This window comes from Nycticebus coucang, chromosome 22 (genome assembly GCF_027406575.1).
Source record: "Nycticebus coucang isolate mNycCou1 chromosome 22, mNycCou1.pri, whole genome shotgun sequence".
Lineage (NCBI taxonomy): Eukaryota > Metazoa > Chordata > Mammalia > Primates > Lorisidae > Nycticebus > Nycticebus coucang.
Window position 1 is genome coordinate 12,432,543 of NC_069801.1, and position 121,896 is coordinate 12,554,438.

Sequence of the window (121,896 nt, forward strand, 5' to 3'; positions counted from 1 at the left end):
ACTTCCGGGTATAGATCCAAAGGAAACAAAATTATTATCTCAAAGAGATAGCACTTGTTAATTGCAGCATTATTCACAGTAGCCAAGATATAGAAACCACCTAAGTGTCCATCAGCAGATGACTGGGTAAAAAAATTGTGATACACATCCTCATATACGTCCACTTGAAGAAATGTTAGTCTTAGAAATGCAGAAAGTCCTCCTGTGTAATACAACAAGGACAAACCTGAAGGACGTCATAGTAAGTGAAATATAAGGCAGGTACACAGAAAGAGATGTACAGCATGACCTTGCTTATAATTGGAATCTCAAAAAAAAAGTTGAACTCACTGTAACGGAGAGTAGGATAGTGGTTACCAGGTGCAGGAGGTCGGGGAAGAGGGGAGATTTGGGTCAAAGGGTGTAAACTTCCAGGTGGAAGATGAATAAGTCCTGGAGACCTAATGTATAGCCTGGTGACCAAAGTCAACGTATTGTAGACTTGAAATTTGCTAAGAGATTAGATCTAAGATGTTTTCAACACTGCACATGCAACTGATACGAGTTAGCTTGATTGTGGTAATCATTCTATAATATATACTTAGAAAAATGTATACTTTAGATATATATAATATTTATGTGTCAATCATACCTCAACAAATATGGAAAAAAATAAATCCATACTACTATTATTAGTTTTGAAATAAGAACTGGAAAAGTTTTAAAACAAATGTCATATGAGAGTGAAAAACAATCTATAAGGCATAAAATCAAAAATTCTATGAAAAATGGAAGGAAATAAAGTCATGTTAAAACTGATAGAATCAGGAGATGTTTTTCTTTTGTACTTCCCTCAATGAGCCTTTTCTCCCTCAAATGTTTATCACCTGCTTACAGTAAGATGGGAAAATGTCCTATACACTTTTTTTAGAGGAGACTGTAAACCTCACCTAACCCTACCCCGCAAATATGAGGTCTCTTTTGTGGGTTTTTCTTTTTTTTTTTGGTTTTTTTTTGGCCGGGGCTGGGTTTGAACCCGCCACCTCCGGCATATGGGACCAGCACTCTACCCCTTGAGCCACAGGCGCCACCCTCTTTTGTGGGTTTTTCATCAAAGGAAGCAAAGCTCCAACAGTGGCATTTTGAGTCTCCTTCAGTAGGTAGGATCAGAACATTGACCATGATGTTGTGTGTGTTGGGGGGGGGGGGGGCGCGGGGAGAGATGGGGGGGCACCATCTTCTTTAAACTCTCAAATAATGAGCTGCTCGCTTTCCCCTAAGATAGATGGGATTTGTCCTTTGACTGAGTCCCTGCCAAACTGGGAAAGCCTCCTTTCCCCAGGGAAGGAAGCAATTCCAGGCCCATTCTCCACTGGCTAAGCCAAATCCAGATTGTTGTCAGCACCAAGAAAGTCTCTCTCACACATGTCTGCTGCAAGTCCTTCACATCAAACATTCTGGTGGTGGAGAGACAAGCCTTGGGTATCAAGCATGAGAGGGTCTAAATCCCTGTTCAAATCCTGGCAGAGCCAGACAAGTGTCTGAGCTACGCACTTACCCAACTGGCCTGCTTAACAACAACAAAAAAACAAACAAATGAACAAAAATCACACAATCATGTTACTTGATGCAGAAAATCATTTGAAATGGATCCAGTAATCATTAAAACTCTTGGCAAATTAGGAATAGAGGGAAACTTTCATCAACTTGATGAAGGCATTTACAAAAAGCCTATATTTAACAACATCCTTAAAGGTGAAAAACTGAATGCTTTCCCCACAAAATTGGGACTAAGATAAGGATGTCTCTTTTTACCCCTATCATTCACCCTAGTACTGGAAGTTCTAGCTGGCACAATAGGACAAGATGAGAAATAAAAGGCATATAGATCAGGAAGAATGAAATAAAATTGTACCCTATTTGCAGATAACATGATTATTCACATAGAAAATCCCAAGAATCCACCAAAACACCTCTTAGAACTAATACCTAATAAGGGAGTTCAGCAAGGTTACAGAATACAAGAGCATCACATAAAAATCTAGTTTAATGTACTAGCAATAAACACGTGAACATTGAAATTAAAAATGTCATACCTTTATCATCACTCCAGAATTGAAATACGTTAGCATACATCTAACAAAATATGTATAAGACTTGTACGCTGAAAGCTATAAAAGACTGATGAAAGAAATCAAAGACAATCTAACCAGAGAGACATACCATGTTCATGGATCAGAAGACTCAACATAGTAAAGACGTCAATCCTCCCCAAATTGATGTATAGGCTTAATGAGATGACCATCAAAATTCCAGCAAGATTTTTCATAGACATAGGGAAGCTTATTCTAAAATTATATGAAAAGGCAAAGGAACTATGATAACTAAAATAATTTTTTTTTTTTTTGTAGAGACAGAGTCTCACTGTACCACCCTCGGGTAAAGTGCCATGATGTCACACGGCTCACAGCAACCTCTAACTCTTAGCTCTTGGGCTTACGTGATTCTCTTGCCTCAGCCTCCCAAGCAGCTGGGACTACAGGCGCCCGCCACAACTCCCGGCTATTTTTTTGTTGCAGTTTGGCCGGGGCTGCGTTTGAACCCGCCACCCTCGGCATATGGGGCCGGCGCCCTACTCACTGAGCCACAGGCGCCACTTGAAAAAGAATAAAGTGGAAACAATGTGTCTACCCAACTACAGACTTGTCATATAGCTTCAGTAATCGAGACTGTATGTTATCGTGGGAGGGATAGACACAGATCAATGGGACAGAATAGAGAACAGAAAATAGAGAACTCATGTATATGGCTAAAGGTGCAAAAGCAATTCAACGAAGGGGAGCCTTTCTTTTTTTTTTTATTTTTTTATTTTTGGCCAGGGTTGGGTTTGAACCGGTCACCTCTGGTATATGGGGTCGGCACCCTATCCTTTGAGCCACAGGGGAGTCTTTTCAACGAATGGTGCTGGAGCAAGGAGTGTATCTTAAAATAAATGGTATCCTCCATTCAATGAGATGTAGTATTTCTTTTGCACCTATTCTGTGCCAGGCTGTCTATTCACTAGAAATAGCAGTGAGCCAAAATCCCTGCTTCCCCATTACTGACATTCTCATGGTCATGGTCCCCAGGAGAAATTGTGGATGCTGGAGAAGGAATGAGGGCTCAGCAGTTGGCTAGAAGCCAGCTCCAGAACAGAATGCAGGGGCATTAGCTTTCGTCTGGCTGGGTTCTCTTTCTTTTCTCAAGAGGCAGAAGGGAAGGCTTTCGATGCAGAGAGAATAGTATTCCATCACCCATCTCAGTCTCCACATGCTGCTCATGACTAACATTCATCAGGTTGCTGTATGATCCACAGGAGAGGGCTACATGCAGGGCAGGGCCTGGCATATGTTAGAGTCATGATTTTGCCCTCGTGTGCCCATACATGCTAGAGCCTCCAGGGACTCTGCGGTGGAGAGAAGAGAGAAGTGTGAGGGCAGGGCAGGGCTGTGTGATCAGAGAGGGAGAAGGCAGGGGGCACCTGGATAAACACTTTGCAGGATGTCGGTGCAATACAAACACCTACCCAGTCCACAATCACTGAACTGAGGGAAGCCCAGGAGGATGACACCAGCATGCGCTCTGTATGGAGAGACAAGGGTGCGACCCCTCCCAACAATCCTCGCAGGCTTTGATTGAAGTCAGGCATGAGAGAATATTGCACAGCAGAAAGCTTCAAAGAGAGGGTAAAGGTTACAAAACACGGAGTTTCTCTTGAACTGTGTGATTTAACTCTACACATGCTCTATTTACTGCCCTTCTGTCTTGTCTTTTACTGATCACTGCTAACATGTGATTTAGGGCCGAGACAGGGTGCTGCATCGAGTGAGGATTGTTTTTAGTATTCAGGGAAGCAGCCATGGTTGGCTTTTCCCCAGATCACTCTGTCCCCAGTGCCGGCACTATTAACGCTATGCTCTGTCCTACAGCAAGAGAAGGAGATTGTCCAGTTTCAGCCAGTTTGGATGTTCTAGAACAGTGGTTCTCAACCTTTCTGATGCCACGGCCCTTTACTACAGTCCCTGTGGATCCCACAGGTTCAGAACTGCTGATCCAGAACATACTCCCAATTTTCTACTCTAAAGTGATAAAGTCAGAGAGACTGAGAGTCTTGAGGGTCTTTATCCTGAAAGGGACCTCAGTGCTCACCACCCAAGGGACCTGGCCTGAGGGCAGCTGCACATGCACAGAGTGGAACGAAGTCTCACAGGCTCGGGAGTCAGGCCTAGCAAAATTAAGCCCAAGCATCACTACTTCTGTGTGTGTATGTGTGTGACCTTGGCTGATTACCCGACTGCTCTGAGATTCAGTTTCTTTATCTGGAAAATGGGGAGAGATACATTGGGGTTGCTGTGAGGATCAGAGGGGCTGCATGTCAAGGGCCTGGCACAGGTCAGGGCTGCACGAGGGCAGAGCATGGTAGACGAAGCTGGGTTTGAAACCTGTTTAGAAGCCGTGTGACCCTGAACATGGGGCTTCACTCCTCTGTAGAAATGAGATCGTAATTGCTACCCCACCGGGTTATGGTGAGAAGTAGAAATAATATAGCTCAAGGACCTGGTGACAGATGTAGCTCGTAGCAGGTGTTTAATAGAGGGTGTTCTCTGTTATTGCCCTGGGTCCTTGTAAACCTATGTTAAACAAAAGCCTACATTTAAGCTATGTTAAAGCCTAAGAGAGTTCCAGGCACTTAGGAGGCATTCAAAAATATCTGTTGAGCTGGGTGCAGTGTCTCACACCTGTAATCCCAGCACTCTGGGAGGCCCAGGCTGGTGAACTTCTTGAGCTCATGAGTTTGATACCAGCCTGAGCAAAAGTGAGACCCCATATCTACTTAAAATAGAAAAACTGAGGCAAGAGGATCGCTTGAGCCCAAGAGTTGGAGGATGCTGGGAGCTATGACACCATGGCACTCTACCCAGGGCGACAGCTTGAGATTCTGTCTCAAAAATAAATAACTAAATGATTGCATTAATGTTCACAGCTATGATTTAATAAAAAAAGAATAAATAAATAAATAAACAAAAATTTTTGTTGAATCAGCAGTTCAATAAGGGCATGTTAACTATATTTACAAAGGAATAATTTGGAAGGAATCCTAGACCATCGTACTCCAAATACAGCATGGCACTATACCTGGTCTTGGAGTTTCTGGGAAGGTTCCCTGATCTAAATTGCTTTCCCCAGACTAACGTTATTACAGTCACCTGGAGCAAATTAGCCAAGCCAGTCACTGGGACAGCAGCACAGGTGTCCAGTAATCCCGGCCCAAAATGCCTATGGGGCGTCGGGCAACCCTCAGAGCACCCTCACTTCCTCGCACTAGCTGGGCTGGTGATGCTGTCCTTCAGCAGGATGGACGGCCCCTTCCTCTGGTCTCTGGTGGGGTTTCTGAGCCAGTTGCTCTCGTGGGTAGGAGAGTTTGCTTCCCAGCCCCCAAGGCCTCTTTCAGGCTCTGAAAGGGTTAATGCCATCAGCAAGAGTGACAGCCAGGCCACATTCTCAAGGATCCTCAGGGACCGCACCTCTGGGTCAGACACTGTGCTGTGTGCCGAGGACACAAACAACTACCATCGTCAGCCAGCAGCGTTTGCTGAGCACCCACTATGTGTCTGTGCACAGAGGTGCAAACAAGACAGACAAAGCCCTGCCCTCCTGGCTAGTTGGGGTACAGACATTTAAACACAAGCCGTGGCAAACCCCAAGAAGAGAATAAAACGCTCGGCAAGAATCTGAAGAGTGGCAAGGACGAATCTACAAACAACCCTGCAAACAGCCATAGACGTGGGCACAGTTAATGCCTCCCAGCCTGGTCTATGATACTGAAAACTCACACACAGCCTCCACCTCCCACAGTAGGGAGAAGCTATGTCACGATGCTCCCAGAGTTGCAGGTGTATGTGGCACCCCCATAGCCCCAGGTCTGTCTGACAATCAATGGCTCCCTCCTGCCACTTTCCATTAGAAATTCCAACTAGTGGTTTGGTGCCCGTAGCTCAGTGAGTACCAGCCATATACACTGAAGCTGGTGGGTTCAAGCCCGACTTGGGCCTGCTAAACAACAATGACAACTGCAACCAAAAAATAGCCAGATGTTGTGGTGGGTGCCTATAGTCCCAGCTACTTGGGAGGCTAAGGCAAGAGAATCACTTAAGCTCAAGAGTTTGAGGTTGCTGTGAGCTGTGATGCCACTGCACTCTACCGAGGGTGACATAGTGAGACTGTCTCGAAAAAAAGGAAGGAAGGAAGGGAGGGAGGGAGGAAGGAAGGAAGAGAAAAGAAAAGAAAAAGAAATTCCAACTAGTTCTAATTATATGACTGGCCAGAGAAATTGGGTCTATTAAGACCTACTGTGGGGTGGTGCCTATGGCTCAGGGAGTAGGGCACCAGTCCCATATACCAAGGGTGGCAGGTTCGAACCCGACCCTGGCCAAAAACTGCAACATCAAAATTAATTAATTAAAAAAAAAATCTTAAAAAAAGACCTACTGTGTGCAATAGTCATGCAGATATATCTGAGCGTCAGGCCGGGCCAGATCATCTGCTGATACAGAAAAGGGTCTCTGCACCCAGACAAGGTGGTCTGGATCCAGATCCCCGCTGTGGGGGCTGTGGCACCTTGGGAGTGTCATTAACTCCTCTGAGCATCAATGGTCTCATCTATTCCTGGGCATCATGATAGGACCCAGCTACCGGCGATGTTGGAATGAAGCAGAATTTGAACTCAAGCCTGCCTAATCCCACAGCCTAGCCCTTAATTAATGAGGCAAATTCTCTGGTTCAAAGCCAAAGTAAACAAATAAAAACATACACAAAATCTCCAACCTCCAAATCCCCATGCACACTCCTTCTGGGTGCTCCCAGCTGGGAACTGTCTGTCCCCCCACTAATCACCCATTAGCAGGCACAGCCTAGCACCAATGACCCAAGTGCAACTATAGCTCTGTGGCTGAGCAAGTGTCCCCATGGCAGGTGTGGCCCACACTTGCACTGTCTAGTATGACACCCAGAGGCCCAGCATACTCAAGTATGCAGGGAGCTCTGGCTTCCAGCCCAGGAAGCTCATCTTGCCCTCCCAGCTCTGACACTTGCTAGCTGTGGCACCTTGGGCAAGTTACTTTTCCTCTACGAACCTTGATTTTCCCTCTGTAAAATGGGTTGCAATAATAAGCCCATATATACCCACCTTGAATTGTAGTAAAATGTAGCTGTGATAAAATGAAAATGACATGTGCCTCAGTTTCTTCCTCTATAAAATGGGTATAATAATGGCACCAACTTCAGAAGGTTGCTATGAAGATAAAATGAGGATACTCATAGAACCTAGTTCACAGGCGTGCTGCCCTGAGCTACTTCAAGTGACGTGTAGAGAAAGGTGCCCAGCACAGGGAAGACACCAAGAAGGTGAGCTGTGACAGAGGCAGCCCAGCTGGGGAGACTTGTCCCAAGCCTTGTGGTCTTGGAATATGTAGCCTGGGCTGTGACCACTAAGATCTCACTGCTTCTCTTGCCTTCTCCTCTCTGACACCCCTACTTGGCATAATTAGGTGGGGCTGGGTAGATTTTGATGTAACAGCCACCAGGAGAGATGGGGCTTTGCCCATGATGACTAGGACCCACTCCCCATTGACCCTTCCCAGGAAAGTGACAGAGCCAGCTTGTCACTAGTGCTGGTATCATCAACCGTGCCATCTGGGGGTCCGAGGGGCAGACCCAGGGCAGAGGAGGGACTGAGAGCCCACGCCCGGACCTTAGTGGGGAGGGTTGAGCTGCTGGGCCCCAGACCGCAGGTGCTGACTCATGGCCTCTGCTGGGCGGTATAAAGCAGCCAGCCCAGGAGCTTCCTACAGCCAGAGGGACGAGCTGGCTGGATGATGGCCCAGGGGACAGTGATCCGTGTGGCCCCAGAGTGGCCCACCCGTGCTGTGTGTGTGCTGGGTACCTTGACTCAGCTTGATGTTTGCAGGTAAGAAGGAGATTTTCTAGGGGTTGGGGGGGCAGGTCAGGTGATGTTGGATGAGCCGGTTCTGCTGGTGCAGGAGCACATGGTTGGCGCTGATTCCAGCCTTTCAGCCACTGCCAAGGGAGCAGCTGGAGAGATCAGATCCCAGCAGCCCTGGGGGGTGCTGGACTCACAGCAGTGGGTTCTTTACCATGTCCAAGTGCAGGTTCCCCAGGACATCACCACAAGTGCATTATTACGGGGTAGACAAGACATCTTCCTTTTGTCATTAAGGCAACAGAAGCTCAGAGAGGGTCTGTGACTTGCTCAAGGTCACATAGCAAATGTACCCTGGAAGCAAGGCTAGAACCTGGGCTTCCTGAGCCATACCCAGTTCATGACATCGTTTGTTACCCCATCCCTCTTAGCCAGGCCTCCCTTGGTGGGGCGTAATAGTATTGGGGTCACAAGATGGGCTCTGGCACTGGACAGACTGAGGTGGGAAACTTGGCACTACTGTTAGCTAGCTGGGTGTCCTTGGGCAACTAAGCCTCAGTTTCCTCCTCTGTGAAGGAAGGGGAGGGGATAATACCCACATCATAAGGTTGTTATAGGAATTGAATGTGAAAATATTAGCTGAGTCCTTAGCCCAGTGGGCCTATCCCTGGTACATTCATCCATCCATTCAACAAATACCAGTGAGTACCTACTATGCGCCAAGCCCAGTGTCAAGCTCTGAGTTAAATAAGACAGTTGAGGAACACCCTCAAGGAGTGTGCGTGGTTGTCACTGTCATTGTTGTCAGTAATACCAGTGGCTCCTCCTGCCCCCCCCATCCCAGCCTGGGCATTGGCGGTCCTGGAATGATGCCTACAGGAGTGTCTGAGACATTTTCTTGAAAATGTCACTTGCTCGGCCGGGTGTGGTGGCTCATGCCTGTAATCCTAGCACTCTGGGAGGCCGAGTCAGGTGGATTGCTTGAGCTCACGAGTTCAAGACCAGCCTGAGCAAAAGAGAGACCCTGTCTCTACTAAAAATAGAAAAACTGAGGCAAGAAGATCACTTGAGCCCAAGAGTAGGAAGTTGCTGTGAGCTATGATGGCACAGTACTCTACCGAGAGCCACAGCTTGAGACTGCCTCAGAAAAAAAAAAAAAAAAAAGAAGAAAGTGTCACTTGAACCAAAGCAGCCAGAGAACAGCCATAAATATCGGGGTGGTCTTCCAGGGCAACAGGGGTGAAGTACAAGACTAAAAAGTTGAGTGATAATGGAAAAAGAGATAGCTTGGCATCATTTGGGGCCCCTGACTCCTCTGAGAATGAGCTGCTTGCTGGTAAGCAAGGAGGGAATGAAAAGGGCCGGAGCTAGCCCAGGGGCCCTCTCGGCATGCCCAGGCTAGCCATCTACTCAGCGAGGAGGATGGCGGATGAAGGTCACAGGTGCTTGTTCTGACCTCAGAGAGGTGGGCGGGGAGCTGGCTAGGGCTGGGCCAGGACGAAGGCACTGCCCATTTCTCCTGGAAAGGATGGGGGTTCCAAGTTCACAGGCACCTCAAAATCTTTCTTTTCACCTTCCCCAACCAGATATTGAACACTGTCCTCCTGGGGCCAGGATGTTCTCAGAGTAGTGGCTAACATTTATATCATACTTCCTACATTTAACAGGCTTATGAGGTGTTTTATAGAAGGGGAAACTGAGGCTCCGTGAGGTTTGATAAACCACCTGAAGCCACACAGCTAGTTAATGGGAGAACCAGAACTCAAACCAGGCAGCCTGGTGCCAGACCCTCCTCTCTCCATTCTCTCTTCCTGTCACTTCCTTGCTGTCCTCGCTGCGGCCCCAGCCAGCACCTCCCTCCCACCCCTTATGCAGCCATCACCCTTTTCCTGAACAGTAGGTGGGATGGCCACTTCCTCCTCCTCTACTTCCTTGACACCCGAAGTATGCACAGGCCTTTGTACCTTTGCTTGAGCTGTGCCCTCTGCGCCCAGGCTTAGGGACCCTAGGGGTTAGACAGACAAGGTCATCTAGTCAGAAACAAGAGTACAGGTCTACAGACGCCAATTTCAGAGCAGCTGTCAAAAACTCAGCTTGGGACTTTCATTCTGAGTTTGGAAAGGACTTTCCTTGAGAAATCTGTAGATTACATTCAAATAAAATTGTACTGACCTGAGATGCATATTAAAACCTGTCAAGGACTTTCTGGGACACTCTGACTTAGGTCAGGGAGGCAGCTGTTTTGTGCCAGGCCCTTTGGTCATAATTTCTAATCCTTGTTGAAATCCTTCAAGATAAACACTACCATGCCCGCTTTAGAGATAAGTAAACTGAGGCTTTTGGAGATGGAAATACCTACCCAAGGTCACATAGATTAAAGATGTCAAAGACAGGAGATTTGAACCCAGGACTGTCTGACCTTAAACCCACCACGGTCTCCAAGTGCCATGGGGTTGGCTGACCTTCACTAGGCCCTGCTCCCTGGTGGGCAGGGCCATTCAGCCCCATACTCATTTTCCTGTTGTACTAAACACATGGCATGGCCCTCTCCTGTCCCCATCCTCTGGCCATGGTGCCCAGGTGGATGGGGAGGCCTGGCTCATGTTGAGGCTTTGAGAGAAGGAAGGAAAACAGCACACACACGGCCAAAAGAGAGAGCCTCCAGGCTCGAGCAAAGAAACAAGGGCCTTTCTTTAAGTTTCGATTTGACCAGGGAGGTGTATGATAAACAGAGGCACCCTGCAGAAAGGTGCTGGTGCTGCTGGGAATCCCTGGGCCGGGAACTCTGCCCTGGGCACAGGCCAAGCTGGCTCTCACTCATTGTTATTATTATCAGCCACCCCCCACTGAGCACTTAACCGCGTAGCAGCCCTTGAACCACCTAGGAAGCATGTAAACATTAGTCTCATATTACAGAGGAGGAAACTGAGACCAGAAAGGGTCAGTGGTGAGGCCAAGGTCTCACAGCCTGTCAGAAGTTGCTCAAGGTCATTGCCACTCTCTGTCTTAGAGGCTGCCTGCTGCTGCTCCGGGATGACCTGGGGGAGTTTTCCTGTGGGCAGCTGAGCCTCAAGCCTGCAGGACAGCACTGGATGGAAAACCGCTCAGACCGGCTGGTGACACCTGAGTGCAAACCACAAGCAGGTGCTGTGGCCCAGCCAGCTGGTGTAGACAGGAGGGCCTCTGTGCTGTGTGCTACAGTGGGAGTTCATGCTGACCCTGGCAATCTCCCTGATCCTGTGAATCAGCGCACAGGCACAGGTCTGTGCCCCCCAGGGGAATAACAACCCAGCATCCTGCTCCCTGACCCACGTCTGTGTAGGGGCCAGGCTGGGAACCTGTGGGAAAACCACCATGTGAGCTGAGGGGACAGAGACACCCACGATTTGAGTTTGGCAAATGTAGAGTAATGTCCTTATCGAGAAGGACTTGGGGGAGCCCACAACAGGACCCCAGATCCTCCAGCTGCTCCGGCCCACCTTTGTCCCCAGCACAAAGTCTGGCTCACAGTGGGAGGTGAGTGAGTGTGTGCTGATTGAGTAACTGAAGGAACCAATGAGTGTGTTTTAAGGATGGTGCCTGACACATAGTAAGTATAGCATGTGGGCAGCGCCTGTGGCTCAAAGGAGTAGGGTGCGGCCCCATAAGCCGGAGGTGGTGGGTTCAAACCCAGCCCCGGCCCCAAATAAACAAACAAACAAAAAAAAAAAGAAAGAAAAAAGTATAGCAGGTGTTCTTTATGTGTTTGTTGAATGAATGAATGAATGGAAGAAAATTGAGCACAGGAAGGATCTTATTCATCTTTGTGCCTGCTATCGTGTCTGGAACATTCTAGGCACTCAGTTATCTTGAAATCTTTTGTCAACAAGAGAGGGGAGAAGGACACAAGGGAAAGAGGGAGAGAGAGGAAACATATACAGAAAACATTTGCTCGTCCTGACGTCAGCCATTACCAGCCTCACCATTACCAGCCTCGCCAGGGCAGGGGCTCCCAACGTCAGGCCCCTCGGGCATGATCTGTCTCCAGGGGCCATACCCTTAGCCCATATCTTCCCTGACAACCCTATGAAAGAGGAATTCTTCCTTTTATTGCCAGGTGAAAATCCTGGATCACAAGCTGGTTTCCCATTTAGGGACTCCTCCCCTAACTCTCTCAGTCCCCACCCTGGGTGACCTCACAGTCCTTGGGGCAGCACCTGTCACCTGGGCCTGAGTGCCTCCCTGACCCGTCCCCTCTCTTGCCCCATCCTAGGGCTGCCTCCACTGGGATGGCCTGGCCACCTGCCTTTTCCTCACCCTGGGGACAGCCTGCCCTCTCCACTTCCATGCCACTCCAGTAATGCCCCTGCCGTGCCTCCCTCCCGACTTGTGACGATGGGGTAGGGTTAGGGGTGGGGTGGGGTGGTGCATTTTAGCAGGGTGTTGGGCACAAGCAGAGCTCTGGTCAGGATACCAGTGTCACCACTGCTGAGAGCCCTGGTGTGCTCGTCTGTACCGTGGTGTCTGCACGACGGTATCTCCGCTAACGTGCTGCTCACCGCCGCGCTCCCCAACTGTCAGTGTGCGCATGCGCTGCAGCCTCGGTTTCTTCTATAGGAGAAAAGTGCCCACTCCGGAGTCATCATGGAGATACCTGGGTTGGAGGGGGTGCAACAATGTGGTTAGCTCGGTGTCCAGTGCGGCGTGAATAATAAATAGCACCGTGACTATCATGGACACCATGGTTTGCTGCTCAGCGTTTCTCAGATTCTAAGTGGTGGGAACGAGGTTTAAATCTGGGTCTATTTCTTGTGCCTCTGTCTTCTCAGCCCTCCAATCGGGACCCCAACTTCCCCTTTCCTGTGACTCCTAGGACTTCCCTAGACAGCCCTAAATTATTCAACGGGCTTTTGAGACTACTTCCTCACTTCTTATTCCCCATTCCAAGCTTTTTCCATGTAGTTCTGAGCCTCCTCTACTGTTGACATCACCGTGATCGGGCCACTCCCTTCCTCCAGAACCTACCTTGGCTCCCTATTGTCCACTGTATCCGCCCCACCTTCTGTTGACCTGGACACTCTGCCCTGCTCCCTGTCCCACTACCTTCCAACTCTGTCATCTCTTAATCTCTCCAGTGAGAAATTTAGGTGTTCTTGCCTCTGGCTCAGCAAGCCAGCAGATCCTGGAATGATTCCACCCACTTCTGTGGCTTTTCCTTATGAGAAAGCAATGACAATAACACACACCACAGGCTTAATGCTTTATTTATCCTGCCCTGTGCATCACTCATGGTTCCTTCAGATTCTACTCAAAGTCAGGGTCACTTGACACACACATATTAGCATCTTCTATGGCAGTGGTTCCCACACTTGAGGGTGCATCAGGGTCATCTGGAAAGCATGTTAAAACACAGCTTGCTGAGCCCCAGGCCTGGAGTGTTCAATTCAGTAGGTCTGGGTGAAGCCTGAGAATCTGCATATCTAGCAGATTCGGTGGGTGGGTGGGTGGGGATAATGCTGTTCTGAGGATTATACTTTGAGAACCACTGGTCTTTAAGAGGTACCCAGTGCCAGATACACAGGAGGTGGCAAATACAGAAAATGTTGCAGCCTCAGTGTGGTGGCAAACAGCATTAGGCCAGGCTGTCAGCAGACCCAGACCCACCATTAGCAGATCTGGGGAAGCCACCCTGCCTCTCTGAACCTCATCTGTAAAATAAACACAACACCCCACCCATAGGGTGATTGTGAAAACAGATGCAGATGGCAGCCACACTGGGAAAGGTGACCAGCTGGTCACCTGCTACAGGCATTTGAAAGCCAACTTGGGCATCATCATCAGGACAGGGGGAGGTGCCAAGGCTGAAATGTCATGGAGGGTGACAGAAATTTTAGTGCTGACTTCCTAAAAGGAGGAGGGGGTGAATATGTGACTTCTGATTGAGAACTAACGTCTTCGTGAAACTGCCCAGTGACTCTTTCCGTTTGATCTGGGAATAAATATTTATATTTTCATCTTTCACTGCTCCTATGCTAGTGGTAAGGCATTTGGCATCAGCATTTGGACTTTTTTTACTCCACCAGAACATGTTACCTGCTTTTTCTTTTCTCTTATGAGGACACTGATTTTGGTTCCAGTGTTTTTTTGATTACCTGCCACTTTTTCAGACCCCAGTCATCTGGGGAGCAGGGTTTGACCTGAGCCCCAGAAAACGATACGGAGATGAGAGCATATTCGCTTCTCATTGCTGCTGTCACAGACTTAATGCCTTCAAACAGCTCAAATGTATTACCCTATAGTTCTGGAGATCAGAAGTCCAAAAATGAGTTTCATGGGGCTTAACCCAAAGCGTCCCAAGGCTGTGCCCCTCCTGGAGGCCCTAGTGGACAGTGCATTCTTCCCTTTTGCAGTTTCCAGAGGCCACCTGCCACCCTTTGCTAGTGGCCCCTGCCAGCTACAGTCTCTTCCAGCATCACATCTTCTCCGACTCGTCTCTGAAACTGCCTGGTGCCTCAGTTTCCTCATCTGTAGAATGGGGATGATGAAAGTACCTCCCTTACAGGGTGGTGGTGAGAACCAAATGAGTTAAAATATGAAAAGGACCTGGATGATGCTTGGAGCAGAATAAAGGCTGCTCTCTAAATGGCCATTGTGACCTAAGAGTCTGAAATTGTCTTCATGAGTGTAAGAGTCAGGGCAAACAGCAAACAAAATAAAATCAGGGGAAGAAGCATTCTCCTTTTCTTTTTTTTCAAAACAGAGTCTCGCTCTGTTGCACCAGGGTAGAGTGCCATGGCATCAGCCTAGCTCACGGCAACCTCCAATTCCCGGTTCAAGCCATCCTCCCACCTCAGCCTCCCAGAGTGCTACGATGATAAGTGTAAGCCACTTCACACCTTTCTTCCTGTCTTTTTCTCTCTTTCTCCCACTCTCTTTTTCTTTTTTCTTTTTGTATACTATATTAGTTTTCCCATGTTACAAATTGCCTCAAAATTTAGTGGCTTACAATAATAACATTTATAATTTCATGGTTTCTATGGGCCAGAAATCCAGTATGGTTAGCCATGTCTCTGCCCCAAGATCTCTCATAACCAAGGTACCAATGGAACTATACTCATGTTAAGGCTTGACCAGGGAAGGTGCCATCCACGGGCATACTAAGCCTTTGTCAGCTTTGTGTTCCGAATGTATTTTCTCCTTAGCTTGGGATTGTCTTTTTACTTTATAGTGTCTTCTGATGAACAGAAGTTATTTATTTTCATGTACTTGAATTTTTCAAGCTTTTCCTTCACGTTTACTGGCTTTGTGTCTTGTTTCAGAAAGAGCATACAGATGTTCTCCTGCATATTCTTTTTAAAATATTCAAAGTTCTATCTTTATCTGCCCAGAGCTGATTTTTATGTGTGGTGTGAGGATCCATCTAATGGATCCATCTAATCCTTTTATTTTTTTAATAGAATTTAATCATTTTTCATATAGATGAGCAATTGTCCTAGCATTTATGATATAGTCTCCATTATCTCCTGGTGTCTGCAAGACCATTTTCTTTATCTTTCTTTTTTTTTTTTTTTTTTGAGACAGAATCTGTCACCCTTGGTAGAGTTCTGTGTCACCACAGCTCACAGCAACCTCCAACTCCTGGGCATAAGCGGTTCTCTTGCCTCAGCCTCCCAAGTAGCTGGGACTACAGGTGCCTGCCACAATACCCAGCTATTTTTTTTGTTGTTGTTGTTGCAGTTGTCATTGTTGTTTAGCTGGCCCGGGTCGGATTCGAACCTGCCACCCTCGGTGTATGTGGCTGGCGCCATAACCACTGTGCTACAGGTGCCAAGCCTTTTCTCATAGATCAAGTGGGATTACTTTTAAGTTGCATTCTTCCTTGTCTTGCCTCAAGTCGTTACAATTCATCTTAATTTCCATAGCTCTATAACAAGTCAGATCTGGTAAAGTAAGTGCCTCACCCTCTGAGTACCTTCACTGTCGTAGCCCATTGGTCTTCCATGTAAATTTTTAAATCAACTTGTCAAGTTTCCACAACAAACCTCTGGTGTTCTACTGGATATATACATCCATTTGCAGAGGATTCATATCATCATGACCATAAGCCTTTCTAATCACATCTATGATATTTCTGTCTATTTATTTGGGTCTCCTATGTTGGCTCTCAAAAAAGTCTGATCATTTTTTCCATTAAAGTCTTACATATCCTTTATTAGATTTATCTTAGGTACTCTACAGTATTTCTTTCCTACTGTAAATTTTATCTGTTTTTAAAAATTGTATTTTCTTTTTTTTATTGTCAAATCATAGCTGTGTACATTAGCGCAATCAAGGGGTACAATGTGCTGGTTTCATATACAATCGGAAATATTCTCATCAAACTGTTCAACGTAGCCTTCAAAAAATTGTATTTTCTGACTGGGCACAGTGGCTCACGCCTATAATCCTAGCACTCCGGGAGGCTGAGGCAGATGGATTGCTTGAGCTCAAAAGTTCAAGACCAGCCCGAACAAGAGCCAGACCCTGTCTCTACTAAAAATAGAAAAACTAGCTGGATATTGTGGTGTGGGCACCTGTAGTCTCAGCTACTCAGAAGGTTAAGGGAAGAGAATTGCTCAAACCCAGGAGTTTGAGGTTGTTGTGAGCTATCGTGATGCCACCATACTCTACTAAGGGCGACAGAGTGAGACTCTGTCTCAAAAAAAAAAAAATTGTGTGTTTTCTAACTATTTATTGCTGGTGTATAGAAATGTAATTGAATTTTTTCTCCTTATCCCACTAGCTACCTTTTAAAAGTCTATTGGTCTTTTAATTATTTATTTATTTTTTTGAGACTGGGTCTCACTACATCAGCTTTGGTAGAGTGCCATGGTGTCACAGCTCACAGCAACCTCAAATTCTTGGGTTTAGGGGATTATCTTGCCTCAGCCTCCCAAGTAGCTGGGAGTATAGGTGCCCACCACAACTCCCAACTATTTTTTTGTTGTAATTGTCATTGTTGTTTAGCAGGCCCTGGCTAGGTTCGAACCTACCAGCCTCCATGTATGTGGCTGATGCCTTAACCACTGTGCTACGGACACCGAGCCTATTTGTCTTTTTAATTTATTTCTTTTTGATTTTAAAAAATTTTTTAGACACTTCTTGTTGTCACTATTAGGTTCCTGTGCATCAGGGGCAGAATCTCAATGACTGTTGGGTCTTTCCAATGTATACCAGAGCAGCCATTTCTTGCAGCCTTGGGGGAAAACAGAGTAATTGGCAGCTAAAGACCAAACGAGAACCTGGGAAAGATGTGGAGATGGTAGTAGTCCAAAGCGGGAGCTTTAATCAGCACAGCTGCAGGAGGTGGAGGACCTTCCTTTTTGCCCCAGTGTGAGAGAATGTGGGCCCTGCCCAGATCCTCAAATGATTTCTTAGTCACCACTGAGGTGCTAGGTTTGTTCTCTAGGGCTACGACAGGCAGATCACTTGAGCCCAGAGTTTGGGACCAGCTGGAGCAAGAACGACACCCTGTTTCTACTTAAAATAGAAAACTTAGCCAGCCATTGTGACAAGTACCTGTAGTCTAAGCTACTCAGGAGGCAGGAGGATCATTTACACCAAGAGTTTGAAGTTGCTGTGAGTTAGGCTGATGCCATGGCGCTCTAGCCTGGGCAACAGAGGGAGATTCTGTCCCAAAAAAAGAAAAAAAAGAATCTCTTGATTTTAAATGATCAATTTTAGTTCATCTGAAAAAAATCTCCTTCGGGGGGTGTATAATTCTAGGTTAATAGTTATTTTCTCAAAATACGATGAAAATATTATTCAACTGTCTTCTGGATTTCATGATCTTGTGACACATCTGTTTTCAATCTAATTGTTTTAGATTAGATAGGTACTCTATCTAATTACCTGGATAGGTAATCTGACTTTTTTTTCTGGATGCTTTTAAGATCTTCTCTTTGTCTTTAGTGTTCCTCATTTCAACCACTGTGTGTGCTTGTTTTGGTGTGCGTAAGTGCATGCAGAAAAGGCTAGTCCTTGTGGATTCACCTTACTTCTCCTAAGCTCAGCAATGCTTTAAAAAGTGTATTTTATCCATGATCCAGCTATTTTGTAAGAGGAAAATCCTTCAGAGGATCTGGTCTACTATCATTCCAGAAGCAGAAGTCTGTGAGGTTTTTGTATGTGCACAGTTCTGTGTGTGCAGATTGGTGTAGTGGAAATGGCTGGGTGTGCACATCACCCTATTCATACCTCCATGTGTGTGAGTATTTGGGGTGCACATCCCCCTGCTGTTTTTCTAGTTGACATGTATACCCTCCAGGTCAGGGGCCTCTCTTCATGTTTCCCTTCTGACAAACTCACTGTGTTTACTCCCCATGGTCAGAACAAGCACTGGATGCCGTCTGGTGTTTACACCTGTTGGGAAAGGAGGAGTGCCAGGGAGAGCATTGGGGAGCCAGGCCCTTCCTCACTGGGTCCCTCTGTCACCTCCACAGCTCTGCCCCTGATAACTGCACATCCTTCAGCATCAATGCTTCCCCAGGAGTGATCATAGATGTCGCCTATAGTCCTGCAGCCAAGAAGAATCCCAAAGGTTGCTCCAAATGGCCCCTTGACCCTGAGCTGGAGATAACTCTGAAAATGAAAGCTGCCAGCAGTAGCACAGATGACCAAAAGGTGAGCATCCGCAGGACAGCAGCCCCTCATAGTCTGCTCTGCCCTGACCTGCAGCACCAACCTGGCAGAGCCTCCTTCCCTCTGGAAAAGCTTGGGATGGCTTGTTTGAGCCATAGCACCCTCACAGATAATGTAGAGCCACCAGGGGTGTGTGTGATTAAATCCACCCATTTGGCAAATGTTTAAAAAGCACCTAACACATGCCAATCACTACCAGGCACTGGGAATACAGAAGAAATGAATAAGACAAATGAGGTTTTGGCTCTCATGGGGCTTACAGCCTGTAAGTGGAGGCACCAGGTAATATACAGGAAAACAAACGATCATGATGGGTGAACCCTGGTCCTGTGTCCATTTCCTGTGAGTGGCATAGCAAATTGCCACAGTTAACTTAAAACCACAGAAATGTATTCTGTCCCGGTGCTGGAGGACAGAAGTCTGAAATCCAGGTGCCAGCACGGACGGAGTCCCTGTGGAGCCTCTAGAGAAGAATTAGGTCTTGCCTCTTCCAGTTTGCATGACTTGTGACTGCACCACCCCAGTCTCTGTCTCTGTGGTCAAGTTGCCTCCTCCCCTTCTCTGTGAAATCTCCCTCTGCTTCTCTTCCAAGGACACTTGTCATTGAATTTAAGGCCTATCTGGATAAGGCAGGATGATCCCCTCATCTTAAGATCCTTATTGTATATCTGCAAAGAGAATTTTGTTCCAAATAAGGTCATGTTCACAGGTTCCATGGATTAGGATGTGGATATATCTTTTTGAGGACCACCATCTAATCTACTATACCCACTTTGACATAGAGGGGCTCAATAGGACCCTCTGGATTCCCTGCAGATATCTGGGATCAATGGCCACTTGTTCCCAGCAGAATAGACCAAGCAGGTTCAGTCCTGGGTAGAGCATTGAGTATCCAGGCAGGTTGTGGAGGAGGCTGTCAGGGAAAACTTCCTGGAAGAAGTAGCCAGCTGAAGGATGGTGCAAATGACCCACCTAAGAGGGAGGAAGAGAAGAACATGCTATGTGGAAGCAGTGGCCTGTATGCACACGCCAGATGAGAAACACATGAGCACATGCTGGGGAAACTAAGGAAGCTCTGTACGGCCAGAAAGGGAGGTGCACTGCAAGGTGAAGGAGAGAGGGGTGGGCCAGTAGAGAGGGCTTGGTATCAGGACCTCATTTTCTGAGGGCAACAGACAGTTTTCAGCCAGGGAATTACAGGACCGCGTTTGTATTTTAGGAAGATTCCACTGTCTGCAGGGTAGTGACTGGACTGGAACGAGGGAGCAGGCAGAAGTCAGGGGGACCAGACACAGGCTGATGCCGTGGTCCAGACGGAGCGATGATGGCTGAGGCATTTCGCTTGGTGGCCCCGTTGTCTACAACAGTGGGCCCCAATCTTTTTGGCACCAGGGATAGTTTCATGGGAACTGGGGGATTGTGGTTTGGGGATGAAGCAAGTGCATTGCATCTCCACCTCAGGTCATCAGGCTTTAGATTCTCATAAAGAACACGCAACCCAGGTCCCTCACATGCCCAGTTTACAGTAGAGTTCCCACTCCTTTGAGAACTAATGCCACCACTGATTTGACAGGAGGTGGCGCTCAGGCAGTGAGTGAGTGATGGGCAGCAGCTGTAAACACAGATGAAGCTTCACTCGCTTCTGCATACCCCATCCCCCCTCAACTCCTGCTGTGTGGCCCAGTTCATAACAGGCTGGCATCAGGGGTGCCTGGGGGTTGGGGGCTGCAGGTTTACACAAGACAGGTCCAAACACTTCAGTGTGTCCCCTTAGCAGCTCCTCTTCCTTTGGAGGCAGCTCTTTGGTTTTGCTTTGGGGAACTCCCCACAGCCTTTTTGCATGGATATGTCAATCCAGATGCCCTGCCCTCCTCTAGCCGACCTAGGTCAAATTCACATGGTCCCCTGGATTCTGAACCTTGGGCAAAGGGAGTTGGTGTTTTGTCATTTCAACAGCACCTGCCCTGAAGAGATGACCATGTGTCCTAAGCTCCTACTCCCCAGACCCCCATAGGACCCCTACACATCTGCTTTCTCAGGCCTCTTCTTGGGCCCTTTCTGTGGCTTATAACCAGTGCTCTCCCTCTCTTGCCCCTTCCACCCTGTCTCCAGCTGCTGAGCCCCTACTCCCTGCCCAAGATCGACCTCAAGTGTACCTCTTCAAGGCACCCTCCCTGTCACTCCCACCCTGCCCCAGGCAGACGGAGTTCCTCCATTTCTGGACCCCACAGGTCCCTCTTCTGTAGCATCAGTCATTTGAGCTTTTTGCTCTTCTTCCAGTCCCATCATCTGGGGGTGCTCCTGGTAAGCTGAGACCAGTTCTTGCCCACCTTGATCTCTCCAGTGCCCTGCCCTGAGCTGACATATAATGGAGGTTCAGTCAATGTTTGTTGAATGACTAAAAGGAGTCATGATTGCTCTGCTGCTGTCATGTAGGTTCGGATTTCATACTATGGACCCGAGACCCCACCAGTCCAAGCTATGCTCTACCTCACTGGAGTGGGTAAGTGATGACCAGGATCCCAGAGTGCTACACTCTCCCTCCACACCCCCCACCCTGCAGGTTGTCCTGTTTCTTCAGGAGAAATTACATCTGGAGTTTATTTTAGACTGAGCAAAGGACAGTCTATAGCCAGCCACACACCTGGCAGTTCATAAATATTCTACCTCTAGTCAGTAAACCACAAAGAAATACAATGGGGAAGATGGTAGGGAGTTTAATTACATCTTAATATTTTATTTCTCAAATTAGGAAGTGGGTATGTGGATTTTCAATTTATGAATCTCTATATCTTTTTGATTCTTCAAACATTTATAACAAAAAATAGATGATGACACTGTCTTATACAATAACATTGGCAGCCTTCCCCAAATTTCATTATTTATATCTCCTCTTCACCATTTTTACCATATTAACAATCTACCTATACTCATATTTATCTAATATTCTTCTTTAAATTAAGTCCAGTTTTTAACTTCACCACATTTGAACAGTACTATATTAGTGTTTTTTAAATACGCATTAAATATATAAATAGCATGTGAGATCTTCAGGTTTCACTAATGAATGTTTTGATTAATACATATTTAAATAATAATAATATTTTAGCACTTACTCTATTGCCGGCCACTGTGCTAACACTTTCTATGCAATCCTTACAACAATCAGTGAAATTGGCACATTATAATCCCATTTTACAGATGGGGGAACCAAGACACCAGAGGTAAACAGACTTCCCAAAGTCACACGACTGGTTAATGGAGCAGGGAAGTCCAGGCCAATAAGGGACAGCCCTGTCCTGGCCCTACATTAATGCATGGTTATGAATATATTAAAGGGTCATCTGGATCAATCTCATGTGGGACAAGGCTCACTCTTCATGCTGTGGGGCACACGGGTCCACGTTATATATGTGCTGATGAGAGAGGAAGGATTTACAAACAAACGTATGCTTTCTCAGCCAGGCCATTTGGACAGAGCAGGGAATGTGTGAAGCCACTATTTGTCCCCGATGCATTCACAAAACACTTAGTGAAGAGCAGGGTGCCTAAGCCAGGTGTCCCTCGCCCTGAGGGCTGGAGCAGGGACCAAGGCCTGGCATTGGGGTGAACCTCCCACTAGGGTGGCTAGAGATTATATCTGAAATCCCTGGGGATGGCCAGACACACAAGATCTGACTGGCATCACAGTCCTGACCTCCTCCCAACCAAAGGAGAGCAGGGTGGTCAGAAGCCCCAGCTCTGCTGTCCAAATTGCAGCCAGATTTCTTGGCGGACGTAGGGGAGAGGGTGTTGTTAACCTGTGTCTCGAAAGGGAAGGGAGAGAGTGGCTCCCGCCCTCGGTGCAAGGGTCAGGCTGGATGCCCCCCACTCTGAATCCTCATCAACCTTCTTCTCTTACATGGCGGGATTTCAGAAATCTCCCTGGGTGCAGACACTGGCCGCACGGGCAAAGTGAAGCCCACCAGAGCTGAGAAAGGCCAGGTAAGGCTCAACTGGACCAACACCCCAAACCCACCTTTTGTTACTAGCTGGTTCCTCCAGCTTCTCCTAGAGCGTCCCCTGGTGGTGACCGTGTAAACGGTGGTCTGTGTCCTGTATCCGATGTGAACTGTAAAAAGATTAAGACCCTGTACACAGCTATGATTTAATAAAAAAAATCATAGGGGATTTTTTTGGGAAAAAATCCCAAAAAAGTCGGGAAGTCGGTCCAAAGTGAGGAGAAGAATTACGGCTCCGGCAGTGGAACTCACCCCTTACGTCCCTCCCAAAATGCAGTCATTCCCCAGGGGGCAAACGCTCTTCTGTAAAAGGAGGTGTCATCACTATCAGATTCCTATAGGCTGAGACTATTTAATTTGCTTTAATATTTGAATAGATAGTACTTGGCTAAGAATAGTACCCACACTTTGGCGGGAGTAATTAAGAGTTCACAGGATAGTAGCTATTTAGATTAGAATCTTGACATACATATTTAGCTCCATTTGATTTGTTAACCCAACATTTCTTTTCTTTCTTTTTCTTTTTTTTTTTTGTACGAAAGGTTTTTATTGGTGAAGGAGGGATGCTGCAGAGCAGCACCAAGGAGGAGAGAAAAGAAGAAAGAGAGAGGGGAGAAAAGAGAGAGGAAAGGGGCGGAGGGAGAGATGGGGAGAGAGAGAGAGAGTCGGGGGCGGGGGAGAGCAACCCAACATTTCTTAAAAGCTGTTAAAATAAATTGTACTGTCCTGGCTCCTTTTGTTAAAAAAAAAATGGATGAATTATATTTTGGAGTGAATTTGGTTATGAATTTTGGAGTGAAAGGCAAAAATCCACTGTTGGGACCAAAGAATCATTTGACGTGGGAGTGAGATGTGTAAATCGCACAAGGTTAAAGGAATGATAGGGAAAGTTGGTCACGCTGCTTCCGAGAGTTGGCGGGATCCACGCTGGCTCCTAAGTGTGCCCCTTCTCTGATGTCTACAGAGAACCTGGACCTGGGGCCCTCGGGGTCAAGGTGCCATCCTGCTGGTGAACTGTGACAAAGACAACCCCAAATCTTCCACCATGGACTGTGAGGATGATAAGGTGTTTAATAACAAAGGTAAAGACCCTTTGAGAAGTAATGAGAATAGGGCTTTGTCTTTTTTTTTTTTCTTTTTAGAGCCTTGGTCTCAGTTTGTCACCTAGGATGGAGCGCAGTAGCACAATGATAGCTCACTGTAATCTCAAACTCCTGGGTTCAAGTGATCCCACCTGAGCTTCCTGTGTAGCTGGGACTATAGGCACACACCACCACATCTGGCTAATTTTTCTTATTTTTTGTTGAGACAAGGCTCTCACTATGTTCCCCAGGCTGGTCTCCAACTCCTGGCCTCAAGTGGTCTTCCTCCCTCACCCTCCCAAAGTGCTGGCATTACAGGCATGAGCCACTATGCAGACTGGGCTTTGTCTTTTTACAAAGCCCTTTTGTCCCTGTGGCCTGAACCTTGTAACAACTCTGAATTAGGGGCTATTGAAAGTATGCTCCTGTTAGCCTGTCCATTTTATAAGTGAAGCAATGGAGAAAGGTCCTGAGGGGGCAAGTGACCTGCTCAAGGTCACACATCAGTCAGAGAAGAGCTGAGACCAATGCCGAATATCCCGATGTCTCCAACAGGCTCCAGTTTGCATGCCATGGCCAGCTGCCCATGCCAAACTTCTGCTCTTGGGTCAAATCTTGGGCCTAAAATAATTCAAATGAAAGCTTGCTTCAAATTTATGTCAGAGACTTTCAGACACTGCCCTGAGCACTTCAGAATGATTAACTCATTTGCTCCTTCAACCAGAAGCTTTACAGATGGGGACACCAAGGCATGGAGAAGTTAAGCAATTTGCCCAAGGTCACACAGCTAACAAGTAACAGACTCAGCATTTGAACTCTAGACATCTTGAGAAGGTTTAGGGGCACAAGAACAGTGGTAGGTACAGGGTCTCTGCAGGCACATGTTTGGTCTGCTGAAGGGTGGCCCAGGGGAAAAACATATGACCTACCTGTACTGGAGGAGGGTGCTAAGGGACTAAGGCACTTACAGGTGTCCCTGGGGAGCTGCTAGAACAATATGGAAACTGACTCGTTTTCAAATTGCATGTGGTTGGCCTGACCCAATGCCAGGGGACAACCTCTGCACAGAGCTTGGCACCCAGTAATAACCAAAACAGCTGCCTTTTGTGGGGGCTTCCAGGGGACCAAGTATGGAAATAAGTGCTGAATTTTTAGCACCTTGCCTTATCCTCACAACAACCCTATGATGGGTTCTTGCTCCGGTCTTACCTCTGAGGAACAGAGATACCAACAGCTGACCTCATGTTCCCACACTCACACAGATCCAGGGCTCAAACCAAGTCCACCCCAAAGCCTTAACCCCTTGATGATTGGTTGGCCCATCAGAAAATATCGCTTCAGCCTCCCTCCACCTTTGTTGGGTGTTCCTTGTGGTGGTTCCAAACTGTACTTCCTGCTCAGGACCAGCCTAGAGACCTGTCACTCACTCACTGCACACACTGTCATGGAGCACCTGCCCTGGGCTAGTCGTTGTTGTAGGTGGCTCTCAGCTTTCCAGGTTCCAGAAGCGGGAACCCTGCAATGAGCAAAGTGACCCACCTTGGGCCCCACCTTGCTGAGTTTATCACCCCAGCTCATCCTAGTGGGAGAAGATCAAAATCTTAATTAGCTTTCATTCCAGCATGAAAAGCATCATTTAAATACTGGAAATAGGCTGGGTGTGGTGGCTCTTGCCTATTATCTCAGTACTTTGGGAGACTGAGGTGAGGCCGGAAGTTTGAGACCAGCCTGGGCAACAGAGCAATACCCCATCTTGCTCTAATTTAAAAATTAGGCTGGTATAGTAGTGCATGCCTGCAGTCCCAGCTATGTGGGAGACTGAGGCTGGAGGATCACTTGAGCCCAGGCATTGGAGGTTGCAGTGAGCTACATGACACCACTGCACCCCAGCCTGGGCGACAGAGTGAGACCCTGTCTCACACAATAAATATGGACATATGATACTTACATACTGGAAATAGCATAAAGAAAATAAAATCGGGCAATGTGGTAAGGGGAGGCCCAAGGGAAGACAGGAGGTGGCTAAGGGTGACCAACCAGCAGTGTCCTCCTTGCCCCAGACCTACAGGACATGTCCCTGATGACCCTGAGCACAAAGACCCCTGGGGACTTCTTCACCAAGCACCAAATGCTGCTCCACGTGGACAAATCAGAGATGGACAAAGTGAGGGTGTTTCAGGCCACAGGTGAGTCGGCCTCATCTGTCCCTCCTCTGACAGCTTCTCCGCTCCTGCCCGGTCTCTGGGCACAGCCCCATCACACCCTGCTAGGGCAAATAATTCCTGAGTACCTACTGTGTGCCAGGTTCTAAGAACAGGGGATGCAACAGTGTGCAAGACAGACGACATCTCCTTCACTACTTAGTCAAAACTCAAACAAAATCATGTGTGGTGCTGGTGGGTGCAGAGGAGGAAATAACCTTCCTTCTGAAGACACTGTCCTCTCTCTCTCTCTTTCTCTCTCTCCCAGACACACGCACACATACACCATCTCTCGTTTACAAAGAGCTTTTGTTATCTTTTTAATGTTTAATTATAAAATATGCATAAACTAAAATTCACCATTTTTAGCTTTTTTTTGAGACAGGGTTTCACTCTGTCACTTGGGCTAGACTGCAGTGGCATGATCATAGCTCACAGCAACCTCACACTCTTGGGCTCAAGTGAACCTCCGGCCTCACCCTCCCAAGTAGCTGAGACTATATGTGTGCACCACCACACCCAGCTGATTTTTTTATTTCTCATAGAAACAAGGTCTTGCTGTATTGCCCGAGCTGGACTCAAGCTCCTGACCTCAACCGATCTCCCTGCCTCAGCTTCCCAAAGTGCTGGGATTCAGGGGTGAGCCACCTCACCCGGCCCATTTTAGACACTTTTTTAATTTTTATTTTTATGTTTTTTGCAGTTTTTGGCCGGGGCTGGGTTTGAACCCGCCACCTCCGGCATGTGGGGCCGGTGCCCTACTCCTTTAAGCCACAGGTGCCACCCCATTTTAAACATTTTTAAGAGTACAGTACAGTAACATTTAGTACACTCACACGGTTGTGCCACCATCCCCAGAAATATTTTTTCATGTTGCAAAATGGAAATTTTATACTCACTAAACACTAACTCCCTGCCTCTCCTTTCCCCCATTCTGCTCCTGTCTCTATAAATTTGACAACTCGAGGTACCTCTCACATAAGCGGAATCCTACAGCATTTGTCCTCTTAAGAGTGGCTTAGGTAATTCACACGGTGTCTTGAAGGTTCGTGCATGTGATAGAATGTACCAGAATCGCCTTCCTTCTTAAGCCTGGATGCTCTGTCATGTGTCTGTATCACGTGCTGACTAGCTATTGAACGAACGCTTGCATAGCGTCCACTGTCGGGCTCTTGTGAATAACACTGCTATGAACATGGGTGTGCAGATATCTGCTGAGGTTTCTGCTTTCAATCCTTTTGGAAGAATTGCTGGATCCTATGGTAATTCTACATTTCAGTTTTCTTTGAGGAGTTAGGCAAGTGTTTTTATAGTTTGCTTCTTCTCGCTTAACATTGGCTCATGAGCTATTTTCCCCACTGCTTCATAGCCATTCTTCTCGGATCAGGGTGACGTCCTTCCAAACAGGATGTCTCTCCACCTTGGAACCACCATCCGCAAACCCAGCAGCTCTTGGCCGGTCTAGAGCAGTTTACAGGGTACTGCAGAATCCAGCGGCTCCCCCCACAGACCTGCAGAGTCTGTCCTAGGAGAAGGAGGCTCCCTGATTGTAAATATCTCCTTCCTCCTCCCCTCGCAGTGCAATTGTTTACTGGTTTATTATATAGGATATTACAAAGGGCACGGATAAAGAGATGGACGTGGCGAGGCATGCAGGAAGAGGCACAGAGCCTGGGTGCCCTCCCGGGAGGCACCACCCTCCAGGAACCTCCACATGTTCCCTCAGGAAGCCTACAGAGACTTTTGACTCCAGCTGACAGCACGTGTCATGTGATCATTTGTTCTATAACATTCTGCTGGTCAGAGACGTCTGTAACTTTTCAGTAGCCCTGAGGACCTGCTACACGGAGTGCCAGGCTCTGCTGTCGGCACAGGACAAAGAGTCAAAATGTAACCAAGTCCCCACTTCATCTCAGTGCTTGGAAGAATAGATAGGTGAAATAATTCAGTAAAACACCCCCGTGTCACCTGGTGGGAAATAAATCATAGAAGAATATAGCAGGGAAGTCGTGTGGAATGAGGCGTGGAGGTGAGGGGTGGCCCAGGAAGGTACCCCCAAAAGGTGTCATTTGACCAGAAGGAGGTGCAGGAACAGCCATGCAGACACCCAGTGGAGGGGCATTTCCAGGCAGTAGGAACACCAGTGCAAAGGCCCTGGGGTGGGATTGTGCCTATGGGTCAGGCCGGTGCGGCTGGAGTGGAGCATGCAAGAGTTAAAGTGGTAGATGAGGGCGGAGAAGAAAGGGCAGAGCAGAGGGGGCTGATCAGGTTCACATGTCTTGACTTTGGCTTCTAGACAGAGGGAGATGGGGGAGGCCATGGGAGGACCTTTTCCAGAAGCCCGACTCCATCGGACTCACTTCCATTCTTAAAGTGATTAAACTGACTTTGGTGACAGACCAAATTCTTGCTTCCACCCAGGCGTCACCTCCTCTAGGAAGCTCTCTGGGCTTTCTTCTATGACAGCACTTTTCACTGTGTTGGTTTGATGGTCTTTACTCCTCCCAACTCACCCACAAGGCTGTGCACAACATGGTGGTGGGGCTGGGAGGACAGTGACTCTGCCCTCCCCGCCCCCGACAAACCTCCCACCCATGCCCTCGGTGTCACATGACATCTGGCTGGAACAAACACTTGGGACTGAAGTAATGAATGGTGTGTCTTGGACTTCCTGCAAAGCTGGGAATAGGTTGGGCACCCCATCACGCCCTTCCCAGGAGGAACACACCACCTATCTTCTCCCAGGTGGCGCTTTGGTCCCTTTCTCCTAAGCAGGGGCTTCAGCCAGATTGGGCTGCAATGTGCCCTGAGGTGGTGACACGTGGTGGCCCTGGGAAAGGCATCCCAGCACTGAGAGGAAGAGAAGTCTTCAGAGGTGGGGACACAGAGACCCGAGCCTCTCTGCCTCTCTCCTAGCAGGCAAGCTGCCCTCCAGGTACAAGATGGTCCTGGGGCCCAAGAAGCCCTCTCACCCCCTGAAGCTTCCAGGCGGCCAGCACAACACAGACTTCTACGTGGAGGGCCTTACTTTCCCGGACGCTGACTTCCCAGGGCTCATCTCCCTCACCGTCTCCCTGCTGGACACGTCCAACCCAGTAGGCCAAGAGGGCAGCCCAGACTAGGGGGCCTGGGCTTCCAGACAGAGACCTGGCTGGGGTGGGGGTAGGGGAACAGAGCCAAGCTGGGTCAGGGGGCTCCAAACCACTGCCAAGAAGTGGTGGTGACCGCCCCTCCACCATCCCCCGCAGGAGTCCCCTGAGATATTGGTGTTCCAAGACAGTGTGACCTTCCGCGTGGCCCCCTGGATCATGACGCCCAACACCCAGCCCCCACAGGAGGTGTTCGTGTGTAGGTGAGGGGCCCAGGGTGCTGGTGTGGGGCATAGATGCCTTAGGAGGAGCAGAAGTCCCTTCCACAGCGCTCACCGTGAGAAAGGGAAAGACAGCGCCCCTTTCCTGACTCACTAAGAGCTTGCTGCTTGTACTGGGCCATAAAAAGACAGGAGAAATTTGTTATTGTCATTGTCACTGTCTCTCCCTGGCTCTGATGCAGGCTGAGGCCTACTGTGGCTCCCAGGGGCCTGTAGAGGTTGCTAGAACAGAAAGTCAAGGCCCATCAGCCCCTGCCTAGCCTTGTAGGGTTTCTTGGAGTGGGGCTGTGAACTTTGTGCCCCAGAAACTCCTGGGAACGTGTTTAAAAAGCACCTTCTGACAGGCAACCTCTGTGCAGTTGGGTCTTGTCCCTGGGGAGGGGGCCAATCTGTGTTTTAGGGAGGTCCGGGCATCCATCCTGCATTCTGGGGACCGCTGGTGAGTGTAAGTCTTGGAGATGTCCTCTCCTCTCCTCTTTGAATTGCTTTACGGGCAGAAAGGTCAAAAGGACAACTGGGCAGTCAGGACACAGGCAAGAAGCCAGTGAGGCCTGGACTCAAATCCCAGTGCCGTCTCCAGGTGGCACGACCTTGGCCAGTGACCTCCCTACTCTGTCTTGTCCTTGGTGGAAGGGGTACCTGCCAGTTCCCACCTCATGGATTGTTACACGGATTCAATGAAATAAAACTGGCCAGGAGTCTCTGTCCAGGCCACAGGTGTTTCCTGTGTCCCTTCCCATCCCTCTAGGCCTAAGCTCCAAAATTTTTCTAGGATTTTGGACAATGAGGACTTCCTGAAGTCAGTGATCACGCTGGCCAAGAAAGCCAAGTGCAAGCTGACCATCTGCCCAGAGGAGGAGAACAAGGATGACCAGTGGATGCAGGTATGTGGCCCCGCAGGGGGCTGGGGCAGAGTGAGTGGGGACCCAGGCTCCTGGGGCTCAGCCTAGTGCCTTGCTGGCCACGCTTTCTTGGATGGACAGGGAGGTGGGAACTCCTTGCAAAAGGGAGCTGAGCCCAGTGATTCATCAACATTTACTGTGGGCCCACTGTGGTCACCAACGCAGAAACCCCCTTCCTACTCGAAGATTCTCATGTGGCCTTGGGACATGACCCAAACCTCAGAAGGCTGGTGCTCAACTAGTCCCTGCAGTGGCCCGTCTGCCAAGCTGGCCTTCCTGGGCTTGGCCACCAGAGCAGGCCACACTTCTGCTCTGGCACTTTGCATGGCTGCCATCTGCTCCTTCTCAGCCTATGTCCAGGGCCTCCTGACCCGGCCACCAAGCTGGGGACACTCTACTGCCATTCTCTGCCACTGAGCCAGTACCCCATCACACCTTGAGTGCCCCCAAATAGAGACTGGGAGGGGATCTAATGCAGCTCAGCACCTCAGCGCCTGGCATGGCGTGGCAAGGCCAGCGGGCAGGTACTGGGCTGAAACTCTACCTACTTACCACTCCCACCCTGCTCGGCCCCCACACCTTGACCCCTGCTGTGGCTTCTCCTGGACTAGCCTCCTCACCCACCTCTAAGAGCCTCTCCCACCTCTAAGTCTTGCCTGGCAAATCCCAGCTTGAAGGCCCCCCCAAATTTCTCCAATCCCCCCCAGTGGGAATCATCCCTCTTTCATCCACCCTCTCCCCCAAATAACATTCTCTCTTCCTTTCTTGTCACCCCACCTTTTTGGTATCAGGTCAAACTGTGAAATGGCTGACCTGTAAGCATAGGAATTCCCTCTAGTTCAGCCTACTAGTAGTGATTTGTCATGGTCCCTATGTCCAGTATCACAACTGCCTGATAGAATACAAGGCCTGGAAGTGGGATTTGCACCAGATTCATTTCTGAAACTCCCTGCAGCCCCCACCTTCACCCTAAGACTTAGGCCAGGCCTTACCTGCCCTCTTTTGGGAAGGAGGCAGAAAGTGTCACCTTCACTCACCTCCAGGCCTCAGCTTAGTGGCGCTCCCACCAGGAGATCCCCTCTGGCCTATCCCAGCTGCATTCGGGAGCCCCTTCTCTGTGTCTCCCCACCACTTCCTAACACTGGGTGCTTGCTGCCCAGCGCCCTGGCTCTCTCCCCTTGAGAAACAGTGCTCTTGAGGATGGGGTCTAAGTTTCATCCATTGTGGGGTCCCAGCACCACCAGGAGGGGAGGGAAGGGCAGCCTCACAGCCTGCCATGCTCAGAGCAAACACAGGACAAGGAACTCTGCCTTCTCTGAGCCCCTTCTCCAGGGTCAGATATCTCACAGAAATGTGCCCTTGACTGCAAGGGTGAGAGCACAAGGCTGGTCCCATGCTCCCCATCCTGGCACTGGGAGCCAAGACCCAGGCGGTGAAACAGTCCCCTCTCCCCTTGCCCTGCCCAGGATGAAATGGAGATCGGCTACATCCAAGCCCCACACAAAACACTGCCTGTGGTCTTTGACTCCCCGAGGAACAGAGGCCTGAAGGAGTTCCCCATCCAACGCGTGATGGTACCTCTAAGGGGTGGGGAGGGGGCAGGGCTGCTGAAACCCCTAGGCCTTGAGGATTCCTTCCTGTGAGCCTGTCTCCTCCCCCAGCCCACTAGCCCGGGAATACCTGCTGAAGAGGGATCATGAGGGTGGGACTTGTTGTTTTTGTTATTACTGCGATACCAATCTGGCTCTTGATTTCCCAAAGCCCTCGTCACCCATGAGCTCAGCTTGTCCTCAAGATCACCTTGCTGGGGAGGTCAGGCCTGGGCATCCTGTGCTACTGAGGATGCTCTTGCTGCAAGGTGGGAGTGGGGCCAGGTCTGGGACCTTTCCCAATGCCCCGCTGGAGGCGCTGTCTTTTGGGTGGGGTTTGGCCCTTGGGGCTCCATCTGGGACGTGCAGGGTTTCAGGGCTAGTGGTCATTTCCTGGGTGTGACTTTATCAGCCAAAGTCTCTCCATGTGGGGGTGGAAAGCGACATATTGGTGAGCTGTGTATGACTAGTCTGGCAGGTTGATGCAAACTCAGCACAGAATAATAATAATAATAATAATAATAGTGGCATTTATGGAGTACGCATTCTGTGACAGTCAGTACTAAGTTCTTTAAATGTACTGACTCATTTAATTTGATAACCTTTTATGGAGATGCTATCAATGGGCTCATTTTTATAAACGAAGAAACGGAAGCTCCGAGTGAAGTTGATATTCAAACCAGGCCAGTCTGGCTCGGGGAACCTGCTCGCTCCTACCTGCCTACCTGCTTTCCCAGGAAGACCTCAGGCCTGCAATCTGGGCTCTGGAAACCCCAGGACTCAAGGTGCCCAGGGGAAAAGAAGGAAGGAATGTTGGGTACAAGATTTCCTTGGGTGGCTCGGCATCCATGGCACAGTGGTTACGGCGCTAGGCACATACACGGAGGCTGGCGTGTTCAACTCCAGCCCAGGCAAGCTAAACAACAATGACAACTGCAACAAAAAATGGCCGGGCATTGTGGTGGGCACCTGTAGTCCCAGCTACTTGGGAGGCTGAGGCAAGAGAATCGCTTAAGCCCAAGAGTTTGAGGTTGCTGTGAGCTGTGACGCCATGGCACTCTACCCAGGGCGACATAGTGAGACTCTGTCTCAAAATAAACAAACAAACAAAGATTTCCTAGGGTGATGGGTTTCCAGTGAGGAGCTGTGTCCCAAGGGAAGGGAGGTGACTTTGGCTGCACAAGAAGCCTTAGAATGACACTTTGGTTTAATGCAACAACTTGTCCCACTTGCTCCCAGCCAAGCCCCACGCTGAGCAGTAGAGAGGCAGAGATTCTATTGGGTAAATCAGCCAGCTGCTGCTATGACTTTGCCTCTTCTCTCCAGCTTTAGTCTTACCTTGTTTAGGACCGTGTCCCTGACTTTGATACTCCAAGTATGACAAAGGCCAGATTCTCTGATATCACAAGTCCTGTTGGACAGACAGACATCTCAGCACACGTGTCTTCGACCTCAGGTGGGAGCAGGCTGCAGTCTACAAGGCTAAGCACATCTGCTTATTCTGTCTCAAATCACTCAGAATGCAAAGAATTAGAGTGAAAATCAAACTCGTCACCACCTGCTTCCCCAGCATCATTGTGGGCCACTCTCTCCATGTCCCTTACTCAGCCTCACACCCACCGGGCAACTTCCTATTCTTCAAATTTGCCCCAACTTTCCTAACCTCATAGCCTTTGCATATACTGTTCCCTCTGCCTGGCACATTCTTCCCTGTTCACAGGGTTGGATGCTTCTCAACATTAAGCTGTCAGCGTCCACGCCGTCCTCAGAGAGACCCCACCCTGGTCCCAGCCTTCCCGACTACAGCACACCGTTGGTTCCTTCCAGAGTATTTTGTTATAACTCATGGACCTGTACACTTACTTTTCATTGCCTGCCTGCCCTGTTCGGGGAGGGCGGGGCCTGAGGCTGTCATGCCATAGGTCATATACTGGGCAGCTGTCATGCGACTTCACACCCAGCGGCTGTTCTTTCTCTACGATAATGTCAGAAAGTTTTAAACCACCCCTGTAAGTGGGAAACCTGTAGCACTTCCCCCAGATAGTTGGAGACGGTGAAGCTAAACAGAAATGAGAGGAGGTGATGCTACCGATGCCAGCTCGATCTGACTGCAAACTCAGAGCTCCAGGTCTGTGCTCTGGGGGTTAACATGAGAGATTAATTAGCAGGTGCCGAGGATGTCTGACACCACCCTGCGACTTTAATTTTTGAGGTGCCAGAAAAACTGGAGGAAAATGGAAAAGGTGACACCTTCCAGCTTTGCACCTTGAATCTGTGTCCCCAGCATCTGTGGACATCCCTGCACTGACCTTCTTGGTGAGCCGCTTCTGCAAACAATGGACACTCCTTCATTTGCCTGCAGAAATCCAAACTCGAAGCCTGTAACTGACTCCCTCTCATGGTGACAGCCAGAGCAGTGATGTGTATGAATTTATCATTCCTTCATCAAATGTTCTTCGAATTTATACTCTGTGCCAGGCAGGCCCTGTTCTAGGTGCTTGGGATAGATCAGTGAGCAATGACAAGGTCCCTGATCTCCTGGAGGTGATAGTCTGGCCCAGAGAGACAGTAGACAATAAATATAACAAAGTGGTTATATGATATGTTGGAAGGTAGTGTCAGGAGTTACAGGGGGAAACAGAAGAGAGGAGGATCTAGGGGCTCACAGGTGCCAGAGTGGTGTTGGGGAGGGCAGAGAGGATTAAACTGGAATCTTAAACAGAACGGTCAGGGCCTTGGTGGGAAGCTGACTTGAGAGCAAAAAAGTGAAGGAGGTGAGGGAGGGGCCGTGTGGATGTTGGGGGAAGAGGTTTTTAGGCAGAGGGAACAGCCAGTGCAAAGGCCCTGTGGCAGGTGTTCAGAGAGCAGCAAGGGGGCTGGAAGGGCTGGAGCAGAGCACACCAGCAGGAGGGGTAGGAGAGATGGTCTGATTTATGTTATAAAAAGGACCAAGCTCTGGCTGCATGTCAAGGACAGATAGCAGAGCAAAGACAGGAGCAGGAGGGTGACTCAATGAGGGATGACGGGGGCTCAGACAAGACATGGCAGGGAGGAGGCAAGAAATGTCAAATTCTGGATGCATCTGGAGGGCAGGGCCAGCAGGATTTCCTGACCACTATGAGAGAGAAAGAGACGAGCCACAGGTGATGTCAAGGCTGTGAACTCGGAGAGTGGCAGGTGCCGTCCAGAGAAGGTGGGACTGTGGGAGGAGAGATGGGCTGATGGGAGCAGGAAGTGGGGATCTGCAGTTCTGTTTGGGGCAAGTGGAAGATATTCAGTCAACATCTAAGCGGGAAATCGGGCACACTGGGTATGTGTCTAACGTATGGGAGAAAAGGGAAGACGAGATAGAAATGTGAGTGCTGTCAGCTCTCGGGTGGAATTTCCTGAGTCCCCAGAGACCCAAAGGGACAAGGGAGGTAGGAGGTGAAGCAAAAGCATCAAGTGCAGAAAACGTGCCCAGCTGATTCAGAGGCCGCTGGGGGAAGACGAGGCCAGGCGCTGCCCACCAGGCTCAGCTGCGTGGTCAGGACGACCCGGACAAGAATAGTTTGACGGACTGTGGGCGGAAGGCAGGTCAGCAGGTTGTAGAGAGAAAGGGATGGGGAGGAATTGGAAATGTGGTTTTAAAATCCATGGAATCACAGACCACCCACCTTCCTAGAAACTCGAGTTGGGACACAATTTAGAAGCTATTCTCAGGGAGCCCGTCACCCCTTCCAAGTCCCAGGAGGACCATCCAGGGGTAGACGGCCAGATCTAGAGGTACAGACTCTCCTGGGGGCCGGGCATAATGGCCTCTCCACATCCTAATCCCCAGAACCCAGTGTTTCCATATATGACCAAAGGGACTTTGCAAATGTGATGTAGGTGACAATTATGCTGGGTTACCTAGGTGGATTCTAGAACATCATAACCCTCCTTCACAGAGGGGGAGGCGGGTCAGTGGGGAGTAGGCATGTGACAGCAGAAGCAGGGATTGAAGAAATGTTCTTTGAAGATGGAAGAAGAGGCCGCCAGCCAGTGGCTGCTAGAAGCTGAGAAAGACAAGGAGACAGACTGTCCTTCAGCGCTCCCCACAGGAACCAGCCCCATATGCCTTGACTCTAGCCCAGAAGCTGGCTTCGGATGCCTGCGTCCAGACCATTAAGAGAACAGTTATGCCACTAAGTTGGTAGCAATTTATTGTAGCAGTTATGGAACCTCACGCGGGGGCAGAGAGATGTGTCACCCACTCCTCTGATGAAGAGCCAAGTGGGGAGCCTGTCCGTGAAGTTCATTCCAGCCTGAGATCAGGATGCAGGCTGTAGAGATAGCCAGCCCCAACCCTGGTCCTTCTGCAGACTTGCCATGGAACCTGACCGAGGAAGCCATGTCACTATTCCGAGCCTAGTTTCCTCATCTACAAAATGAAGATAAAAATGACATTTTGTGGATTTGTTATTATGTCTAAGTTAAGGTTTACCAAGCAGCTGGCATGCGCATTGGAGACACAGCAAATGTCAGTCCCTTTACTTGTCCATAGAATCAATTCAACACCCCACAAATAATAACCTGCAAGGTACCAGCTGCTGACAGTTACTGAATTCCTTCACCTTTAACCCTGCCTCCTCCCCACCCCCATCTCTATGCCCAGGGACTAATTCCTGTAACTCTTAGTACACATTTCTCCTATCCCAGGGTCCAGACTTTGGCTACGTGACTCGAGGGCCCCAAACAGGGGAGATCACAGGGCTCGACTCTTTCGGGAATCTGGAAGTGAGCCCCCCAGTCACAGTTGGGGAGAAGGAGTACCCGCTGGGCAGGATACTCATTGGGAATAGCAGCTACCCTAGGTAAGGAGGGCTGGGCAGGAAGGGGCAGCCAGGACCCAGAGATGTTGTGGAAAAGCAGAGGCCAGAGCTGAAGCCCCCAGTTGGCTCTCAACAAACTTCGGAGAGTGTGAGAGGAATCAAAGTATAGGGCAAAGAATGCGGGATTTGCAGCCAGTAGACCCAAGTTCAAATACCAGCTTTGCCAATTACCCTCATGAATATTCATTAAGCATCTACCATGTGCTGGGAGCCAGAAATGCTACTGTGAACATGAAAGGCAAGACCTGCCTCTATTCTAGAGGGGGAGACAGACAACAGGATTATAAACAAATAAAATAATGTTAAATAGGGAAGAAAACTAAAAAGAGAGAGCAGAAGAGGAGTAGGAACTATTAGGGTGATCACAGAGGGCCACTCTGGGGAAAGGGCTTTTGAGCTGAAGCCTAATGACAAGAAGGGAACGGGCACATGGAGATCTGGCAGCTGAAAGAGCAGGTACAAAGGCCCTGGGGCAGGAATGAACTTGTGTGGTCAAGAAGGCCAGGGCAGCTGGAATAGTTTGAGCAAGAGAGACGGCAAGAGGATAGATCACAAAGGACCTTGTAGGAAAAGACCAAGGCTCAAACAGGTGAAGGAATGTCCCCAAAGCCACATGGCTAATAAGGGATCACCAACACAGGTCTAACTGGCTCCAAACCCATGTTTACCCATAGCACTAGCATTTAGTCTAATTCAACAGGCCCTGCTTTCTGAGGCTTGGTCTACTTACCTTAGTGACTGTATGCCTCAGTTTCTCCCCATTAAAACTAGAATGGCACTTCCTGAATTCTGAAATGTCAGGGGATATGATAAGGGTGTTACTGAGTCCCTTCCCCAGCTGAAGGGTCCTGATGCCTTTGCCTAGCCCCCAGACCCCCAGAGACCTCCCTGTTGCCCTCTCCGCCCAGTGACACCCCGTGCACCCTGCCTTGGCAGAGATGACAGCCGGGAGATGCACCAAGCCCTGCAGGACTTCCTCAGTGCCCAGCAGGTGCAGGCCCCAGTGAAACTCTATTCCGACTGGCTGGATGTGGGCCACATAGACGAGTTCCTGAGCTTTGTTCCTGCACCTGACAGGAAGGTACAGTCTAGGGGCTGCCTAGGGGAACAGACAGAGGAGGAAGCCAGCCTGGGTCCAGGTCTGCAGTCCTCCCATCCTCAGCAGAGCCCCTCCTTGCTTGGGAGCCCCAGCAAAGCTGACCTCTAACCCCAGTGTTTCTGCCTCCAGGGCTTCCGGCTGCTCCTGGCCAGCCCCAGGTCCTGCTACAAACTATTCCAGGAGCTGCAGAAGGAGGGCCATGGGGACGCCGTGCTGTTTGCAGGACTCAATCGTAAGCAAGCCCACCTTGTTGTGTCTGGGCACCTTCCTCTGTGGTCTCTCAGTATCAGATGGAACATCCAGGTCACAGATGTCCCCTGAGCACCTGCTGTGCCCCCAGCCCCATGCCTCACGCTGGGGATACTTCCTGAACAGGGCAGAATAGCTGGCTGCCCTCTGCGCTCCCAGTTCAACGGGAAGTGGGCCAAGGAAAACAGCTACAAAATAGGGGTTTGGGAGGGGTCTGGGTGGAGATCAGGGAAGGCTTCCTGGAGGAAGCAAAGGCCAAGCAGGGAGCGTGAAGGACAAGCAGGAATCAGCTAGGCGAACGGGGCAGCGAGGTGTAAGGCCAGGAGATCCTGGAGGCAGAGGGAACAGTAAACACAAAGGCTCAGAGGCAGGAGAAAAGCACCGTGTGTTTGAAGGCCTAGGGACAAGTTCAGTCCGGTTGGAACACAGACGAAGATGCTGCTCTTTCAGTAAAGTCCAGAGACATGGGCCAGGGTCAAGGTGGAGAAGCCTTCACGGCTCTGTTTCTACCTAATAGGCGGGGGTGTATGTGGCCTCAGGCAATGCGCAGACCCGTTTCTTCCTCTTTCAGGGGTATCTCTTTGGAGATAAGAGAATTTAAGGGAGAACTTTTATTTTTTTTTTTTTTGCGAGAACATTTTTAATGAGACTTTGCACTGATAAAATATTGTATTGAAGGTATTTGCCTTACAGATTCTCCCAACAAACCTGTACTTTAGAATGATTACTGCCCCCATTTTACAGATGGGGACACTGAACCCCCACAACATTACTGAGGAGAGGGAAATCAACCTCTGAAGTCTTTTGCCTTTCCCCCGCCCCTTTTTCTCCACGACAGAAAGAAAACAGCAGAAAATAAAGAACATCCTGTCAAATAAGATATTGAGAGAGCATAACGCGTACGTGGAGGTACTGACCTGGAGGGACACCCCTGCCCACCACCCTCCCTGGGATCAGGGGCACAAGTCGGGAGCCCTGCATGAGTCGCATGCTGGAGAACACCCTCACTGCTTCGTGACCTCTGTTCCTGGGCCTTCCCCTGGCCAGGGGCCTCAGGTCTGCACTGGGCCTTCACCGACTGCCCCTCTCTTTTCTGCCTAGAGCTGCCTCAGCTGGAACCGCGAGATGCTGAAGCGGGAGCTCGGGCTGACAGAGTGCGACATTGTGGACATCCCACAGCTCTTCAGGCTCCTGGGCAATGTCAGAGAGTCCCGCAAGGCTGTAGCCTTTTTTCCAAACATGGTGAGGAGGCGGCCATGGGCTCACCTGTGTGAATAGCCTTAAAATCCCTGTCTGAGGGGCCAATGGGGATCTGGGAGTGGCCCAAGGGGCTTGGCTCTTCTCCTGACCTGCCTGGGGCCTGGATGACTCTGCATGGAGAGCACCTCTGCCATCTCCCAGCGACACCGGAGTCAGAGACAGAGATGAGGTCTTAGGCGCAAGGACACACAGATGGCAATAGGCAGAATTCAAAGCCTGGCGTCAGAGCCAGGGCTGTGCCTGCAGGACGGGGCTCTAACCACCAGGCGGCACTGCTAACTAACCAGCAGCTTCCCTGCGGGGGGGAAAGGGGACACGGGTGGGGGCCGTATCAAGTAACAAGAAGGGCATGCCTGTGAAGGGCACCACCTTAGACTGGGGGGGCCAGGAAGGCCTCCCTGAGGGGCTGAGGCCAGCACTGCCCGGGCTCAGTGGGATTCAGTCTCCTGAAGGGTGAACTCCTGGGGGATCCCACCTTTGTCCTGGACTTTTAACTGTGACCCCCCCGCCCCCGGAGTGGTACTTTGATGTCAACTGGATGTTTACCTTCCCTCTGCCCTCTAACTCCCTCTCTTCAAAGAGCACCCAAGGGCCAGGCAGACACTTCACTCAGCTCCACTGGGGCCCCTTAGCCATCCACCCCTTCTGGAGCTGGAGGCCACAGTTCAGGAAGAAGCCAGCAGTCCCTAACATGGTGGTTTTCAGACTGGGTTCCCCAGGGCCCTTGGGGAACCAAAGGCAGTGCCTCTGGCTCTGATTTCGTCTGTTTTATGTAGCAAGCTTCTACAAAAGATTTTGTTGAGAATAAGGGGTTCGTTGGCCAAAAGAAGATGGAGTGGGGGAGCACCTCCCCCATTTACCTCTTGAATAAAATTCCTTGGGCCCAGGCATTTACTCTCTGGCTGAGCTAAGCAGGGCTTCCCAGCACAGGCACAAAAGCTAATGGGAAGAGGTATCTCCTCATCAGCAGAGCTAAGGGCTGACTCCATGCTTTTATTCCCAGAAGGGAGCCTGAGCATGAGACAAGATTCTCTCCCAGGAGCCAGCAGGGGGAGGTGGGGGAGGTTTGGAACAGGCAGACAGTGGGCTTGGGGATGCCCAGTTGCTTCCCTAACACCAGCATATTCACCTGCAGATGAGCGAGGGCCCAGGTCAGAGGCTCAATCTGGGCCATCCTCTTCCCTTGTCTGACTTTCATAAATAATAGCTCCACTTAACAGATGAGAAAACTGAGGCTCAGACAGGTAAAGTGGGTTTCGTAAGACCACCCAGCTATTTTAGGACTTACACCCAAGTCTGTCAGGCTCCGGGGTCCTGGAGTGCCAGGAGGAGAAGGGCTTTCAGGGCATGTTGGTGCCACAGTGCACTGGCACAGTGCCAGGCACTCAGCCCAGGAAACCACCCTAAGCTGGGTGGTCTTAGGAAACCCTTTACCTGTGTGAGCCTCAGTTTTCTTATCTGTTAACAGTGCCAGGCACTCAGCCCAGGCTTTCTTTGAATAATAATAATAGAGCATGAGATGCCCCCTCAAGGACCCATGATCCATGGAGAACAGTGTTGTGCCCCTACTATGCGCCAGCACAGTGCTGAGTGTATGCATTTTTATCTAGTCCTGGTGAGAGAAACACGTATGTGGGCTCATTTTGCTGATGTGGTTCAGAGAGGTGAAGTGACTTGCTGAAGGTCACACAGCTATTGAGTAGCAGAGCTGGGATTCAAACTCGCATTAGCCTACAGTCCAAATCCTCTTCTTTCTCCCTCACCAGTTCACCTCCCAATATAATGGAGGAAACAGGGTCTTATTTACATAAGTCATGGTGGGGAGGTGCAGCAACAGAGATAGTCATTTATTTATCCACTCAATAGGTATTTCTTAAGTGCCTACCCTGTGCCAGGCATGGCAATAGGAGTTAATGAGAGGAGAAGTAACTGCCAAAGTCTGGGGAGTCATGGGCAGCTTCACAGAGGAGCTGGGATTTGAGCTGAGCCTTGAGTAGCAGAAAGAGTTCACAAGAAGGTAGCAGGTGGGGAGGGGAGTGTAGTGTTAACAGCACGGACCCTGGAGCCTAACAGACTTGGGTGTAAGTCCTAGAATAGCTGAGTGGTCTTAGGAAACCCACTTTAGCTGTCTGAGCCTCAGTTTTCTCATCTGTTAAGTGGAGCTATTATTTCTGAAAGTCAGAGAGGGAAGGGGATGCTCAGATTGAGCCTCTGACGTGGGCCCTTGCTCCTCTGCAGGTGAACATGCTGGTGCTGGGGAAGCACCTGGGCATCCCCAAGCCCTTCGGGCCCATCATCAACGGCCGCTGCTGCCTGGAGGAGACGGTGCGGTCCCTGCTGGAGCCGCTGGGCCTCCACTGCACCTTCATCGACGACTTCACTCCCTACCACATGCTGCACGGGGAGGTGCACTGCGGCACCAACGTGCGCCGGAAGCCCTTCTCCTTCAAGTGGTGGAACATGGTGCCCTGAGCCAGCACCCCTGGTGTCCTACGCCCCCAGAAGCCTCCTGGCCAGAGGTTGCTGGTCCTCTGCAGTATGGCACAGCAAAGGCTCTTAAGGATATTCTGGCTCCCCAAGGCAGCCACCCATCCCAGCAGGGTATTGCTTCCTTCTCCTCTGCCCCAGTTCCTGGGGTCCCTTCTTAGGATACCAAGAAGGTCTTAGCATTGTAAACTCAGTTCTGTTCTGAGAAGCTGCAATAAAGTGTATTGAATTACTTTGTGCATGAGGTCAAAATACTGTTGCCAGCATCCACCTGCTCATTTACTCACTTGTCACGGCTGAATTGCCTGTTACACTCACAAGTGCTCCTAGGCTGTGTTGAAGGCTAATGTTACATGTACGGCATACGCTTGGTCTATAACATGGTCCTACTTGGTTCTGAGCTTCTCTTGTGGAAACTTTCCAGGAAGAAGAGGAGGGGGGAAGAGGAGGGCTCAGCCCCCCTGAGGGTGTGGGCACGTCCCTCTTCAAAGCCACCTACAGGCTGAGCAGTGGCTCACACCTGCAATCCCAACATTAGGAGGTCAAGGTAGGAGGATCACTTGTGGCTGGGAGTTTAATACCAGCCTGGGCAACATAGAGAGGCCTCATTCTAGAATTTTTTATTTTTTTACAAAACCACCCACGCGGCTCGGCGCCTGTGGCTCAAGCGGCTAAGGCGCCAGCCACATACACCTGAGCTGGCGGGTTTGAATCCAGCCTGGGCCCGCCAATCAACAATGACAGCAATGCAACAATGACAACAATGCAACCAAAAAATAGCCGGGCGTTGTGGCAGATGCCTGTAGTCCCAGCTACTTGGGAGGTGGAGGCAAGAGAATTGCTTGAGCCCAGAAGTTGGAGGTTGCTGTGAGCTGTGATGCCATGGCGCTCTACCCAGGGTGACAGCTTGAGGCTCTGTCTCAAAAAAAAAAAACCAAAACAAAAAATCCACCCACGACTAGGCATTGTATACAGTAAGACCGATGGATTTTTGTGGAATGAAGTAACTTGTCTCCTCAGTGTTCTTTTTGTATGTTGTCTTTTATGGTCCTGACATTGAGACTTAGATTCTGCTGTAGAAAATAAAACTTGATGGCATGAGATCTGTAAAATTAAGACTTGATGTTGGCTCCAGGGAGTCTAAGATGCTCAGAGAATGCTCAGCAATCCTGTCTTTTGGTTTGTTTTTTAATGTAGGGTATGTTTATGATCATACATGAACATCAAACCTCAAACAGGAACATCAAAAGGCTCTGGATTCACACTTCCTAATTTCATTTGTTTTTTGTTTTGAGATAATGTCCTGCTCTGTCACCCAGCTAGAGTGCAGTGGCATTATCATAGCTCACTGCAACCTCAAACTCCTGGGCTCAAGCGATCCCCCTGCTTCAGCCTCCTAAATAGCTGGGACCATAGGGTACATCACGCCTTGCTAATTGTTCTGGGTTTTTTTTTTTTGTAGAGATGGAGTCTCACTCTTGCTCAGGCTGGTTTCTAACTCCTGACCTCCAGGGATCCTCCCACCTTGGCCTCCCAAAGTGGTAGAATTACAGGTGTGAGCCACCGCACCCAGTCAGCCAACACTTTTTACTTTCAAAACATATTACGAGTTACGGTTTTCAAAATAATGTGATACTGGCATAAAGACAAACAAACACGTGGAATAGAGAGTCCAGAAATAAACCCTCGAGTATAATAGACTTTCCTCCAAAGATGATATACAATTGGCCAAGAAGCAAATGAACAGATGCTCAACATCGCTAACCATCAGAGAAATGCAAATCACAACCACCAGGAGAGATCAGCTCACACCCACTAGAACGGATACTATTAAGAAGGAAAAAGAACAAGTGTTGAGGAGGACGCCATGAAATTGGAACCCTTGTTAATTGTGGGCAGGACTGTCAAATGGTGTAACGGCAATGCAAAACAGGATTGGTCAAAAATTTAGAAATAGAAATATCACAGAATCCAGCAATCCCCTTCTAGGTGTATGAAAGAATTGAAAGCGGGTGGCGCCTGTGGCTCAGTCGGTGGGGCGCCGGCCCCATATACCGAGGGTGACGGATTCAAACCCGGCCCCTGCCAAACTGCAACCAAAAAATAGCCGGGCATTGTGGCGGGCGCCTGTAGTCCCAGCTACTCGGGAGGCTGAGGCAAGAGAATCGCTTAAGCCCAGGAGTTGGAGGTTGCTGTGAGCTGTGTGAGGCCATGGCACTCTACCGAGGGCCATAAAGTGAGAATCTGTCTCTACAAAAAAAAAAAAAAGATTTGAAAGCAAGGTCTCAAAGAGTGATGCGTGTGCTGGTATTCAAAACAGCACTGTTTAAATAGTCAAGGCGTGGAAGCAACCTCAATGTAGTAAGTGGGCAAACAGCCCAGTTTGGTGGCTCACTGTAATCCCAAAGACTCGAGAGCCTAAGGCAGGAAGATCACTTGAACCCAGGAGTTTAAAACCAGCTTGACAACACAGTGAGACCCATCTCTAAAAAAATAAGAAAAAATAGATAGGTGTGGTGGCATGTACCTGTAGTCCCAGCTACTCAGGAGGCCAAGGCAGGAGGATCGCTCGAGCCCACGAGTTCAAGGTTATAGTGAACTGTGTTTGTACCATTGCACTCCAGCCTGGGTGACAGAGTGAGACCCTGTCGCTAAAATACAGAAACAGGTGAATAAAGAAAATGTGGTAAATTCCTGCTGTGGAATAATATTATTCAGCCTTGAAAAGGACGTCCTATCACCTGTTATGACACCAATGAACCTTGTGCACACTATACTAAGTGAAATACGCCAGTCACACAAAAACAAATACTGTATGATGCCACTTAGATGAATTATCTAAAGGAGTAAATTCACAAAAACACAAAGTAGAACGGTGGTTACCAGGGGCTGAGGGAGGAAGGAAAAGAGAGTTGTCGGATGGGTATAGATTTCAGATTTGCAAGATGAAAATTTTCTGAAGATCTATTTTACGATAATGTAAATATGCACCACTGTATACTTATAAATGGTTAAGTTGCTACATTTTGTGTTATACATTTGGGGTTTTTGAGAGTCTCAAAAATCAATTAATCCTGGCTGGCACAGTGGGCTCACGCCTATAATCCTAGCAATCTGGGTAGCTGGGGTGGGTGGATCCCTTGAGCTCAGAAGTCTAAGATCAACCTGAGCAAGAGCGAGACCCTGTCTCCCCTAAAAACAGAAAAATTAGCTGGGCATTATGGTGGGCACCTGTAGTCCCAGCTGCTTGAGAGGCTGAAGCAGGAAGATGGCTTGGGCCCAGGAGTTTGAGGTTGCTGTGAGCTAGGGTGACAGAGCAAGACTCTATCTCATAAATACACACATACATACAAAAATACATAAATTCTGTATTTTTTTTTTAGAGCCTCTGCCTGCCCCCGAAAACATTCTCCTCTGAAGAGAATCAGCTGTTCCCTCTACCCCGTGTTTGCTGGAGCAGGACGGAAGTATTGCATGAAGAAGGGCAGGGGGCTGCGTGCAGGGGGAAAGTGGCAGTGATGCACTGTCGTGGACATCCAAGAGATGCTTCCACCATCGCTAAGGGGAACACCAGAGCAGACACTCAGGCAAAGAGGGCAGCTTCCCAGCCGTACCAGGTGTCACCAGTGGCTCCCCTCATCCCATGGGTTCCAGAGCTCACCCCTATCTACTCCCAGGAGAAGAAGGAATAGTTGGCAGCGGGGGAGCCAGGAAGCAGAGTGAGGATGAATAAAGATGCCAGATGCATGAGTAGCAGTCCCCCAGGTTCTAGGAGCCACTGTGGTGACAGGAGTATTTGATGAAGTTTCTGGGCCAGTACTTCTACATCTCCCACCTGGCAGCCCTGGCCAAAACTGTCAGTCTACAGCGTGTTGCCGGCAGCCAGTTCAACGTATGCCCAGGACCAACGGTACCCCCAGGAATCCAGTCATATGGAGCAACGCCCTTCGAGGACTTCCAGGTAGACTTTACTGAAATGCCCAGGTTTAGAGGGAACAAGTACTGGCTGGTGATGGTCTATCAGACTTGGAATAGGTAAAAGCCTTCCCCACCAGGATAAAAAAGACTCCTAAAGTAGTAAAAATATTGCCCAGAGAGGGGTGGCACCTGTGGCTCAAAGAAGTAAGGCACCAGTCCCATATGCTGGAGGTGGTGGGTTCAAACCCAGCCCCAGCCAAAAAAAAACAAAAAACAATTAAAAATATTGCCCAGAGAAATTGTCTCATGGTTTAAGTTGCCACTCTGTTTTAAATTTGGCAATGGGCTAGCCTTCATAACAGAAGTAGTGTAAATAATAAGCTAAAGCTTTAAATAACTCATAGGCCTCAAAGCTTAGACAGGGTAAAGTGCATGAACAGGACCATAAGAGCAGAAATTGGTAAACTCGGCCAGGAAGCCAAGCTTAACTGGATGCAGGCCTTGCCACTGGTGTTGTTCAAAGAGGCCTCTGTCAATTCTCTGCAATTTAGCAGGAACTCCTAAAAGAACTGGGAAAGACTGAACTGAATAGACAAAACCCTAGAAAGAGTAACAAGGAAAATCTCCACTGGGGTAATTAACCTTGTTCTGTTTAGTCTTTTCTGTCTGTACATCTTTTCTCTCTGGAAGATCAATGTGCACCAAGTCTAGGTCTGGAATCAGAACCTGGTCCCCCTGAAACCAAGGTAGAAAGGACTTTACACCATTATTCTGACCACACACACAGCAGCGAAGGTAGAAAGAATCCTCACCTGGAGTCATCAGAGCTGGCTGAATAGGGCTTCACTGCCCCTTGGAAAGTAAAGGTAACTTTTAAGACAATCAACATGCCCTGCTCCAGCCACATACTGGGAACTGGCTGGTCAACCCACGGCTGAAGCCTGCGGAAACTCCTCAAGGGACTTGTCTTAATTGGACTTTGAACTTTGGGAAAAGGGGGGAAATGTCGCAGGGAAAAGTAAAAACTCGTATGTTTATTAGCCCACCACCATGGTACTAGTAAGGCCTGAGTAGAGAACCCAAGAGTCACAATCCCTAAAACCTCAGTGCTGAAAAGTAATGAATATTGGCAGCTGCAGAAACAAGCTGATATTGAGACCCCAAATTAAAACGTATTGGAGTCTCAAAAGGGGGGAATGAGAGAGGATAGCTGAGAAGGGTGAGGTCTAGGAGAACAGGTCTTCTCAAGGAGACCACAAGGATACACCTGCAGGGTCCTCTCCACCGTGACTCAGCTCTTAGGAATTTGTAAACTTAACTTCCTGAAACTTGGAAATTTCCAAGTTCTGTGAAATCCTGTAGTTCTGTGGGGGCGGGAATAGCATCTCCCGCTTGATTCAAATGGCCAATGAGAAGGGTACCTGTGGGGTGGAACTTTTTGACTGTCAATAAAAAGGGAAAGACCAAGGCAGTCGGGGAGCGCGGCCATTTGGATTTCTATGCCGCAAGCTCCCGGCTGGTGAATAAAGCCCTTCCTCTTATAAACGTGGAGTTTGGGTGCTCTTTCTCTCCGTTGGGCCTTGTCTTCCTGCAGCAGTTCACAGCCTGCTCTCTTCAGGGGAGTGAGTACCACCTCCTGATGGGGGCCTCAGGCAGTGCTACAGCTTCATCACGGTGACTTCAAGTGACCACAGGTCTTTTGGTGACCTAAGAGTGTGATCAGACTTCCAGTTGCTGGGAACTTCCTGCACTGACAAGGCTGTAAGGAGCTGTAGGAGTCAACATAAAGCTGCTTTACAATGACAAGCCCTTCAGTTCAGTTGGGGACCCTGTGGAAGCCCACTGGGCTATCTTTTGGGGGGGAAGCCACGGGCAGGTCATTTGCTCCGTAAGAATTTGTTGAGCCCCTCCTATATCTAGGGCTCTTTTGTGCGTGCTGGGGATTCCATAATGAACGAGAAGCCCCCTGGAAGCAACAGGCTCTGCTCTAAGTGTCTCTGAGTCCCTTCATGCCAGAAGAGGTCTCCATCCACCAGGCTGGGTGGGGAGCTCAGTACATCCCTACTATGCTCAGCTCGGACCCAGAGCCCAGCCCTCAAAGACTGTCTCCTCCCCCAGCCCATCTGCTGAGTGTGAGTCATTAGGTCACAGTTCCTACCTCTTTACTCCTGGGCTCAGCTGAGATGGACAGCAGCTGGTGCACCCGGGCACTCTTTCCTCCAGAGCTTGCGCTGCCCCTCTGGTGGCACAGCTGTGAGCAACCAGCTCACTTTAATCACCTGGGGATGGGATGCAGGTTCCTGGATCACACCCCAGACCTCCTGGGCCCAGAATTTGTGATGTTAACAAACTCCCTTGACAATTTCGCCAACTACCAGAGTGTTGAGAACCACCAGTCCAGCGCTTTGCTTGAGCTCCCTTTGTTAATTTCCAGGAAACACACACCCTAGAACTGAGGCCTCAAAGGCTGGGGGTGCTGCCCCCCCAACTGCCATCTGCAGATATTTGCTCCTGACAGCTTCCAGCTGAGTCGACCACTCCCAGGCACCAGCTCCCCAGCCTCTCTTGCTCCCAGCTAAAAGCCAGAGACCCCCCCCCCACCCCGTAAGCAACCAGCCTCTGACTCCCAGGGTCTGCAGACCTGCAGGCATGAGCTAACCTATCAATTACCAATGGAGGGCTCTGCCCCCACCTGCTCCTCTGTGCCACCACCTGCCCTCAGCCACCAGGAGGCCCTAGTGGAGAAAATCAGTTACACCTGGACAGCTGCCCACCGTGCCCCCTTAACAAGGGGGAGGGCTAGAGAGGCACTGGCTGCGTAACAGGGTGGGATGGGGGAGTCCCAGGTCATCTGAGGCCACCGTGCTAAGTGAGGGTCGTGTGCTGGCCTGACGGTGGTCAGCTCAGAGGGCTGTGCCATGTTATTCCAGAACATCGTCCATCTCTCCGTGGACAACCCTGCCCATGCTGTTTGTGTGATGGGCTCAGAAATCTGCGTGGATATCAGCGAGTAAGGGTCTGGGGATTCTGCTAAGGCTGGGGGTGGGCCTGGGTGGGGAGGCTGCACCAGTCTTCCCCTGTCTCCTAGAGTCAGGGGTTTCTTCCTTTTCTGAGTCTCACAGTCCTGCCCTGTCTTGAGAAGCCCGAGTTGGGTTTCCAGAAAATCTCCCCATCCCACACTGCAGGATTGTGACTTAACTCCTGCCCTTGCCCCCATATTGTGTGGACCTTTGGCAGGGGGTAAATGCCTTGGCTTTCTGTCCCCTTACCTGTGAAGGGGGTGGGGTGAGGATGGCCTTCTAGGGTGCTGGGAGTAGTAGGTGAGGAGGCCCCTGGATGCTGCGGTTTTGGTGTGGAGGTGACTGCTTCACAATAGGTCCTGTCCTCCCCAGGGTCACAACATAACCCTCCCAAGTGCTATGCTTTTTTTATTTTTTTCCCTATAGGATCTCTTGTATCTTAGACTAATAGCTTTTCCCTTCTTGGGGATTGTGAGCTTTTAAATAAGATGTCTGTTTGGTAACTTCTAAAGCATCAGTTGGAGGGTAGGATTGGGCTGGAGCTTGGCAGAGCATGAACATGGGGGTCCTTGCGGTTGGAATGGTAGGGATAAGGCTGTGTTGTGTTAGGACACCCTGACCAGTAGGTCTCTATCTCAACACCCTAAGGAGAATTAGGATTTGGGGGCCGTTCTTTATGCTCTAAAGCAGGGTTCTCAATCTTCCTAATGCCACGACCCTTTAATACAGTTCCTGTGGGTCGCGACCCACAGGTGGAGAACCACTGCTCTAAAGTCTGTCTCCTTGCCTGGCAAACCAGGGGTGCCCCACGTGAGTGTGCGAGCTTCACCATCACTGGATCTGGGGGGATCTTGATCAATATTGTCGATTCCATGATCACTGAGAAGGAGGACACCACCATCTGGTGGCCCTTGTCTGACCCCACGTACGCGGTCATGAAGATGTTATCACCCAGCCCTGCCGTGGATGGAGACAAGGTAGGCCTGGGGGAAAGAAACGAAGGCTGCGCCCTGGGGTAGGACCCGGCACAGCCGCTGAGGTCTCCCTCTGAGCCTGTGGTGTGTTGCCTGCCTGACCGACCTCATTCAGTGCTTACAACACTGAATGGGCAAAGAGTACTCCACGGTCCCATGTTATAGACCAGTGGTTCTCAACCTTCCTAATGCTGCAGCCCTTTGATACAGTTCCTGTGGGTCGCGACCCATGGGTTGAGAACCGCTGTTATAGATGAAGAAACTGAGGCATCCTCCCTGGCCTTGCTGGTAGTCAACAGAACCGGGATTCGAGCTGGGCCCCTATTTGCTTCTGACAGCGGCTGTCTTCCGGTCTAAAATTGTTAAAGCCTGGCGTAACCCTTTCTGATCCTATGTTGGACATAAAGATTTTTCTTGTTCATGAACAAGAACACTTTAGGCTTGGCGCCTGGAGCTCAGTGGCTAGGGCGCCAGCCACGTACTCCTGGGCTGGAGGGTTTAACCCGGCCTGGGCCTGCTAAACAATGACAACTACAACAAAAAATAGCTGGGCGTTGTGCCAGGTGACTGTAGTCCCAGCTACTTGGGAAGTTGGGGCAAGAGAATCGCTTAAGCCCAAGAGTTTGAGGTTGCTGCGAGCTGTCACACCACTGCACTCTACTGAGGGTGACATAGTGAGACTGTCTCCCCCCACCAAAAAAGCACTTTATGTAACCTAAAATAGATAATTAAATCATCAGGTGAGTTCATGTGTTTTTCTTTTAAAACTGTAGGATAATTACAAGTAGTCCACCAACCTTTCTTGTCCAAAGTAAGAGCTGGGGAGCTGCAGGTGGCAGAAAAACTGGATTGGAAAGGGTTAAATTTTACCAGTGAAACTCAGATGGGCTTTTTGGCTAAGGCAGCTCTTTTGGATGTGGAGACTTTCGTGAGACTTAAAAGCTAAGGTGTATTGGGGGCTCCCTGCCTCACTGTCAGAGGTTCTTTAAAAATATTAAATGCATGCTATATATTAGGTAGCTTGAATCACTCCAAGAGGTTGGCCTCCCTCTCATCTGAGGCAACTTAGGCATAGGACACTGTATCATAGCACAGCCAGGGTGAGGTAGATCCAGAATTTGAGCCCCAGTCTGTGGCCTTTCTCCTGGGCAAGCTGTTTTTCCTGGATGTGGCACCTGTGATGGGGGAGGTTCACCTCCACTTCACAGAACAGGTTGCCAGGCTTATCACAGACAGGTGGTAGCAGTGGTGATCATGTGGGAGAAACTTGATCGGAGAAGGGCTGTAGATTAAAACCACCAGTGTTGTGGCGGGCGCCTGTAGTCCCAACTGCTAGGGAGGCTGAGGCAAGAATCACTTGAGCCCAAGAGTTTGAGGTTTCTGTGAGGACTCCACTGCACTCTACCAAGGGTGTCAAAGTGAGACTCTGTCTCAAAAAATAAATAAATAAATGGAACCACTGGGGACTGGTTAACATTCAATGCCCTGGCCACACTGCCTACCCGTTAAATCAGAACCTCTGGGAGTAGGCTGGCCACTGCCGTTCTCCAGGTGAGTCCAACACAGCTCAGGGTGAGAACCACAATGAAGCAGCTCCACCTGGTGAATCATGTTGGCGATCTTACTGGCAGGGCTCAGCATAATGTGCCCACTTATACTCAGTACCCAGGGTGGGCAATTCCCTAAGAGTTGTACACTGAGAACCGAACATCTCATAAGAACTGAGGACTATTCTCTGCCCTGGGCTCATCCTCTATACCCTCAAGAGCGGCCAACAGTGAGATATTTGACCTTGGAGGGCTAAAGCCTCCATTTAGGAAGAGGTGGTAGATGACACATGTAAACATCTTCTATCTAATGGTTGGGCCTCTGTTTAGTCATGACAAACCTCGTGGTGAGCCTCATGGCTGAAGAGCAGATCTATTTAGAGTAGTAGAGGACCCTTTTGGAAACAGCTTATTCAGGATGCAGGAAAAGCTGAGTTCCCATTCTCACTAGCCTGGGTATCCTTAGAGCAATGGGCAAAGACCCTGGGAGAGCAGGTGCGCCAGCATGGGTATATAAAGTGGTTTATAGCTTAGATGCTGCAATGCTGGGCTGTTCCTCTCCCCAAACAGTAAAGCGATCCCTGTGCCTTTGAGGGTGTAGATCCCACCTGTGTGGGTTGTTTAGCCTGATGTAGAAGGGTTGGAAGGGTGGTGGCAGGTTCTAAATGCTCAGAGGACTGCTTCTGGCCTAAGTGCAGGGCCCCAACCCTGTATCAGCTCACAGCAAGACATGGGGAGCTTAGGAGCTGTGACAGGAGACCAAAGTGACACATCTGGACTCAGCACGTGGCCCAGGCTGTGCTCTTGACCCCTGCCCTCTAACGTTCCCATGGGTCTGGATGCTGTCTCCACAGGTCCTGGTCACATACTACGGGACCCATGAGAACACCTTGGGCACAGCTGTGCTCTACCTCACTGGCATTGGTGAGTGCTGCTCCCAGCAGGGCCCGGCCTCCTTTTGGGGCTAGAATGGGGTGGGCATTATAGGAACCCAAAAGGGATTCTTTCACTGCAATAAGATGCTTCCTCGGGGCCCAAAGGAATTCTGGAATGAACTCCTAAGTGGATTCACTCAAGATACCCACTCTTCCTTTTTTTGTGTGTGTGTGTGGTTTTTTGGCCGGGGCTGGGTTTGAACCCGCCACCTCTGGCATATGGGACCGGCGCCCTACTCACTGAGCCACAGGCGCCGCCCCACTCTTCCCTTCTTTAAGCGCAATCACTTCTCTTCTCCTGCCTACCCCTTTTATGTACTGCCAGCCTAATTTTCCAAGAAGAGAAGCAACCAGAACTTCCACTGTTACCATCGCCTACCCACCCGTTCATGTCTGGTCTTTACCTTCTGCCTCAGTTACAATGGACCAGACCGTCCAAAGTTAATCTTTCCTGTCTCACTAGGTCCTCTTCCCCTCTCATTCAAGTCATTCCTTTAGTGATTCTTACTGACAGAAGACACCACCTTCTGGATCATTCTGATCAGCCCAGGAGCAAGCTGCAGTATCTCTAGCCTGATTCTGTATTAGTTGGGAGCCCCGCCTCTTTACTTGCGAGCCATCTTTACATCCTTAATCTCTCCTCCCTTCCCCTCAGATCTGCTCAAATCAGATTCCTACCACCAGCAGAGCTCTTGCTGAAGGCTCTACCGTCTTTATGAGGTCTGGCTATCTACCCCTTCTCCCCACTAACCTACTGAAGTATCTGATAGAACCGGTTATCTTTCCCTGTTGCATTTTGCTAAGTACCGTAGGGATGCTCCACTCACCTCCACCCCACCAACACCTGTTTCTTCTCAGAGCCCTTTGCTGAATCTTTTGTTTCCCAAGCTGGTCATTGAGGTGTCCCCAGGGCTCAGGAAACCAGCTGTGTGGTTCTAGTACCACCTTATGGGCAGACTGTTCTCCAAACTGTCTCCAGCCCAGCATCTCCCATGAATTCGACCTGGGTATTGTCTACCCAACCTAATCTCCTGGGCCTCTAATGAACATCTCGCACTTCATAGATCTCAAATCAAGCTGATTTTTTTTTTCTACCCCTCAAACTCCTTTCTAGTTGTCTCCCTGTCACACTAGGGGGTAGCTCCATCTTCTAGCTGTTAAGACCAGTTACCTTGATACCACCTAATTCTTACCCCTACATCATCTGTGAATCTTGAGGGTGTTATGTGAAGTTCAGCTGCAGTCTGATAACTCACTGTTCCCAATGCACTCCCTCTGGTCTGAGCCCCCATCCTCTTCTGCCTGGGTCACAGCCCAAGTTCCCAGTGGGATTTGTTGGTTCCACCTTTGCCCTTCTCTAGGGCTGGTCTCAATGTGGTAGCCAGAGTGGCACATCCATCTCAACCAGGATCTTAAATAATGTCCCCTCAGTCCAAAACCTTCGGTATTGCTTGGATGAAACCCAAAGTCACTGTTGCCCACAAAACCTACATCCTACCTGCCTCTAACCTTATGACCTGTGACTCCTCCTCCCTCGTTTCTTCTGCTCTGGGCACTGTTGGCTACTGATTCTCGAATTTTCCACCTGTACTTTCTATCTCCTTTAACGGCTCTTACCCCAGATGTTAGCACAATTACTTTCTTGCCTCCTTTAGATATCGTTTCAGATTTCAACTTAGACCTCCTGGATTGTCTGAAACACCCCACCTTCACTCTTTCCCTGTTCCCCCACATTCTTATTACCATAGGATGCTATGAATATCTGTTTCCCCTCTCCCTGCCCCCAATAAGAGGGCCTCTGTCCTGCCCACTGCTACATCTTTGGGTACCAGAATAGCCTGGGTCACAGCAGGCCCTCTGTGCGTAGATGCTGAGGATACAGGAGCAAGCAAGTTCTGTACTTATGACTCTGACGTTCCAGGTGGGAAATAGGATGTTAAGAGCTATGAACAGGGGCGGCACCTGTGGCTCAGTGAGTAGGGCGCTGGCCCCATATGCCGAGGGTGGCGGGTTCAAACCCAGCCCCGGCCAAACTGCAACAACAACAAAAAAGCTATGAACAGAAGCTCATGATAAAAGCCACATGGTTGTCTGGAATGTGACAGAAGAGATGGGAGGCACATGCCAAGGCAGGAAGGGGCCTCTGTGATGATACTTGGGCAGAAGAATTGATTCTTAGGCTCTAAAGGAGCTTGGAACTTACCCATGGAGCCCTTCCTCCATCTTGGAGGGTCAAGAACTTTCCAGAAGGCTAGGAAGGTAGACTTTCCAAACTGGAATCACCAGGGTAAAGGCTGAGAGTCACGAGATGGCACCACAACCACAGTGAATGCCTGGGAGGTTTGGGCTAGACGTGTGTATTTCAGGCCTCTCCAGGCTTGCCCATGAGAAAAGTGACCCCCTGCCAGGACACCTCCCTCTTCTCGGACAGCGTGCCGGAGAGGCCGGTGGCCTGACAACAGCTTCCTGCAGTCCCAAGGGGGTCACCTGTAGCTCCTAGGCTTTGTCTAGGTGGCTGAGATGCCCTTCCTTTGTTTCAGAGGTCTCCCTGGAGGTGGACATCTACCGCAATGGGCAAATCACGGCACCGGATGATAGACAGTCAAAGGTGAGGGTGGGATGGAGGCTGTGAGCCAGACCTGGCCTGGAGACTTGCTGTACTTGACCCTCGTGGTATCTCTGATCAAATTGCTGAAACTCCAGAACTGACAACTCCTTATTTAAAAGATGAGGACATCTGCTGACCCTAAGATCACCTGCTAGACTAGTTGCATAGTCACCCAGAGTGAAGTTAGCTGCCACCTCCAGGTGCGCCATCTCTTCCCGTCTGCCTCTATCCTCTTTCCCCCAATGCTGGAATGAAGTAGGCAACTAGGAACCCGAATTTAGATTCTTCCCTTCCTCTCAGCCCATTTGCTGATGTTACCTGCCTGTTCTTACAGGTCTTTGACCTCCAATTTTGTTCCCAAGGTCACTATTGACCTGTGGAAAGGATTGGCTCTGCCCCCTGTCATGAGTTGACGCCTGGGAAGTAGGGGTTTGTTGCTGTCTCCCTGAGCCGACATTCCTATATCACTTGCAGAAAAAATGGATTTGGGGTCCCAATGGCTGCGGTGCCATCCTGCTTGTGAACTGTAGTCCTGCTGACATAGGCCAGCTTGAGGACAAGACCAAGAAGGTGCTCTTCCCCGAAGGTGAGTCCCAGGCTGACCCCACCCCTCCTCAGGCTATGCCTGTACTGCCTGAGCCCTCAGCTGAGATGATTCCAGGCTGATTTGTGGTCCTTACCCCCTACACTGCGGCAGATTAAATAAATCTCTTGTCCTGGCTTGGAGCTGCATAGCTAGGAAGAAAGGTCACATGGGCTGTCATAAACGGCTACTTCCTGGCTGGTGACTTGGCACACAAACTTTGCTGATCTTGTCTTGCCATCTGTAAAATAGGGATGACATGTTGGCTTTTCAAGGTGGTTGGAAGGGCTGAATGGGTACACAAGCTGCTTGCTAATCCTGGCTGTTTTAGGAAGAAGCAGTCTTGGTTCTGGTCCTCCCTGTCTCTGATGGACCAGGGTTCTGTTGATCGGCTGTGGAATAGCTTCCAAGGCTGAGCGGAGCCCCTGCTAAAATGACTGAGCCAGGCCCTTCTGTGGGGAGGAGACATGGGTAAATGCCATCCTGACTCAAAAAGGGCCCTCCAGTCTGGACAGCATAGCAAGACCCCATCTTTACCCCACTCTCCCCCCCCAAAAAACTGGCAGGGCGTGTTGGTGTAAAACTATGGTCCCAGCTACTCAGGAGGCTGAGGCTTGTGGCTCACTTGACTCCTCAAAGTTGGAGGTTGCAGGGAGCTGTGATTGCTTCACAACGTTCCAGCCTGGATGACAGAATGAGACCCTCCCTGTCTCAAAAACAAAACAAGTGGACCCTGGAGTTGGCGACTTGTCTGTAGTCACATGGAGAGTAGACAGCAGGGAATGACGTAGCCCGGCCAGAGCAGCAGGCAGAGAGTCCTCCATGTTCCTTTGTCTAGGAACCCTGCCCTCTGCTCTTCCCTGGAGTTCTGGCCTCTAGAAGCCCCTGAACCCTCGCCTTGTCTTTTGCCCAGAAATAAAGAATCTGTCCCTAATGACGCTGACTGTCCAAGGCCCCAGCTCCCTGTTAAGGAGATACCAGCTGGTTCTCCACACCTCCGAGGAAGAGTCAAAGAAGGCGAGAGTCTACTGGCCCCACAGTGAGTGTTCTTGCGCCAGCTCCAACTCTGTCGGGTCTCCAGGTGCCAGGGTGAGTTGTACCCTCACTGAGTCTCAGCAGGGCCCCCGGAAGCCTGGAGACCTAGAACAGGTCAGGGTTGCAGCCAATCTGCATCCCTGGGGTTCTCTAGCTGCCTTCACCATAGACTGAGTCTACATACATGGGTAAGCTATTATACCTCCAAGCCATGTTCCCCACTTGCAAAATGAGAGGGCAGTGCCCACCCTGTAGGGTTCTCACCGCTGGAACAGAAAAAACAAATATTGGCTAAAATGGGAGCTATGGCCTCATGCAGATGAGATAACCTCTCCCAGTAACTTGTCAGAATTCAGCTGGGAAGTAGAGGGAATTCTCTGTTGTATATGAGGCCCAGAAGGTGGCCGATTTGGAAGGTAAATATGTCTAACTCTAGCAAAATGTCCTCGAACAAGTCTTTACTTTCCTTAACTGGCTTAGTACTCACTGCCTCTAAATTTCTCAAATTGAGGCCTAACTCTTTGCTTCTGGAAGCATATACCACTACCCTTTAAAAGCCACATTTAGCCACAGCTGGGCAACTGGGGAGCCCTGTGGTCTATAGTGTGCTTTCTCAGGGAGGGCCTTTTGTCACCAGCCCTGAAAGCATGACTCTAATGCTTCCTCTTTGTGCTCAGGGCCTGAGCAGAGTCCTTGCTCCATCTTTCCTGCAGACTCTAAGTCACAGTAACTTGGGATTAACCAGAAAAAGTAGCCCAGGTTGGATGTGGTCCCTTTACACGTAGGCCAGGAGTGAGCCTTAGAAACCCCTGGCTCCCAGCCTGGTTCAGGCCACAAGGGCTACACTGGCCCCATGAGTCTAAGTATGGATAACACTGCAATAGGCTGAGAGGACAAGTGAGCCTCGGGAGTCTACACAGGAAGCCAGGAGTTCGTGTAGCCTGGTTAGGATGCTATATTTCACCATGTGGATTATAATAAACTGCCTGTTTCTCCTTATTAAACTTGAGAATCTTGGGCAGGGTGACACAACATGCTGTCTTAACAAGGCTTCCAGCTGATGCTGAGACTTGCTAAAGCTTGAAAACCACTCATTAATCTGAAGACATTTCTAGACAAACAGAAGGCCAAAGTGGGCTGTGCACAGTGGTTCTCGTCTGTAATCCCAGCACTCTAGGAGGTCAAGGCAGGTGGATTGCCTGACCTCAGGAGTTTGAGACCAGCCTGAGAAAGCGACCTCCATCTCTACTAAAACTAGGCATTATGGTGGGTGCCTTTGGTCCCAGCTACTCAGGAGGCTGAGGCAAGATAATTGTTTGAGCCCAAGAGTTTGAGGTGGTGAGCTATGATATCATGGCATTCCACCTAGGGTGACAGAGTAAGAGTCTCAAAGCCAGAGGGTAGGTTCTGCAAACAAAGCCTTTCAAGAAGGCAGTGACCAATTATGGCAAATGCTGCTGATAGACCAAGATGCCAAAGCCCATGAAATCATGGTCCTCAGAATGACAGTGACCCAGGTTGGAATGGGCAGGCACAGTGAACATAGACCATGGAAGGAATCTGCCTTGGAGACAAATGGTGGTAATAACTGGGGTGGGGGCCCGGCATGAAGTTGGGGACATATCTGGAGATGGTAGAATATAAGCACGTCTGCAAGTAAATAAGACCGGCGCCACGGATGGGGAAATGGACCCAGAGGAAGAGAATTTTAGGAATACGTAATACTCAGAATACTAAAGTGAGTCAGACAAGAGGGAATTCCTGAGTGGTGGGTGGGAAGTCTTGAAGTTTGGTCACAGCTGGACAAGCCTTTCATTGTAGTAGCTTTTCTAGCCGCTTAAGTACAAGGGTGACTGTGTAAAGAGTTGGTTTAATCAGGGCTGAAGTTTTTCTAGGCAAGTAAAACAAAAAGGTATGGGAGTGGACAGCATGTTCAAGGGAATAGATTTAGTGACAACTTGGGACCCGAGAAGGGTAAAAAGGAAGTAACGGGTGGGAGTGGCAGTAAAGAGATCTGGGGGCTCAGTGCCTGTGGCTCAAGCGGCTAAGGCTCCAGCCATATACATGTGAGCTGGCGGGGCTGCCAAACAACAACTGCAACCAAAAAAAAAAAAAAGGCCAGGCATTGTGCTGGGTGCCTGTGGTCCCAGCTGCTTGGGAGGTTGAGGCAAGAGAATTGCTTGAGCCCAGGAGTTGGAGGTTGCTGTGAGTTGTGATGCCATGGCACTCTACCCAGGGCGACAGCTTGAGGCTCTGTCTCAAAAAAAATCTGGGGCTGGAGACTGAGGTTGGGGGTACGTAGGTGAGCTACAAAAGATGGAAGAATGTCCTGGAGGCGGAATCTAGTTTGGGCCGTGACCACTAAAATAGGCATCTAATTGGTGTAGAAGTCAAGGTTAGTGAAATGTCAAGAAAGATGACACTGTCCAGTCTAAGGTGTCCGACTGGTCAGATACCAGTGATGACAGTGGTGGAGATGAGCTAGGGCTAGAACATTCATGAACAACCAGGAGGATGGTGGTTATTTGTAACAAAGAAGGGGGGCAGGTGGTGCTACTTGACAGCGTGTATCTCAAAGGAACTAGGACTCCTGAGGAATGAGGAAAAATGGCCTAGAAGAGCTGATGATTCCAAAGAAAGTACCTTCCCCCTCCCCTACCATGCCTGATGGTACATGGCAGGTAATAAAAGAGCTCAGCTCAAATCCTCAGTATTTACTATGCTCTCGGGATCCGGCTCTGGAAGGATAAATCTGTTCTCAGAGCCTCCTGGGGCAGGTGGACAGCCAAGGACCACGCAGAGGCTGGGTGTAGCCCTCTAGGGTCCAGAGTAGGCAGAAGAGTTGAAGATTAGCTAAGACCTGAGCCATAGCAGCGCAGGGATGAGAGTAAGGCCTTCTAGGCCGAGGTAACTGTCATTTTGGGGCAAGGAAGACCCATCACAGGGGTCCTGAGGACCCATCACAGTTCCTGGTCTGTGCTAAGTCTACCACAAAGGGTCAGCTGTGCTCTTAAAGGAACAACTGGCTGGGAGAAAGCCCCCAGAAGGTCAATAGCAGGAAAGAGCTTGGGACAAGTGGACTGTTGACCCACACTGCCCAGTGGTGAATTACCCTTAGGTAGACGAGCTGCAGGGAATCCAGGTCTCCAGGACAGAAGGCCCTGGCTTTATGGTGGCTCTCAGGCTGGGTGGAGGGAACTCCATAGTAGCCAGCTGACTCTATCAGCTTGGGGGCTATGTATATGCCAGGGTATTGTAGGGGTCCTTGTAGAAAATGACCTCGTCTAGTCTCTCCTGCTTGGGGAAGTGATGAAGGCTCCCAGCAGCTGAAGCAGAAACCCACATGGGAGTGAGGCCAGAAGCAGGAAGATTAAGGCCAGGCCTGTGGCCAGCACACTGGAGGTGTTGCCATAGAACCTCACAGGCTGAGGAGCCAGGGCAGTGCCTGATCTGGGCATGGCCATAGCAGCCATCTGCTGACATGGAGTAATCAGAGATGGAGACAGGTGGCATGTGTCATGTAGAAGGTCTGAGGAAAATGTGGTGCCTAGATCTTTTGAGGTTCTGGTAACCAAGGTCTACCTAGTTTAGGATTCTCTACCCAGAGACTCCAAACAGGAACAGATGCCAGGACCACAGCAGGCACATCAGGAATGGATAAGGACAGAGATGAAGGCCAGGTAGGAAGGCTTTCAAGTGGCCCAGGTGGGAGAAGCTCAGTGGCCTTGGGTCAGGATGACCTCTGGCAAGTAATGGGCAGATTTGAGATCTAGTTAATGTGATGACCACCACGTGTGCTTAACTTCCCCTGGTCTCATCTATGTGTGGTTTTATATCGAATTAACCTAAGAAACGACAGGGAGAAGGAAACAGGCTTAAGGTACATAATCACAAGAACATTTGGTTTCCTCGGAAGTTCTCAGCCAAAGCATTATCCTCTGAATTGAAGGTTCTCACTGAGCTTCCTAGTGTCAGAAAGTGTCTGAATTTGCCAGATGAGGCTGCCAAGCCCAATTTCTTAGAGTTTCTCACCATTGGGCCTTCATTATCCCAAAAGTCGGGTTCATGATCAAAGTGTAATACATCTACCATGAATCTTTACCCCAGACTGACCACCTTGAAGGCAGGCATCTGAGTGCCAGAGTCCTAACTTGCAATAAGTCTTAGCATGCCGGTGAGTACCTGATCCTTGCCCATGAACAGGTATCTTGTCGTCCCCTAAACCCTAGACCCCTAGGGACAGAGGGCTGGGGTGAGTATAGTGGCTCAAGCCTATAATCCCAGCACTTTGGGAGGCCAAAGCAAGAGGATTGCTTGAAGCCAAGAGTTGAAGACCAGCCCAGGCAATGGAATAAGACCCTTTCGCTACAAAAGAGAATTATCCTGGCATGGTGGTGACAGGCCTGTAGTCTCAACTACTTGGGAGGCTGAAGTAGGAAGATTGTTTGAATCCAGGAGTTTGAGGTTGCAGTGAGCTATGATAATACTACCACACTCTAGTCTAGCAGTTCTCAACCTGCGGGTCACAGGAACTGTATCGAAGGGTCGCGGCATTAGGAAGGTTGAGAAACACTGCTCTAGCCTGGGCAGCAGAGCAAGACCCCATTCCCTCCCCTCCCCACCAAAAATGCAGGGATGGATAAACCATTTTAGCTCAGCTCCTGTCCTGGAACCACAGCCCAGCTTCTGACATGAAGAATGGGCTGGTGCCTTGACCATCAGATATGGTGACTGATCCCAGTCCATTTCAGTAACTGGTCTGTCCCTCCTCTTCCTTCCAGAGGATGGCTCTGGTACCTTTGAGATGGTGCTGGGGCCTGGCCAGCACACCTATACCTTGGCTCTCTTGGGGAACAACTTGAAGGAGACCTTCTATGTGGAAGCCACTGAGTTCCCGTCCGCCAGCTTCTCGGGCCTGATCTCCTACTCAGCCTCACTGGTGGAAGAGTCTCAAGACCTGGTATGTCCCCCAACTATACAGAGACCTTGGACGAGGGTGCTCTGGTGGAAGGAGCATGCCCCACGCTTGGATAGAGGACAGGGGAACATGAGGCTTGGGAGGCAGAGCTAAGAGTGGAGGAGAAAGCTGAGAAGGCAGATGGGGCCCGGCAGAGTGCTGGCTTGAACATCAAGGGACACGGGTGACGGGAGGGCGTGAATGTGGAAAGCAGGCTTCTGAGAGGACCTCGTCTCTCACTGCAGTCAATCCCAGAGACCCCAGTGTACAAGGACACGGTGGTGTTCCGGGTAGCTCCCTGCATCTTTATTCCCAGCACCCAGATGCCTCTGGAAGTATACTTGTGCAGGTAAGAGCCCCTCCAACTCTCTGTGCTGGTAGCTTTCGTAACTGGCACCCTCCTCCAGCAGGGCACGGTGGGTAAGGATGACAAGGACATCTCACCAGGACAGTAAAATCTTCCCATCTGAGCAAGCCCCCCAGACCTGCTCCAAGTCAGCCATCTGACATGTGTTTGGTCCCTCGCTTTGGGAGTATTCAAACAGTGAACCGGGTGGTCTCCCCATCAGGGGGTCAGACAGACAGCATGGTGTTAGGCAGTGCCAAGGGCTTCAAAGCAGGACAAAGGATGGAGAAGCAAAGCTGACCGTGTGTCCTGGTGCCTATAGAGCCAAAAAGAAACAGGCAAGAGCTGGAGGAGAAGGCAGTCAGCTGGGGCCAAAGCTGGCAGGGCCTCATGAGCTCTGAGTATTGCAGGAAGGCCTCCAGGGCGCGTGCAGCCCAAATTAATGCTGTTGTTCACCTGGAAACCTGTAGGCAGGAGGGTGGCGCTGCTCCCCTACTGTCACCTAAGGGCCCTGGTGCCTTCCAGTCTTGTTACGGTGCTTTCCCCTGGGGCAGGCGGCATCTGTCTTTATGATGGAGGTTGGGCACATGCACTTCTGGGCCCAGATCCCAGGAAGAGGTAAGAGCCAAAGTTGCCTGTCTGTGCTGCTGGGGCTCTAGAAGTCTCCTGAATCACTTCTGACAAGCCAAAGGCCTCAAGAGCACAGGCCATACCAACTTCAGGGAGGCCGGGAATGGGGTCTGGCTAGGTGGCTGTGTGCTCAGGGAGGAGCAACCAGTGGGAAACCATCAAGAGTTTTGTCTGTAACAACACTCTATCACATGAACAACCAGGCATATAAATAAAAAGGGGGAAACTAGTTCAGACTCAGCAGTGGCTCAAGCCAGAGTGGGAGGAGCACAACAGTTAGATTCACGACTGTTTGGAGGCAGGACTCTTCCTGCCCCACCAACTCCATACCAGCCTCCGGCGGTTACCACTGTTGCATGCCTCCCTTGTGATATCCCTGACACGGAGGCTGCCTTCTACAGTAGGGGGCAAAGGACAGTGCTGATGGGAGTGACCTAGCACAGAAGGGAAGAGGCAGCTGCAGGAACCCCATTGGTAGGTATATAGGTACAAGGATAGCTTGCAGCTAGGCCAGGAAAGAACAATCAACAAGACAGGTGTCAGTCAGATGGCCGGTAAGACTCTAGACCTCCATCCTTCTCTGCAACTTCTCTCGGTAACTCGAACTCCAGGGACTCCAGGGAAGAATAAATGTAAAACTGGGCCTAACAAAGTTGGGTTTGCCCAAGAAGGACAAGAGTATACTACGATGATATGCCACAGGAGGAAAGAGGTGAGGATGGAGGTCCTGATGAGGCCAAACCTCTAGCCGAGGGGTCAGAGGGGCTGTGAGAAAGATGATCAGGGGACTGGATGTCTGATCAAGATTGTGGAGATGGTTTGGTGATTCACACTTGTAATCCCAGCACTCTGGGAGGCTGAGGCAGATGGATTGCCTGAACTCAGGAGTTTGAGACCAGCCTCAGAGTGAGACCCTTTCTCTAAAAATAGCTGGGCATTGTGGTGGGCAACTGTAGTCCCAGCTACTTGGAAGGCTGAGGCAAAAGAATTGTTTGAGCCCAACGGTTTGAGGTTGCTGGGAGTGATGACACCAAGGCTGACACTCTACCAAAGGTGACAAAGAGACTGTCTCAAAAAAAAAAAAAAAAAAAAAATGGGGGGATAGGGCGGCGCCTGTGGCTCAAAGGGGTAGGGCGCCAGCCCCATATACCAGAGGTGGCGGGTTCAAACCCAGCCCCGGCCAAAAAAAAAAAAAAAAGAAAAATGGGGAGATAGTGAGTCCGAGACAGGTTAAGAAACAGTAGAAAACAAGATCTCCCCAAATCAGGGATGTAAAGAGGCCATGGCATATAAAGAGGCTATGTAAAACTCATCGTGTAGGTGAGTTTACTAAGGGCGGCAGCAGTGACAGGAAATTGGATGGGTATGGTAGACCAGCAGGGTAACTGAGCCTCCTGGTGGGCAGCACGTTCTGTGGCTGCAGACACATGCTACAAAAGAGCCAGGGTGTTAGGATGATGTCCTGGACCCGGCCACAAGTGGTAAAGACCTACCTTTCCTCCAGCCCCAGCAAGGTACAGACAGGTCCCTGAGGGAGGGCCACTGAAGAGTGAGGTCCTAGAGACCTCCAAGGAACGTGTGGTTTCAGTATGAGAAGGTCAAGTCTCAGGGGAGGTCTAATAGGATTTTACTGACAGATACGAAAATGATATCTGGTAAGTGTATCTGAAAACAGGTTGCTGTCCCACAAGAAGGCAGCCACTTGTTCTTCAAAGAAACCTGAGTCATCCTAAGGGGTGGTATTCAGGTATGGCCTGATACAGCGTAGCTACAGACAACCTGCAAATCTGGGCTATACACCCTTTCCCCAGTAAACATCCTTAGCCTGTGACCTTGTCAGGACGGCTGGCTCCCCTTAGCTTGTCTGCATAGACCCAGGACATAGATTCTTTTGGCCAGTAGCATAGGATGCTATGAACAATACAGGTAGTTATGCTGCTGCTGACAGAATAGCAATGTGAGCTTTGGGGCTAGATCTGAACTAAAATGCCAATTTTGACACTTTCCCAATGGTATGACCGTGTATGTGTGTGTGTTGAGACAGTCTCACTATGGTAGAGTCACAGCTCACAGCAACCTCAGACTCTTGGGCTTAAGCGATTCTCTTGCCTCAGCCTCCCAAGTAGCTGGAACTACAGGCGCCTGCCACAATGCCCAACTATTTTTTGGTTGCAGTTTTCATTGTCGTTTAGCAGGCCTGGGCTGGGTTTGAACCCGCCATCCTTGGTGCACGTGGCTGGTGCCATAACCACTGTGCTACGGGCACTGAGCCAGTATGACCTTATTGACATTCAACTCTTGAGGATCTGTTTATAAAACAGGTGGTCTTAACATCAGCCTCCAATGTCCCTTCATCTCTAAGGAAGGGATGTCCATTGTGATCTGTCAGCACAAGTTCTCAGGGTTGAAGACCCACTCTGTGACACACATAGGATGTGATAACCCTGTTGGCCATCTCAAGAGGGAACCCAGTTTCTTGGCATGGGGATGTGTGTGTAGTAAATGGAGATCCATTGAAAGAAGAATCGGCCTATGCCTGTGGGTGGGCTGGGGGGGAGTTCCCACGTTGCCTGGGGCGGGGGTAGAAGGGACCATGTGGAATGTGACTAAAAGGTAGAACAGGTCAAGGCCACCAGGGCAGGAGCTGACATGGCACGTTGGCCCTGGCTGTGTCACGGGCTAAGCTGAGTGATGCTGGGCAGGCGAGGTGGGCTCAGGGGGACCGCTGTGGGGGTGGGGGGGGCAGCTGCCCTGTCTACCTCATAGGCAGAGGTGGGATTTCTCCTGGTCAGAGGAGGCGCTCTCCTTCCTGGAGCAGGGAGATCATGACCAGTGCAGGGAACCTTGAGGGCCTTCCCGGAACTGGCTTCTCTCCCTCGGCAGAGAGCTGCAGCTCCAGGGTTTTGTGGACACAGTGATGGAGTTGAGCGAGAGGAGTAACTTCCAGATGGCATCTGTCTACGAGGACCCCAACCGCCTGGGCAAGTGGCTCCAGGTAACACGCCACCTGGGAAAAACCACTGTGGGATTGGAGAGAAGGAAGGTACGTGCCACCTAGGAGGGAATCCACGGGCTTCTGGCTAACCTTCCTGGCAAACTCAAGCCTTAGTAGAGGTGTCTGTGTTCTTAGGACTCTTTTGGGGATGACTTGCCCAAGTCACAGCCATTGAGGGATAGAGCTTGGGGTCCAACCTTCTTCCCATTCCAGAATGCACACGTGTTCAAGACCATAGGACCCCTAACCCCCAAGCACCCAGAAGGGCCACGGCTGGGACACTACTCCAGGGTCCCACCTGACTCTGGCACGGCACTGAGTTTAGAGACCAAGTTGGCTTTTGTTTCTGGCGCTCCATCCCACTCCACAAATATGCCAGTGCTTGCCATGTGCTGGGAGCACCCATCATCCTGAGCACCAGACATGACAGAATAGTACAGGGGCAGCCCTGCTTCAACAACGATTGAGCTAAGTGCGTGAGAGGAAGCAAGCAAGATGGTGCGGTGAGTTCCCAGACCAAACTAGGCAGTTTGAATAGTGAGAAACGTCTTCACAAGGAACTTAAGGAAACAAGGAGCTGGCCACGTGGAGGCCAAGGAGGGGGGATTAGAAGTAGGACTTTCCCCAACACCCGTCTTGGGCACAGACAGCTGATGTGAAGATCAGCATGGGGTTGTTCTCGGAGGACTTGAACAGAAGGGCTGGTGGTCCCAGTGAACAAAGGTCAGAGGTGGGCGATGGCTACGCTACGTCTTGGGAAGCCATAGGTAAAGAATAGAAACTAACCCAGGGCAGGGCGGGATGGTGAGAAAGCACACCTTGTTCTGAAGGGAATGAGAGCTCATGATTCGGGGTTTTCAAAAGACCTCTCTGGGCAAGATGTAGGAATCAGATCTTAGGATGAGGCAGGTGTAGAACAGAGACACTGGAAGGCATTGTAATGGCTTCCTGGGTGGTACCAGAGGTGAGTTGACTCACAATGCATTTAAGACAAGGCCAATGAGACTTGTTAAAGGACAGGGAGCAGAAGAAAAGGGAGAATCTGAACAACTCAAGTCCTAACCCTGAAGAGTAGGAGGCAGGGGTCAGAATTCCCTTAAGAGGTGACATCTGAGTTGGGTTGAGGACTGAGCAGGAGTTGTATCCTCTCTGGAGCTGACCTAGGTCCAGGGAACTGTGGCTGCCAAGCCAGACCCAGGCAGGAGAACAGTGGTGGGGGGAGGAAAGCAGCTTCTCGATGTGTGTTCTGTCTCCTCCAGAATGAAATGGCCTTCTGCTATACCCAGGCTCCCCACAAGACCATGTCCTTGGTCCTTGACACCCCTCGGGCCACCGATCTTGAAGATTTCCCCATGAAATACTCACTGGTATGGAGTTTGGTTTGGCTTATCTCAACCTGATCCCATCGCTCAGGGATGGGACCTGTCTGGACATGACAGGACACCAAAAAAGAGGGTCCAGATGGCCTTGGAGGGGAAGGGATATGGATGTCTACCTGAGATTCTGGATTAGGGATAAGACTGGGCTCAAGGCCATTCCCTTCAACGCCCCCACCCTGGTTGACTCTCCTTCCAGAGCCCTGGTGTTGGCTACGTGATCCCATACTATACCCAGGACCACAGAGTGGCCAGCATGGATTCTATTGGGAACCTGACAGTGTCCCCGCCTGTCAAGGTCCAAGGGAAAGAATACCCCCTAGGCAGGGTCCTCATCGGTGGCAGCTTTTACCCCAGGTGAGCCAAGAGACCAGATGGTGGCCAGACGTCTTTAAAATCAAAGGGACGCTGGTAACATAACCTGATTCCACCTCTTCTCACCACTTCAGCAGGCCAAGTGCTCTGGGCCACTTGTTAAACAGTGATCAGGATACTTGATTCATGTAGGAGATGAAGCAGGTTACTTTTTCTACCCTTATTCTTTGATTCTTGGCTCTAAATTGAAATAATTGAGATTGAGCCGCCTGTTGGCCCAACAGGATGTTATTTCCACCAAACGTGTGGTTGGACTTCATGGTTGTAGATCTGAACAAGACGGCATCCAGGGTTCAGTCTACCTAGAATTGCTCGGCTCTGTCCTGAGTGAGTTCAGAGGGAGGGATTCTACCCCCCATGGACTGGCCAATTCACCCAGGCATCAGAGGGGGGCAAGTTACCTGGAAGGAGCCTGACGCTTGCCAAGTGGCAGGTGCCCAACCTGGGCCACACCAGCTTAAGGGCTGTTCTCCATCTTCTTCCAGCGAGGAGGGCCGGGCCATGAGTAACACCCTCCGAGACTTCCTCTGTGCCCAGCAGGTGCAGGCTCCAGTCGAGCTCTACTCAGACTGGCTAATGAGTGGCCACGTGGATGAGTTCATGTGCTTTATCCCCACAGACGACAAGAGTGAAGGCAGAAAGGTTTGTGGTGGGGGCTGGAGAAGGCACACCTGACCACATCCCCTACCCTATCTATTGGGGACCCTTGGCAGCTCCTTGGGAAGAAGCTGGCCTGTGACCCCAGGTCTCTTCCCAGGGCTTCCAGCTGCTCCTGGCCAGCCCCAGGGCCTGCTATAAACTCTTCCAAGAAAAGCAGAGGCAAGGCTTTGGCAATGCGCTGCTGTTTAACGAGGTCAGAGAGGATCAGCTCCATTCTAACGGTAAGGGAGCCCCTGGTTAGGACAGGGCTGGGTCCCTGCTTCCCCAGGGGCCCTTTCCAGACAGTATTTTCTACTATCACTCTTGGTAGAAAGGATCTCAGGGAGATAACTCTGTGTGGTAGTCCAACGGCTTTTGTATCTTCTATTTCGGGGCTATTCTGGGTACTAGGACAACCCAGGCAGACCAGATGCTCTGGGACAGCTGAGAGGCGGCTAGCATCTATCTGTAAGAGACCAATTCAGCACGTGGATGGCCTCAGGTGCGGGCATAACTAATGGCAACAATGCCATTGTCTGGCCTTATTCAGGAGGTGTTGGGTCAGATACCTGGGCACCGGGCACCCCTAAGGAGACACAGGCAGACCAGGTGTGGCTGCAGCCATAGCCCTTTTAACCTAAATGCCATGATAACACAAAGGGACTCTTTACTCAGACAGCCCGGGGTGTTGGGAAGTTCTCAACGCCCAAAGCGTGGCCTGAGAGCCAACAGCCCCCATGCCAACTGGGAGTTCTCCATCCTCTTCAGACTCTTAGGGTGGGGCCCAGGAGCCTCCTGGTCCCAGAAGCACTGTGTGGAAGGTGACATTTACGAGCATGAACCACATGCCAAAGAGAGTCACCTCAGAGCTGATGGCTAAACTGGGCATTGTTGTCCCACAGATCAGGCAACTGAAGAACAAAGTGTGACCTGGTCAGGGTCACAGGCTATACAGACCACGTTCTGTGCTGAGAAGTTGAACAGGGGCCAAAGTCACCACACCAATGTGCTCTAGGCACCTCTCAGAGTTTAGCATAGTTCACTGCCTCCACCACACACACCAAGGAGAGTGGCAGGTGGTAATAAGGGTCCTACCTGGGTTTTCTAGTTTAGGCCCTGGTCAGTCCCCAGATGTTGTACTGAGCAGGGGAGAGGGAGGTGTCTCTGGAGTGAGGCTACTCAGCAGTCACTGGCCTAAGAATGTACCCAGTTGACCGTGCCAGGGCTGGGTCTGCCTGATGTCTGGACAGCATCACCTACTCCCTCCCCTGAAGCCTGCCCACCCTCTTTTCTTCCCACAGGAAGAGAATTCAAGACTATTGATCAATTTCTTGCTGATGAAAATTTGAGAAAGCAGAATGAGTATGTGGAGGTAGGGCTGAGGCTGCACGAGGCCCATGGAAGGGTCCTCACTGTTTCTACTTAAGGTTGGGGCCAGGGGCAGGTGGTAATAAGGGCAGACCCTCTGATCTGGGTCCTGCTACAGGCCCAGATGAAGGGCTAGGGGCCAGCTGGATTCCAGCTTAGGGAAACAGAGGAACAAGTCTCTGAAGCCAAAAACACAGCAAGATATGCCTTGTGCTTGGAAGAGACCAAAAAGAGTGTAACAGGGGTGAAGGCCGGGATCTAGACCCCAGATGGACTAGGGGCTGGCATGAGAGGACAGCTCGCAGACATTCCAAAGGCTCAGATACCCTCAGAATGAGTTCCTGTCGTGACACCCGCCTGGTGCTCTCCCCAAGTAGCAAAGGCCCTGACAACCTAGACAACTTCCTAACTGAGCACCAACAGTGGCCTGAGCATGGCACAAGATACTTTACTAAAATCCTGGAGGTAGACGGAGAACACAAAACCTGGCTTGTACATGAGGTCATGAGGCTCGGAGTACAGCCACTAGCTCAGCCCATCGGTTGGAACTGAGTCTGGACCCAAGTGTGACTCCTAAGTTCATGCTTTGCCTACTGTTGATGCTACTCAGCTGTCCAGTGTCTACTCCATGTGGGACAGCGACAGAGCTCAGCAGCCTCCTTGAAGAGGACTGTTCCCATTCCTGAGAAGCTGAGGATCAGACTCAGCCCAGGGCCTTCCCAGTGCAGCTGGGATGAAGTGGCCCATGACAGCAGCCGTGATGGTGTTCAGGGTCACTAGGCCTTCGGAGGCCTCTTAGGGTGTGAATCATTGGCTGTGAGAAGCAGAGTCCCCAGAATTGAGGTCATCTGACTGTAGAGGGGGAAACTAAAGCCCAGAGAAGGGCTATTCCTTGCTCGGGGTTGCATGGTCAGGGCAAAACTGCTTTGCTCACTGGGTCCTTATCACTCCCAGCCAAGGAGTGTTCTGTGCCACACTGTACCGGCACCCTGACCTTAGCAAGCATGGGGAAGGACATTGGCCGGACACAGAGCCGAGACAGCCTCTGAGCCCATGGGGATGGTCAGCCTAGGTGTAGTGAGCATGAGTCTGGTACCATCAAGATGTTGGGCTCAGCTGGTTGGGGCAGGGAAATGGCCTTGCTCAGGACTAGTGGCCACCCCAACACGGACTAGCCGTGGGATCGCAGTCTCAAGACCAGGCCTCTCTTTGGTGGCCCTGCTTCCTCCTGTGAAGCTGCCTCTGGTGTCAGGAGGCTGGCCTGGCCTGTGTGGCTTCAGGCGCATAGGGGGAGTGGAGAGATGGTGGCTACTTCAGGTCATGCCCATCGGTGTTGGGGGAAGTGGGCCTCTCTGTTGCTGATGAGTCACTTCTCCCCTGGCCCCTTCCCGCCCCTCAGAAGTGTATTCAACTGAACCGTGACATCCTGAAGATGGAGCTGGGCCTGGTGGAAAAGGACATCATCGACATACCCCAGCTTTTCTGCCTGGCGCAGCTGACCAACGTCCCCCCTGAGCAGCAGACCCAGAAGCCCTTTGCGAAGCCGTACTTCCCTGACCTGGTGAGGGGTGTGGGCTGGGTTTCCTGGGGTGGGGTGGGGGTGGGGCTGTTCTGCCAACACTGGCTGGCATATTCTCATTCATGGTACTGGACTGCAGAAGTAGGGGAGCAGCAGACAGGCCCTTTTCTCCCCCCTCAGCTGGCAGGAAGATTCCACAAGGAAGGAGGTATACTATCCCTAAAGGCTGCGAGGCCCACCAAGCAGCAATCGTGGACCAAGACTTGGTCCACATGCTTCCGGGGGCCTCGGGAAGCGAAGCCCCACTTAGAAGGGCCAGATGAACTCCACTTACCCACTGATGGCAGTGAGACCCTGGGCAAGTTCCCTTAAGGGCAGGGTCTTGTGTCCACTCTCCCCAGGGTCCAGAGCAGCAGCATCCAAGTACATAGGTGCTTGAGTGTGTGAAGTTAACATTTTATTCCTGCTAAATTGGAGTTAGACGGTGGGGGTATGAGTACAAGGGGTCCTGGTTGTGCCAACCCACAGTTCATGTCTGAACTCTCATGTGACAACCGTGAACTGTCATGTGGGTGCTTACAGTGAATTCTGCATCACAGGGCCTCAATTCTTTAAACACTTACTGGTCAACTCTCTTGAGCCCTACGGACACAGGCCTTGAAATTACCAGTGGAACACGGGCATCTTCTAGCTTTCTCAGATCAGTGGGAGGAGTGGTGAGAAGTTTCTTTAAGAGTTAAAGATGGCTAGAAGTCAGCCGGCAAAGCTGGGTATGGAGAGCACCCCCATGGAGGTAGTGGGAACGTGGCACATCTGTGAGAGGCCCAAGGCCAGGCCAGTCATGGTGGCTCACACCTATAATCTTAGCACTTTGGAAGGCTGAGGCAGGACGGTCACTTGAGCTCAGGAGTTTGAGGTTGCTATAAGCTAGGCTGACACCATGTTACTCTAGCCCAGGGCAACAGAGTGAGATTCTGGCCTTATAGTCTTTATTCTATCTCAAAAGGGGAAAAAAAAAAAAATACAGTGGAAGAAACTGAGGCAGCTGACAGAGCCAGTCCTTGACCAGACAGGATGGGTTTTGCTGTTAGGAACCATGTTGGAAGGTCGAGTGCAGTGGCTCACACCTGTAAACCTAGCCCTCTGGAAGGCTGAGGCCTGTGGATTGCCTGAGCTCAGGAGTTCGAGGTCAGCCTGAGCCAAGAGTGAGACCCCGGTCTCTCAAAGTAGCTGGACATTGGAGCTAGTGTCTGTAGACCTACCTACTTGGGAAGCTGAGGCAAGACGATTGCTTGAACCCAAGAGTTTGAGGTTGCTGTGAGCTGTAAGTTAAGACTGTCTCTTTAAAACAACAACAAAAAAACAGAACCACGGTGGGTGTGGTGAGGCAGAAATGAGCTGCAGCTCACTGGTCAGTATCTGTGAAGATGGTGCCAAGTGCTTGCTGTCCCTGTCTGGTCTGGCCCAGCCCCATAGAAGCGGTTGGGTCATACCTACATTTAACCCTATAGTGCCCCTTGGGGAAAAGGGGGCTTTCTCTGATGGCTGATGCCCATCCAGGTCTCACCCATAATAACCATCTCCCTGACAGCTCCAGATGATCGTGCTAGGCAAGAACTTGGGGATCCCCAAGCCTTTTGGGCCCCAAATCAAGGGTACCTGCTGCCTAGAAGAACAGGTTCGCCACTTGCTGGAGCCCCTGGGTTTCAACTGCACCTTCATTGATGACTTTGACTGTTACCTGACCGACATCGGAGACTTGTGTGCCTGTGCCAATATCCGCCGGGTGCCCTTTGCCTTCAAGTGGTGGAAGATGGTACCATAGCCCCAGGCCCTGGGCTGCCTGCTCTGTGTAGGCATGAACAGCCACTGTCACCATGCAACAGCACAACTCCTGAACAGGAGGTTGCAGTCAAAGCAATACAGCCCCTCCCCTGCCCTGTCTACCCCTGTCCCCTGGACCCAGTAGTGTGGCAAATGTCACCAGCTTGAACCCCTGCAGGGAGGAAAGATGGGAAACTACCTTCAGCCAGGAAGTGTTCACTGAATGGCCAATAAAGCTCAAGCTGTTCTGAATGCACTTCCATGGTGGCCTTGTTTGGGGAAGGGTTGAATGACAGCTGAGGACAAAACTGTGGAGACACCTGTGATCATGCTGTCCCACTTGTGGGGGATGAGGCAGTGACTGGGTTAGATAATGTTGCTATCCCATTCCTATCCCTGGCAGCCTGCATCTTTGCTCTACAGCAGTTTTTTCAACTTTTTTAATCTCATAGTACACTTGAACCTATAGTTAAATTTCAGTCGCACTTCAATTATGTTGATCAAAAGTAAAGACTATACTTTGAACTTTTTGAAAATCTTTAAAAATGTTCACAGCATATTTATGATCTAGCAGCACACGGGTTGAAAGATCACTGCTGCGGGGCTCAATGTGACAGGCTCCAGGCTGTGAGAAGGCAAAAGGGGTAGCAATGTGCCCAAGGGCATCTGTCCTCAGGGGTGGAAGCTCTGTTCTCCTTGGGGTCTGTAGGGTATGGTCTGAAGGACAAAGTACAGCAGGGACAGGCCTGGGCTGCTTTAAAGCTGAAATGCCTGCTCCAGGACCCAAGGCAGCCTATTTCCACTTGCCTGACCAGCCTGTGACAGCTGAGGCCTGGGGCGGTGGTCACACCTGTAATCCTAGCACTCTGCAAGGCTGAGAGAGGACTGCTTCAGCTCAGGAGTTGATCAGCAAGAGCCGACCTCATCTCTAGAAACATTAGCCAGGTGTGGTGGTGGGTGCCTATAGTCCCAGTAAATATATATTCTCTTATTTGCAAAAAGATACTGCCAAATTCCATGTGTAGGAAGTATTGTCCTGTTACAAAATAGCTGAACGAAAAGTCTATCTTCTCAACAAAAACAAGTTACAACTCATTCTACCATAAAAGCCAGTTATGTGGTAGCCAAAAAGTTAAAAGCACTTACTGATAGTAAATTTGTTAAGCAATGTACAGAAAGCACGGCAGATGTAGTTTGCCGCCAGCCCACAGGGCCCAAGGCTGCTGCTGTTCTCCAGGGTAGTGTGTTCTGCTGGCTATCCCCACATCTCTGAGGGCAGCCCCTTCCCACACTGGCCGTGGGCTGCAGGGGTTCTGATCTGGCCAGGGGTAGGCTCCTGGATGGGAGATGGGAGTCTGGTGTTGGGGCCTTTTAGCAGAGCAGTTCTGACCTGCTACAGTCTGGTCTGTCCATCTCATGTTTCCCTGTGACAGGGGAATAAGGCCCCTACCCCTCAAGACTATTGGTATGGGTTACAGGAGATGCAAGTGGATATCACATAACAGCCAGAACGTGTCAACCACTTTTTCCATGGATGCTGCCCCAGAAGGGGTGGCCACTCCCTTGCAGACTGGAGGTGCAGAGGGGTATCCTCCAGGGCAGTATCAACGTGCCTGGGAAACACCAGGCGACCAAGCCATGTGATGGGGAATCCCATGTTTTACCCATAGACAGACCTGCAAACTGCCACTGCATGCTGCTTCTGCCAGTAATAGACTTCAGGACAGGCTCCCCTTCTCTCTAGAACGGAGGCAATGCCTGCTGGCAGGGGCTGGTCTGACCGCTGTTGCCACTCAACATAAAGCAGCCAGCACCCAGAGGCGCCAGTGACTGGTGCTGGCCTCTCTGCAGCTGCAGGGAGCCAGTGGCCTGTGCAGATAATCCAGTCTAGAACTGGGCCAGGGCGGCCAAAAGCAGCAACCTAAAAGTGAAGGCCCTCCTGCCCAAGCGCGCCCCAGCATCTGCACAGGACTGGCCCTTGGTGCCCCCTGGTGGGCATCCAGCCACACTGCCCACAGTGGTGAGTGCATGCGTGGCCAGCATCCTTGGAAGGCTCCCTTCTCAGTCGGGGGTGTGAGCACACTCTTCAGGGTACAGTCCGTGCCAGCCCCTATTCTGGATGCTTCCCGGACTGATCTCGTTCTCACCCTCTTCAAAGCCCCAGTAAGACTAGGAAAAACTTATTTCTGAACTGGACTGAAGCGTTGATACCCACACCCCACACACACTTCAAGGGGCAGAGCTGGGGGCTCCACTCACCTTAACCCCTGTGTGATTTAAGCTTAGAGCTCCCCTGGGGCCACCTTTCTCCCGCCACCCTTTTCTGTGACTGCCAGGCTTGGGGGCGCCTGCACAGAAGGCATTGAGAAGACAGATGTGTTCTAACTGAAAAAGAAACAAAGGCCAAGACAGTAAACAATGATGCCATTTATTTAAAATGTTTACTCCAAGAAATATATATATATATAAAAAAAAAAAGACAATTACAGCACTAAACCAGGCACCTTCGACCAAATCACAACCTGCTCTTCAGCTCCTCCGCACCCTTATGCCTTGTCTTTGAAATTCTCCTTCCTGAGCTGGAAGACTGGCCAGACACCAGCAGGGCCAGAGCCAAGCACATCCCCAGCCAAGCCAGGCTGCTGTGTACCTTTCTGCAGGAGTGCAGGACCTCCCCTCCCCCTTGTTCGAAAGGATCTTCCCCATTAGGAAGTTCATTTTAAATTCTAAGCCAAAAGGAAGTGAAGGGAGGTACATGGGGCCAGGTGACAGGGAAGTCTTCACTCGGAAGGTGCCTTTCCTGCTCCTGTCCCCAGCAAGGGTTCCAGAAGAGGCTGAGGCTGATTCATGGGAGGCCTTAGGCCCAGCTACGCACAAGGAGGCTTCTGCAAAGGCCAGGACCCAGGGTGCTGCTTCCTCGACCCTCTTGGTGACACAGAGCACAGCTGCCTGAACTGTGCGCCAGTAAAGACCTATCCAGGGAAACGGATTAGGTAGTCACATGGAAGCTTTGAGTTAGAGATAGTGATTCTGGGTTGATTTGGACAAATCAAGTTAGTTTAGCAGAAGCTCTGAAGTTGCAGAAGCTTCTCCCCTGGACTATTGATTGGACATAGGACAAAGAGATGAGCATGATGGTATCAGACTAACTCTTAGAAAGATGCAGGCCAGTCTCCTCCTGCAGCATCTTGGAACTGGCCAGGACAGTTGCTGCTATGGGCCCTGCTAGGGCAGAAGTCACCATAATAAGGAGTGACGGGGGTGGAAGACAGGGAAAAAAGCAACGAGGACTAGATCATTTTTGGCATTTTAACATCGAGACAGTGACAAATGGTGACAATAGCAAAAGCAAAGCAAACTGAAGAGACCAATATGGAACTTTCCCGTCCACCCCAGTCTCACACTGAAGTCTTACCCCCACCTCCCCCGTAAGCACCACTGAACTAAAAATCTATTTTAAAGCACCCAAACCAGTCCAGACCCTCTGGAATCCAAGAGCCCCAGCCAGAGCTGTCACCTCTCTTGGGTCCAAGTGAGCGGAGGGTTCCGGGAAAGGCACCTCGTAACTCACGCAGCACAGTGCACATTGGTGGCGAGCTTGGGCAGAGGGCACTTGACGGGAAGCGGGTGGCAGTCACAGCATCGGCGCTGACACACAGGAAGGGGGACTTCTTCAGTAATCCCAAGTATTTGGTACCAGAGCCAAGCAAATGCGACTAGAGAGCTGGGTTAGCAGAACGGTACCCCAAGTCTCAGAAACAGGACAGCCCACTGTAAGCAGGATCCAGGCAGGGGTAGAGAAAGAAAAGGCCGAAGCACAAAGGTGATAAAGGCTGGTATGACAAGAGCTGACCCTTCCTTGCGAGGGCTGGACAAAGCACTTTTTACTGCTGGCTGATAAATCTCTAATTGGCGAGTGCTAGTGACAAGGCCCGCTCGGCAGGGAGCCACGAAGCCGGACCTTGCAGAAGACATAAATGTTCCTCATCTCTGCCCTGCCCCCAAGCCCCCATGGTTCCACAATCACCTGATTTTCATTTGGGTTTCCTTTACAGCTGAAGTAGATAAAAATGGCGAAACACAGACCCCAAACCCCCACCTGGGGGGGTGGGGGGGGAGAATGGCAGATTCTATTCATGGTGCAGCCAGAAGGCCGTGGGGAGAAACAGAACAAGCGCAGGCCTCGGCTGGTCTGCAAGAAAAAGCAGGAAAGGCGTGACCAGGGTGCTCCAAGACACAAGTGCGGTTTTGCCTGGATACTGCTGGTTCCCGTACAGGACGTCTTTTCTGAGTAAATGGTGATTCCTCTTCCACGCAGCACCCACTCAGATCACAAGGCTAATCATGACTGGAAAGGGTGTTTGGGGAAGTATACTTAGAAGAAAAAAGAAAAAGCAACTTAAAAAAAACCTAGGTTGCTCAAAGTTTCTGCCTTTTTTGTAGGAATGGTAAGTCAACCATGAGCAAATATTTTAATTAAACATGAAGAGAAAAAAAAAACATACTTTGGAAAGCATACAGAAAAAGGTAGTTAATGTTGGGTCACTTATAAAACGGAACCTCAGGGAGTCTAACAAAAATGCACCTTCGGTCAACTTTTGCTTTTTTCAATTCCTCGTTTGACTTCACATCCCAGTGCACATGGAAATGACAGCTGCCGCGAGAGGTGTGGAGTTGGAGGAGTCTCCAGGACCATCAGAGGGTTCGGGGATTGTATTCTGGCAGTTTCTTGATCTTCTCTTTCTCAGTCTCGCTTTCATCTCTTGCTATCACCAAGGAGTGTGAGTAGCCCATGGCGACCTGCGAAAAATCAGTACTGGCTGTGTACAGAGTGCTGGGCACGTGAGCACAGCAAGGCCAATTAGTAACTGAGCACCGGAAGCTGGGCTGCCACGGAGGGAAATGGGGGACTCTGCCAGGCGCAGTGGCTCACACCTGTAATCCTAGCATTCTGGAAGGCTGAGGCAGGTGGATTGCCTGAGCTCACAGGTTTCAGAACAGCCTGAGCAAGAGCAAGATCCCATCTCTAAAAATCAGCCAGGCATCGTGGCGGGCGGGCACGTGTAGTCCCAGCTACTCAGAAGGCTCAGACAAGAGAATTGCTTGAGCCCAAAAGTTAAGTTGTTGTGAGCTGTGACACCATGACACTCTACCGAGGGCAACAAATAGACTCTGTCTCAAAAAAAAAAAAAAAAAAAAAGAAAAAATGGGGGCCTCTTGAGACGTGTATAAAAACCCTCTAAGGACAGCAAGTTTCCATGTGATCCCACCACCAATGAATGCCCTGCCAGCCAAAGGCTCTCAGACTACCAAGAAGATGCGGCTGGAAAAAAGCCCAGTGAGCCATCTCTGTTGGCAGGGACAGGCGGAGACTTAAGCTCTAGCTCCCTGTTGCATGGGCCTCACTGGATCACAGTCCTGCCTGGGTGAGGTACACACCCCATCTGGGTCTCAGCAGACAGGGCTGGCAGCCTGGCTAACTTGGCAGGAGGGGCCCTGCCCCACCATCTGCCTTGTGCAGCTTCTATTTGGTGAACTGCGCCCCAGCCTAGCAGTGAGTATCCAAGTCTTGGGTGAAGGTGCAATGGAGCTACAACGTGCTCTCCTGGGGACAAATCTGCTGTGGTCACACTGTGATGTATATCACAAGAGCTAGGACAGCCACCAACCCTGGCCAGCAGTCCCCTGAACTCTGTCTTCTGGTTGAGATGTTAGACGAAACAGCCCCAACGGGTGACTGAGCATGAACTTGCTCTACCAGCGATGGGTCCCAGCTGATGAGCCTTCTGGCTCTCATCGGCATGGTGGCCCACGCTCACCTGCTCAGAGAAGATGCCATCCAGAGTCTTCACCTCTTGGGCTGCAGTGGAAGACTTGGGCTTGTGGTCCCCGTAGCCCTGGCAGAGCAAACAAGAGATGCGAGAAAACGAGGATCAACATGGCCTACTCCGGAAAAGTGGGGAATCGTGGCAACAGCAGAAAAGCCACTAACCGGAGCCAGAGACAATGCCCTCTGGTCCCTCAGCCACTGAGCCCCACCACTCTCAGATACATGGGCCAGGCAGAATCTCCATTTACCCACAGAAGCTGTTACCAGCAGATGACTAGTCTGTAATCTCAGGAAGACCAAGGTGCTAGTTCTAACCTGTGAGGGTTTATTTGATAACAAAGTCCTTTGGGGGAGTACAGAAAGGTGACAGGAGCTGACATCTTAAGAAAAAAACAGCAACTTCACCCTTTCAGGACAAGGTCACAAACAACGCTGGTCAGTGATGTGCCCTTGATGCCTCTGGTTTAGAGGAACAAATAACCACCATCCAAACCACAAGATTTAAGAGAGAAATGGACACTACTGATTAGTAACAACTGCAAGGCAGTGTCCCCCAACCAGAGATAGGAGGACCTGGGCAAAGACAGGTGGGCCTGCCCAGACACCTGAAAGCCTTCCCCAGAAGTCTCCCTGTTCCCCTCTAGTTTCAAAATTCATATTTAGAAGGTCTAGGTCTATTATCTGGCAGGCCCCCCTAAAAAATATCTGTTCTTCTCTAAGAACAATCCATACAAACTGGAATAGGTCCTACCTCTTTCCTTTCAATGTTTCAAATGGGCACCTCTGAAATCCCCCATCCAGCCAGATCTCTGCACATGAGGGTGTGCGGAGCCCCGTGGAAAGGAACACCTGTATGTCCACCCCAGCATCGGCTCACAGAACCAGGAAAAGCCCTTCCTTCCCTTCATCTCCACCAGCAGGGTTGGCTCCCACCCATGAGAGAATAGGGGAGAAAGATGGACCATGTTTCTAGCAGGAAATGAGGATGAAATTATGACCAGAGCGCCGTCAGGATGAGCTGCAGGGCCAAGCTGTGTTAAAGATTCGCCTAGCACCAGAACCTAAAAATAAAAGACATTTGGTCTGGGAAGCCCAACTGTGAAATTGAGGGCCACTGGTTCTAACCTCATCAGTCAAGTAACTGAGATTAAAAACTGGAACACAGTCTCAGCGCCTGTGGCTCAAGCGGCTAAGATGCTAACCACATACACCTGAGCTGGTGGGTTCGAATCCGGTCCGGGCCTGCCAAACAACAATGGCGGCTGTAACCAAAAAATAGCCGGGCGTTGTGGCAGGTGACTATAGTCCCAGCTACTTGGGAGGCAGAGGCAGGAGAATCGCTTGAGCCCAGGAGTTGGAGGTTGCTGTGAGCTGTGATGCCACGGCACTCTACCCAGGGTGACAGCTTGAGGCTCTGTCTCAAAAAAAAAACTGGAACACAGATCTAACCCCATTTAGCAGAAGAGAAGAGATGTCGCCAAACCACCTAGAGACTGGCCTGACAATTAATGGCTATGCAGAGTGCAAACCACCGGCTAGTGCTGCTTATTGAGTTGAAAGGTTTCCCACAGGCAGGAAGACTGGACACATGCTCACCAGCCGTTCGATTTAAAATGACAGTTTCCACCATTTGGGCATGGTGGCACAGGCCTGTAATTCTAGCAATTTGGTAGGCCATGGCGGGAAGAACACTTCAGCCCAGGAGTTAAATGATGTTTCCCACTGGCTTATACCCTCTGTAGAGGGAACAAATTTGCCTCTTTCCTATCACCCAAGCACTACCATGGAGTCCCAATCATGGCTTACGAAATCCAAAAAAATCTGAAACTTCCCCATTTCTGTATTTTATAATGTGGACAGAAGTGGTTTTCATAATTATTTCATCAGCACAGACTCATCCTTAAAAGCTCAGGGGATGCAAAAATTATAGAACTTTGCAGAACACAATATAATAAAGAAAAAAAGCCCTAGTTTTCTTTCTTTTTTTTTTTTTTTCCAGTTTCTGGCCGGGGCTGGGTTTGAACCCACTACCTCCAGCATATGGGGCTGGCACCCTACTCCTTTGAGCCACAGGCGCCACCCCAAAAAGCCCTAGTTTTCTTCTGTATGTTTTTAGGAGGCAGTCTGAGAGAGCCTCTGTGGGGAGCCCGTCCTCTCCCCACCAGCACCTTACCAGTTCCCCGAAGGTCGGCGATGGGCCCCAGCTGATGGTGCTCTCGTCTGCGGCCACGATGATGCTGCTCTTCCTGCAAACAGCCAGGCTGTCACCACCATACCCAGCGGCCCCAGCCCTGGAGCCCACTCAGCTACTGCTCAAGAGCAAGGGCGTGAGCTATCGCTTTTAAAAGCCAAGGTCATCCCAGGGAATAAAAAAATACATAGTTAAAAAAAAAAAAAAAAGCCAAGGTCATCCCATTAAAACCTTCACAACGTATTCATTTCCAAATAGCAAAAACAACAAAGGGATGGGCGGCACCCATAGCTCAGTGGGTAGGGCAATGGCCACATACACCAGGGCTGGCGGTCAAACCTAGCCCAGGCCAGCTAAAAAAACAATGACAACTGCAACAACAACAAAAAAAATAGCCAGGCGTTGTGGGGGATCATTTTGAAGTCCCAGTTACTTGGGAGGCTGAGGCAAGAGAATTGCTTGAGCCCAAGAGTCTGAGGTTGCTGTGAGCTGTGATGCCACAGCACTCTACTCAGGGCAATAGCTTGAGACTGTCTCAAAAAAACAAAACAAGCAAACAACAACAAAAAAACAAACGAGCCAACAGGCTTCTCCCGAATCCTACTATTGTCCCATGCAGACAATTCAACTAAAAGGAGAATCTCTGACAAGTCTGGGCTAAGAACTGCCCTCCATCCCTACCCCAGGTTCTAGGGCTTTCAGTGGGAGGTCACTTTGGAAGACACACATGCCAGGAAAAGATGAGACCACGTCAGGATGAAACAAAAAATGCCCATTCCAAAGGCAGTGGGCCTTCATGCACAGGATTAAAGGTCAGATTAAGCTATGCTGACCTCCGCCTAATCTGTCTCCCCCAACACCTGCCAGTTGATTAATCAATTCCTCAAGAAATGCTAGAGAGGGCTCAGCGCCTGTGGCTCAAGCAGCTAAGGTGCCAGCCACATACACCTGAGCTGGCAGGTTCGAATCAAGCCCAGGCCCGCCAAACAGCAATGACAGCTGCAACCAAAAAATAGCTGGGCGTTGTGGCAGGCACCTGAAGTCCCAGCTTCTTGGGAGGCTGAGGCAAGAGAATCACTTGAGCCCAAGAGTTGGAGGTTGCTATGAGCTGTGATGCCACGGCACTCTATCCAGGGTGACAGCTTGAGGCTCTAGCTCCAAAAAAATAAATAATAAAAAAATGCTAGACAGGGTGGTGCCTGTAGCTCAAGCGGCTAAGGCACCAGCCATATACACCAGAGCTGGCAGGTTTGACTCCAGCCTGGGCCTGCCAAACAATGACAACTATAACCAAAAAATAGCCAGGCATTGTGGTGTGTGCCTTTAGCCCCAGCTACTTGGGAGGCTGAGGCAAGAGAATCGCTTAATTAAGCCCAGGAGTTGGAGGTTATTATGAGCTGTGACGCCACGGCACTCTACCCAGGGCGATAGCTTGAGGCTCTGTCTCAAAAAAAAAAAAAAAAAAAAAAGAAGAAATGGTAGAGAATGAAACAAGTGTCCTGAAACTGAGAACCAGCTGGGTAAAGTGGCTCACACCTTTCATCCTAGGACTATGGGAAGCCAAGGTGGGTTTGAGCTTAGGAGTTCAAAACTAGCTTGGGCAAAAACGAAATCATGTTTCTACTCAAAACAGAAAAATTAGTCAGGCATTGTGGCAGTCACCAGTAGTCCCAGAAACTTGGGAGGCTAAGGCAAGAGGATCGCTTGAGCCCAAGTTTCCCAGTGTGTCAGAGTAACTAAAATCAAACTGTTTCCAACTGTGAACAATTTCCAACCTATAACTTTCAAGCAGAACATATCAAGCTCTGCTTGTTTATTTCTTTGGAGAATCAGTATCTTCAAAATGATCCCCCAGCCCTGTGAAGAAAGGGAACAAGAATCTGCTCTACCTCCCGAGCTCTCTCCCCTCCTGCCCCCACCAGAGTCAGTGCATGAAATGCCCAGACAGGGACAGCCTCACAGTCAGCAGGACTGGGGCCCTGTCAGGGAAGAGGCACCCATGGCTGAATCCAACATCCCCGTGGAAGGAAGAGATGTCACATTCACCAGCAGATGCCGCCACCTACCCGCAAGCCAGGCTCCTGATTCTCCAGCCACAGAGGTCCTGTACTGCTTTCGGATACATAGTAGACTCACGGGAGGTATTGGTAGCTCCCCAGAAAAACAGACCACCTAGGAGAAGACAAAACCCATTCCCACTGTGATTAGACATCTCGAGAGCTGACTTTCACCTTCAGCACTATCAAACTAAAAGATGAAATGACAAGTGAATTTTGTGTTTAAAAGAACACTATTTGAGGTTCATGGTCTTGGGACAGGACAAGGCCCATGTGGCACCCCCCCCCGCCCCCCGCCGACCACAGCACTGATCTGCAACAGAGGTAAAAGCCACAATTTGGTTCTGGGCACCTCTGTCCCTAACTGGCTCAGTGCCCGTAGCTCAGTGAGTAAGTAGGGTGATGGCCTCATGCACCGAGGCTGGCAGGTTCGAGCTCGGCCCAGGCCTGCTAAACAACAATGACAACTACAACCAAAAAATAGCCGGGCATTGTGGCCGGGGCCCCAGCTACTTGGGAGGCTGAAGCAACAGAATCGCTTAAGCCCAAGAGTTTGAGGCTGCTGTGAGCTGTGATGCCATGGCACTCTACCGAGGGTGACATAGTAAGACTCTATCTCAAAAGGAAAAAAAAGTGACTAACCCACTTCACTGACAGCAAAGGAGCAGGTGTAACCAGCGTAGATCTGGGAGGCCCCACGACCAGGGAAATCAAACAGCTTCACCAGGCGAGGGACCATCTCATCCTTCTGCTCTGCGTGGCCCAGCCGGCCATAGCCACCAAAGCCCCAAGAGAAGACTCGCTTCTGGGAGTCCAGGACCAGCTGCAGGGAGAGGAGAAACAGTGCTGGAACTAAAAGGCTTTCAACAGAAGTGACGAAGAGACGCATCATCTCTGCACGGAGAAGCTGGTGCAAGTGCTAGGGACAAAGGAGCAGCGACATCAAGGGCAACCTCTACCTGCCTCCAGCGGTGGGGGAGCCACCAGGAGTGCGCAGCGGAAGGCCAGGTCGCTACTTTCTCTGCCAGGAATTCTATTTTCTAGTCTTAAGTCTCAAGTTTTTTCCTGTGCTTGGTCAGAAGCAAGAGGGCTATGTCTCCACACAGTAAGGCAATGCGTTCAATTTCCTATTAAAATACCGACTTAACTGAAGAAAGAACAAAGAGGAGAAAAGGCCTCCCCGTTTTGGATTTTTCTTAAACAGCCCTCCCCTGACCGCGGGTACACACGGTTAACCTGTACCCGGTTGCTGTGGAAGTGAGCACACAGACACTTCAACTGATAGAGTCTATCTTCCTTTTTCAAGGGTCTCCCCTGTATCCTCTGACATGTAAATTCAGTATCTTTGTACAACTTACTAAAAAACTTGACCTAAGAGGCCCTAAATAAGATCTGACTTTATTTCCCGACTACATGAGACAAAAGAGAATCAGTTTTTAGGTTTGCAGAACTGAAGCTGCCTACTCCAGTCCTAGCCATATTCACTCTGCACTATCGTAGCAAAAAGAATGCAGAGAAGCAGGTGGGCCTGTTGTCAGCAGAAAGACCAATATGGTCTCTAGAGCCTTGCCCAAGGCTCTTTCAACAGGAGAGAACCACACTTTACTTACTGGTGTTCTCAGGAAAAATAACGGCAAAAAGGCAGTTAAGGGCGGCACCTGTGGCTCAGTGAATAGGGTGCTGGGCCCATAAACCGAGGGTGGCAGGTTTGACCTGGCCCCAGCCAAACTGCAACAAAAAATAGCCAGGCATTGCGATGGGCGCCTGTAGTCCCACCTACTTGGGAGACTGAGGCAAGAGAATCGCCTAAGCCCAAGGGCTGGAGGTTGCTGTGAGCTGTGACTCTGCCAAGGGCAACAGAGTGAGACTCTGTCTCAAAAAAAAAAAAAAAAAAAAAAAAAAAAGGCAGTTAAGATACATAGACACATAAAAAACTGTTATTGCAACTGACCTCTAAGAAAACAACCTTAATAATTAAAAACTATGGCTGGGTGGGCACAGTGGTTCACGCCTGTAATCCCAGCCCTTGGGAGGCTGAAAAGGGTGGATTGCCTGAGCTCACAGGTTCGAGATCAGTCTGAACAAGAACGACTCCCCCATCTTTAAAAAACAGCTGGGCGTTGTGGCGGGTGCCTGTAGTCCCAGCTATTTGGGAGGCTGAGGCAAGAGAATTGCTTGAGCCCACAAGTTTGAGGTTACTGTGAGCTAAGACGCCATGGCACTCAGCCGAGGGTGATCAAGGGAGACTGTCTCAAAAAAAAAAAAAGAAAAACTATTCAATTCTTCAGTATAAGATATTGTCTACTGACCTGGAAAGATCCCATGATACTGTCTTAATATAAAAGACAAAAGCAAAACAGTGTTTACTTTGTGATGGGGGGTGTCTGTTTAGGTTATGTCTATAAGTCGTGGGAGAAGTTCTCATAGGACCTCAGGGCCAAATGAATGTTACAAACCCTCTGAAGAATGCAGGATATACACATGGGATCAGTTCCTGTCCAATACCATGTTTTGGGACACTTACACACAAATACACCCTCAGCCTGGCATGACTCTCTGGAATCGAGAAGAAAAACTCAAGCCTTACTGTGTGGTTAGCGCCACAGGCCACGTCTCGCACAACCACGTTTGGTACAGGCAGAATCTGCCCATCTTTCGTCTTCTCAATGAAGATGGCCACTCTCCGGGGTACCAGCTCACAGTCGTACTCTATCCGCTGTGCCCGGGCAATGAACTTCCCATCCGAGTTGTGTCCTATAGTGATTACAGAGCCAGCATCAGCAACCACAAATGGGGCACAAGGGACATGGCAAAGTACTTGCTGACTGCAGCAGGGAGTCTGCAACAAGCCCAGGCCACCTGTCCCAATCGGGCCAGTCTGGGCCCTACCCAGACACTTCGGTCAACAAAGAACATTCTCCTATTTGAGGCACAGCCCAATTAGCAGGTCACGAAATTAACTTTCTGTGTTGAGACCAATTCCAATTACTTTAGAAAAGTGAATGGAATAGCATTAAAAAACACCAAAGGATACTCCTCATAGGGGTGTTTTGTTGCCAAAATTCTTAGTTATATCGAGTATTCTACATTCAGATTGGGTTGCAGTCAACAAACTTGGGAAGCTGGTGATCCAAAAGAACAGTCTATCTACCAAGTAGCATCTGCGCCATAGCTGGGGGACCTCAAGGAACACCAGATGGGCCAAGAATGGACAGCAAATTTCGACACACAATTCCAGGCTTCTGTTTTTCATGAATTACCAGTAACCTTAACACAAAAGCCTGCAATTCATATGCTCTGACATACACCAGGCCAAGGGTTCACAAGGACCCAGCTCAGCACATCACCATACTAGGAGCCCCGCTGCTGTACAGCCCTGGGGACACACCGAAACACTGCCCCTGCTCACTGGTGGTACTGCTATTTGTAGTCACAAACTGCTCGTAACCCCATGTTGGAGTCATCAGTTTGTCAGCTGTCAAACTGTCACATCATAGTTGGGCACGTTGTTAGCCCCCAGCCTGTGGTTAATCCCACCCCCTTGACGGTGTACTTGTTTGCACATTGACACTTTGCTGGTGTGTCAGAGAGAATGCTGTGTTATTTAAATAGGCAGCCTTGACTGGGCACCTGTAGCACTGTGGTTACGGCGCCAGCCACATACACCGTGGGTGGCCGGTTCGAACCCAGCCTGGACCAACTAAACAACTGCAACAAAAAAATTGCCGGGGGTTGTGGCAGGCACCTCTAGTCCCAGCTACTTGGGAGGCTGAGGCAAGAGAAATGCTTTAAGCCCAAAAGTTGGAGGTTGCTGTGAGCTGTGGTATCATAGCTCTCTACTGAGGATGACAAAGTGAGATTCTGTCTCTTAAAAAAAAAAAAAAAAAAAAAAGTATGTATTATGACCCCAATTTTCCACTGCTGAGCTGTTCTCTTTCTGCTGGAATACGCCTGTCAATTTAAAAGTCCAAGGACAGTCATTAAGGATTCCACCATCTTCAAAGCTATGATGAATTTAAGGACATCATAGTAAACAAAGTGAGTCACAGGACACTGGAAGCTGCCTCTCACACAAAAATGGTGTTTTTGGGGATACTTGCACTCTTTTGGACAAGATTTCAATAAAGCAGTCAACAAATGATTTCCTGAGTCTCTTTTCTGTGGTATCAAAATGATGGACACTAAAATAAACTGGCAAGCCCCAGAGGCAGAGGGAAGCACATTTTGGGACTGTTTTTGCCTCTACCTCCTTTAAAGGAGCCACACACAACACCTGGTTTCTCCATGTTATCAGCTAACCATTGCTCCAGAAAACATGGAATAAGGGAGACTTTCCTACTCATCTGAAGCGGCCACAGCTTCTTTGCCTTACCTGACCCAATAAACACACTGCAAAAAGAGAACAGCAAGTATGTGTGTGCTGGGGACACTCCCCTTTAGAACATAAAGGTCACGTTTATGTTCTAATTCTAAAAGGGATCTGCCTGGATCTAGACAATCGAATTGAAAACATGTTTTAAAACAAGCTGGCACCTCTACAGATCCAAATGGAGCCAATTCTCCAAATACCTTCAGTGAGTATAAACGGAGCAAGTGAAGAGTTTTGAAATGGTCGCCTGTGGTCACAGTAGCTGCTCAAAAACACTAGCCGTTATGGTCCCCCCCGCTTCCGCTGTCCTGACCTGCCTGGACCAGGTGCCCGGCAGCCGGGCGGCAGCAGGGGCCACACGCGGGGCCGGAAGCACAGCTCGCACTTCCGGTGTCTGGCCTGGAGCGGCCGTGGCCATGGAAACGGCTCCCCAACAGGCCCAGACGCCCCGGCAACCAACTGGAACTCGCGAAGAGAGCTGTTCTTTATTACTCACTTCTGACTCAAGGTATATTTAGTTTCACAAAGTCACTGTTCCCTGAAGTCCAAGGCCATCGCGTCTCCGCGGTCTATTTATACCCTCTCCATCTGCCAGTTTCTGGTGACGCGAGACCCAGCAACCCAGATCCCGGGACTGTGGGAGCGCGCCAGCCGGCAGGGGGCGCCCGCGCCGCACTCTGCACCGCCCACCCGCAAGGCTATGGGCTGCGGATGGGCTGGCAGGTGCCAGAGGAGGATCCAAGACCTTTCCTACTCTTTTGAGAGGGGCTTTCTGAACTTTTCTACTCAATGAGACTCTGTATGTTTTGGATGCATGCATTCTGTTTGGGAGGAGAACTGGGGCCCCCCACCACCCCCGCATTCCTACAACAGGGAAGTGGGACCCTGAAATAATCACCCAGGCCAGGGTTTTCAGAACAACCTTCATCTTGGGCAATTTTCTTATTTTCAAAAAAGGGAAAGATTTAAATGTGAAGCTGAATGAAGGTGGGTTTTTTTTTTTAACTTTGAAATCCTTTTATATAAATGAGATCTCAAATCACAGAAAAAAATCTTTTTGTCAGACCCCAGTCCTGACTTTTTCATTGAGGCAAATAGGGGCAATACTTTGTAACCCTGTGAATTACACCACACTGTTCCATTAAACGTGAGATACACTTAATGGATAAAGGCTATTATCTGAGATCAATTACCCACATTTCTAACACATGGGTGCAGCCCCACACTGATTTTTCTGGTTCTGATACCCAGTTAGATTAGGGAGCTTTTAAAAAATATATTTCCATACCCAGCTGACCATATTCAGGGCACCCAAAGGAATAGAGGTTTCCTTTGCAGTCCATTATCATACTGAATTCAGCCCCACAGGCCATTTTGGTAATTGGCTGGCCGTTGTACATTATCTGAAAATAAAAGACAGAAGACTCAGTCATTTTTTAAAGGACTGATAAAGTCTCTACCTCTCTGCATCGTGGTGTGAAACAATTATTAGATTACAAAGGTATTTAATAAACTCAATTCTGAAGGCAAAAGCTGAAGGCATTTCTGTAATATAAAGCATAGAATCTATGTAAAGAAATATCTTCACAATCCCCTCCCCCCTTTCCCAATAAGGGGTAGAGTTCAAAGCCACTGTTTCTTTTTAATAGCAAGAAAGCCAAGCCCTTCCTTTCATCACCTAAACCACTAATTAGGCACTTAGCATTCTTCTGCCTTTTATTAGTAGTGCATTTTGAAGGTATAAATCTTACCCCCCAACTTAATCCTTAATTTTTTTAGGAATAAAAGACTCTTCTTATTTGTGTCTTAATCACCTGGCCAGTGAGTTCATACAAAATATTTGCAGATAAATACACTTATACCACATAACATTTCTCACTTTCTTTGTATAGAATAGGCTTAAATCAAGGCCTAATGTATTTCTCCCATTTAGAAAGAAAGTTTTCAAGATAGTTTCAACCTGACCACAAACAAAACCTGTTCTTTTTTTTTTTTTTTTTTGTGGTTTTTGGCCGGGGCTGGGTTTGAACCCGCCACCTCCGGCATATGAGACCGGCGCCCTACTCCTTGAGCCACAGGCGTTGCCCCAAAACCTGTTCTTTAAGACTACAAGGTGCAGCCGCCACAAAACCTGTTTTAAAGACTACAGGGTGTCCCAACGGTGGCTCCTTAAGTTCCCCACACAAAATGGGAAATTATACCTAAATGTACCTTTATTTACAAAATATTCATTACAAAATTTTACAAAATATTCTCTATTGGCCAACTCTTTGTAAATTTTTGCAATGAATATTTTGTAAATAAAGGTACATTAAACTATAGTTTCTTAGTTTTCTTATGTATAGCAACCTGATGGGCAGCCTTTGGGACACCCCCATAGCAGAGGTTCTCAACTTTCCTAATGCTGCAACCCTTTAATACAGTTCCCTCATGTTGTGACCCCCAACCATAAAATTATTCTCATTGCTACTTCCTAACTAAAATTTTGCTACTGTTGTGAATTGTAATGTAAATATCTGATATGCAGGATGTATTCAGGCAACCCCTGTGAAAGGGTCATTCGACCCCAAAGGGGTCATGACCCACAGGTTGAGAATCGCTGCCCTATAGCATGCAACTTCCATTTAACAGCATCTGGACCCTGTTTTCACAAGAGGTCAATTAACTCAAACAATGGGGAGAAGTACATGACCTCACCTAAAAAAAAAACAAACACAAAAGTCAAGAGAAGCAAAAAGCCAAGGATTCTTAACTGGGGGAGGGGAGCAGTTACCTGAGCCGGGCTGGGGACGGCATCTGTCTGGTTGCCAAGGCCCAGTTGCCCCATCTTGTTCTCCCCAAACGCAAACACGGAGCCAGTTTCTGGAAGGAAGGAAAAATACCACAAAAGGGAACATAATACCGAATATTTTTCAACTAGATTTGGAATCAAAAGCATCAAATTTATAAAAAAAAGCTCATTTGCAAGTGAGAGTCCAAAATATGGTGAATTGGTACTTCAGAGCAAAACCAATTCACATCAGAAACTGGGCGTGCATAAAAACATAGCTAGCTGTCTCAGATTCCCAGACGGGCTTCCCGTGGGTACCAGGGAGGCTCCCAACACCCTCAAGAAGCCACCCACCATCTGGCTCCTGCAGCATCTTTCAAATCTTGACCAAGAGCAGGCATCCTCAAACTTTTTAAACAGGAGGCCAATTCACTGTCCCTCAGACCATTGGAGGGCCGGACTATAGTTTAAAAAAAAAAACTATGAACAAATTTCTATGCACACTGCACATATCTTATTTTGAAGTAAAAAAACAAACGGGAACAAATACAATCACACGGCCTCATGTGGCCTGCAGGCCGCAGTTTGAGGACCCCTGACCAAGAGTCGTAGGAGTAACTCCACCCCACTTTAATGGTGGACCATTTGGCCTCTTGCCTAATTAACTTAGAAGGAACCAGTCACTTCCTTACCAGTCAAGGCCAGGGTGTGGTTCCGCCCACATGCTGCCAACACGATCACTTCATGGCTGAGACCCTCAATGAGTCTGGGTGCTTCCACTCTCTTGGTGTCACCATGTCCCAGCTGCCCCTTCTCATTTCGACCTGGAGATCACAGTAAGATAAAGTAGAAAGGAGACAGGGTGGCCAGAGCAGCACTATAAGGCAAGCATACACACTCTCAAACGAGGCCAATCTTGTCTCCTACAAGGTGCCCTCTAGACTCGACAGCCAAGATCCAGGGAAAAGAAAATTCCACCTTCTCTGCCCGCTAGAGTGGGCTTGAATAGCCTGCATAACATTTGGTGCAGCCCACAGCAGGCACCTGCTGCGCCTCCTCCCGACCCCCTTCTTTGGGCAGCAGTGGGACACACCTATGCACACCTCCCACATCTCTGCTGCCAAGGGGAACGGGAGGAAGGCTCAGTGCGACCCAGATGCCACACACAGGCAGGCATGCCCACGGAAACACACAGTTCCCACTTCTCATGGTGCCTGTGAGACAACCACCCACTCTGTCCCTTCCTTTTGAGATGTATTTTAAGAAAGTACCCATCTGACACCTGGCTGACAAATCTCAAATACCTCAGTGCCCTGAGCATCTACTGTGGACAGCTCAGTCTCTGCCCTAAAAATGGTGCTCACGGCACAATGTCAACCCCAGCCCTCACACCTGCACCCTGCCAACAAAGTACAGACCTGCCCTGAACACACCCCCTCCAGGGACCAGTTCCCACCTCTTGAGCTGCTCCAGAGGTGGCCAAAGCTCTGCACCTGTGAAAATAACTCCCTGTGGAAGGCAGGCCCAAGGGGGCCACTCCCCGCCACCAAGTCCTCTAAAAAATGGCCCCAAGGGCAGCGCCTACGGCTCAAAGAATAGGGCACTAGCCTCATATGCCGGAGGTGGTGGGTTCAAACACAGCCCCGGCCAAAAACTGAAAAAAAAAAAAAAAAAGAGGCTCCAAAACACAAGTGGCAAGTTGGCTAGGCCAAAAAGAGGGCTAGAAGCCCCTATACCTTGTCTAGTTTCCAACACAGGCTACATAATTCCAACGCAAAAACCTCAACGGGCCACTTTCAGGTCCCTCCCACAAAGAGAACCACGAATGTGTAACCTAACATTGAGATTTATGGAGATTTTCAGCTGGACACGGTGGCTCACGCTTGTAATCCTAGCACTCTGGGAGGCTGAGGCAGGTGGATTGCTTGAGCTCATGAGTTTGAGACCAGCCTGAGCAAAAGTCTCTACTAAAAATAGAAAAAGTGAGGCAAAAGGATCGCTTGAGCCCACGAGTTGGAGATTACTGTGAGCTATGACGCCATGGCACTCTACCTAGGGCAACAGCTTGAGATTCTGTCCATTTCCCCCCCAAAATAAAAAATAAATAAAAATATATATGAAGATTTTCTTGAGCAATTCTGAGGAGGAAGGGGGTCACATCCTTCCCCAGTGATGAACTTTACACCTTTATAGGTTATGAGAAAAGCAGAGCCAGAGATCACTGGTCCTGCGGGACTGCAGAGTCAGCAAAGGGCCTCCAACTCCACGAGGCGGTGTACTACCAGGAGGAAACCATCCCCGGACATCTTTTTTTGTTGTTTGTTTGTTTTTTGAGACAGAGTCTCAAGCTGTCACCCTCGGCAGAGTGCTGTAGCATCATAGCTCACAGCAACCTCCAACTCTTGGGCTAAAGTGATTCTCTTGCCTCAGCCTCCCAAGTAGCTGAGACTATAGGCATCCGCCACGACGCCCGGTTATTTTTTGGTTGCAGCAGTCCTTATTGTTTGGTGGGCCTGGGCTGGATTCAAACCTGCCAGCTCAGGTGTATATAGCTGGCACTTTAGCCACATAAGCCACAGGCGCCGAGCCACCTCGACGTGTTCTTAAAGAAAATCTAGCTTAAGGGCCAGCATGAGAATTTTGGCAGAAGAGGCAACGCCAACTTCCAACAGGAGCTACCTAAGTTCACAGTGAAAGACATGTGAAACACAGAACAAGCTCTGGGTGCTGTTTCCCCCGGGCTCACACCTGGGGAAGGCAGACCCCACGTGAGTAATACATCAACCTCTCCCGTGGCACTAATACTATGGATGCTGGACAACAACATCCCTCTGCCTTTTAGTGACTAACAGTGGACTCATGACACCCCCTGTAGCCTTAGTCGGCTCATGGGCCACACATCTGGACAGCAAGATGCACTTTGTTCTTTGCCCACAGGCCAGCACAAAGCACGCTTTTAGAAACACCGATTAAGAGAAGCTCAGTAAAGAGGAGAGCGAAAATAAGACAGTTGAAGTTTGGAACACTGACACAAAGGCTGTGTTCACTGTTAAAACGTGAGTAGGCGGGGTGCTTTGGGGGCAGGAACACACCTTAATGCCAACCAGAAGAAAATAAAAATCATGGCAATGTCAGCATGTCAAGAGACTATAAAGTATAAATTTGGGCCAGACACACTTGTTGGCGTTTTTTCAACTGAATTACAAAATTAGCAGAGTGCAGGAAGACAACAGATGTTAATATATTTGGACTTTGGTACAGCAGCTCATGAAATCACAAAAAATGTTTCGAATAGACCGAAATAAAAATGCAGTCATATGGACTAAAAGCTAGCCAAAGGGCCAGAAACAAAGGGTGGGGACAAATGCCAACATACCCAGCTGGAAGAGGAGTCCAGGAGCTACCAGAAGGGCTTGGGAATAAAATGAGCCTTAGTCAATACCTTATTAATGATCTGCAAGAGGAAATAAGAAAGCCATCTGCAGGACACTGACATCGGAGTAGAGACGCTCCCAGGAAAGGACAGGGAACCATCTTAAGTTCCCAGGTGAGAAAAGCAGCAGAAGGGGAAAGCACATCAACCCAAGAAAAGGAAACTAGAGTATCTGGGAGAACAGCGTAAGAAACGGACGGACCAGACAGCGGGTTATGAAGCCTGCAAACCTGGGTGCGCCCCAGGAACACCAGCCAGAGCTGCAGAGACACAAAAGCCAGCGGCATTTCGAGTGGCAAGAACAGAATCACACCACGCTGCAAAGCAAGCAGGGGACTGTCTGCCGCAGGGCCAGCCCACCTAAAGCAGGCTTTCAGTTTTAGGCACCACAGTATCATGACGATCAAGCTTCCATCAGAATATTTAGGAATGGCTCGGTGTCCGTAGCTCGGTGGCTAGGGCCCCAGCCACATACACCAGGGCTGGCAGCTCAAACCCAGACTAGGCACGTTAAACAACAATGACAACCACAACAACAACAAAATAGCCAGACACTGTGGTGGGCGCCTGTAGTCCCAGCTACTTGGGAGGCTAAGGCAAGAGAATCGCTTAAGCACAAGAGTTTGAGTTTGCTGTGAGCACTCTACGGAGGACGACATAGTGAGACTGTCTCAAAATAAAAGGAAAAAAAAAAAGAATATTTAGGAAGAGGCTACTTCAAGACAAGGAATTACGGAACTGGGCTACGTATGTGCAAAGACATCAGAAAGGGGGAGAAAGGGGCTTTATCTGCATGGTATAGACAAGACTAGATGGGAATGAGGATGAGAGAACGGGGGCTGCAAATGTTGGAGGATGGCCTCAGAGAGAGGACCTTAGCCTCTTCTCCAGGCAAGCAGAAACTCTGCTTGGAGATGGCTCAAGAGAGGTACTCACCCCAGCTCCACAGCTTCCCTTCTGTGGTGATGAGGAGGCTGTGCGCAGCACACGAGCCCGAGACCACCGTCCGCACCCGGACTCCAGCCAGGCACCCATACCTGTGGGGCCCCCACAGATTCTGCCCAAGATTGCGGTAAGCGGCTGCAAAGAGAAGAACGCACATCAGCGCCTGGGTTGGTAGGGTAAGAACAACCCCTTCAAAGTGCTGCTAGCCACCAAGGGGCCGTGTTCCCTAGTACAAGCCTGGCAGCCTGTGTACCTGGCAGTCAGGAGCTGCACAAGCATCAAGTTTGCACCTTGAATCTGCAACACCTCTAAGGCCCAAGGGTCAAAACTGCCCCAAGAGCTGACCAGGCCTGACATCAATAGCTGCTACCACCATCTCTGGCCCTGACCTCCTACAACACAGACTCACGTGCACTGCTTAGGACACCATCTGCAAGTGTCAGGGCCTGGCATCCAGCCTGCCCAGAACACCCTCTCACCTGTAACCCTAACTCACATCACCTCTGTCCCTGCCAGCCTGCCCATCACCCTTGCAGCCAGAAGGCTCTAAGCTCTGACCCAGTGTCCCCACCCTCCTAGAAGCCACCTGCCTTCCCAGTAGGTCTATCAGGCCCTCAAGGAGGAGCCCTGCTGAGCCAGCCCCGCCTCCTGCCCTGGGAGTTTCCTTCCCCAGGCCTCCCAGTGAGGTTGCCTGCCCACACTCACTTCCCCCAGGATGTCCTCCCCCACCTCCCATTTGTTTCTCAGAGCTCAGGTCAACCTACCACAGCCCTCCCCCTGAGAGCTCACTTGCCCTCCCTTTCCATGATAAGCCACCCAAAGGCCACAGCTGTGGTCTCCTGCTTTGGCTCAGGGCCTCATAAATGCCTGGCACACAGTAAACGCCCAATACTGTCACAATCCCCACTTTACCCTATTAACAGACAAGAACATAGCCAATTTTGGCTTAATTTTTTCAATCTGGGGCTCCCATGAGTGAAGCCCTGTGATGACGCTTTTGAAACACTACCCAATGCCAAACCAAGCTTGTCAAGGCTGCTCTGACCCTAGGAACGGAATAAGACAACGATGTCTCCATCAATCACCCCCCTCCACTCCCAGCTGAGGATGCCACACGCTGCCCTCAGTCACAGGGCCATGGAGCCCTTACCCACCGAAGACTCTGCTCTACTACAAGGTGAAAAGAAAAATCAATTTCCAGGGGAAAGAGCAAACAAATGATGGCCTCCCAGGCTATATTAAAATTCCTCACAAGAGACCTAAGGAGGCACCTAAATTACACGATGCTTAGGGAACTGTAGGGAAGAAAAATCAGTGGGCTTGGTGGTCCCAGCTACTGGGAGGCTGAGGCAAGAGAATCAGTCCCTCTAGCCTTGGTGCCAGTGACCTCATCCAAAAACAAAAACAACAGGAGGAGGAAAAAAAAGAACTCCAAGGTCTGTTTGTGATGAAAACAAAACAGTGGCATAAATGAGGGCCAGTAACTGTGTGCCGCAGCACCACACGTGGCTCCATGCTGCACAGGTGGTTAGATGCTTACAGATTTTCCAAAGCATCTTTCCCTGCAGTGGCTCCAAGAACACCAATGTCCAGGATGCCGCCTATCACAGGAAAAGTAAGGCTGGGCTTCTCCTGGCCTCCCACTGAAGGGTTTCAGGGAGGTCAAGGTCTAAAGGAACTCCCAGCAGCAGTCCTAGGCCCCACAGCCTCCAATCCCAGGGCCTGGTCCCAATCCCAGAATCAGAGCATGGATTGCTGTGCTACCTTGTAAAGGAACAAGACATCGTGCTGCCCATCCCACCAGATCCACTGATGGGGTCCCTCTGAGGGAAGGCCCTGCAAGGATGGAAGGGACCAGGGAGAGGACCAAGTTCTTCCTTTCACTTTTGGCACCACCAAGAAAACAAATCTTCCCTCTCTTTCTTTTGTTGCTACTGTAAAAGTCTATAGCAGGCCTCAAGGTATTTAAAAATACTCTGAAATTATGTAAGCCTTCATTTGGAAGGACAAAAACCTGGGAAGTAAAGGTGGAAATGGAGGAGACAAGCATTATTGAAATGAGCCCCCAGGGTAAAGCAGAGAGCACAGCGGGAGTCTCCTGCAGCTTTCCAGCCTCTGCACCCTCCCAGGAGTGGGGGGAAGTTCCCCTCCAGCCCAGGCCCTGCCACCTGCTTCCTTCTGGAATTTACTTCTGCTCCCTGGGTTTGTGTCTGAGGCCGCTCATCTCAAGAACAGGTTTGAAAAATGATTCAATGGGGGACTTTACCTAACAATTGCAATCAGTGTAACTGGCTTATTGTACCCTCAATGAATCCCCAACAATAAAAAAAAAAAAAAAAAAAGGAAAAAAAAAAAAAAAAAAGAAAAATGATTCAATGGGCGGTGCCTGTGGCTCAAAGGAGTAGGGCACCGGCCCCATATACCAGAGGTGGTTGGTTCAAATCCACCCCAGCTAAAAACTGCAAAAAAAAAAAAAAAAAAGAAAAAGAAAAATGATTCAACACAGGCATAGAACTGGTAGAGAGGCTCCGTCAGCACATGAGGGCTTACGCTGACACTTCCTGGGACACTAGCTGCTGGGTGGACACAGCCCCCAGAGGGTGTCCTGAAGGCTGGGCATTTCCCACAGACCCATCTCTCAGCTGGCCCCAGGCGCTGCTGAGATGCCTGCTGTTTTCATGGAACAAGATGATCTCCAACGCCCCTGTTTTAAGGTTCTAAGGGTGTGCCAGTGTGCAAATATTTGTTCACGGGGCAAAGCAATGTTGGAAGTACTTTGGGAGCATTTCCAAATGAAATCAAGAAGCCATAAAATGTGGCTATGCGCCAGCCTTCCTTCTTTCAGATGGGCCCGTTTCCCCTGAGGAAAGACACCTATTTTCTAAAGGCAAATGGGGACAAAAAGTTTCTTAGGACCTCTCTGCTCCCCTCTCTCCTCAGACTGTTCTATCAAACCAGTTCCTGCAACAACTTGGCAGCCTGCAAAGAAACATGGACTCTTCTGAAACATCTGACATTTGACAAATGCCTAGGACATTTTGGTAACATCTCATAGGACAACTTCTTCATTTTAATGAAAATAAGTGACATGAAGATGGAAAAAGGTGTCAACGTTCGTATGACACTATATTTTCCCCATTTAATCTTAATGGAATTGGTTTTTAAAAGCAAGATCGTGAAGTGAGAGACTGCAGGTCAGAGTTCAACTCCGCTTGGTCACTACAGTGGCTGTGTGACCTCAGGCAAGTCACCTGGCCTGTTAGTAAACAAAGGGAACACCTACCTGGTGGTGGTCATCAGAACTGCACTGCATGCCTACCATATAGGAGGCACACAATGGGTTTTTGGAAACCATTCTCGTACCTTGCTGTTTAGGCACTTCTTTCCGACCAATCAAGTCCCAGTTGGTTGCCCCAAAAATCAAAAGCTGCCCTTTGCACTTCGACCCTTCAAGTTTCTGCGGAGACATAGAAAGGGAAAGGGAAAAACATTAGCTTTTAAGGCTGTTTCCAGCTTTCCAGGGCTGCCTGATGACAGCAGGAAACAAAAGAAAATACTTCATCACTACAGCCTATGCCACCCGGGGGCTTTGCACCTGGGCAGAGCCCACCACCACGCCCTCATGTGGGTGGCCTCAAACCTGCCCGCAGCAGCTTGCTTGTTACGCCTAGGCTTATTTTTTTCTTTGACTTCTCTTTAAAATAGCTTTTTCAAAACACTAAAAATTAAGCCAAATCAGGGTGGTGCCTGTGGCTCAGTGAGTAGGGTGCCGGCCCCATATACTGAGGGTGGTGGGTTCAAACCCAGCCCCAGCCGAACTGCAACAAAAAAATAGCTGGGCGTTGTGGCAGGCGCCTGTGGTCTTAGCTACTTGAGAGGCTGAGGCAAGAGAACTGCCTAAGCCCAGGAGTTGGAGGTTGCTGTGAGCAGTGTGACACCACGGCATTCTGTCTCTACAAAAAAAAAAAAAATTAAGCCAAATCGAATCATATTCCCCCCTTCCCCTTTGCGAACTGGTGTATAGAGCTATTTGCACAAAACCAGCTACATCACCCAGCAGGTTATTAAATCCAGCTCATCCTGAGGGCCAAGTCTACACAGCCCACGGCAAGCAAGGTGCTCCCCCAGTGGACCTCAAGCCTTGGGAGCCCCAAGTCACTTCTGCACAGCCGTCACTCACAGCTGCTTCCCCACTGTCCCTCTGCTTGTGCCCACCGTGCCAAAAGCCTGTCCACGGGGAATCGCAAAGGAAAACAGTAGAGGATGGTGTTCAATTTCTCCACCGGAGGAAGACAAGGGCGTGGGAGGGTCTGACGCAAGCGGCCTTCAATGGCTCACTCGCCCAGCTGTCCATGAGCCAGGGGACCTCCCCAGGGCCTGGCCTCTCAAGGGACAGGCTGTCCTACCAGCCACGCACTTCAATTCTCATCCTTAGTTTCTCAACACAGAAAGTCATTACGGCCACCGACTTTCAAGACTGTCAGTGGAAATCTGTGCCATTTAAAAATGCCATTGTCCAATTCTGTGTAGCACTCATAATATTCTCAGCACTTTGCTTCCTTAAATGTCACAACACACTTTTTAAAGTAGATTGTTAGTCAAAGGCTCAATTCTGAGCTACCCACTCAGTCCTTACTGGCAAGGGAAGCGTCAACTTCACTTTCTGCTTTCCTTTACATCACCGTTCCAGTACGTGAAAAGAAAAGTTTCCTTCTGTTTGCGAATGGAGTTGTTCTTGGAAGGCTTAATGAAAGGCCAGCTCCAGATCCAATCATTCTGACCTCTCCACAGCGACTGCACGGTTCACACATTTTTCAGATCACACATCTTCACGATGAATGAATTGCATTTCTTAGGAAACTACCCCACCCTAACCTACTATTACGAGCATCCCCCACCCCCAGTACAAGTCCCATCCCCCTCGCTTGCTCAGCCACATGTATGTGGCAGGAGGAAGATGGTCCATCTATAGGAACACATCCTGCAGGGGGCATGAAAAGAGGAAATGAAACAGCATAGAACAGAGAACAACTTGGCCGAATTTAAATTATTTAGAGAGTGACCTTAATCAGAGGGTAGTCCAACCCCTATAGCACCCAGACTCAGATTACTTGCATGGGAGCCTAGTTTCCCCTGGTTATCTCCCCTTCTGTGTTTAACTGGCAGGCCTGGCTGGAACACTTTAGAGGTCTATAGTCTGTGGGTTCTGTCAAAGTCCCTGTGGAAAGAGAAGTCCTGGGTTCTCTGTCCAAGTTACTGACTTGTGCTCCACTAGTCCTCAAGTCAGCTAGAGGGAGCAGCAGAAGCAGGGGAAGGGGCAGAGGCACTGCGGGGGGGTGGGGGAGAGAGCTGCTGGCAAAGGGCACCAGGATGGTGGCTGCTCCAGGCCCAGCAGCCTCTCTGGGCAGCAGGGCTTAAGGGTGGCCCAGCTCAAGGGCACTCGTGTTCAGCATTTACTATTAAAGTCAGACTCCCCAACACTGAAAGGCACTCACTATGGCAAACTTCACCAGTGCTGGAGCCACCCTGGTGACCTCCACACACGGTCAGGGATGTGGATATCGGCTCATCAAGCCAAGTAAGCACTTACACAAAAAGCCCAACCTTTCTGATAAGGGTATTTGGGGAAAGCCATAGTATACTGTGGTCCACCATCAGACAGTGCTCTGATTTCCTAAGGGCACTAATAGTTACGCAAGTTTTTATCACAGACCGTATTTCCCCCCACAGGAGATGGAGGTGACCACTTTTCCTAACAACTGTTTGCTATAACCCACTGACCTTTATCTCTCTATAACTTAACTCTTCCTTCTATCTTATATGGAATAAAAATAAAAATAAACAACAAAACTCCTAACCTTCCTTAAGTCACAGCCCACATGCCCCTTTGTCATAGCCCTAGGACAGCCCATCCAAGGGGGAGAGACCTGGATGCCTGCTGGCTCCACCCAGAGGGACACCAGTGAGTGCAGGTGCCAGGGCAGTAGGAGTGAGAGGCCCTCAAGCCCTCCGCGGCTACATCAGCCTTCACTGATGGGCCAAGAAATTGTTTTTTTGGATGAACTCGGTCTGCAACATTGCTGTGCCCAAAGGCCATCCAGCAGAAAAGCCAGAGAAACAGTCTCCCCAATGGGAAGAGTTTCATTTTACCTTGCTGCCTCCCAGCAATCTAGACACATAACCTGGGCAGCAATGAACGGCCAATGGCAAGAAAAGGCACTGAGCTTCTCCAAGCAACAAAACAGTATTTCTGGTCCAAAGAGGTTTCTGAATTATGGCTCAAGTTCAAGGAGCATGTTTACAAGGCCGAGAGTCAACTTCTAGCATATCTCCATTTAGAAGATCACTGCTTCTGTGGACAAATGCCAACAAATTCCCTGATGGGCTATCAACTGGAAGAGACTTCACATTCCCTTCTCGGTTTCATTTATTTGCTACTTCAGATTAGACAGACTTGACTCAGGGTCCCCCAAACTTCAGCAACCCAAGGCTGAGAAAACTACAAAGACCTGGACAGTCTGAGTTACATGCACCTGTTTTCTAGTATTTGGCCAAGGCTACTGGCTCTCCTTGCTTCACAACCTCCACACGGTTGTGAAGTTCACAAAGAATTGGGGCTGAATCTATCAAGCGACAAAAAACACATCTGACACAACTACACCTAAATCTCAGGTTCTCAGAGCGAACACTTTCTAAGATTGAAATACTAAAAACATTTCATAAAAATCCTCATCTTTTTGGCTCAGCACCTATAGCTCAGCGGCTAGGGTGCCAGCCATATGCACCGGAGCTGGCGGGTTCGAATCCAGCCCAGGCCTGCCAAACAATGACTACTACAACCAAAAAATAGCCAGGCGTTGTGGCCAGCACCTGTAGTCCCAGCTACTTGGGAGGCTGAAGCAAGAGAATTGCTTAAGCCTAAGAGTTTGAAGTTGCTATGAGCTGTGACGCCATGGCACTCTACCCAGGGTGACGTAGTGAGATGCTGTCTCCAAAAAAAACCAAACAAAAAAAACCCTCATCTTTTACGCGAGGCAACTTTGCCCCCCAACAACATAAGCACTACTTCCTCTTCCTCAACCCCAACACCCATAGCTTTGAGTTGACTGAAGGTAACATGGTTTTAGAGGAGTCTAGGGCAGCTGCTCTCATACAAACCTCCCTCAAGCAACGCTGCACACTGGCAAGGCCTGAAAGATGCTCAGTTAAAAGGCTCTTTCTGAAAAAAGCTAGAGACAATGGCCTGTGGCCCCAGACAGGGTCCCCTAGGCCTGCTCAAGCAGGAGACCAGGAACCTGGACACAGGGATACTGGGGAGGAGGCCAACACAGGACAAGGGGCAGAGTGCCAGCCTAGGCCTATAGAAGGCAATGGGGCCACCTGGGCCCAGCTGTGACCCTGGACGAAACTCAATAGATCAGCGGTTCTCAACCTTTGGGTCGCCACCCCTTTATAACAAAGAAAATACATCCTGCCTATCAGATATTTACATTACTATTCGTAACAGTAGCAAAATTACAGTTATGAAGTAGCAACAAAAATAATTGTATGGTTGGGGGTCACCACAACATGAGGACCTGTATTAAAGGGTTCCGGCATTAGGAAGGCTGAGAACCACTGCAATAGATACTAATGAAAACTTCAACGTGGGGCGTGTACTTTCCATGACACATTAAAGAACACCTTTTGTTGAACCCTCAGTCTCCTACATGCACTTATCCTAGGGCAGCCTGGTGACTAGCCCAAAGGAATCTGCCTACAGCCCTCTTGGTTTCGCCAAGGGGATAGAGGAAGGAATGTTATGAGGTTTTAAATTCCTGCTATGCACATACATATTCCTGTATTTGTATATATGTGTATCAAAAGCAATTTAAAGACTACATTAGATGTAAATATAAAACATGGATAAACTGCAAAGGACTGCTGTTGTCTAGTCAGAGCAAAAGAACCTCCCAGAAAGACTAACAAATGTGCTGTTTCCACGGGACAAACCGGCTTCATGCAGTGCTAGTGAAGGTAGAGGTGGGCTGAGCCAGTGCCTACTTTCTCACATGGGGTAAGAATCTTTTACTTCCTGACAACAAAATGCATCAGCACCCAGAGCTGTGCAGCTAACAACTACAGAAGCAGATATTCAAACACAATCTTGCTTTTGAAAACTCACTCAAAATAGAAGGGACAGAAGCGCACCTGGCCTTTCTTTTTAGCTTAGTCCTAACACACTGAGATTGGAGGGCAAATGTCTGGAGTCTAGCACAGTGGACACGGATCTGTCAAAGGGAAAGTCCTTGTGTTCCAGTTTCTGGATAGGCTGGCCATTGTCCTGGCACCCAAGACCTGGGGACCCTAGTTAAGAACTCCTGATGACAAGACATTTTGGTGCTCTCTAGAACCGCAGGACACGTTAACCTTTTCACCGGGAAAGCAGTTATGTAAAGCACTTTCCCATTTACAATTTGCAACGGCAGTATGAGTGACATCATCTGGAAATCTAGTTCCATCCAGAATTTTGGACAAGGCCCTCACACTTGTGCCCCAGTTTCCTCATCTATAAGGTGGATGCAGAAAAGGTACTACTTCTAACCATTTAAACACTTCCTGAGATTCCCCTAGGGGAAAACACTCTCGCACGGTTAACCCCTAAACACCCGGTGGAGAACATATCAGACTCCAACCTCCAAGAGGAAGTCCTTATTCTTCTTGGGGTTATGTGGGCTTTTGGTGAAAGCTTTGACCCTCTTCTCAAAAGCACATCCCACACCACACCAGACTTGCAGAAAGTTCTGGTGGGGATGTTGTGGACCGCAGGTTCAGATCTCCGGCTCCACAGGGAACCGGAGGCACAGGTTGAGTTGGCCCCGACCTGAATTAAGATTTGAGCAAAGTAAAGCCCGTGCAGACTCTAGGAGTCGCTTCTTCACTTGGGGTTACAACAGAGCCCACACCAAGCATCCCGCAGCCCAGGACCACACGCAGCAAACAAAGCCCAAGCACCGCTCAGCCGGGGGGCTTCCCGCGACCTGGGGGGGGGGGGCGCGGGCTCTCCCGAGCATGCGCCCTAGCACGCCTTCCCGGCGCCCGCAGCCCCCGCCTTCCCGGCGGCTCAGAACCGCAGCAGGCATGCGCGGCGGCTGTCAGGCCCCGCCCCCCCGGGGCGCCGGAGTCGAGGCGGCGGGAACCTCAAAGCCCCGGCACAAACCGCCGCTCCCCGCAGAGCGCCTGCTGCCCCCTCCCCGCGGCGCACCGGCGCACCAGTGGGCGCAGGAGGCCAGGTCCTGACGTGGGCTTGCCGTGCCGCTCGCCGCCCCCTCCCCCGGCCCGAGCGAACTTACCGAAGTCCCCTTCCCCAGGGCGAGGAGGGGGAGGGGCGAGATGGGAGTCGGCTCGGAGCTGCGCCAGGGGCGGGGCCATGACCCCCTCGGTCGGGTGGGCTCCGGCCGCCCCTCCCCCGCCGGGGAGCCCGGGGTGCGCGTACCCACAGCCAACAGCCCGCGCCGTCACGGCTGTGGGGTCGGGTAGGCCGCGGCCCGCTCGCCCCGACCCGCGCCCTTTTGTTGTGCGGAGGCGGCGGCGGCGATGATGATTCAGCCCGCGGCCTGCGTCGGCCCGGCCGCCCGGAGGGAGCGCCACGCGAGGCCGCCCCCGGCCGGAACGCGCGCGGTGACGCGTCGCTGCCCGCGCCCCGGCCCCCCTCCCGCCCCCGACCCAGCACTCACGACGCGCTCCTTGGTGTGTTCAGGCTCAGTGATGACCACAGCCGCGCCGCCAGCCTTGCCCGCCGCCGCCGGCCGCGCCGCGCGCTTGCCCCCGCCGGGGGCCCCGTCGAGCTCCAGACCGTCCTCGTCGCCGCTGCTGCCGCCGCCGCTGCTGCTACTGCAGCGCTCCGGTCGCTCGCGCTTCCTGCCCGCCAGGCCGCCGCGTTTTCTGGGCCCTGCGCGGGCCGTGCCGTTGCCCGAGCTCGGCTCCTCCCAGGCCGCCGCCGCCGCCGCCTTCTTCCTGGGCATGGTCGCGGCTGGAGGGAGACACGGGGCAGCGGCGCACAATGGACGGGTTATAAACTGCGCGGGGGGAGGGGAGAGGAGACGAGCCACCCGGCCTCCACTTCCTCCCCTGCCCTCCCCAAAGTGGCGGCCGCGGGGTGGGCGGAGAGGGGGCGAGTTCGGAGAGGAAATCGCGCCCCTCCCTGGCCCCGGAGCCGGTCCTCCGAGGAATCCCGTAAAAGAACCGAGAGCCCCCCCAAATACAATCCGCTTGGCGGGGGGACGGATACCTTCCCCCACCCGGCCCATCCGTAAGTTAGGTTTCCTCCCAAAGCATCGCAATTGCAGCCCAATCCCCCAAAAAGTAAAGGCAAAGAAAAAGAACCTGTGATCCTCTACATCTTAATTAAAAATTAGGCTTTGGGACACTTTAAGGAGCCCCCTTTGGCACCTCAGGTGGTAAAGAAGCTCCCTGCACCCCGGTTACCCCACCTGCTGCTTTTGTCTCGGTGCCCCCTCCCCGAGTCCACCCAATTTAAATGCACTGCTGTCCCCCACATCCCCGCCATTCTTAAGACCCTAATTCAGCCCCGGCTCCAAGGTTCCGACCTCGAGCTCTTAATTAACCGAATCGGGACTGCCTCCGCGAGGAGGGGGAGAGAGCCTGAATAAAGCCAGCCCCCAGCCCCAAACACCTGCTCGCACAGACACGAGAAATAAAAACTTTAATGGTGTCCAACTCTCTCCTGGCCCCCTCCCGGGCCGCGCAGCCCGGCCAGTCTCTCGGATCCGGCTGCAAAGTGCCGGGCTCCGCCGTCAGCTCCCCCAGCGCCCCTGCGCTTTCCCCTGTCGCTTTTTTTTTTTTTTTTTTTATTGATTTTGAACAATGGGATCTCTGTCTCCGATTAAACCACGTGGATCCGCCTTCCTTCCCTTTTATTCATTCAATCCCCCAACCCCCCCTTCCCCAGGTTTTTTTTCCTTTCCACCTTTAATTTAAAAAAAAAGAAAAAAAAAAAACTTTCCCAGATCCCACAAACTGATCACTCGATTTTCAGCCCCTACCTGGTTGGGAGTGATGAGAAACCGTAGAAAAAAAGAGAAGCAACTAAAAGATGGATCGGAAGGCTTTCTTTTTTTTTTCCGGCCCAGACAAGAGCTCCAACCCACTCACCAGATACACTTAAAATGTAAATACGAGCTTCCAGAACAAATGCTACAACACAAAACAGAAACACATGTGCGGCCGCGCGGCAAGCGAGCGCGCGGCAGGGCGGGCGGCGCGGGGCCCGGGGCGCTGGTGCCCCCTGCCGGCGGGCGGACCCCTGCCCTCCTCTGCCCCGCCCCGCCTGTGAGGCGGTCCGGCCCACCGGAGCCTGCGCCCCGCGCCGGGCGCCACGCCGCGGGCCTTGGCTCTTCGGCTCCTGCTGGTTCTGCAGGCCAGCAAGTGCGCCTGAGGCCTTCCATGCGGCGCGTCCTGCGCGTCACAGATTTCTTTGGGGCTTAGGAGAATGTTAGATTGTTTTTCCTGGGTACGTCTAGACAGGTCACCTGAGGACAGTCGCTGGAAAATAGTTACTTGGCTCACTCACGCAGCAGCCAACAGGGGACGTGCCCTAATTGAGTGATTGGAATGAAAGATGAATACAATTTGAATAATTTTCTCCTATGCAGAGAGAAGCTGGATTTTATTTGCCTATGGATGTGTCCCAAGTATGTACCAAGGTGTTGTGACACGAGAGAATTATTTAAAGGTTTCATATATTGGTGAATTGATTCCTAATTGACGCACTGGAAGTTAGCTTCCATGGAAATTTTCCATCTTTTGACCAATGTTTACTGAGTCACTGGTACATGCAAGACCCACAGTGCTGGGGATGCAGAGTTAGGGAACAAGATTTCAGCCCCAGTGGAATGCACAGTCCAACGAGGAAAGATAGACAAGCAGTTACAAGTGTGTAATAAAGAGACATAAAGTGTTATAAAGGGACACCTATATGGAACATTATGGGCAGAGAATTTATCCTCTTCCAGGGTCAGGCAAGGCATTGCTATGGGAGGTTAAGCTGAACAATTTAAAACATGGATGAGACTGGATGAAAAGGGGCAGGAAGAATATTCCAGGCCAGGTGGGGGAACAGGCATGCAAAGTCCAGGAGTGTTGAGAGAGACTCCTCCTAGGAGGAAAAGTGTGTGCTGGGGCTGGGATGAGAGGAGCCATTTGGCTGGGTTCTGCAGAGGTGGACAGGGGCACACTGAGCCTGGCAAGGCACTTAGAAGATTGATTATTGTTAGCTGATCTTATTGGCTCCTCCTGGGAGGGAGGGAAAATGCTTGCTTCCTGTTTGCTTTCCCCCACCCCCGTTATGATCTCGGTATTACTTGCTCTCCTAGCAAAGATTTTCACCAGGTTCTTTTTTCTCTAGACATGCTGCTGGAGGAAGTTCCTTCTTCAGGCAACTTCCTGAAAGTGGATAAAGTTCTAGGATGTCTGCAATTCATTCATTTGTCGTCATAGCAAGAAACAGGATTGGGAGGTAGCAAAGGTCTGAAGAAGACAGAGAAATCAAGAGGTCCAAATCCAAGATACTTAATCAAAGTCAGAAGTCCGTGTGTCCAGGGAGCCAAGAGCACTTATGTAAAAGAATTTTGGAAATGAGAAATCAACTGGTACATTTCAGAGATGTTCAGAAAGGTCAAGATGGAATAGAAGCACCCTTTGAAACGCTCTTCTCCAATAGACCTGCATTAGAAAAGATTTAAGAGATTAAACCTTGATGCTTTGATATAAAGCGTAAGCAGAACCAGGCAGAAAAGAATTTTGCCTAAATATGCCATCAAGTCCCCTTCAGGAAATGGCATGCAGATGCTTGTCGGAGCTGGGGTGGTTGGTTGGGCGTTTATCCTCTAAACACCCTGTGTGGCCAATTAGGCACAGTACTGACAGTACCTTTAGATTTCAGCCAGCTTGTCTTTTCCTTTTTTCTCCTGCCCCATTAGAATGCTTTTTGCCAGCTTAAAAGAAACATGCGTCAGAAACCCTGATGCAATGAGACGCTAATATCATATTGCATCATCTGATCCTAGGTGTGGCGCTCCTGAAACTGGTTTTTCTTGAGGTTGTGCTGCAGTAGAAAAGCACTTTGGAGATAATACCCGTGAACTAGCCCTACTCGTCAGATGACAAAAGTAATTTTGGCGACTCCGTTCCTCCTTTCTGCACCACTATTCTCCCAGGGAAAAGGCTGTGTGACTCTCCCAGCTGAAATGGGCGTGTTGCAAGCATTCATCAGTTAGGTGTGTCGTGCTGTCGCTTATGTAACCCGTGTTACATAGCGAGCAGCACCTACCAGGCAAGCTGGAAATGACACTTCCTCTTGCAAGATTTGGTTGGAATCTTACCTGGCTTTCATTGAGCAACTTCTCTGGGGACAGAATGGTTTGGTGCTAAACCTAGAGAGAGGAAGGGATAGAAAGTGACTGAGAGTTCTCAGGCATTTGGGCACTTCATATACACAGCTGTGGAAATGTAACTCCAGGTGCCAGTCTGCTGTCACCATCTGTGGTCTCCCCTGATCCCACAGTGCCAGATACTGGTCTTCAGTAAAGTCATAGGTCGAGTGGGATTCAGCTACTATTTTAAGGTCCCTTCTGAAGTGTAATTCTTCTCAACTTGGCCACAGAAAGCTACACCTCTAGTTGAAAGATTAATTTGATCCACTGTATAGAAAAATGAAACCACTGATGATGGGAATTATGCCACTGACCGATGGAAACTTGGCTCTTTTGGTCTGAGTAGGGACAATTAATTGAGTTAGGACCTTCCATCTGTATCGTCCAACATGGAAGCCACCAGCCATATGTGGCTATTGAGTGCTTGAAATGGGGTAAGTGTGCATTGAAATGTGTCATAAGTGTAAAACACACGCTAGACTTCAAAGACTTAGCACGATGGCGAAAATATAGAACCAAACTGTCTCGTTAATTTATATTGATCCCATGTTGAAATGATAATATGTTGTACATCTTGGGGTATTGCAGTATAAAATTAATTTCACCTGTTTCTTTTTACTCCTTTCAATGTGGCTACCACAGAATTTAAAATAACGTCTTTAAAATTTTGTGGCTTACATTGTATTCCTATTAGACATCACTCCCTTCAAAGGCACAGCTGGAAAATGAGTAATTTGCTTTCGACCCAATGCTTCCTGCTTCCATTCTCTAGTCTCCCCACTCTGTAAACTGGCAAGATAGATTCTGGGTTAAATTTCTCTTGGGGTTACCTTTGGATTTGTTATTCCCTGATTCTGAGGACACTAGTCAGTGGAGAATACCTGGGATAGTGATTGGAGAGATGTTTTCCGGGAGATGAAGATTTTGTAAATGCTTTCTGCCAGTGAGTCATGAAATTTTAGAATCAAAAGGGTCTTTACATATTATAGTTGAACCTTTCTCTTTAAGCCCCTCCTGGGCTTGGCTGGTGGTTTATTCATCTTTGTTTTTCCATTGAGTACCCAGGACACCGCCTGGGATGCTGTAAGCTGTCGATATATGCTTGTTGAGCTAAATAATATCTGGGGAAAGAATTGCAGTCCAGAGGGGCTCTGAGACCTCCTAAGATCACACAGCTGGCAGGTTAGAGAACCAGAAAGAGGACAAGCCTTTCGAACTAGTTCAGGAAACTTCTGGTGTGGTCTCTAGATCAGCAGCATCTGTATCAGTCGGAGGCTTGTTAGAAACACAGACTCTCCTGCTGGGCACTGGATCACACTTTCTAAACCAGAATCTTCATTTTTAACAAGGTCCCCTCGAGTACTTTCATGCATCTGTAAGTGTGAGATGTGCTGCTGAAGTCTCACCACTTTTCTCAAGGAAAGCTGCAATGGGCAGGCCCTGTGGAAGCTATTCATTGTCTCGTCCAGGATGCAAGATGCCAAGCTGGAAGATGATGATTTAAGGAAATTTCACATTGTACTCCATGATTGCATTAGTGTACACTAATGATTTAATGATAAAAAAAAAGATTTAAGATTGCAAGAGGGACTTTACCTAACAATTGCAATCAGTGTAATCTGGCTTATTGTACCCTCAATGAATCCCCAACAATAAAAAAAAAAAAAAAAAAAAAAGGAAAAAAAAAGATTTAAGGAAATTCAACTAATATTTACTGAGCCTCTACTCTGTCCCGTGTCTGGCAGCCAACACACCCATGCCTCTTTCTTTTTTTTGAGACAGAGTCTCACTTTGTCATCCTCAGTAGTGTGCTGTGTCATAATAGCTCACAGCAACCTCAAACTCCTGGGCTTAAGCAATTCTCTTGCCTCAGCCTCCCAACTAGCTGGGACTACAGGCGCCCACCACAATGCCCAGCTATTTTTTTTTTCGTTTTTAGTCAGAAAAGAAGTAATATAGCAGACATAAGAAAACTGAATCCATAAACTTTGGATCCCACCCCCGCCCAAGTCAGACATGGGTAGTATCAATTATCCATGAAAATAAGAGTAAAGAGGGAAGGGCCCTATAAAGGAAATTACCTGAAAGTCTGGTAAGTCCCAGATCTCCAACCTCCTCTGTATAGCCAGGAGACGAGGAATGCTCTGCACCAGCAAAAGACCTGTTTCATTTTTAACTTTGGGTAAGGTCAGATAGAGGTACCTCTCTGTGCCCAGCTATTTTTAGAGATGAGGTCTCACTCTGGCTCAGGCTGGTCTCAAACCCGTGAGCTCAAGCAATCCACCTGCCTTGGCCTCCCAGATTGCTGGGATAACTGGTGTGAGCTACCTCAGTGGCCCTATGATCTTACCACTCAGATTGGATTTGGGCTCACCCTAATGACATTTTATTTATTTGTTTGTTTTTTGAGGCAGAGTCTTACTCTGTTACTCTGAGTAGAGTGTTGTGGCATCATGACAGCTTACAGCAACCTCAAACCCTCAGGTTCAAGCAATCCTCTTGCCTCAGCCTCCTGAGTAGCTAGGACTATCAGGCATTCACCATGATGCCTGGCTAGTTTTTTCTATTTTTAGTAGAGACATGGTCTCTCGCTCTTGCTCAGGCTTGTCTCCAACTGGTGAGTTTAAGCAATCCACCTGCCTTGGCCTTCTAGAGGGCTAGAATTACAGGCATGAGCCTCCGTGCCTGGCCAATGACCTCATTTTTAACTTAATTGTCTGTTTAAAAACTCTGTTTCCAAATATGGTACAGCCATGTTCTGAGGTGACAGTGGTTAGGGCTTCAACATGTGAATTGGGGGCGGGAGGGACATAATGCGTCTCATAACAACAATCCATTTTATAGACAAGGAAGCAGACAGAAAGAGATTACGTAATTGTTCATGGTCTCACTGGTGGAAATGGTGAAGCCAAGATTTCAACCTAAATAGCTCCATTCCCCACTCATTCTTTCTTGTATGTGATGGACCCAGCCCGACCACCCACCTCGCAGAAGGGCAGAGGGTTAAATGCAAGGCTGTAGGTCCCTGGCACCGAGGAAGAGTGCCGGAGGTAACTCCCTCTCCCTCCCCACTGATCTCTCTGGGATGTGGGCTCCTCAGTCCCCATGTGGGGTCACTGATTCCTGCCCTGCCTGCTCCTGGAGGGTTGCACATTACAGGGGCCATGAAAGAGCTACCTAAACTGTAAAGTGCTATTCCCAGGTAGGAGAAGCTTGGCAACAGTGGGTGCTATGACTTTAGGTCAGCATAAGCCGTCTGTATCTCTACTTCAACCCTCCCTGATGAGTGGTGGCTGGGAAGTCTTCTACCTAGCAAGGGTCTGCAGAGCCCCAACTTGAGGCATCTGGCAGAACCCACCTCTTTGTGCCTCAGTTTCCCTGTTATGCAATCATCAGTAAACCTTGACTGAGTACCTGTTAGTGAGTCACAATGACTTAATGTTTTATGGTCTGATAAGGCTCAGTATGAGGTAAAACAATGTAAAGATAAAATATAATCATGTAAGGAATTGTGATTATAAAATCTGCATAATTCTTTGTCTCTTTTCAAAGGTTAAGAAGATGTTATAGTCACTGGCTTCAGGGCCTCTACCCAAGCCATTCCTATACTGGCTCTGCTATCTTTACTAGCCTCTCTTCCAGTCCCCGTCACACACCTTTCCTTGTTTTCTTTCTTTCTTTTTTTTGCGACAGAGTCTCACTATGTTACCCTGGGTAGAGTGCCGTGGTGTCACAGCTTACAGCAACCTCCAACTCTTGGGCTTAAGCAATTCTCTTGCCTCAGCCTCCCAAGTAGCTGGAACTACAGGCGCCTGCTACAACGCCCGGCTATTTTTTGTTGCAGTTGTCATTGTTGTTTAGCAAGCCCCGGCTGGGTACAAACCCGCCAGCCTCAGTGTATATGGCCCGCGCCCTAACCACTGAGTACAGACACCAAGCCTTTCCTCGATTTTTTTTTTTTTTGAGACAGGGTCTCACCATGTCGCCCTCCGCAGAGTGCCACGGCATCACAGCTCACAGCAACCTCAAACTCCTGGGCTTAAGGGAGTCTCCTGCCTCAGCCTCCCAACTAGCTGGGACTACATGCGCCTGCCACCATGCCCAGCTATTTTCTTTGGTTGCAGCTTTTGTTGTTTAGGTGGCCCAAGCCGGGTTCGAACCCACCAGCCTCGGTGCATATGGCTGGTGCCATAACCACTGTGCTATAGGCACTGAGCTGCTTTCCTCCTTTTCTTAAATACACCCTCCTTGGGTGGTACCTGTGGCTGAAAGGAGTAGGGCACTGGCCCCATATGCTGGAGGTGGAGGGTTCAAACCCAGCCAGGCCAAAAACTACAAAAATAAATAAATAAATATATATATACACACACACACACCCTCCTCCTCAGACCCCTTCTTCTTTTTCTTTGGCCGGGGCTGGGTTTGAACCCACCACCTTTGGCATATGAGGCCGGCGCCCTGCTCCTTGAGCCACAGGAGCTGCCCAGACCCCTTCTTCTTGCTCCTCATCTTGCCTCAGTTCTGACACTGGAAACAGAGGGGCCTCTTACGAGTGAATAGCACACGCAGTCACACATGGTGGCCCTGTCTTAAAATACAAGCTCTGCTCTAGGTGACAGTGATACTGGCTGTGGGGCTGGACAGTGCCAGGGCCTGGTTTCTACCCTAGGGCAGTACTGTTCCTCAAAGAGTGGGCTGTGTCGGCCACAAGCCAAAAGAGTGGGGGTCAAGCACCTGCTGTGTGCAGGACCCATCCCAGGCCGGGTGTGTCACACACAACCTCAGGGCCTTGGAATGGGCCCCTCAGCTACAGTAAGTATTATGGGCCCAACAACTTCCACTTTCTCTCTCAGCTCCGGCCCTCTCCTCTGCTGGCCTGGGAGGCTGCTCCAAGGGGCACAGGCTATCCAGTCAACAGGAGGAAAGGGAACAGTGGCAGAAGGGCGTGTGTGGTGAGACTTGGTGTCTGGACTCACAGGGAGTCCTCTGGGGACCCCCCAAATACATGGGGTAACTTTTAAGGTCAATGGAGATTTTGCAAGAACGAGTTGGTTCAAGAGCCTGAGCGACCCCCTTTGTTAGTTGAGTTTGGGATAAAGGACAAAGGAAAAGAAAAACTTGTATCCAGTAGAGACAGTCTCCCAGGGGAGGCACAAAGGTGATAACATGAACTCAGCCAGGGAATGAAATCTGTAGTAATTTATGACAGGTGGCCACACAAGGCCAGCGAGCACGGTTCAATCACCAGGGGACGTGGCTCAAATAAAGAAAGTCTGAGGACGTACTCAAAGCACTGGCCCCAGCATGGTGGTTTCAGGAATAAGCAGTGATGGTGAATATGACAACTCCAAGTTTTCTACCTGCGTGCCAGTTTTAACGTGTGTCATATTCAGCTCCAGCATGGTGCTTCCTCTGTGTGATACTGATAAGACGCTGTTTTCTTTATCTATTAAGTTTACGCACATTTTAAAAAATTGTTGTGAGGCTTGGTGCCCATAGTTCAGTGAGTAGGGCGCTGGCCACGTATACCAAGGCTGGTGTGTTCGAGGCCCTGTCTGGGCCTACTAAATAACAATGACAACTGCAACCAAAAAATAGCTGGGCATTGTGGTGGGCACCTGTAGTCCCAGCTACTGGGGAGGCTGAGGCAAGAGGAAGTCTTGAGTCTAAGAGTTTAAGGTTGCTGTGAGTTATGAAGCCATATCACTACCCAGGGTGACAGAGTGAGACTCTGTCTCAAAAAAAAAAAACAACACAAAACCACTACGTATGGGATGAAATGTTTATCAGCTCATAGTGATTTCTCGAATTATTCCTCATTTATTTATTATCATAAAGACAGTGACTGCCTTGGGAAAGAATATTATAAATTGTATTTGCTGAAAGCGAAAATAGTAGAAACAGCAATAGAGCCGGGTGCAGTGGCTCATGCCTGTAATCCCAGCACTCTGGGAGGCCAAGGCAGTTGGATTGCTTGAGCTCACGAGTTGGAGACCAGACTGAGCAAAATCGAGACCCCCGTCTCTACTAAAAATAGAAAAACGGAGGCAAGAGGAACGCTTGAGCCCAAGTTGAAGGTTGCTGAGAGCTATGACAACACGGCACTTTATCAAGGGTGACAGCTTGAGACTCTGCCTCAGAAAAAAAAACGAAAGAAAGAAAGAAATACCAATAGACCAGAGGCTGGGAGAACTGAGTTCTGGTTTCAGCTGCTGTTAATTGGTTTGTTCATTCATTCCACTGATATTTATGGAGCCCCTGCTATGCCAGGTACTATAGTAGGCTCTTCTCTGGATTTTGAGGGGCAAAGATCACGTAATGATCTGAGGGAAGAGCAATTCAGGCCATGGAACAGAATAACAAAGGGCCCGAAATGGGAATGCTTTTCTTTCCTTTGGGCAAAATAATAAAAGAGGTAAACAAACAGCCCCGTTTAAGGGCCAGCCCTGTGAGATGTGCACTGGGCGGGCACCGCACGTACTCCCTCTAGTGGGCATGCCACGTAGGTTTCATTCTTCTTCTTTTTTTTTTTTGGCCGGAGCCGGGTTTGAACCCACCACCTCCGGTATATGGGGCTGGCACCCTACTCCTTGAGCCACAGGCACCACCCTCATTATTCTTGATGGTAAGTTGAGGAAACTGAGACCCACAGACATTACTGTGTGATGATTGGGACCCTGTGATTCTGAAACCCACACCCTTCTTGCCACACCTGAAACCTGCCCCTCAGAACCCCGAGAGCTGAGCCTCTTTTCAGAAAATGCATCAGTGATATTAATCTTTTTTTTTTTAAAGAGACAGAATCTCACTTTGTTGCCCTCAGTAGAGTGCCATGGTGTCACAGCTCACAGCAACCTCCAGCTCGTGGGCTTAGGCGATTCTCTTGCATCAGCCTCCTGAGTAGCTGGGACTACAGGTGCCCGCCACAACCCCCCAGCTATTTTTTTGTTGCAGTTTGGACGGGCTGGGTTTGAACCCGCCACCCTTGCTATATGGGGCTGGCGCTACTCCGTGAGCCACAGGTGCCGCCCCAGTGATGTTAACCTTAAGCTGTGGGCAACCCTCCTGGACCCCAGGCAGCCCCACTGCAAAGTGAGGCAGATGAGTCCGTGCCCTGCGGACATGCACCACACATGTATTCTGTGGACGCCCACCATAGACGGGCACTGTGGACACACATCCCTGGCTCATGTTCTGTGACTGTGTACCGTGGACCTGCAATAGAGACATACTCGTTGGATGTCCTCCATGGATGTGCTCTGTGATCCTGCCGAGCCACAAGCATTTTTTACTTCTCCATTGTTACATACAGCGTTTATTTCAGTGTATATTAGAAATATTCGTATGTGTGGCGGCACCTGTAGCTCAGCGGCTTGGGCATCAGCCACATACACCGGGGCTGGCAGGTTCAAACCTGGCCCAGTCCTGCCAAACAATGACAACTACTACAACAACAACAGAGAATTGCTTAAGTCCAAGAGTTTGAGGTTGCTGTGAGCTGTGATGCCACAGCACTCTATTGAGGGCGACATAGTGAGACACTGTCTCAAAAACAAATTAATAATAAAATAAAAAAGAAATATGTGTATGTGGCCAGGCATGGTTGCTCACACCTGTCATCACAGTGAGACAGGATTCCTTGAGGCCAGAGTTCAAGACCAGCTGGGCAACATAAACAGAACCCTGTCTCTACAAAAATTTAAAAAAAAAGAAATATGTGTATATGTAAAACTAACAATCAAATCCATGCTTCTTGTGGCAGGCACCTGTAGTCCCAGCTACTTGGGAGGCTGAGGCAAGAGAATCACTAAGCCCAAGAGCTGGAGATTGCTGTGAGCTGTGACGCCACAGCACTCTACCGAGGGCGACAAAGTGAGACTCTGTCTCTAAAAAAAAAAAAAAAATCTGTGTTTCTAATAATGATAGTAGAGTTTCCTTTATAAAAATGATTTAAACTTAAATTAAGTGTTTGGGGACAGGCAAGGTGGCTCATGCCTGTAATCCTAGCACTTTGGGAGGCCAAGGCAAGTGGATCATCTGAGTTCAGAATTTGAGACCAGCTTGAGCAAGAGCACCCACTAAAAACAGAAAAAAACTAACCAGGTGTCATGGCAGGCACCTGTAGTCCCAGCTACTTGGGAGGCTGAGGCAAGAGAATTGCTTAAGCCCAAGAATTTGAGGTTGCTGTGAGCTGTGATGCCACAGCACTCTACCGAGGGCGACATAGTAAGACTCTGTCTCAAAAAAAAAAAAAAAAGAAAAATCTATTGTGGAGGAACGTTGGGTAGTGAACAAGAAAGCAAGCCCACTTAAACATATACACTGAATCATGCAGGGATGGACCGGATCCATGGAAAATCCTCTTGGTTTTGAATGTGTCACCAGGTGTACAGACCATCATCAAACAGCAGCGTGATTATGGGGCTCAGGAGGCAGGAAGTTGGCACCAAAGGAGCCACACTGGTGGGAACCTGATTTTGGCCTGCCATCTCGCATGTATACAGTCATTTCTGCATCCATGAGGTTGCTCTGGAAAGGATCCAGTTGGAACCCAATCCCCTCCTTTGAGGAATGAGAGAACTAAGACCCAGGGAAGCCGCGCCGTCTCCACGTCTGCACTGACTGGGGGAGGACCATGTGTTGATTCCCGAGTCTGTGGCTTGGTCCCCACCACTCTGCCAGGAGCCACTCTGCAACTAAACCACTCATTATTTTTTATCTTCTGGGCAGTTTAAATAACTGTCATTATGCACACATTTTTCAAGAGAGTACGTTTATTACTAAACCTCAAACCTCATTAAATTTCTCGAGACTTGAGCTGGCTCCCTTTCCCTGCCTTGGAGGGGAGGAAGGAACTTGGCCGGACACAGAAATATTCTCCTCCCACGCCATCACTACCTCATGCTCTGTGTCCAAAACAGGGTGCTAGGGACATCTGGGCAACCGGTTGGACAAGGAGCTTGTTTCCAGATGACTCATAGATCAGGGGTGGGCACAGGTGACCCTAAGACCTCAGACAGATCCCTTCTGGGGAGGCTGAAATGGGAGTACTGGAACAAGATTCAGCCTGCTAGGGATATGGAGAGTACAGAATCCGGAACTGCCTGGGTTCAAATCCTGCTGCTTGCTGTGTGATCTCGGGCAAGTTAAAGAGCCTCTCTGTGCCTGCTTGCCTCAGTGAGAATTATGACAATTAAATCCACCATGGAGCCTCAATCTGCAGCCTAAGAGAGCTAGTCTTATAATGGTGCCTACACAGAATGTGGACCTTAAGAGTGCAGCTCCCAGGACGGCACCTGTGGCTCAAAGGAGTGGGGCGCAGGCCCCATACGCCGGAGGTGACGGGTTCAAACCCAGCTCCAGCCAAAAACTGCAAAAAAAAAAAAAAAAAGTGCAGCTCCCAGATCCATAGACTCCAACCTAAACTGACCCAGAGGGGCCTCACTTATCTCATGCATGAAGCCAGGGTGATGACGGAGCTTGCTTCGTGGGATTGTTACGGAGTCAAGGAGGAAGCAACTTGGCTAAGTTAGCTAAGCCTGCTGTCCATGTGTCCTGAGAATCTTGCTGGCTCTCACTGGGTGAGCTTAAGGAGCACTCTGAGCAGAATGTGTCTGATTACTTGGGTCGGAGGGGACAACGGAGAGGTGAAGAGGAAAAGAACTGGGTTTGAATCGCTCAGAGCTATCGGTGGCTGCATGATCCTGGGCAAAGTCCTTCCTGCTCCCAGGGCCTCGGCTGCACCAAAGGTACACAGGGCAACAGAACCTCCTTCGTGGTCTTCCAGCAAGGCTTCCTCAGAGGTGCCAAAGCCTCCACCCACACCCGCGTGCTTTAATCAGATTGTGTTCCCTTCAAAAATAATAATAAACAGCATCTCTAGGGTCCTTAACCATGTTCTGGGTATTTTGCATGCATGCATGCATGTGTGATCTCAGTGAATCCTTGCAAACTCCCGTGATAGTTACATGTTCCTGAGGAAGAAATGAAGGACATTCTTGAGATATTTTACTTAAAAAATAGTTCAGGAAGGGCAAGGGGTGATGCAGGAGAGGGTGATTGGAGGGAAGAGGGAGGGCATTTGGCCTGATCTCACCTAATGTACACAATTCGAGAGTATTCAGCACACCCCTTGAACTTCACCTTGGAATGAGAACATTGTAACCTAATATTTTATCCTCATATTAATTTGAAATAAAAAAATAGAAAGGAAGGACAGAGAGGTGATACAATCTGCCTAGGCCAAACAGCAAGATAAGGGTGGAATTAGAGGGGCGGTCAGCTAGGAGTGGTGGAGTAGTCACCAGGAACGGGCTGCAGTGTCTGGGAGGACTGTGGGGCTGATGAGAAACCACTAAAGTTCTTGGGGAAAGCAAAGTAGCATTTCCTACGAACTTGATGAATAGGAAGGAGAAAACCCTGAGGTGGCTATGAAGGCCCTGAGGCCATGTGTGTCCAATCAATGTCGGATGGTCATGAATTGATTGTAAAAAGAGAACAGCACTAACCTCAGGACCGATAAAAGCCACAGTTGAGTAGCCAAGGTCAATTTCCTGAGAAGGAAACTAACCTGGTCGATTTTAGAGAGATCCCTTCACATGTGCTATGGAAAGCATGCATGTGGTTTACTTACAAGGTCATTACACTCATAGCTCCACCGAGATGCTAGAATTCCCAATTGCACCAAAATTGCAAACTGCTGAAGGCTGCGAACTTCCTAGATTGTGAAATAAAAGAAATCATAATAAACTTGTTATTTTAAAACTGTGGAGTTGGGGTTTGAATAGGCTCTGGATGGCCTCTGGGCTGGGCTTTTATTTAAATTAGTTTAAAAAATTTAGAGTCTCACTTTGTCATCCTCAGTAGAGTGCAGTGACATCACAGCTCACAGCAACTTCTAATTCCTGGGCTTAGGCGATTCTCTTGCGTCAGCCTTCCGAGTAGCTGGGACTACAGGCACCCGCCACAACGCCCGGCTATTTTTTTGTTGCAGTTTGGCCGGGGCTGGGTTTGAACCCACCACCCTCAGTATATGGAGCGGTCACCCTACTCACTGAACCACAGGCGCCACCCCAAATTAGTTAAATTTTTAAAAAATTTGAAATCATTATACAGTCACAGGAAGTTGCAAAGTGAATACAGAGAGGTCCTTTGTACCTCCACCCAGTCTCTCGCAGCAGGTACCTCCTTTGTGACAGTAGTACAGTGTCAAAATCAGGAAGCTGACATTGATTCAATGTCACATGTGATCCTCCAGACTCAGCCTCCCAAGTGCTGGGATTACAGGTATAAGCCACCTCAACACACTCCTGATTTTTTTTTTTTCGGGTTTTTCTTTTTTTTTTTTTGAGACAGAGTCTCACTAAGTCACCCTCAGTAGAGTGCTGTGGCATCACAGCTCACAGCAACCTCAAACTCTTGGGCTTAAGAGATTCTCTTACCTCAGTCTCCCAGGTAGCTGGGACCACAGGCGCCCACCAAAACGCCCAGCTACCCTTTTCATTTTTTAATATAAGGTGTGAGGTAAAGTTTTATGTTTTGTGGCTGTCCTTCCTCTGTTGAGCCTGGACTTTTAACTATACACTTTGCCACCTCTCTGCTTTATGTATTCAAGTCCCTGGAAGGTTTTTTTTTTTTTGTTTTGTTTGAAGAAAATGTTCCACTGCTAAGGCAGTTTGGAAACCATTGAATTTCTAGAAGATGCAGACAGCCCGCTAGGTGTAACGTATTAGTTCTAAGCCCTTGGGCGAAGCATGTAAGAAGTTTGGCAGCCTCTTCCCTGCCCAAGCCTGGAGCAAGAATTTACCTCATCTTCTGAGGCAGAATGTTCCCGAGTGATGGAGGAGGGTGGAGACAGCTTTGGGAGTTTTCTCGGGCCTGCTGTAGGGAAGGCTTCGACCCACCCTGAGAAGGTACCAACCCAAACTCGAAGAAGTTTATATTTTCGTACAGGAGGCATGTGGGTGAAGTCAATCTCCCAGTCTTGTCTGCAGGCTTGGCTCTAGGCCTGATATCAGGGAAAAGGGGGTGTTTATATGGCTGCCTGGGGTGAGACCTAGGTGCAGAGTGTGCAAGACTGGGTTCTCTGTTTTAAAAGGGAAGATAGTCGTGGGTGAGAAAGGAGCTGAGAAAGAAGGGTGTAAAGAGGCTAAAGCCAGCGCGAAGGCTATTGTGGAGGGAAGAGAGGATATTCTGTGCTTGGGAGGAAGGAAGACTAAATTTTCCCTGTTGGAGAAACCATCCTCCCCATGTGGGAAGATGGCAGTAATGGTCCTGTTCTTCAGATGGAGAGAATTTATCAAAGGATAAGTATTGGCTTTCTGGGGTGGGGTGGGGGTAAGGGCATTGAGCTGCTCATTTGGCTTCTATATCGGCTTTTTGCTTGCCTTTAGAAACTATATCTGTGGCTTGGCACCTGTGGCTCAAGCCATAAGGTGCCAGCCACATACACCTGAGCTGGCAGGTTTGAATCCAGCCTGGATTTGCCAAACAACCAATGAAGGCTGCAAACAAAAATAGGCCAGGCGTTGTGGTAGGCGCCTGTAGTCCCAGCTACTTGGGAGGTGGAGGCAGGAGAATCGCTTGAGCCCAGGAGTTCGAGGTTGCTGTGAGCTGTGATGACACGGCATTCTACCCAAGGTGATAGCTTGAGGCTCTGTCTCAAAAAAAAAAAAAAAAAAAAGAAATTGCATCTGTTTTATTTTGGTGGCCTTTACAGTGGATGATGGCTATTGCCTTTGGGAGAATGCATGCATTTAGGAGGTTTTTTTTTTTTTTTTTTTTAGACAGCGTCTCACTCTGTCACCTGAGTAGAGTGTCGTGGCATCATAAATCACAGCAACCTCAAACTCCTGGGCTTAAGAGATTCTCTTGCCTCAGCCTCCCTAGTAGCTGGGACTATAGGAGCCTGCCACAACGCCCGGCTGTTTTGTTGTTGTTGCAGTTGTCATTGTTCAGCTCGCCCGGGCCGGGTTTGAACCCTCCAGCCTGGGTGTAAGTGGCGGGTGTCCTACCCACTGAGCTGTGGGCACCGCCATCTTAGGAGGTTTTTTAGTGAGTGTGGCGTTGATAATAGAGGAGCCTTGAGTGGTAATGAATCCTCTTTCTTGTCATATGGCTGCATGGTGATGGATTATGTGGAAAGTACACTTAGCATCTGTGTGTATGTTAATGGAGTGGCCTTGTGCACTTTGTAAGGCTTTAGTGAGAGCTAAGAGTTCTGCCTATTATGAGGAGGTGGGGGGGGCAGAGTGATGGAGACAATAATCTGGGAAGAAGACACAATGGCAAAGCCTGCCTAGGCAATGGAGTGAACGGTGGGCTTAGAAGAACCGCGGTCGATAAACCAGGGGTCTTCGGGGTTAGGTAAGGGAAAGAGGGAGATATTGGGGAAAGGGTGTAGTGTTACCATGATGAAAGATCAGCAGTCTGGCTCGGCACCTGTGGCTCAAGCGGCTAAGGTGCTCAAGCGGCTAAAGTGAGCACAGGTCCAGGTTTTCTCACATACACCTGTGCTGGTGGGTTCAAATCCAGCCCAGGCCTGCCAAACAACAATGACGGCTGCAACCAAAACATAGCTGGGCGTTGTGGCGGGTGCCTGTCATTCCAGCTACCTGGGAGGCTGAGGCAGAGAATCGCTTAAGCCGAGAGTTGGAGGTTGCTGTGAGCTGTAATGCCACGGCACTCTACCCAGGGTGACAGCTTGAGGCTCTGTCTCGAAAAAAAAGAAAGAAAGAAAGATCAGCAATCATGGAACGACATCTTGGAAGTGTGAGAGTCATGTGAATGGAAGGCAGCTAATGGAGCTGAGGGGTTAGTTACATGCTGGGCCAGGGAGAAAGTGAAGGTCTGGATTTTCTTTTTTTTTTTTATGTAGAGACAGAGTCTCACTTTATGGCCCTCGGTAGAGTGCCATGGCCTCACATAGCTCACAGCAACCTCCAACTCCTGGGCTTAAGCAATTCTCTTGCCTCAGCCTCCCAAGTAGCTGGGACTACAGGCGCCCGCCACAGCGCCTGGCTATTTTTTGGTTTCAGTTTGACTGGGGCCGGGTTTGAACCTGCCACCCTCGGTATATGGGGCCGGCGCCTTACCGACTGAGCCACAGGCGCCGCCCTTCTTTTCTTTTCTTTTTTTTAATATGGAACGCTTCACGAATTTCCATGTCCTCCTTGCACAGGGGCCGTGCTAATCTTCTCTGTATCATTCCAGTTTTATATATATGTGCTGCTAAAGTGAGCACAGGTCCAGGTTTTCTATAAAGAGGATTAGAAATAAATAAATTAAAAAAAAAAGAGGATTAGGAGGTGGAGTAAACGAGGTGCAGAAATTAAAGATAAGTGTTGGTGTTTTAAAAGGGATGGAAGGTTATGAGGGGTCAGTAGACATGTGGGGGCATGGAAGGTACATTTCTGGGCCCCCAGGAAAAGGAGGGACGTGAGTGACACTGCTAGGAGGCAGAGGGCCAGCCTAGGGCTGTGAATTCTATCTGTTTTGAGAGGAATGCTGTT

General features: G+C 49.7%; 3 protein-coding genes and 1 non-coding gene across 4 annotated transcripts; 2 read left to right on the forward strand and 2 right to left on the reverse strand.

Moving 5' to 3' along the window:
• Positions 1-7,858: 7,858 nt before the first annotated feature.
• Positions 7,859-41,925, forward strand: PADI4 (peptidyl arginine deiminase 4). The gene is made up of 16 exons (XM_053576174.1): positions 7,859-7,984; positions 18,418-18,598; positions 21,053-21,119; positions 22,533-22,600; positions 23,582-23,699; positions 25,760-25,885; positions 28,817-28,995; positions 29,149-29,252; positions 30,043-30,154; positions 31,639-31,746; positions 36,442-36,596; positions 37,551-37,695; positions 37,843-37,945; positions 38,801-38,871; positions 39,064-39,204; positions 41,461-41,925. Exons 1-16 carry the CDS (start codon positions 7,890-7,892, stop codon positions 41,692-41,694), a joined length of 2,007 nt encoding a protein of 668 aa, XP_053432149.1. The 5' UTR covers positions 7,859-7,889; the 3' UTR covers positions 41,695-41,925.
• A 6,374-nt stretch (positions 41,926-48,299) lies between these two features.
• PADI6 (peptidyl arginine deiminase 6) lies at positions 48,300-72,359 on the forward strand. Its single transcript, XM_053575532.1, has 17 exons — positions 48,300-48,402; positions 48,502-48,637; positions 49,447-49,624; positions 52,023-52,092; positions 54,644-54,711; positions 55,186-55,297; positions 56,208-56,333; positions 61,111-61,289; positions 61,532-61,635; positions 65,146-65,257; positions 66,517-66,624; positions 66,833-66,990; positions 67,494-67,650; positions 67,766-67,889; positions 68,949-69,019; positions 70,415-70,576; positions 72,126-72,359. The coding sequence occupies exons 1-17, from the start codon at positions 48,300-48,302 to the stop codon at positions 72,357-72,359; spliced, it is 2,202 nt and encodes a 733-aa protein (XP_053431507.1).
• Positions 72,360-74,765: 2,406 nt separating this feature from the next.
• Positions 74,766-105,203, reverse strand: RCC2 (regulator of chromosome condensation 2). The gene is made up of 13 exons (XM_053576175.1): positions 104,999-105,203; positions 103,670-103,965; positions 97,317-97,410; positions 93,945-94,088; positions 90,268-90,399; positions 89,579-89,667; positions 88,094-88,208; positions 85,024-85,190; positions 83,079-83,259; positions 82,446-82,551; positions 80,362-80,434; positions 78,178-78,255; positions 74,766-77,158 (listed from the first exon to the last, which is right to left on the reverse strand). Exons 2-13 carry the CDS (start codon positions 103,955-103,957, stop codon positions 77,054-77,056), a joined length of 1,572 nt encoding a protein of 523 aa, XP_053432150.1. The 5' UTR covers positions 103,958-103,965; positions 104,999-105,203; the 3' UTR covers positions 74,766-77,053.
• Positions 105,204-121,520: 16,317 nt separating this feature from the next.
• On the reverse strand, positions 121,521-121,628 carry LOC128575644 (U6 spliceosomal RNA). Its single transcript, XR_008377069.1, has one exon. It is a non-coding gene; the product is annotated as a U6 spliceosomal RNA (small nuclear RNA).
• Between the last annotated feature and the right edge of the window lie 268 nt (positions 121,629-121,896).

What these genes read in the sequence shown, in the direction of transcription:
- PADI6 (XM_053575532.1), top strand. Translation starts at nt 48,300, where the DNA reads ATGGAGGGCTCTGCCCCCACCTGCTCCTCTGTGCCACCACCTGCCCTC. An exon ending in CACCTGGACAGCTGCCCACC is followed by an intron (nt 48,403 to 48,501) that starts GTGCCCCCTTAA and finishes GTGCTAAGTGAG; the next exon opens with GGTCGTGTGCTGGCCTGACG. An exon ending in GAGAGTCTACTGGCCCCACA is followed by an intron (nt 56,334 to 61,110) that starts GTGAGTGTTCTT and finishes TCTTCCTTCCAG; the next exon opens with AGGATGGCTCTGGTACCTTT.
- RCC2 (XM_053576175.1), bottom strand. Translation starts at nt 103,957, where the DNA reads ATGCCCAGGAAGAAGGCGGCGGCGGCGGCGGCCTGGGAGGAGCCGAGC. An exon ending in CCACACCCTGGCCTTGACTG is followed by an intron (nt 89,668 to 90,267) that starts GTAAGGAAGTGA and finishes CCTTCCTTCCAG; the next exon opens with AAACTGGCTCCGTGTTTGCG. An exon ending in CTTTGCTGTCAGTGAAGTGG is followed by an intron (nt 82,552 to 83,078) that starts GTTAGTCACTTT and finishes GTCTTCTCCTAG; the next exon opens with GTGGTCTGTTTTTCTGGGGA.
- PADI4 (XM_053576174.1), top strand. Translation starts at nt 7,890, where the DNA reads ATGATGGCCCAGGGGACAGTGATCCGTGTGGCCCCAGAGTGGCCCACC. An exon ending in TAAGGTGTTTAATAACAAAG is followed by an intron (nt 23,700 to 25,759) that starts GTAAAGACCCTT and finishes TCCTTGCCCCAG; the next exon opens with ACCTACAGGACATGTCCCTG. An exon ending in CAGGAGGTGTTCGTGTGTAG is followed by an intron (nt 29,253 to 30,042) that starts GTGAGGGGCCCA and finishes AAATTTTTCTAG; the next exon opens with GATTTTGGACAATGAGGACT.